We start from the raw sequence: 121,971 nt of genomic DNA, 5'->3' as shown, positions 1-121,971 counted from the left end.
TTGACCTTGGTTCCTTATAATCCAAGCAATTAATGTTGGTGACTTTTAGTCATTAGTGACATACAATTGGTTTTGTTTTAATTAAAGAAAGTACAACTTGAGTAAATTGCATTTTGTTTGAAGTTACAGATAGCTCTACTTTTAGTTGAACATTTTTTAGCTGGTACATGCAAGTGCTTTACCTAACTCTGCCATTGATGGGACGCTTGCAGCGTTATTAGGTTTTGTACACACAGATGTGAAAAACTGTGGTCTTTTCTCAAAAAGGCTACCACCTTTTGAAATGAGTTTTTCACAGGTTAGTTTGATTGTACATATGTAAATCATAATTTGTATCTGGGTTAAAATGACCGAACGGTTGAAAAAAAGGAAAGGTGTAATTTGCCTTTAAAGGCAGTGGCCACTATTGGTAATTACTCAAAATAATTATCAGCATAAAACCTCACTTGGTAAAGAGTAATTGGGAGAGGTTGATAGTATAAAACAATGTTAGAAACAGCTCCCTCTGAAGTGACATAGTTTTCGAGAAAGAGGTAATTTTCCACGAATTTGATTTCGAGACCTCAAGTTTAGAATTTGAGGTCTCGAAATCAAGCATCTAAACGCACACAACTTCATGTGACAAGGGTGTTTTTTTTCTTTTATGGTTATCTGCAACTCCGACGACCAATCAAGCTCAAATTTTTACAGGTTTGTTATTTTATGCATGTTGAGATACACTAAGTGAGAAGACTGGTCTTTAACAATTACCAATAATGTCCACTGTCTTTAAATCTCAAACATTTCCTTACTCACACTGCACTCGTTAAATTTTTAAAATTATTTTTGTTTCATCAAATTCCCCCTTTCTTCTTGAAAGTTTAACAACATAGTTCCTTAAACACACTGGACACTATTGGTAATTGCCAAAGACTAGTCTTCTCACTTGGTGTATTTTAAATATGCATAAAACAACAAACCTGTGAAAATTTGAGCTCAACTGGTTGTCGAAGTTGCAAGATAATAATGAAAGAAAAAACACCCTTGTCACACGAAGTTGTGTGCTTTCAGATGCTTGATTTTGAAACCTCAAATTCTAAATCTGAGGTCTCAAAATCAAATTCGTGGAAAATTACTTCATTCTTGAAAACTACATCACTTCAGAGGGAGCCGTTGCTCACAGTGTTTTATACTATCAACCTCTCCCCATTACTCATTACCAAATAACGGTTTTATGCTAATAATTATTTTGAGTATTTACATGTACCAATGGTGTCTACTGCTTTTAAAGATTAAAATAGTTTCTTATCATCACTTAGTTCAGTCCCTTCATAAACAAAATATATTTATTGTGACACAAAAATTAACACACACAAAGTTTCACCAATTCCCAATTGCATTTATTTACATCTGACGAGGCATACTACATGTACGTATGTGTTCGGATAGTCTTTTAAATGTTGTACTCTCTTAATGTAAGCCAGTGAAAAATTGACTCTCTTGTCCGAGTGGTGTCTGTTTAGGTCTTTTGAGAGTGAAAGTCTTTCTGTGTCACTCGTTTTGAGTGAAGTTGGAACAAACTTCAATCTAAATCGAGTTGCAAGTACCAGTGTTTCACTCTAAAAAGAGTTGTCCGCCATTAATTGCTCTTTGCATTAGTGGTATGGCGGACAAAATGAGTGGTTTTTCACTCTTTTACATTAAAGATGCTGTCAGATTTTTGGCCGATTTTACCCCAAAATTTTGATTTAAAATTTAATAGGTATTTTGATGGGGGTCGAGAAAGTTACAAGCTTTCATTTGAGCCATTGCTCGAAAAAGTCCGCCAATTATTAGTAGCAGTGAAATAAAGTGCTCAAAATTAGTTTTTGTCGGGATCCCGACAATATATCACGTGACCAATTCTTATGTGTTTTATTAGAAATGTTTAAAAATTTTGTCATGGTTGCTGACCATTAAAAGTAAAAGTTCAACTTTTTTTTCGTTAGAGCGGGTGATACTCTTTGAAATACCATTCACTCAAAAAAATCCATTCTTTAATAGCATCTTTAAGAGAGTGACTTACATTAAATACTATTAATTCAACAATTACTATCGAAGGGAGAGTATGATGGAACTTCCTGTCATCGTCATAGTGATACACGAATTAACGCAAACAAACTTTCACCAGCATCCCAATTGTATTTGTTTACAAGTGATTATAAAGTAGGCTAATATATATTGGTTGTTTGTATATAGATTAGGATAATTTTTTCAAAGTGCGCATATTATTCAATCATGAAAGTGCAGTTACACATCGTAAAATGTAATACAGAAAGTAACACAACAAGTTTTCAGCAGTATCACAATTGTATTTATTTACTTACAAATTAGCCAAAATATATACTTGAATGGGCTATACTAATAATACATACTGTATCACAGTGCCCTTCATTCATGGGAGTATAGTTGCACATATAAAATGTGATTATGAATATTAACACACAAAATTTGACGAGCATCTCATGTAATTTATATAGAATTATTACTAGTATAATACTTGGACTATTTATAATATCAAAGTGCACTTATTATTTGTTCAGAAGAGTGCAGTTGCCACATCTACATGTACAATGTGGTACCAAAAAACCCAACAACACCGTAATTATTATTTACATATTTACATATGAAAAGGTGATGGTACATCATGTAAATATACATGCACTAAAATTGTTTACGTTTCCATTTGATATTATGTGCACTTCGTGTTTAAAACTTTAACCAGTGTTTTCATTTGTATTGAAATGTATCGTTGAGCATTGTTGCAAACTAAAACTTTTGCAAACAAAATTGCTAAAGTGGGCTTTTATTCAGCCCTTCCAAAATATAAAAGAACTGCTCTCCGGTAAGAAAATGGAACAATCTTCTTTGGTAATTGACAAGACAACATACAGATATATCTTGTTTTCTATTGTCAAGTTTAGTTTGTTACAGACACAAGTTGAGCCAATTGCTACCCAAAAACTGTTTTCCATGACGCTTAAAGCCTTTATACACTTTCTGAACAGAACAAAAATTAAAAGTTCACAAATTTACAAATAACTTACAGGGTACATCATGTAAATATACATGCACTAAAATTGTTTACGTTTCCATTTGATATTATGTGCACTTCGTGTTTAAAACGTTAACCAGTGTTTTCATTTGTATTGAAATGTATCGTTGAGCATTGTTGCAAACTAAAACTTTTGCAAACAAAATTGCTAAAGTGGGCTTTTATTCAGCCCTTCTATAAATATAAAAGAACTGCTCTCCGGTAAGAAAGTGGAACAATCTTCTTTGGTAATTGACAAGACAACATACAGATATATCTTGTTTTCTATTGTCAAGTTTAGTTTGTTACAGACACAAGTTGAGCCAATCGCTACCCAAAAACTGTTTTCCATGACGCTTAAAGCCTTTATACACTTTCTGAACAGAACAAAAATTAAAAGTTCACAAATTTACAAATAACTTACAGGGTTTACAGAAGGTAATGGTGAAAGACTTCCCTTGAAATATTATTCCATGAAATGCTTTACTTTTTGAGAAAACATTTAAACAATTATCAACTCTCGATATCGAGAATACTGGATATATTTAAAACACTTGTCATGACACGGCGAAATGTGCGGAAACAAGGGTGGGTATTCCAGTTATTTTCTCCCGACTCAGATGACCGATTGAGCCTAAATTTTCACAGGTTTGTTATTTTATAGATAAGTTGTGATACACAAAGTGTGGCCCTTTGGACAACACTGTTTACTGATGTTGTGCATTTACTTTAAGGCACTGGGCACTATTGATAATAATCAAAGTAACGTAGTTTTTGAGAAAGAGGTAATTTCCCACTCAAAAAATTAAAGTCTTCAGACATGAAGTCTTTTTTCGGCATCTGAGAGCACACAAAAGTGTGTATTTCCTCTCATTATTCTTTTGCAACTTCGACGACGAATTGAGCAAACATTTTCACAGATTTGTTATTTTATATGCATATATGTTTGGATCCACCAAGTGAGAATACTGGTCATTGGCAATTACCAAACATCCGGTGCCTTTAACAATAACATTTTAAAACTTTCAATATAACTTTAAAGTAGGCCCAATGTTCGACAGATTTTACCCAAAATGTTGATGTAAAACATTTATATGCTACACTGCAAAGAATGAAGTGTTAAAATTGACACCATGTACATGTAGGTGTTGTCTTATACCAGAGAAGTTTATGTTATTTAATCGCCCTAGGGTGTAAATGTTGGTTCATTTGTTGGTATCTTTCTAAGGTAAGGTAAGGTTCATTTTTATTTGCAACCACATGCGGTTGGAATCATTATAAAATTACTAATACTTACAAAACACATCACAGAAACTTTAAAATCATTAATCTCTATGTACATGTATACAAGATGAAGGTTCAAAAAGTAAATGCATCAGTGGCAACACCCATGGTGTCAATTTAACACCCCAGTTTTTGCACTGTACATGGTACACGTAAATATGAACACTGATTTTTGATTAAAAAAAGAGGACTGTATAATTTCTACAACAAGATGTCGTTAAAATTAATACTTTGATTCTTAGACACCAGTCATCTCTGTTCGACTCATTGTAGAAACAGACCTAGGCCGTTGTTTTGCTTTGCAGAGAAACACCTGTTTGAATGCTAGACGGTATTGCGAGTTCATCGCACCGTATATCAATGGATTTATACAAGTGTTGATTAGCTGAGGAAGGGCTGTGATCCACTTCTGCAATGTGTCCCCAAACACAAGGTCTAGTGGATTGGGGATCTGGGCAACGTAACAAATCCACCAACTGAAACTGAACACGCGATATGGGATATGACAGATGAAGAAAATGATACCATTCACAACCAGCATCTTAGCAACTTGGTTCCTTACTTGTTGTGCCTTCTGATCATCTTTTACCACGTTGGCACCAACGCGGTTGTGCAACGCCCGAACGATACCAACAAACATAAAAACGTTAGCAACCATTAATATGGTCCAGGGAAAGTTCAACAATGGTATGACAACGTGTATTATCCAAGGCGCTAACGGGCGACAATACGACATTGTTGAAGGAAATCCCTGGTAAGTGTCATTTTCAGGCCATCGGAGGCACATATCAGTTTGATAATCAGCCCACAAGGGTACTGTCAAAGCAGAAATTACGATCCCAACAACCCAGCAGATAGCAACAAGTCTGTTAGTTCGTTTCCTTCCACGGATCTTAAGATGTTTCACAGGATGACACATTGCAAGGTATCTTTCAAAGGACACCATTGTTACCAACAGAATAGCTGCAAAGTAGCCAATATTTGTCAATCCAGCATGAATCACACATCCAGCTGAGCTCTGGTAGGGCTCATTATAGATGACTATCGAGGTATAATAGCTCCACATATACTGTAGTACTGAAGTGGCCAGGAACAGTAGGTCAGATATTGCCAAATGTGCCAAGATGATGTTAGTATCGGATCTCATTTTCGGGATGCGGAAAATGATGAGAAGAAAAGTAGAGTTGCTGATTAGACCAAGACCCATTAAGATTGGTAAGATGATGGTAATAATGATGTCGTCTGCTGGAGGATAAATCCACGCTGAAACATCCTCCTCCTCGATGTAATAAGTCACTCTGCAGTAATTTGATTCCATGTTGTAAGCTAGAGCTCCTGGAAGTCAACTGTGTCTGTACATGTATGTAGTGAGATTGGGCTGAAATCTATAGCTACACAAAAGAAGCTGTAAGCTAAGTGAATATGTGTAGGTTGACAACACTGTGGTAAATGTCAAACTTTTTTGTGGACAGTTGAGTCGATACTGAGCAGTTTTGTTTCATGTTTTGCTTTTTAAATGCTAAACACATTGATCAGCGTCGGGCAAGTATGATGGAAAATGGCTGCCTCTAATATTTTTTATAGCTGTCTATTCTACTGGTACCCATTGATTCGGAACGGTATTTTTATAATAATAATATTGTACACAATGAATGTTTATGAGTGCAATGGTGCGAATATGTTCATGAGTTGAAAGATGGAATGTTCTATTCAACGAGGCGGAGCCGAGTTGAATGGAACATTCCAGCTTTCAACGAATGAACATATTCGCACCATTGCACGAATGAAAAACATTCATTATTTGTTTTATATAACATCCAAGTAGAACTTTGTCATTTTGATTGAAAGAAACAACTTTCAAAACAAACAATTTCAACTGTAGAAGCCGAATGCTAGTAATTTTACTATGCCTTCTTGCAGTAACACCTGCTGCGTTACCAAAGACACGCGCACGCAGTGATGTTTTTACTCAGCTTTTTCGTTCCATCCGAAAAGTACCATTGCACGCTGGCAGCGTGCCAGCGTGCAATGGTACTTTTCGGATGGAACGAAAAAGCACGGCGAGTGACTCAGCGTACAATGGTACTTTTATTTGCTATCACGTGACGGACAATCCTCCAATCAAATGGCAAGGATCTGCTTGGGTGTTATATAAAAGAATATAGCGCATCAAACAAGGTACTCAAGGCGCTGTATACAACCTTGAGAGAACGTAGGCTTATGTCATGTGGTAGCTGAATACTCATGTGCAACTTGGCTCTCGGCCAGGGCCCAATTTCATGGCTCTGCTTACCGTAAGCACAGAACCGGCACTTACGGAAGCAGGGAATTCTAGTGTTTACGGCAAGCGTATTTCACGGGTTAGCGGTGAATTCTGGCTTCTGCGCGTGCGTACTTCACGTTACTAGGCATTCTATGCTTACAAGGCTAGTGCATAAATTTGGCGCTTGCATGTACATGTAAGCAGGGAATCGTGATATTAAGCGCAGAATTCGGCGGTAAGCAGAGCCATGAAATTGGGCCCAGGAGCTGTCATAAAGTGTGGTCATACCTTGTGTGTCGTCAAGCGTGGGTTGTTCATATAGCAAGTACTCGTAAGCTTGACCAACATGCTTCTCATTCAACAGTTAGCGCTAGCGCAAAGGATATTTGCGAAAGTTATTGCTATTAATGATGGCGTACGTCTTGTAAGCGAGGTAGATTTACGAATAGGCTCTGCAGACTGGTTTCATGCGAGTTCTAGTTACATTGTTGATGGTCTCAGTTTGGTGCCGTGTACGAATTGGCGAATGTATATGGCTACGTCATAATGCTTGGTTGCTGCGTCTTCATGTGTTAAGAGATATATGTTCTTAGCCACAGTCGTATAGCTGTAGAACTAGTCGCCAATTTGGAAATATAGTTATTTCTTCAGTTTATTCTCTGCATACATGTAGTTATCTTCAAGCCTATTCATTGGGTTACAGTTCACTCTATAGCTACCTTGGTCAGAACTGACTGTGATTCAGTGTCCTTGGGGGTCTGACTCATTTCCTGGTCAGGCTGACCCAGAAAATGACTAAAAGTATTAACTCAAATTGTACGGATTATATGTAATTTGACCCTTTTTTAGGTCATTATTTAAAAATAACTATACTTGCAAAAAAAACCTCAAGAGAATATTTTTCATGAATTTGTTTTGTTTAACAGCTTCCAGTTTTTTTTTTAGGGTGCTTCAGTTCTTTTTTGTTTCAAGTTTGAAGGAAACTGCTGGTAGCGGCTCCCAAAATGTTTTATAATAAAACATACTAAACAAGTCTTTTATGTGGCACGTCTTCGCCAGAAGGTTAAAATCACAGTGATGGACTGTACAGGTTTGCTTGGTAATAAATATTGTTGATTTATGAGATCACTTTTAATGCCACTGTTAACAAGGTGAAGGTACTGTGTTGCATTCTGCAGCCAATCATTTCATGAAAACGGGGCAAACCACTTCTCAATTTATCTCAACAATACAAGTATTTGCACTGAATATTTTTTTTAGCAATAGATGAATTGCAATTGGCGCAAATCGGCCGCCATATTTGATTAATTGTGCACGTGTGAAGAGCTACCATTGGCTGAGAGTCACGCGCAGCGTGTACACGCGTGCACTTTTGCCTTGTTAATATATCAATGATGGCGTTGGATGACGCGTATTGCAGCCCATCTTTAAAGACTTGCAATGCGCCTATGATAGGTCCTTACACCGGTTGGTGCTCATCAAGGTGCAGTAAAACCAAAACCAAAACGATAGAAAACAGACACAACAAAATTAGTCCTTGAAAACCTGTGGCATGAGATAATTAGTGTTGAGAAGAGATTTGATTTTTGGGGTACAAAGACAAGATCTGAGATTCAAAGTGGTAGAGAGTTCCAGATACATGGTGCAGCTGAAGCAAAAGACCTGTCTCTAGTGAAACTTCCTTTTCTTTCACGGTCATGACACAAACAACAATTGTCAAGTATTTTGCTTAAGGACACAATTGTCTGTGCCAAGAGTGGAACCCAAATCCACACTCTGCTTCTCATCAAAACATGGTAACCTCATTCTGGTTTACAGCAGGATTGTGTTGTGCTTGACTGCTTTATGTGTGCTTTATTATTAAAGACACTGGGCACTAGTGGTAATTGTCAAAGACCAGTCTTCTCACTTGGTGTATCTCAACATGTGCATAAAATAACAAACCTGTAAAAATTTGAGCTCAATTGGTCGTCGAAGTTGTGAGATAATAATGAAGAAAAAAACACCCTTGACACACAAAGTTGTGTGCTTTCAGATGCTTGATTTCAAGACCTCAAAATCTAATTCTGTTGACGTCTCAAAATCAAATTCGTGGAAAATTACTCCTTTCTCGAAAACTACGTTACTTCAGAGGGAGCCGTTTCTCACAATGTTTTATACTATCAACAGCTCCACATTCTCGTTACCAACTTACTAAGTAAGGGTTTAAGGTAACAATTATTTTTAGTAATTACCATTGGTAATTACTAAAATTAATTATAACCAATAGTGTCCACTGCCTTTGTTTAAACTGCTTTATTTGTGCTTTAAGCAGTCCAGGGCCAAGGGTCAAAGTGAAGACTTTATTTGTGTGCTCTCACCCTTGGTGCAAGATGTCAATTAACCATATTGGAGTTATTATCTTCTTCATCGTTTCATTTCTTTTCGGGTGGTAACCTGTTTTAGCTAAGCATAATTTATCTGTGCTTAGCAAATAATTGTGCTTAACAGCTCTATGAAGTTGGGTGCTAATATACACAAGTACAAGGCAGCAAAACGTTAATAAAACCAGCAGTTAAACCCACACAGGTTTCATAAAGTTTTATGAGCGCTTTATGATGTTGATGGTTACCAGTAAGGTTCTCCTCAATGGTTACCAGTAAGGTTCTCCTCAATGCCTAAAATATGCATCAATTAAGTGAAGTATTAAGGTTTGCACGTACTGCGGGTAAATGCCCCCGATGATGCTTGCTTTTTAAAGGCAGTATAGACACTATTGGTAATTACTGAAAATAATTATTAGCATAAAACCTTTCTTGGTGACAAGTAATGGGGAGAGGTTGATGGTATAAAATCTGGAGAAACGGCTCCCTCTGAAGTGCCATAGTTTTCAAGAAAGAAGTAATTTTCCACAAATTTCTGATTTTGAGACCTCAGATTTAGAACTTGAGGTCTCGAAATCAACCATCTACATGTAACATGTCTAAACGCACACAACTTCGTGTGACATGGGTGTTTTTTTTGTTTCATTATTATCTCGCCAGGGAGGTGACCGATTGAGCTCAAATTTTCACAGGATGGTTGTTTTATGCGTATGTTGAGATACACCAACTGTGAAGGCTAGTCTTTGACAATTACCAATAGTGTCCACTGCCTTTAAAAAACCTCATGTGCCAATCACGCCCAAACTTGTGTGACCAATAGGTTTGAAGATAATCATGAACATCAGTTTGGCAGAATTCTTCTTAAGTGTTGTAACAAAAAAAGGAAGTCAAGTCTCATTATCAGGTCTTATTTTGCAGGTTCTAGATGCACTTGAGTATTTGTAGTACATTAAGTGATTGTTCATGACAAACAAGAATTCACAGTGTACACTGTGGTACAACAAGATTGCTTAGAATGTACACTGTAGTTAGAAATTATGATGTATCTCATACATGAACAGGTGTATGGTATAACTGAAGCTTATACAGTCTATGGGATTTGAGGCATTGCAGTTAGGACTTGAGGCATTGCATGGGAGTGGGAGGTATCAATATATATATATTTGGTTTGTGATAACACCATGTGTGTACATGTATCTACAATGTACTTGCCAGGTAGAGTTTGTTCATAGAGAACTGTCTTTCCTTATTCCACTACCGCGGAGTAGGTTGTTCCTTATTAAAAGTAAATTTGCATTTTAAGGAACGACACATAATATTACACAGGGTTCTGCCCAGGATTTCTTTTGTGACGGAAACATTTTTTTGCCTGGATCATAAAAATAGACTGTATAACCAAAAAGTACTAACAATGTATGCCCTTGGATACCATGCTTTTACTGGTAAATATTCAGTGTAAGATTTTGTTGAACCCTTTTGAAAGGAATTTGCAAGTTGAATTTTAAAACATAAAAGTGTGTTATCTCCCTCTCCACATCAAACAGGCTACCACCTTTACACGTTTTGAAGGATTTGGGTACTTTTTGTAACACAAAACGCAATGTCCACAGATTTACATTAAACTACACCGGTTGAAGATAATGGTAGTAGAAAGCGCACCTTAAAACATTACCTTCTGCGGTGCTGTAGTTTTTGAGAATGAGTAAATGAGTAAAACAATGTCATGAAAATACGTTCTTACATGCTAAAATAATCACTGAGACAAAAATTATTTTACTCATTTCTCAGAAACTACAGCACCTCAGCAAGTATTATTTTAAGGGAAGCTTTCTACTACAGTATGAGTATCTTCAAACTGTGTAAGTTTAGTGTACATCTGTGGACATTGTGTTTTTTGTCCTACAAAAAGTACTTATACACTTTAAAAACAAACCACAAAACGCTTCTGTTAAAAGTTAAAATATTTTTTCCTGACCAATTTCAACAACCATCTGTCTCAATGAAAACCAGTCTGATTGATCCAGCATGTTCAATTTCGGTTAAATAAGATTGCTCCGTTTTGTAGTTGATTGTCAATAGTTTAGCATTCACTGGTCAAATAAGAGCCTTCAAATTTGTATACATGTAGGTCGTAAAGATCATTGAACTTCGCAAATGCCAACAGCAAGAGGCTGATCAGCCATTCATTTTCATTGTTTGTAAATAGACATTGTTGAAATTAAACCGGAGAACTGTGAAAAATGTAGTGTTGACTGCCATGTGTGCAAAAACACACAATTATATATATAGCACCTTAAAAAAAAACTAAAAAAAACCTGAGTTTGATTGAAATAGGAAATCGTGAATTGAATGCGTGTTAATATAACCTATTTCATTTTTACTGAAATTGGCTGGGGGAAACCTTCATTATCGGAGTGTATTCACGTAAAGTGCAGATAAGTGTTTGTAATCTTGTCTATTCTATTTCCACCAAAAACCAAAACATTCCTATAAATAGTATTCCTATATTCATCGTTAATATTTTAACGTAACAGTAAACCAAATTTCTGTTTTCCTTCTGGTTGTCCCATTTACACAGAGTGGCTTTTTAGCCTTGTTTGGGGCACTAGTTGAAATAAAAAACACAAAACTAAAAAAATAAACAAAACAAGCGTAATTTAACATTCACCAACTGCTATAGTATTTTGTTCAGCCAACAAAATTGTATTGTGACCTTTGAATTTAGGACAAGATATCTTCAGCAGGCCTCAAATTTCCCGATTTTTAGGGCAAGGCCACTTTGGCCTTGAATTTGTCAAATTTTGAAAGGGCACCAAGGCCATGGGGTAGGGCACCAAGGCCAACTTAAAATTTCAAAAAGGGCATCAAGGCCATAAAAAATAAAGATCATGAAACAATTTCTGTTCAGGTCCATGAAGGCTATTTTAATGAACCATTTCATTACTTTTGCTTTCCTGTAACAAAAAAACATCAAGTATTTTTAAATGTATTTAATTTTATTGATTAATGGGAAGTAAAAGTAAGCATCCATTTTTTGTTGCGATGGCCAGACGTAAACAATGAACTGTCACTTAACTGTGTGCAGCGGAGATTTTGTTGCGACGGCCGGACGTAAACAATGAGCTGTCACTTGACTGTGTGCAGAGCGGAGATTTATTCAACGGACATACATGTACATGTAAAGTACATGTACATGTACTTTTCATGTACATGTACATGATGTGTGATTTACGTAACATGGCCCACGTGCACAAACATGTACGAGTACCAGTGAACAAGCACAACACCAGTGGAATAGGCGGACGCCCAACCTCGAATGGAACCGAAATTGTGATTAGCTGGTACCCATCATGGACAACCTTGCGTGGGTACGCATGTTGCAAGATGAGTACCAGTGCGATTGTTCTCAAATGGTCGTTGCAAGTACATCCGGCCCGTGTATAAACTTCGAGTACACAATGTCTATGATGGATGCACGTCTGTCGTTCGTTCTGCATCGTGCACACACACATGCACTGCATGGATATGCTGCCGTCCGTTTAAATTCCGTGTGATGAGCATTCAACCGACCGCGCTCTGTGTGCGTGTATTAATATAGAATGTACATGTAAGTGTTTGATTTTATGTGCACACAGACGGATGGTGGTGGTGTATCAAAACATAAATTTTGATCTCAAAAAGGGCACGGCGGCCATCGGAGAAAAAGGGCACGGCCTTTTTGGCCGCGAAAATGTCAGATTTTCTCGGGGCACCACGGCCAGTAAGCAGGGCACCGGCGGCCATGGCCGTCGTGGCCGCCGGGAAATTTGAGGCCTGCTTCAGACCGAAGTACTTTTGATTTCTACCATTGATATTTGTTTGTTTCTTTCTCTCTTTCTGTCTTAGTTTCCACTCAAGTAAAACAAATCTATCTAGAAACCCATACAGTAGGGCTTGTATCGATGAACCTATAGTTGCCAATGGACAAAATTGGTATATTCATGCAAAACTAGGAATTGAAGGATTTTATGTATTTATTTTATCACATGCTTTTCGAGGAAAGCAAAAGAGAAGCAATTAAAAATAGTACATTGAATGAACATAAAGAACACTGGGCCGACGACCTGCACTCAACCATTGGCAAATACAGGGTAATATTAGGACTGTCACACCATTGTCTTTATGATTCTTAAAGGGATATTATATCAGTGGTTTTTGGTAGAGTCAATTAATTTATATTTCCTAATCTGTTTAAGTGTTCATGTTTGAGTGTAAAACAACACAACAAATGGTTGGTGTTCTGGGCTACACTTCAACAACCTGTTAAAGCAGAAAATACTTCTCAGCAAATTTCATTTCAGCAAACATTTAGTTTTTTTAGTTTTTTTATTTATGTGAATTTCATGGTATTTTGACTGGTACACAGTTTCTGCCAAAGCTTGATTTTGTTTTGTGCTTAGCATACTTCTGTTCTTACCGGCTTTAGTACATGTACATAGGTAGTGCGTTTCTTCATATCCCTTTACTGCAAAGAAAATACCAGTCGTCGATTTCACAAAACTCTTCGTAAGGATTAGTCTGAGGACTTAGGACGAGTTAAGTCCTGACGTAGGGACGCATTGGACCCATTTGAGATAAGCAACACCACTCTGGCACTGTGCTGCACCCTAAACCTTTGTTAAAGGGAAGGTACACTATTGGTAATTGTCAAAGACCCGGTTCTCACTAGGTGCATCTCAACAAATGCATAAAGTAACAACTCTGAAAATTTGAGCTCAATTGGTCATCGGAGTTGGGAGAAAATGATGAAAAAAAAAACCATCCTTGATGGACGAATTTGTGTGCGTTCAGATAGGAATTAAAGACTTCTAGCTAGAAGTCTTTTATTATTTTAGTGAGAAATTACCTCTATTTCAAAACTTATGCTACATGTACTTCAGAGGGAGCCATTTCTCACAATGTTTAATACTGTACGTGTGTCAACAGCTATCCAATGTTCACTACCAAGTCAGTTTTGAAGTTAACATTTGTTTTGAGATATTACCAAACGTGTACCTTCCCTTTAATCTTAATAAATACATCTGATTTTTGTAACAGTGTGAATACTGGGAAACAGACGTAGGCCTATATTACAATGATCATGTATATCTTAAAATGTGAAACGGATTTGCAAACACTTGCCTTTGGACTCAGACTGAAGTATCCTGTCTGTATTGCGCAAACTGTAGACCAGGGGCTGATTTCAAAAAGCAATACAATTTATTGCAATACAAATTGTAAGTATTACCAAAGAGATCTGAATAGTGACATCACACTTTACTAAGCAACTGCGATTTATTGAGTTACATATGCAATCTATCTAAGCTCTTTGTGAAATTGATCCCTGATGCCATTGGAGTTGCATTGAGCGAGTTTTCTATAGTATGATGTACGCAAGAAAACTCTATATATTAGACTTGGCTTTTACATACGTTCTTCACCAACGAACCTGTCGTGATGGCTCGATTTGATGCAGTGCAAACTGTGTAGATACTTTGTGGCTGTCTATGGTGCTTTTTGCACTGAAATGCTTGCGTGAATGCAGTACGATACTGAGCACTGATTAGTCCATAAATCAGTGGATTTACACTGTTATTGATCAATTGTGGGATTACGAAGATCCAGTCTCCTGACATGCCGAGTGCAGCTTGGATTGGATCAGGAATCCCCGCTATGATACAGATGATTTTTGTGAAGCTCAGAACAGCATATGGCATTTGACACAGGAAGAACACCACACCATTAACAATCAACATTTTGACCACCTGGTTTCGGGTTCGGAGCTTGGTGAGGTCACTTTGAGAAGTCCTACCAATGGCTGTCCGGTTGTGTAACATTTGAATGATCTTTATGTACATGTAAATGTTGGAAACCAGTGCGACTATCCAAGGAATGTTTAGCAATGGAGTAGTCAAGTAATTTATCCATGGCTGTACGACACCACAAAATGCCACAATTAATGGGAACTCGTGGTACATGTCATCGTCTGGCCATTGCAGGCAGACAAAGGTGATTTTAGCATTACGCAGAACAGCTAATCCGGACAACACAAGCCCAACTGACCAACAGATTGCCACGATTTTATTGGTTCTTTTCCGTGTACGGATTCTCAGGTGCTTTAGAGGATGGCACATGGCAAGATATCTCTCAAACGAAACCATGGTTATTAAAGCAATGGATGCAAAATATCCAGTGTTTATGGCTACAAAAAAGCTGACACACTCTGCCGAGGTCACAAAGATGACACTATCGAACACTGGCGATGTTGCATAGAGCCAGAAGTACTGTAACGCAGATAGGCACAAGAACAGAAGATCAGCCAGTGCCAAGTGTACCAAATAGATATTAGTTTCCGATCTCATTCTAGGAATGCGGAATATGACAAAAACAAAAGTAGTGTTGTTGAAGATTCCTATGGTTACTATAATCGGTATGATGATAGTGGTTATGATGGTATCCACCGGTGTATGAATCCAATCGGATGTGGTCTCCTCAGTGATGTTATAGGACAAACTACAGCTATCTGATGTCACATCATTCCCCATGACGATTCGCTTTTAATCTTCTGCAAACAGGAGTTACAGTTGATCGTATCTCAACACGTCTCGCTTGTGTTTAACTCGCAGTTGTGGTGTAATAGCTACTCGATGAAGCTTTTATGAACCACAAGTCCTGCTCCTGCCTCTTCCGTCTGACTGTGTATCCCATGATATGTGAAATAAAAACATCAATCAATTCTTTGCTAACCACTTGCAAATAATTAACCATAAAAATAAACACAATTTATTGGAGCGGTATTTCATCAGTGCTTTGATTTTTTTGTTTTTAACAGTTTCAATCTTCACAACGGTTATTTTTACAAATCTCCTGGGACAACCACATAACTTTGCACAGTCGCAGTTAATATTTGAGCCTTGTGGCCAATTAAATGCCATTAATAGTAACATGGAAACAGTGTTCCTTCTCAGACATGTTTGAAGTCCACGCTAGCAGCATCAGTTAAATTGGCGAGATGGGTAATAACAGCCTCACTAACCAGGGTGTCACGCCGTATCAATACCTCTCATCACTTACCCCTGGTAGGGAAGTAATAATGGAATAAAAAACATGCTTGTCACACGAAGATGTGTGCTTTTGGATGCTTGTTTTGGGGATCTCAAATTCTAAATCTGAGGTCTCAAAATCAAATGAGTAGAAAGTTTGTCTCATATTCAAATTCAAATATTTAAGTTGGAAATTACTTCTTTCTAAAAAAACTGCATACAGTTTGACATGTCACGTTATAAAAGAAAAACGAGAGGAGACTATAGGCTGCTCTTTGTGCCTCTATTGCAGGCTATTGCACTTAAAGCGCGCACGTTGAGTGGTTTGAGTGGTTCAACCACACAGGCCTGTTTGAAATATTAATACATGTACTGGAACATTTTTAGTAACAAATACTGTGGGCAAAGCAAGCAGCGCAAACTTGCTTAAAGGACGCGGCATGGATCACCCCTGGAACGAGGTTTCTGGGACTTTGTAAGCGTTTGAACGATTAAACTGATTTTATTATTAAGTTTTTTGTTGTAAACTTGTGTCTGTTAACAGTGATAATTATATGTTGTTATATGCACGGCTTTATGGAATGCTTTGAAAAGCTCAAAGCTTATAACGTGTGCATTATTTGCTAGTCTTCTAGAATAGACTTTGAAAATGGCCCCAATTAAACTCTTGGTGGCGCTCTATAATGCATTTCTTTTTTACTAGCAATACATTGAGTTTTGTTTTGTATAGACCACTTCAATTACATGTATCACCAAATGTATAACTGGACTGCAACAAACCTGCAATAATGTTGCTCTATGAAGAAACACCTTTCTTGCTGATTGTAGTAAATGATACATTATGGTGTTATTAATATATTCATTCAGGTTTTTAATAATAGACATAGAATACATCCACAAAGTGTAGAATACTGATCAGACCTCATGTTACATTAATGGGTTTCTTTTTGGCAGTGAATAATGCAGCTGATACTTTTTGCTCACCACTGCAGTACAATAATTTTTAAACAAGCCTTTGCATGCAATATTTAAAGACACTGGACACTATTGGTAATTGTCAAAGACCAGTCTTCTCACTTGGTGTATCTCAAAATATGCATAAAATAACAAACCTGTGAAAATTTTAGCTCGATTGATCGTCGGAGTTGAAGAGATAACTATCAAAGAAAAAATACCCTTGTCACACGTAGTTGTATGCTTTCAGATGCTTGATTTCGAGACCTCAAATTCTAAACTTGAGGCCTCCAAATCAAATTCGTGGAAAATTACTTCTTTCTTGAAAACTACGTCACTTCAAAGGGAACCGTTTCTCACAATGTTTTATACCATCAACCTCTCCCCATTACTCGCTACCAAGTGAGGTTTTATGCTAATGATAATTATTTGGAGTAATTACCAATAGTGTCCACTGCCTTTGATTCATTCAAAACATGATGAGAGCAGTGCACGTATGCACTGAATTCTAAAAACTGCAATACATTAAAGGTAAACTGTGGATTTGGAAACAATCGGTTGTTTTAATTATGCTATGCAAATACAGCTAGACATAATTGCATTTGTGCACAAATGCAGAGCTGTTTCGTAAATAAAATTTTCAAATTATTGTTTGCACTTAATTTGAAATTCTCTTTGAATCAAAATAGTTATGACCAATCCAGCCTATTTAAATAAATAATTTGGATTATACCATGTTCAGATAGCATTTTATGACTTAGAGGTGCAAAAATGGAAAAAATCATAAAAAATCATGTGATGACGTCATCATGACGTCATTTCACATTTCACAAGAACTTGCCAATATCCAACAACCTACCAAGTTTCAACATGATCGCATGATTACTTCGGGAGTTATATTAGTTCAAAAAGTACACCTTTAAGGCTGCGTCACGTGACCCCCAATGATGTCATTGATTTGAAACTTCACACATATGAAGATGACAAATAAAAAATAAAAATAAACAAAAAAAATTTAACAAAAACAAGAGCTGTTTCGCTGCGCTTTGCTACGAAACAGCTAAAAAAAACTTCAACAAAAACAAGAGCTGTTTCGCTGCGCTTCGCTACGAAACTGCTAATAAATCAACCTATGAACAAATCATTTCAATAGGTGATTGCATTAACTCGTTTAGATATTGCTGAAAATCCGGAGCGGTTATGTCCACGCAGGAAGAATAGTGTAATTGGAATACACAACCTGACAAACGTTTGTGGCAGTATAAAAACATTTCTCAGGTTAAATTTTTTGGGCCTAAAACACATAACCGCACTACTTCTCAAAATGCTTTGTACATATCGAAAGCTGCTGTAGGCTGTTTAAACCAAAAGGGTTACATACGTGTGTATGCCATTAAAGTTAGGAGTGATTATCAAAGAGACGAAACCAAATACTCGACTGCATTAAATGTATTGTTTTAACCTTTAAAGGCAGTGGACACTTTTGGCAATTACTCAAAATAATATTTGGCATAAAACCTTTCTTGGTGACGAGTAATGGGGAGAGGTTGATGGTATAAAACATTGTGAGAAACGGCTCCCTCTGAAGTGCCATAGTTTTCGAGAAAGAAGTAATTTTCCGAATTTGATTTCGAGACCTCAGATTTAGAACTTGAGGTCTCGAAATCAACCATCTAAACGCACACAACTTCGTGTGACAAGGTTTTTTCATTCTTTCATTATTATCTCGCAACTTCAATGACCGATTGAGCTCAAATTTTCACAGGTTTGTTATTTTATGCATATGTTGAGATACACCAACTGTGAAGGCTAGTCTATGACAATTACCAATAGTCCACTGTCTTTAATACCATATTGTATACAACACGACACACACATAAGTTCAGTTTCATTTTTAAGTGACATAAAGCCCGGTTCATACTGCCTGAGAATGCGAATGCGAACTACATGTAGACGTCACGACCCTCCTTTTGCAGCGATATTGGCAAGTGAGTTGCGCTCAAGTCAACTCAGTGCGAATTTCGTTGCGAATTTGTGACGTTAACATTTGTATTGCATTCGCATTCGCAGGAAGTATGAATCGGGCTTAAGTCGTCCCAACAACCTTTTCACCAAAACAATTGATAAGAAGTAAAAGGAAAGTTGCAGATGTTCTTCTTTCATTGCTAACTCGAAGCAGTCACATAGTGCAACAACAAAAATTTAACGCCTCCATAAACTCACTTCAAAACTTTGTTTAAATGCAATTATAACAATTTATTGGCTCGTTATTAACTTTTCTGTTGCAAATTGAAAACTTGGTTTCAATATACTTGGTAGAAGTCGTTTTTGTTTTCTAAAGCGGTCATGGTAGCCCTAAAGTGTTCCTTGTCATTGGAAAACTATATGATAGATTTATACTGCTTAGGAGACCGAGTGCACTTCAAAATTCAACTTTTTGAGTCAGCTGGGAATTTGGATCCGTTTTAGAACTCAAATCGGTAGATTTTGAATGATTTCTGGATGATATTGTAGGCCTACTGCCACATCCTGGCAGCAGCAAGATACTTCACTGATCATAATGTAAAATTTAACATTTTTGTATAATAGTATCCACGAAGCTTGGGCGATATCACGATATTATCGAATATCGCGATATTAATTTGGACACGATTTCGATATCGGATGGATTTGGTTTTAATCGCAATATTGATATATCGCGATAATCGCGATGTATCGATATATCGAGTAAATATCGCGATGTATTTGCTAGCTGAGACATCTTGCACCCCATAGGTTTGGAGTAAAACCAGAAGAATAGGTCATTAGAACACCTCTCTTATGCTAGGACTGTCTCTTCTACAACTTTCACTTGGAGTTTTAAGACTGATGATGTCAAATTTCATTAATCGCGTTTATATCGAATATCGCGATATATTGTCGGCGATATATCGTGAATAAAATAAAATCGATATCGCCCAAGCTTAGTATTCACATACGTGTAAATTCAAGAGTTAAACAAATACATAGTGTGATGTGCCTCCTTATTTCTTCATATCAAAATTTGATCAAAAAGGAAATGTACTGTGTAATCTCCTTAGAGCTGGTCTAAAAGCATACTTGCCGGAACGCCATCAGGCTTCTAATGTTATGTTGCAGGTATATTGCAGATTGTACCTGTATGGACCATAATTCTAGAAAACATAAAACAATACTCAACAAAAACTTAAATTTGAAGCTCAATTTAGTCCGGAAAGATCTCTAATTTCCAATTTGTGTCAAGATTTTAGTATTTCAGTGTTTCAGTGGGCCAGATAAATAAAAACTAGCATTTGCTTTTACTAGTCTTTTACTTAAATCCTTATAAATAAAAGTAAGCCTTAATATTGCTAGTAATTGGTCAAACTAGTAGGTAAAATCAATGCTTGAGGGACTCTTCTTATTGAGGTGTAAATAAAACCGACATTTTACTATTACCTGATAGTTTCACAAGATACTGGGCCGTGTAAAGGCCAGCATTAACAAAATGTCGATAAGTTTAAGATCAGGCATGAGAATTTGCTCAAATCTCTATAAATAACCTTTTACTGGAAAAACACCATTTACTTGAACGGATTAGTAAGTGGTCAGAGAAAAGCACAATAGCGGGGTATTCAGAAGTATAACAATAGAGGCATGGACTCATAGATCAATATATTAACTGAAATGCAGGCGGGGCAGTTTCCACTTAGTCAAGTTTTTGATGAGGAAACAGCCAGCCTCTCCACGCCAGAGCTCCAGAGATTGGTTCTTTTAGAACAATTAAAGTACACAACAAATTTGTAAGTAACATTTATAGTTGGATCATTAGGCCAAGGGAAAAATAACCCTTTAATACTGACGCGATACCGAACCATTATATGCAACACTGTTGTGTAAGTAAAATCTCAAGCTCCTCATGCAGTAGCTTGTAAAAATACAAGTAATTGCTACAGTATGTTAGTAAAATGTCGTTTTTATTTATATGTCTATAAGTGAAAGGTAATCCAGCGAGCAAAATGTTCATGCCTGATATTTTACTTTTCAGTCTTCTTGCTAATGCTGAACCTTTAAACTTGATAAGTAATTGCTAGTTTTTATTTATCCGGCCCAATGACCCTGTCGGAAAAAAAGAAAAAGATCGAAAAAAAAGATGGTCGGTTCACAATCTTGTTTCTTGGGTACTGTGGTCTGTTGTCAGGCTTTTTGGAACTTGGCGCCGTCTGCATTGGTTTTTGAATTGAAATTTAAACAGTTTTAAGAATGCAGATCGGTAATGTGGGCTCATCACTCCATAGATCACTGGATTGACACTGTTGTTGATCAACTGAGCGACAATAGCAATCCATTCTAATTGTTTCTCAATTGAAGCAGCGTATAACGGATTGGGAACCTGGGCTATCAAGCAAATCCATCCAGTCAGACTTAGAATGCTGTATGGTATCTGGCAAAAGAAAAATACCACACCGTTCACGATCAGCATTTTCGCAACTTGGTTCCGCATAGTTGTCCGAGCAGCCTGCATTGTGCTATTGGTATTTCTGCGCTTGTGCAGCAACTGTATGATTCGGACGTACATGTAGCTACTAGCAATCATCGCTAGCAACCAAGGAAAGTTAAGCAATGGTCCTGTGTAGTAAGCTACCCATGGCTTGACAGCACGACAAGTAGAATATGTTAACGGGAGTTTTTGGTAAGTTTCCTTATCAGAAGGCCAATGTAGGCAACGAATGTTATGTACAGCAATTCGTGGTACGGTCAGCACCGAAAGCACAAACCCCACCAGCCAGCATGTTGCAACTATTCTATTGGTTCGCTGTCGACTGCGGATTGCAAGATGTCTCACAGGGTGGCAGAGCGAAAGGTATCTTTCAACTGTCACCATGGTAACCAAAGCAATGGATCCGAAGTATGCAGTGTTGATAATTATGAAAAACATAACGCACTCAGCCGAGTTCTTGAAGAAATGATCATATGACAATGGTGAAGCGCTGTACCTCAAGATATGATGCAGGGCAGACAAACAGAGGAAAGACAGATCGGCAAGGGCCAGGTGAGCTAAGTAAATATTAGTTGCCGAGCTCATGGTATGATTGCAGCAGATAACGAGTAGAAACAGTGAATTGCAGATAAAGCCAATACAAGAGATAATTGGTATCACGGCAGTAATAAGGACCTCCTCTGCTGAGGTGTAAAGCCACTCCCAAACTTCCTCTTCGGTGATGTTAAAAGTCTTATCGCACTCAGTCGATGCCATAGCTACTCCCATGCTAGTTGAGAATTTCAAAACCTGTGTATTGAACAGCTGCTTTAACAAAATGAAGCTCTCATACCTTTCAAGTGACTGATACATGTAGCTTGCTTGTAAAACATCACTTGTTGTTGATTTAGATTTGTGTTACGTACATATATACTCCATGACCTTTGATGTCAATTATCAGCATAAATAGAAAAGAAATGGAGCACATTTATCGCTTTCAAATTGCTGCTCTAATTTTAGGTCAAACTAGTTCGTGCAGATAAGATAAGATCCTGAACACTGTGGTTATATATTCCTCTATTTATAAGCAGGATACAGGTGCACACAAATAGAAATTTAGCCGCACCACCGAAGTAGAGCTCTGTAAATACAATCATTCATCGAAAGCCATTAGAAGGGGCGGGTAAAGTCCAGAACTGTGACCAAAAAGGCTGTCTGTTCGTGTCACTGAGAGTCCTGAGACTCTTGAGTTACTTACTAACGGTGGTATTTCTGAAGACAGAATGGACGAAGTAATGGATGTCACACTTTAATGTTTGCACTGATTGTTTGTCCAGCCCTCCCTCTTCTAAAAGAAGTAACCAAAATTAAATTGTTTTATTCCAAAGGTGTTTACCCAGAAACAACACTTAATTTTTTACACTGATTGTTTTTTCATTCTGTTTCAAAGGCAAACAAAGTGTCACCCAGCTTCCTGTTAGAGACACTGGACACTATTGGTAGTTTTCAAAGACCAGTCTTCTCACTTGGTGTATCTCAACATGTGCACAAAATAACAAACCTGTGAAAATTTGATTCAATTGATTGTCAAAGTTGCCAGACTTATAATGGAAGAAAAAAACACCCTTGTCACATGTAGTTGTGTGCTTTCAGATGCTTGATTTCGGAACCTCAAAATCTAATTCTGAGGTCTTGAAATCAAATTCAAATATTTTAGTGGAAAATTTATTCTTTCTTGAAATTCAGAGAGAGAGCCATTTCTGACAATGTGTTATACTATCAACAGCTCTCTGGTGCTTGTTACCAAGTAAGTTTTTATGCTAACATTTTTTGGGGACTAATTACCAATAGTGTCCACAGCCTTTTTAAAGGCTGTGGACACTATTGGTAATTAGTATTACCAAGAATACAAATTAAACTGTTTCATCGCAGGTGTTTACCCAACAATAAAGGATAAGAAAAAAGAAAAAAACAAAAAAAACAATACATGCTCATTAAGCCGGCATAATATAGGCCTACATTAAGGACAAATACAAATATTAACTTTTTAAATGTTCAAACAAGAAGATTCTTCGTAGTTGCATACTGGAGCTGTGGTCCGAGTTTCGTCAATCTTTGTACCGCACAAAAGGAAGCTTAGCAAACCTAAGTTATTGCTCCCCTGATATAAAGCTACCCCTGAAAAATACCAGTTTATCTTTTGTGTACAATTCTTTCTTGTGCATAAATATGTAACACCCCTATGTTCCGTCACCCCTTTGTTTCAACACCTCCTGTGTACATGATGTAACTTCATAATCCCAACCCTAACATTTAAACCATGATGCTTTTCCCCTCTGAATGTTGTTGTAGGAACTGAGGGTGTCGAATTATAGAGCAGTTACCTTTTACCTGTACAGTAGGACTTTACTTTAATCATTCACTCTGTTTAAAGGGTCTATGTACTTTTTGTATGACAAAAAAACAAAATGTCTACAGATTTACACTAAATTTACATTTATTGTTACCGTTTGAAGATGATGATGGTAGAAAGCTTCCCTGAAAATATTAGTTGCTGAGGTGCTGTAGTTTTTGAGAAATGAGTAAAACAATGTCATGAAAATAATTTTCATCTCAGTAATCATGAGATGAAAATTATTTTAGCATGTAAAAACGTATTTTCATGACAAATTGTTTTACTCATTTCTCAAAAACTGCAGCACCTCAGCAACTAACATTTTAAGGTATGCTTTCTACTATCATTATCTTCAAACGGTGTAAGTTTAATTTAAATCTGTGGACATTGGGTTTTGTGTTACAAAAAGTATCCAAATCCTTTAACTTGCACTCACGTTCCTCCTATATAGTACCTATCATTTATACATAGAGCACTGTATGAAGCAGTGCATTGAACAGGTGAAAGCAGTTTAATACCAAGGCATCCCAGCCTACAAGTATTTGCTTTTAATGGGTCATGCCTCCATACAGTTTCAGTTTTGTAAAATCAAATTGTTTATAAACGTATGTTTTGTATGGAAGTAAATGTTGATTGATTGATTGACTGATAGATTGATTGATTGGTTGATTAATTGGTTGAAAGCAAAATGGTGCAATTACAAGGCTCGTGTTTACTTAATTATATAGTGTTGTCTTGGTTCAACTAGGGTTGCCCACCAGTTGTCAAAGAACTGTTCTCCAAAGTGTCCCTATTTATTAGTAACATATACCAATTATAGTAAAAGTAAGTAATTAATTATTAACAATTTGAAATGAACACTAAATTCACCATTTTCATACACTGCAAAAACTGAGTTTTTAAATAATCACACAGTGGGTATTGTCACAAATAGAAACCGGGAAAAAATGTAAAATTTGTTTTCAAAATCAACATTTTATTTTAAAATGAATTTATAAACTTCACACTCTGGCGAGTTGAACCATTCCATATAGTAATCACAAATTCTAAGTACTACCCTGTAGGGGCTAAGTTATGCATACACACAATCTCATTTCCGTTGTTTCACCACGGCAATGGGACCATGAGCACGCAATGTCCACAAAATTACTGCAAAATTAATACTGGCAGATTGTTTAAAAACATGTGTAGGTTGATGAATCTTACTCCGGTTGAATTTGTTGCATCGGTGCAACGATGTCGTATCTCGCATGGAAATGCTCAATGCATTAATGATCCTTGCATATAGAGTTTATATATAAGAACTAGAGGGCGCACTGACCTATATGAGCGACCGGGCATGGACGCAGGCAGCCATTTTCTAAGTTGACAAAACAGGCATCCCACAGCGTGTGTTTCGCCTCTGTTGTTATCGCCTCTTTCGCTTTATTGAAATCAGCCAGGCTTACTTATTCCACAATGGTTGTTGACATTTGTGTGAACTTGTTGGGTATCTTGGTGCTATTATTTCCTTCTCGTTGTGAATGGAAAACACATAATTGAACCCAGCACGGTCTCCATTACGTGTACATGTATGCACCTGTACTTTTGTATACACCTGTACTTTTCACGTTTGGCTTGTGTTCTTGCATAAAGACTAAACCGTAGTTCTGTATGGACAGGCCTGGGCACGGCCACTGACATTTCTCTTTGTGATTATTATTATTATTGTGTTTTGCGGCAACCAGTAGAATGCCAATTACATTAATTGTTATCCAACCATTTTATACCAATCTGAGATTTTCACAACCTAATTTTTAGCTGTTCCGACCTACCGTCGGAACAGGTATTGTTTTCGTCGAGATTTTTATTATTTTTATTATTATTATTATTCTTTGTTTCTGCCTAAAACCCCATTGCGTTTGTACAGCATTTTTGTTCAGGCTCCGTCTCCTAAAGTATAAGGATAAAAGAGTTAAATCATATATCAAATTGAAGCTTAGAACATAAGCTTTACTCTAATAAAAAAGTGTTAACATTCTTAATTAATTAACCACGTGGTCTTCATTTGAATTTTTAATTTGTAAACTTGATGCAGTCACTTTCATGTTATTGTGAAACATTCTCTTCGGTAATACAACACAGTATATACCTCGATGAGTTGTTTACTTCTTGAGAGGAGTCTATACTATTTTGTTTCCTACCTGCGTTCTGGACACATTACTCTGTACACGCACAACGTACGGAGGTTTAGGATTTTCGTTAGAACGTGCGTTAAATTTGTCTTTGTTTTTCTAACCGCGTTCTGGACCAATTTCTCTGTGCATGGGTTTTCGTTAAAACGAACGTGCGTAATTAGATAGGGGTTTTTGACGACATCGACGTCGTCGTCAAAAAACCCCTTAAGGCATCTAATACTACATTTCAACCCTACTTAATAGTTATAGGCGTTAGCAGTTCATATTTAGTGACAATGGTCGCAAAATCATGAAACGAGAATTATTTCGCCGGATCATAATCCCCTCTGTTGATGCACACATGTAAAAACCGACCATTTATACATCGTGCCCTTCTAGCCTAGTGGTCATCAGTCGCGACTACACATCTGAGAATTGCGAGTTCGAATCTCCGTCCGAAATCAATATTTGTGTATCACCCAAAACTAAAAATATATTTCTTTTTGTAATATTTAAGTTTGATTCTTGTCTTTATATCGATAGTGTTGCCTTTTCTTTTTCTCAAATGTTAGCCCAACATAACCTGTGTGCATGCATGACACGATGATGTTTAAAAACACAGTAAGCGAAAAATGGTGATCATAAGCGCAGAGTATGGTGGTTAAGAGTTCTGTGAAATCAACTTGTACTAGATCAAACATCAAACCACCGACCCCAAAAAAAAATTAAAAATCGTAATTAGTGAACCACGTGACCCATATTTGCATATTTAATTGAACAAGGGGACAAAGTTGTTGGAACTTCCTGTTGATGCTGACATCATGAGAACATCAGCATAAGTATTGGAATTGCACTACCTATTGAACCACTTGGAGTGTTCAAGGAGTCCAACACGTCAGTCTAGAGTCCAACTCTGATTGTAAAAATCAATTAAGGCATCATCTTCAATTTAATTTTATGCAACAAGCAGACTTATAAATTTTCTGATTTTATTTCAAAGGGTAACATAAATGGCTGTTAGCAAACGGTTTCCAACAAAAACTACATGGTGTACGTGCACAATACTCTTACTGGCCTCAAGCACTTACCTCTAGACAATAAATCAAGCATTCAGTTCAAAATGATAAAAGTTTGTTATTGCCACATTATTCAGCGAACCATGAATCATACACAGCTAATATTCACAAGAAAATCTATGTGTGGAGGGTAACAGACAGCACACAATGGAACCGGAGTTTAACAATGACAATACCAAAAGTGCAATCGTCAGCCGTTCAAGGTTTATTATACATGGGGCTGATGGTGATCAAAAGGATAAAAGTTTGTTATCGCCAAATTATTCAGCGAACCATGAATCATACACAGCTACTATTCACAAGAAAATCTATGCGTTGAGGGTAACAGACAGCACAACATGGAACCGGAGTTTAACATGACATTACCAAAAGTGCAATCGTCCTCGCTCCCCAACCAAGGTGACTACAAAACGTCTCTAATGGATAACACGGGTATATTTCGACATGGATTTTTTTCCCAGCAAGAGTTGTGGGGCCCAATTTCTCTAGTATTTATTTTGGGTATTTTGTTTATCTGTTTCATTTAAATATATGGTTAAGTTTTATTTTACGCGAACTGTTTTTGTGTTTGTTCTTCCTGTAGTTTTGAATTGTTTTGCCGCTACATAAGATTACACCCACTAAATAGAATTGCTTACATTGCTTTCTTCGTTAGAAAAAAGGGGGGAGGGGGTCCGTACTCGTTAAGGTTTGCTTTTTATGGGCCCCTCCATTCCCTACATGTGTTTTGCATTGATTTTTAGTTTTTGTTTTCTATTATTGTACGATTGCATTTGCTTGTAATAAATTATTTATTACCTTCTGTGTAGACTAAGCAAGTCTCGCGTGTATTTGAACTTGCGGGACCATTATGTTCCAAACCTTATGGAGTTTTACGTGGGACATTTTGTTTCGTCCATTATTTTAGTTTAACGTAGTTTATGACCATGAATATTATAAATATTGTTAATTATCACAGGAAGACGACCCTCTTCTTTTAGAATGTCGACTTCCCGAGATAAATTATCACAGGAAGATGACAACTGACGTTTAGGATGTCGACATACCGAGATAAATTATCACAGCAAGACGACATCCTACTTTTAGGATGTCGACATCCCGAGATAAATTATCACAGGAAGACGACATCCTACTTTTAGGATGTCGACATTCCGAGATAAATTATCACAGGAAGACGACATTCTTCTTTAAGAATGTCGACTGTTTGTAGTTATAAGACTCCTTGGGGATAGGAGAAAAATTTGGAAAAACCGTGACCTCAATTTGACCTCTACTTCCGGGTCAACCGGAAGTGGGACCATATCTCAAGAACTACTCAACCGATTTTCAATTTGTTTTCACTTACAGACTCCTTGACATTAATATTGACTGTGAAAACTCGTGACCCCATGTTGGCCTCTACGTCGGGTGAACCGGAAGTGGGACCATACGCCAAGTACTATACAACCGATTTTCAATCCTGTTTGTTCAGTTTTATCCTCCTAAGGTATTAAAAATAAACTTTGAAAATCCATGACCCCAAGTTGACCTCTACTTCCGGGTCAACCAGAAGTGGCACCATATCTCAAGAACTACACAACCGATTTTCTAACTTTTTTCAGTTACAGCCTCCTTGGGCGTTAGAGATTAGCCTTAGTTTACCGTGACCCCATGAAGTGGCACCGTAACTCAAGACACTGTACAGTATTTTCAAACTTTTTGTCAGTTATAGACTCCTTGGTAATGTTAACACATAATCAAAGCAAAAGAACACGGAACAGCTTTGTGTTTGTTCACAAACACCTAATGTCTAGTTTTTATTTATTTTTTATTTGACGCATTGACAGCAGGCATTGGCAGGTAAAGACTTGCATATCTGTCAGTTGAAATCTTTTTCAAACACTGCACATTGAATGTTTCAGGGTATGAAAAAAGTCAATCAATTTGCCTGTGCGCCATAAAAGTAAATATTGGGAACAAACAAGCCTTTCTTGCTGCGGTAATCCATTACATTATAATTCTTTAATTTAATTTCCATTATCTTGACCTGTTCTTGAGTTTCTTTGACTTAAATATTTAATTTATTTATTATTCTCCCTTTTTCACCAATATGGAAACAATTGTTGATCGAGTTGATTTAAATTGAAGTCAGTGGGTGGACCTGTACACACTGATGACTTGTGTGTGCGGTTTTCTGTTCAGGCAACATATGATGCACGCAATGTTGGAACAAGTCATTTTGTAAAACAAAAGTTGATACATGCTGTATGTAGTTCCCCAAATTAATGAAACAGGTGACTTTGCAGTGTATATAAGCAGATGGTGTTTGCCACCAGTGTATTGCTGTAGCATACATTTTTTTCTAAACACTTTATATAGCTGTAAATATTTATTCATAAATACCCCAGACAGTTTCTCTACTCCTATTGGTAGAGAGCGCGTCATGTGGGTGTGCATAAACCTTTTGTTAATGACCGGTAAAAAGTGTTAATTCATGAGCGTGACACGCGACCTTGCACCTGTATTTATAAGACAGTTTCTTCATTCCTATTGGTCGAGAGCAACAGGTGAAACAGTTGTGCCACATCACGCGATACGCGCGACGCCCACAGCATTCCCTTATAAGGAGTTGTTTACGCGAGGGCAGCGGAGGGCTCTACTATATCATAGCTGGAGGGGTGTTGTGTTGAAAGAAATCATTTAACAATTATAATTTTTGCATTTATTTTACTATTTGACCAAAAAGTGATGATGTTTTTGACCGAAAAGGTATTTATGAATGGGAATCAAAGTGTGTTGAATCGGTTTTCAACTAGTGGTTTAAACCCGCCGAGGCCTGGTTCTTAATAATTTACCTCGACTTTGTCTCGGTAAGTTATCAAGAACCAGGCCTCGTTGGGATTAAACCACTAGTTGAAAAACTACACGATGATTCCCTTATTTATTCTCAAAGTGATGTGGATATTTCTCTAATCTGTATTTTTCAAATCCTACTGACATATTTTCTTCTTGTAGCCCTAACAAGAGTGACATTTAGCTTTGTTTGGGTCGATCTTACATTATTAAAGGCAGTGGACACTATTGGTAATTACACAAAATCATTATTAGCATAAACCTTTCTTGGTGACGAGTAATGGGGAGAGGTTGATGGTATAAATCATTGTGAGAAACGGCTCCCTCTGAAGTGCCATAGTTTTCGAGAAAGAAGTAATTTTCCACGAATTTGATTTCGAGACCTCAGATTTAGAACTTACATGTAGGTCTCGAAATCAACCATCTAAACGCACACAACTGCGTGTGACAAGGACGTTTTTTGCTTTCATTATTATCTCGCAAGTCCGATGACCGATTGAGCTCAAATTTTCACAGGTTTGTTGAGGTACACCAACTGTGAAGGCTAGTCTTTGACAATTACCATTAGTGTCCACTGCCTTTAAGCAAAGTGTGTTCAACTTTTCGGGAGTTTCTAAACTTCTCGGTTCAGTGGAGGACTATTGTGCTGACTCACTACTACAGTACTTGTATGTTCATTTTTATACAAACACTGCATTTAAAGGTCACAGTGGTTTCGAAAGCCAATCCAATACATGTGATCGATGAAATTATATCTAGACGTGTGTAAAATGAAGGTTAAATCTCTAACAAGAATCAAACCTTAATTGCATGAGTGACTTCTACCACTACCTGAGTGCCAAGTAGACAGTGTTAGCCATTGTATGCACATATACACCAGATGGAGCCAGTGGGCTTTGAGGCGTTGTACGTATGTTGCAAGAGGTAACAATATTTATTCAGGTTGCAGTGATACAATGTGGACGTGTATCTACTTTGCTGAGTAAAATTTGTTCTTTGAAAACTTGAGAACTTTTCTTGATATATTCTTCTGTCGGTGTGAGTAGACTTTGGAGCTCGGGAGAGTACTGTGCCCTACTATTTAGCCACTGTGGATGGAACGTGGGAAATTGGCTTGAACTATAGTACTTCGCCCTGGTGGATCGAGGGAACTTCTCGTTGTTAACTTCGCTTTGGCGTATAGTGAGTTCTAATTAGTCTGAGTATGGATGTTGTGGTTGACCACTCATAAGGAGCATCCAGAAAAAAAACCTGTCAAAATGAACACAATGGCGAGTATCTTGCTGGATGAGAGCACTTCAGAACACGAGCAAATATATATATATGAGGAGGATGTTATTAATTGGGAGTATTCACAGGTAGACACCATCTTAATTACCATCCTTGTACCGATTCTCTTGTGCCTCGGAGTGATCAACAATTCAGCTTTTTTATTTGTCATTTTTCGTGTTCCCAAAATGAGATCTGCAACCAATATCTGCTTAGCACATTTGGCCGTGGCTGATCTTCTGTACCTGTCTGTTACGAGCCTCGTGTTCAACATTTTGAGTTACACTGCATCCCCATCTGTGGCATTCATTGCTATCGCGAAAAGTGATGCTGCATGTTTTATTTTTGAGTTGTTGAAGCGCATGGGATACTTTGTATCCATTGCTCTGGTGACCACGGTGTCATTGGAGAGATATCTTGCTGTATGCCATCCTATCCAGCATCTGAAAGTCCGTGGACGGCGTCGAACCAACACAATGGTCGCTATCTGTTGGGTGGTGGGGTTGATGTTTGCATGCTCAACAACATTAGGCATCTCAGCAGTGAATTACAAGCTGTTTGTCCAGTGGCCTGAGGGTTACCAAGATTATCCAAGGGAGGTATCGGGCTGTCAAGGACTACATTCAATGATATGGCGTATCACATTGCCTCTGGGAGTTGTACCCTGGTTCATTGCAATGTTTGCTAATGTGTTTATGTATGTGAAGATCATTTATGCATTGAACAAGCGCAAGAGTGCTACTTTATGAAAAGAACCAACAACAAGGCGCAGAAAAGTCTTAACAAGGTTGCTCAAGTTCTGATCGCCAATGGAGTTGTATTCTTCATCTGTCAAACTCCATCTGTTGTGATCGTTATAACTAGCTATGTTTTTTACTCGACACCGGGTAATGCTAGTGAAGGATTGGAAACTTTGTTAAGGAATGGACCTTGGTTTTCTGAAATTCCTCTGTTAATAAACACCATAGTCAATCCACTGATATATGGCACTATTCATGCACAATATCGATCTGCATTCATTCAAGCGTTTCGATGCAATACTGGATCTAGTCAGCTTCAATTCGACAAAAACATTCCCGCAGTCAGTGCCCATGTGATGAAGAGAGCACGAAACTTAAATGAGACGGAGTGTGACGTCACCAGCCTTTGACTACAACATGATGTGCCCTGCACGGTTAGACATAGCATTGTAGGCACATGACAACTTCCCTACTGAATGACTGTTCAATTTCTTATCCTCTTTTAATAGCATGTAAAGTTTATAATCAAACAAACACAAAAAAATAGGCTTTGCTTCTAGCCCATGTTTATAATTGTATGCATATATATGTATACATGTCTATTGTGATACTGTCTTTGACAAGTTACCAAAACTACATCTACCGTTAAAGGCAGTGGACATTATTGGTAATTACTCAAAATAATTATCAGCATAAAACCTTACTTGGTGACGAGTAATGGGGAGAAGTTGATAGTATAAAACATTGTGAGAAACCGCTCCATCTGAAGTGACACACGTGTAGTTTTCGAGAAAGAGGTAATTTTCCACAAATTTGATTTCAAGTTTAGAATTTGAGGTCTCAAAGTCAAGCATCTAAAAGAACACAACTTCATGTGACAAGGGTGTTTTTTTCTTTCATAGGTATCTCGCAACTTTGACGACCAATCAAGCTCAAATTTTCACAGGTTTGTTATTTTATGCATATGTTAAGATACACCAAGTGACCCCTACGAAATACTCTTACCAAAAGGGTCCAATGGCTTTAAGAAGTGTTTACAAAAAAAATCAGAATGTTGAGAATATTATTTTTAAATAAAAAGTGTTGTTTACTGAGAGGTCCAAATCGTTGTAAAAGTCAGGCTCAGAGCTAGATCAGCCTAAAGCGAACCAAATCAAATCTGAAAACAAATTTAAGACCAAACAAAATTTCAACTTAAAATGCTGCAATAAGAATTCAATTTTATTTTGCATACAATTTTGCTTACATCAAATAAAAATAGTTCAGTTTACATGTACATGGACTGGCTACAAGACACTCAAACAATTAGAGAATAGAAATTGTGCTTTAAAAACACGTGTCTGACCCTAAGTTGAGTGGGTCAAATAAATCTTTACATGGATATTCAGCAGTAACTTAATCTGTTTAAGGAGTGCTTTTAAACTTATCGCTAATGAGGGATCTTTTTCTGTGCTTGCATTTAAATTTTTCTGAATATGATGCATACATGGAATATGTGTTTTTTGGCTAAATTTTGTCTCATTATCTTGTGATTTACCTACAGTTCTTCACACAGTCTTCCCAAACAAAAAAATTGTGTGTGTAAAACATCAACTAATTATGCAATTCAGATGGTAAAAAAATAATGGAGGAAAATCTTTCGTATTAAAAAAGTTGCACTCAGAATAATGTAAAATATTCATGAGCACATTGCAACCGGAATTTGGAAACCAAACACAGGTATTCAATGTAGTATAAAGTTTAACATCACAAAGAAATCATTTGCAATCATAATTTTTTCTGACATAAACATATCACAAAATAAATATTTGTTTTATCTGTTTGTCACTATATTGAAGAGGGCAAAATAAACTTTCAACACTAAATTTACAGCAATTGAAGACAAAGGTGGTTGTACTGAACTCTGAACAATTGCATTTTTATTTTCTAAGACCTTTGAGCATGAAGGGTTTTGTTCAGCAGGCAAAGAAACATCAGTTGAATTAAAAGAGAAGACTGGTCTTTGACAATTACCAATAGTGTCCACTGTCTTTATGTTAATTATGACATTAATTTTTGAAAAAGTATACGACAATGTTAAAATCGTAAGGAAATTAAATATTTAAATAAATAAATTATAAATGATTATAAGAGGTGATAATTTTCAAAGACTTTTAGTGAAATGTCAAACTGAGTGTTGTCTTTTTGTGTAAAAACTGTAAATAACACTTTTATAAATGAAAAGATCGCAAAATCCTGTGATGTTTAAAAGGAGCTAAAACAAAAGATGATTCGCAATTATTATACTTATGTGTACAACAAACATTATCTAAATGGTTTGAGGACAAATAGTTTTACTTTTGTGTTTGATTGCTTTAATCCTATAACCCCTATGGGAATACACAATTAGAGAAATGTTACTCCTCCGAGATTCAAATTTTGGGGCATAATAAAAACTAAATTAATTTTACATTATGACACTTCTTCGAAGTGAAATGTTTCTCAAAATGCTCTATACCATCGCGGCCGTCATATGGCAAAACAGTGCAACTAATTTTGTGGTGTTTTTGAGAAAAACAGTTGCCTGGGTAAGTTGGGGGCGCTCTTTTCATATAGCCCGGTCTCGTTTTCGCACCTGGCTCCATTATCAAGATACAACTATACAAATTGTGGTCTTTTTGCCTTTTTGTGTGGTTTGGTATGGCAAAACGCATTATGTTGACTTAGATACTTTGTTCTGCACTTTATTTTATGGCAAAACGGTCCATTTATAAGAAGCAGTCTTCTGCTCGACTGTAGCTATGTGTTCAGCACGTCAGTGTTTATCTGGTAGAAGAGGCTTTCATTATGATGTAGTGTTTTGGGTTTAGTAAATTTTTACCTCTACGGTAGTGTTTACATCATTGGCAGAACGCCTTATCTGTATGATACACCGTTTTTGCCAACAAAGAAATTCAGAAATGTTTCATTCTATGTTAGACTTTTTACATGGCAAAACAATGTATCTACAAGATGCTTCATTACTCCCTATCTTTTAATGTGTAAAGGACTCGTACAGTGTAATACATGTGAAGCAGTGTTTTGTTTTGCCAGATATGGTGGTATGTGCATTACAGTATGATCTCATGGCTAGATCTAGACCATCTAACAGCATGCTATGCGCAATGCTACAGCACCAACTGCAACAACATGTAGCCTTTTAGTTCAACTAAAATGAATGAGAAAATAGAAACCATTACAAAAACAGTAAGTTTTAATTTGCATGAACTGCTCATGCTGTACTAGACATAGACATCCTTCGAACCCAGTCACTAATGTTATGAATTGTAATGTCATTAACTCAAGCTGTGAATTGCCATACATCTACATGTACACATTTTTTGTAGGTGTAAGTTTACTGTTTTGTAGGTGTAAGTTTACTGTTTTGTAGGTGTAAGTTTACTGTTTTGTAGGTGTAAGTTTACTGTTTTGTAGGTGTAAGTTTACTGTTTTGTAGGTGTAAGTTTACTGTTTTGTAGGTGTAAGTTTACTGTTTTGTAGGTGTAAGTTTACTGTTTTGTAGGTGTAAGTTTACTGTTTTGTATGGTGTAAGTTTACTGTTTTGTAGGTGCAAGTTTACTGTTTTGTAGGTGTAAGTTTACTGTTTTGTAGGTGTAAGTTTACTGTTTTGTATGGTGTAAGTTTACTGTTTTGTAGGTGTAAGTTTACTGTTTTGTAGGTGTAAGTTTACTGTTTTGTAGGTGTAAGTTTACTGTTTTGTAGGTGTAAGTTTACTGTTTTGTAGGTGTAAGTTTACTGTTTTGTAGGTGTAAGTTTACTGTTTTGTAGGTGTAAGTTTACTGTTTTGTATGGTGTAAGTTTACTGTTTTGTAGGTGCAAGTTTACTGTTTTGTATGGTGCAAGTTTACTGTTTTGTAGGTGTAAGTTTACTGTTTTGTATGGTGTAAGTTTACTGTTTTGTAGGTGTAAGTTTACTGTTTTGTATGGTGTAAGTTTACTGTTTTGTAGGTGCAAGTTAACTGTTTTGTATGGTGCAAGTTTACTGTTTTGTAGGTGTAAGTTTACTGTTTTGTATGGTGTAAGTTTACTGTTTTGTAGGTGTAAGTTTACTGTTTTGTATGGTGTAAGTTTACTGTTTTGTAGGTGTAAGTTTACTGTATTGTAGGTGTAAGTTTACTGTTTTGTAGGTGTAAGTTTACTGTTTTGTATGGTGTAAGTTTACTGTTTTGTATGGTGTAAGTTTACTGTTTTGTATGATGCAAGTTCAATACACTAATCAAAATAATTAGATTATAAGAGGTGATAAGAAGTAAGATTGCGTACACTTTCTAGCTGGCTGCCAAAACACAAAGGTTTTGCCCGGCGGTATGCGCGCGAATCATGTTATGGTTTTCGTGTGACGTCAGAGGTCACATCGTCTATAATGTTTGAACTTTAAGGAAACAGAATGTCAATATATATTTACAATAATTTGCTACAGCTTCAATTTAACACCTTTTGCCCCCAAATGTTCAACTTTGCTTATCTGATTAAAACAAAACAAAAACGCGTGTCTGAGCATTTGAAGACAAATTACTAGAACAAAATTTAAATCTGTGCTCCCCAGTTTAACCTGCAAGCAGCTACAGCAAACTTTTTAGCCATACTTATTAGAGTTGTCTCCTAAGTGTTTTTTTCCCCTATATAACTAAACAAATTTCTTTCCCACTATTTGAATCTAAGTTATTTTCTTCTTAACTTCGGACAAGTCATGTTTAACACCATTCGACCTATTCCACGCCATATCTAAGGTGTATATAATTATCATGTTTTCTTATATAACGAAAATAAAATATCTCAGTTTCTCTTGAATTTTCAGTTGGAAGGTTTCTAGTTTCTGTCTGTAAGTTAAACAAAATGTAAATAAGATGTAAAATAATACAAACAAACTTTTAAGTGTTTTTGTTAACCTAACACTGTGAGTGGAGGGGGCTTTGCTACAAAAACTTTAATTAATTAAAATTATATGTGTCATGAAACTGGGTCCCTGTGACTACAAACTTTGAGGACGATTTTTGTTTCAGAATATTCAGTCAAAAACTTGACTTATGAACAAAAAGTGATAACTAAGGATCAGAGTCGCGAAGACCTTTTGGGGTTTCAAAAGAACCAAGTTTCAGTTTGACATGTTTTTTAATGGCAGTTAATAAGTCTTGAAACGTAGAAAGTTACGGAGCTGACATTGACGAATTATACAAACATTGCACAGTAATGGAAAGCTTAATAAGCCGCTCTGTTTGTCCTCTAGACAATGTAAGTACCATTATACGTAAATGAGAAAATCTCTCCCAGGAGCCTAATTGTGATTGATATGGGTTATTATCAATGTCTGTATTAATAAAACTGGGTCCCTGTGACTTCAAACATTGATGATTACACCAAAATAATCAGTCCAAGTCACAAATCATGAATTAAATAAAAAACATATGTAAAAGATCAGAGTCGAGAACACTTTTGTTTTTCACAGAAACTTAATTTCTAGTTTGACATACAGTAGTTCTGAATGACAGTAAGGCCATGTTAAAATTGGTGCCTACAGCTACAATGTACAGCTACAGCTTGAATTTTCGCGTCATCATGCGCTCAGGTACTGGATGTCCTTAGCAACACCCTAAGTAGATGATAATTTGAATACAGCCTTAAAGGAACACATTGCCTTGGATCGGTCGAGTTGGTACTTTGAAAAGCGTTTGTGTTCATTTGTTATAAAATGCATATGAATAGAAGATCTTTTAAAAGTAAAATATAATAATCCACACAAGTATCACTCGTGGTTTTCCTTTTACCTCGTCGACAAACACGGTCGGCCACTTATGGGAGTCAAATTTTTGACTCCCATAAATGGCCGTCCGTGTTAGTTTGCAAAGTAAAAAGAAAACCACTAAATTTCGAGGCAAATGTATGTGGATCATTGCATTATACTTTGAAAAAATCTTTCTAACCATATGCACTTTATAACAAACGGTTACAAACGCTTTTCAAAGACCAACTCGACCGATCCAAGGCAACGTGTTCCTTTAATAAGTCTTGAAACATAGAGAGTAATGGAGCTTAATTAAAATGATGAATTATACAAATATTGCACAGTACTGAAAAGCGATGAATGAAGCCGCCCGGTTTGTCCTCTAAACCATGTAATTACCATTACACGTTAATGAGAAAATCTCTCCCTGATGCCTAATTGTGATTGATACGGGTTATTGTCAATGTCTATATCGTAAAACTGGGCCCCTTGACTTCAAACATTGATGATCTTTACAACAAAATGTTGCACAGAGTAATGGAAAGCGCAGCTCATGAAGTAAACACTATAGTCACCATTAAAGGCATAGAACTATTGGTAATTACTCAAAATATTTGTGAGCATAAAACTTACTTGGTAAAAAGCAATGGAGAGATCTTGATAGTATAAAACATTGTGAGAAACGGCTCCCACTGAAGTAACGTAGTTTTTGAGAAAGAATTAGTTTTCCACGAATTTGATTATGATGTCCCAAAATCAAGCATCTGAAGCACACTACTTTGTGAGAGAAGGGTGTTTTTTCTTCCATTATTATCTCGCAACCTTGACGACCAATTGAGTTCAACTTTTCAAAGGTTTGTTATTTTGTGCATATATGTTGAGATACACCAAGTGAGAAGACTGGTCTTTGACAGGTACTAATAGTGTCCAGTGTCTTTAAGGCAAGTAAATGGAGAACCTTTTTCGGTAAAGCCTAATTGTGATTGATATGGGTTATTATTAGGTATGCCTAGTAATGTAGTAGCGTACTGTGTTTCTTTCATCAGTATACATGTATACCATTGTTGACCAGTGATAGGCTGACAGTTTAATTAGAGCATCATCTACACGATATTCAGCAACTTGTCATCAAAGCCTGTTGAGCACCTAGACATCAGGGTGCGGCTGCCGAGGATGGACGGTTTGTGTACGCATCGGGTGCCAACGTATTTACAACAATAGGAATACGTATAAATAAAAACATGATGCTGGATGACTGCTCGCATCTGACGGCCTCCTTGAACTGCTCCAAGGTGGGCAGCTCGATGATGTCTTGAGGAAGCTCATTCCAGTCTTAAATTGTACAATGAAAAAAGCTGTATTTGTAGGTGTCTGATAGTGTTCTTAGTCTTGTAAATCTCAATCTATAAGAACGGTCTGTGGTACCAGGTACACAATGGCAGATAATAGCTCACTAGATGAGTGTCTAGCTGATGCTAAAAACATCTCTTTGTTGAATATATCGTTGTGGCTTTATTCACCCAAGGACATCATCGTTATTACCATCGTCATACCAATCATCTTGTGTCTTGGAGTGATCAACAACTCAGCTTTTCTGTTTGTCATGTTTCGTGTTCCCACGATGAGATCTGCAACCAATATCTGCTTAGCACATTTGGCCGTGGCTGATCTTCTGTACCTGACTGTTACGAGCATCGTGTTTATTATTTTGACTTATGCAACATCCCCATCTGTGGCAAACAATGTCATCCTGAGCAGTTCTGCTAAGTGTTTCACCTTCGGGTCGTTGAGGTTAACGGGATACTTTGTATCCATTGCTCTGCTTACAACGGTGTCATTGGAGAGATATCTTGCTGTATGCCATCCAGGGAAACATCTGAAAATCCGTGGACGGCGCCGAACCAACACAATGGTCGCTATCTGCTGGGTGGTGGGGTTGATGTTTGCTTGCTCACTGACATTAAGCACTTCGGCTGTAATGAAAACACGTTGTTTCATCTGGCCTGAAGTTTACCGGAACTTTCCAACATTGTTCAGCTACTGTGGGCCTGTAGTTGACGTTGCAGGCATTTTTGGACCACCCCTGTCACTTGTAGCCTGGTTCACTACAATGATTGCTAATGTTTTTATGTATATACGGATTATTTATGCATTAAACAAACGCAGGAGTGCTACCTTTATGAAAGGAAACGACCATCAAGCAAAGCAAAGCCGAAACAAAGTCGCACAACTTCTGATCGTCAATGGTGTGGTATTCTTCACCTGCCAGACACCTTCCATTGTGGACCATTTGGTGAATTATTATCACATGATCATACCAACATACGGTTCTAATGAAACATACTCACAACTGGCAGTCAACAAAGCATGGTTTGCCGAAATTCCTCTGTTAATAAATACCATAGTCAATCCACTGATATACGGTGCAATTCATGCTCAATACCGTTCTGCATTCATTCAAGCATTTCGATGCAATACTGGATCTAGTCGGCTTCAATTTGACAAAGCCAATCCTGCAGTCAGTCTTCAAGCGATGAAGAGAGCCCGAAACTTTACCGATGATGAAACTAATGACACCATGCTTGTGAAATCCAACATAACTCGGCTTTAAAGCCGTTTACAATCTGTAATTGATAACGTTTTTTGTTTTAGGTAGATTTGTGCATTTCTGTTTATTTTTCCTAAACAGTTAAAAAGAACTTGGGACTTAAAAGGAACACGTTGCCTTGGATTGGACGAGTTGGTCTATAAAAAGCGTTTGTAACCGTTTGTTATAAAATGCATATAGTTGGAAAGTTTTAAAAGTAGAATACAATGATCCATACAAATTTGCTTTGAAATTGCGTGGTTTTCCTTTTACCTAGCGAACTAACACGGTCGACCATTCAAGGAGTCAAAAATTTGACTCCCATAATAGTCGACGAGGTTAAAGGAAAACCGTGCAATTTCGAGGTGTGTTTGTGTGGATCATTGTATTCTACTTTTACAACATCTTTCTACCCATATGCATTTTATTAAAAACGGTTATAAACGCTTTTCAAAGACCAACTCGACCAATCCAAGGCAACGCGTTCCTTTAACTGATTCTTACACACTTGAATTGAAAATTGAGATACTACGTAAAGTAGCTGGTGCCGAGCTGTACAAAATACACATAAAAAAATGTGTTTTAAGCTGACTGGCGAAACTAATTTTTTGTTTGTAGAAATGACCTGACCCGATCGTAGCAATGTGTACGTGAAGATTGCAGTGATATTGTACAGACAGAAGAGTTTGACTACATTTATAATCACCACACATTTCATACATTCCATCAAAGAATTTGTAATTAGAGATGATTTTGAAAAGTGTCTGTCTATGTGACAAACGTTAAATCTTCAAGAATAACTGCCTCAACACTTTAGAAATATTCAACAAGTTATCCCTTTTTTTGTCTTAAGCTAATGTATTAGTTGGTGAGGGATATGTAAGTGTGAAAAAAAATCAAAATTAATGGCAATGATTTCTTATTTCTTAAGTCACACAAATGTATGCATTAGTGTGGATTGATTATGTAGGTCACACAACATTTCGGTGAATACAAACTATCTGACCGTAGAGCCCCGGGGTTTGTGCAGTCGGTCTTTTCTAATTCAGCACATTGAACCCTCCTCTCAATGCTCAATGTTCATGCCTTTGTTGGAATAGCTTATGTGGTAATTTGTCATGAGGTATTTTTTAAATTGAATTACTAGTGGTTTCATTTTCAAAAACTTAAATCTATTTGTGATAAGTTTTCTTATGTCATTTTAATGTCTTCTTCATAGAAATAGTTCATCATATTAGTCACTAATATGATTAGTGTGGAAATACAGAGAATGAAGTTAAATATTATTAGTAAATAAACGATATAGTACAGTTGAAACTTCATTACAAATACATTGTAGTACTATGACAAAATGTTTTCTCAATAAAAATGAGAGTTTGCTCTGTTTTCAAGTGAATGGGTTTGAGGTGTTGTTAGGGGTTTTGGGAGGCGAGAACTTTATAGAAAGTTGACTGACATGATGATCTGACAAGAAAACTATGTTTAATTGTTTACTTCAAGACACATGACGGCTCCCATACAAGTGATGCATTGTGGTAATATTTAAGTGCTGTTAGGGAACTCATACTTTCCAGATTGGGCTACTGTAACTCTTAGTTAAGTCATGGAGGTAGAAATACCTCCACGGTTAAAGGCAGTGGACACTACATAAAACCTTTTTTGATTACGAGTAATGGGGAGAGGTTGATGGTATAAAACATTGTGAGAAACGACTCCCTCTGAAGTGCCATAGTTTTCGAGAGAGAAGTAATTTTCCACGAATTTGATTTCGAGACCTCAGATTTAGTACCATCTAAACGCACACAACTTCGTGTGACAAGGGTTATTTTTCTTTCATTATTATCTCGCAACTTCGATGACCGATTAACCTCAAATTTACACAGGTTTGTTATTTTATGCATATGTTGAGATACACCAATTGTGAAGAGTAGTCTTTGGCAAGTACCAATAGTGTCCACTGTCTTTAAGTGGACTCAAACAATCTGATTGAAGCAAGTTACAAAAGATACAAAACAGAGCATCTTCTGTCATCTTCTCCTACCCCACTTCCCCACTTCACCACTGATCAAACAGCTGCACTGGCTCCCCGTGGAAAAATGAATAAAATAAAATCAGGCAGTTGCAGGCCCTAGGATGTGGAATTCCATTCCACACTCGATCAAAAATTCTAGCTCTGAATTACCATGTTGAAAAAGTCACTGAAAGCACTCTAAAGGCTTCTAACTTAAAAGTAATTCAGAACATTGATTGTTTGTTGGTTTGTGTATGCATTCTTTAACCACTCGGAACACACTTCCGCACAATGCTTCTTCTAAAAAGGAGACATTTTTAATTATGGGTCTTTTATTTATTCTGAATGTCCCTAATGTTAGCCAGGAATCTATATGAAATAACTTATTGTTCGAGCAGTTTAGTTACTATGCAAAGATTCATCTAAAATAGGGACGTTAATTAACCAAACCAACAATGTTTTGGATTGTTTCATTTGATTAGTTTGCACTGTTTGTTGACACATGATACCGATGCATGTATTCTGCAACAGTTCCCTTCATGCAATTTAATGAAAGTATACACAGCAGTTGAAGCTGCAGCTCTGTGACTACAATGTATATGTTCCACGATTCAAAAAGTAATAAACATCGATGAAAATTCCATAAAGCAATTAACTCCAAGACTACAATGACAAAGAACACAAAGTCAAACTTAAAGGTAAAGACCAGTATTCTCACTTGGTGTACCCCAAATTCATAATAATAATAAAATGTCTTATTTAGCACACGTATCTACCATTAAAGGGCAGTGGACATTATTGGTAATTAACTCAAAATAATTATCATCATAAAACCTTTCTTGATTACGAGTAACGGGAAGAGGTTGATAGTATAAAACAGTGTGAGAAACAGCTCCCTCTGAAGTGACGTAGTTTTCGAGATAGAAGTATTTTTCCCTGAATTTGATTTCGAGACCTCAAGTTTAGAATTTTAGGTCTCAAAATCAAGCATCTGTGAAAGCACACAACTTGGTGTTACAAGGGTGTTTTTTTTTCTTTCATTAATATCTCGCAACTTCGACGACCGATTGAGCTCAAATTTTCACAGGTTTGTTATTTTATGCATATGTTGAGATACACCGACTGTGAAGACTAGTCTTTGACAATTACCAATAGTGTCCACTGGCTTAAAGGTACAAATGTACCAAGGCGCTTAGTATATACATTTTAGTAGAAAATAGGTTATTGATCAAGTTATGAACTCTGAGACCCAATTATATAGCACCTTATAAGGGTTGGCAATTGTGCTAAGGTGCATACACAGCTGCCACAGCCAGGAACACAACAAATACCACAACGAATCTGTGAAAATTTGGACTCAATGGGTCATCGAGGTTGCAAGAGAATAATGAAAGAAAAAAATACCCTTGTTGTATAAATTTGTGTGCTCTCAGATGCCTATACAAAAAAGGCTTCAGGCCTGACATATTTTAATATTTGAGTAAGAAATAACCTCTTTCTCAAAAACTAGGTTACTTCAGAGGGAGCCGTTTCGCACTATTATTCAACTATCAACAGCTCTCTGTTGCTCGGTACCAAGTACATAAGTTGTTGTGCAACATATAAACAATTAATTTGAGTAATTACGTGGATAATTATTTTATACACTTTGAAAGTTGGATTGATAAAAGTTACACCATGGGTGCATGTAAACACACCGTAGACAGAGAGTTAAAATTAACATAAGGTGTTTTAAAAAAAACAGGGTAATTGTTTTTTAAGACCATATGTTATAAAGTTTGCAGTTTATGTTTTTGCAGTTTATGTTGTTACACAGAATTAAACCAACTTTATAAACTCATTTTGAAAAAGCAAAGTGTTAAAGACACTGGACATGCTGGACACTATTCGTAATGTCAAAGACCAGTCTTCTCACTTGCTGTATCTCAACATATGCATAAAATAACAAACCTGTGAACATTTGAACTCAATCAGTCATGGAAGTTGTGAGATAATAATGAAAAAAAAAACACTCTTGTCACACGAAATTGTGTGCTTTTAGGTGCTTGATTTTGAGACCTCAAGTTCTATATCTGAGGTCTCGAATCAAATTTTTTGAAAATCACTTTTTTCTCGGTAACTATGTCACTTCAGAGGGAGCTGCCTTTTAAAATATTTTACACCATCAAAGCTCCCAAAACTTGTTCCCAGGTAAGGTTTTAGGCTAATAATTATTTTGAGTACTTACCAATAGTGTCCACCAGGACAGTTTTTTCTTCTTCCTTGATGATATTTGTTTGATACTTTCCAAAATTACACACCCTTCAACACTGATCTTCAAATATGAACAACTTCCTGTTGATCATGATGTAATTTGCTTACCTATAGGTTGAGTTTGCAAATTTCAGTTGTTTTTATTCACAGTCTGCTTTCCACATTCTTATCGTCTTTGAATGTGTTGGTGAATCGCACATCAGTCTCAGGTGCAGTTAAAACATGGAGATGAATGGTTGCAGAAACTTCCTTATTTTTGGATCTTCTTTTGCTGCAAAACGTGATTATTAAAGCTGAGCGATACTGAGAACTCATCCCACCGTAGATCAAAGGGTTGACAATGGTGTTGACAGACTGAGGAATTAAAGAAACCCATAACTTTGCAAGCCCCAGTCTTGCGTATATAGGATCTGGAATCTGTGCTAAGAGACTAACCCATTCAGTCAGACTTATCACGCGGTATGGTGTCTGGCAGATGAAGAATACTACTCCATTGACAATCAGCATCTTGGCTACTTGGTTCTGAGTATTCACTGCTTCGTTGTATCTTTGTGTCTTACCTAAGGCACTCTTGCGCTTGTGTAATGTCTGTATGATTTTTACAAACATGTAAATGTTGGCAACCAGCGCAATTAGCCAAGGAACATTTAACAATGGTTTAGTGATGTAGATTACCCATGGCTGTATAGCACCACAAGACGCCACAGTGGATGGGAAACCATGGTACTTGTCATCATCGGGCCATTGAAGACATTTAGTAGCATGTTTAGCTGCGCCAGGCACTGTTATTCCTGAAAAAATTAACCCCACCAGCCAGCAGATCGCCACTGTTTTGTTTGTTCGACGCTGTCCACGTATTTTCAAATGTTTGATGGGATGGCACATGGCAAGGTATCTCTCAAATGATACCATGGTAACAAAAGCAATTGATGCAAAATAACCAGTATTTATTACTGTCTGAAGGCAGATGCATTCTGCTGAGCTTCTTTGAAAAGTGCCTCCAATAACTGGTGCTGTTTTGTACTTTCCAAGCTTAGATGTAGCACCCAAGATCAGGTAGAGAAGATCAGCGACTGCCAAATGTGCCAAGTAAATAATAGTTTCAGATCTCATTTTTGGAGAACGTAAAATTACAAATAGAAAAGTAAAGTTGTTGATGAGACCAAGACCCATGATGATTGGTATGATGACGGTAATAATGATGGTGTCTGCTGGAGTAAAAAGCCACCGGGAAACTTTGTCCTCAGTGATGTTTGTAAAAGCACTGCAGTCATCAGTTGAAGTCATATTTGAACCCATGCTGTTATATCCTCTAAAAGTTTAACGATGAAATCCTACACGTCACTGGTGGTCACTTATACTTACAAGGAAGTCTTTTTTCCAAGTTGCAATAAAGATGTCTTGCAGATTTGGCTTGAAGACAATTAACATCAGATTTCCAACTTGCTGATAGACTGTTTTTGCTTATATTGTTATAGTAAAGTTTCAAAAGCCATACCTTTGTGCTGTTGTATTTCTGTCCTTTGAATAGGCCCTATCGGAGAAGACTTTTTAAATATGCCCACATAGATTATATCAACAATCCCATTATTTTTGCCACTGTGGTTCTCTTTGAAGAATTCATCAAATCATTTAAAATCTCTGTGCCGTCACAATTTGGTTGTCATACGTTCAAGGATCTTCTGCACATCTGCTATTAAGGTGAAGAATGTCTATTGAATACAGGGAGGCAGTTGTTTGCGCCGACTTCATCTCGGGGTAACGAGATATCACAATCAAGTAATGATATTAAGAAACGTAGACTGAACGTGTCCAACTGTGTGCCTTCTTGTTCAAGAGTAATGAGAAAACGAGTCTTGTACACAGTAGTTGTCTGCTTCAAAGTACATTCTCGCCTCATGTGCTTTATCTAAATAAAGACTTTATTGACTCACTAAGTACAGCAATGAGGTAGTCTACTATTTATTGCTTTATCACTGTCAAATGTTGATGCATTGCTTAATAATGATCTTGTTTAGATTGTATTCTGTCAATAAGTAAGTGACTTGTAAATGTCAAACAAACAAAGATTTAGAGATTTAAAAACATTTTTTTTTTAATACCTAAGGCACTCGACCTTTGGTAATTGCTCAAATACTTGTCTTTTCACTTGGTGTGTCTCATAAGCATAACATAACAAATCTGTGAAACTTTGAGCTCAATTGGTCGTCAAGTTTTGAGAGAATAAACACCCTTGTCGCACAAGTTGTGTGCTTTCAGATGCTTGAATTTGACACCTCAAATTCAGTTCAAATATTTTAGTGAGAAATTACTTCATTCTCAAAAACTACGTTATTTCAGAGGGAGCCGTTTCTCACAAAGTGTTATACTATCAACAGCTCTCCATTGCCCATTACCAGGTAAATTTGCTATGCTAACAATTATTTTGAGTAATTACCAATGTCGAGTGTAATGTCAAGTGCCTTTAAAAACATAGCTTTGAAAACTAAAGCTCGTGAAAAAATTTGTATAAGGAATAAAAGGGGATTGAACCATGCTTCTTTCAAGAAATTACAGTCATCATTCCCTTGCCACTTTATGTAAAATTAAGCGCTTACACCAGGCGCTTATCTGTTTTTTTGCTTCAACTTTAATCTTTCTAGCTTCTGAGATGTGTAATCTCTTTGACTCCACTTTGAAAGAAACACAGCAGCAACACTCCTTGACATGCAAGACACAGTTTGCTGCCGAGAAGTGAACAAACTTTTCCCATCCACCAGCTGTTCAACAAAAGCTAAAAAGTTCCCCTCCAAATCTTGAAGTGCACCTTTTATAAAAAAAAGAAATTTTTATTTGACGTCACATTTTAAGTTTGTTTTTCCCCTTATACAGAAAATGTTAAGTTCCTGCCTGACTTTTGTTGATATTCAATTATGATTGCACTAAATGTTGATACTTGTACATATATGAATCATGTGTTGAATAACACCCAGTACATGCAAAACGACAAAGTACATGTACACTAAGTAAACTAAATATGGACATACACTGTAGATTAGTGACCATGTAAAATTAACGCCATAATGTAGGTGCTGTCCGTCTAGATTCAAGAAAGAGGCGAAATTTAAATATAATGGTGTTTAGCCCTTTGTAAATTGCTTTTGTAGTATAAGTGTTATACTGTACATGTATTAACATCCTATTGTGTAAAGTTTCGATCCTTATTTGGTATCTATGTGAGACAGATTTTGCATTGTACACATGTACAATAATGTGTAACACAGTGCACAGTTTTAAATAAATTTCACAAAATGTTTCATCAGATAAAGGTCTTTAGAGGACATTCCTTGCTTCTTCCTTATTGAATTGTTAGAGACTTTCCAAACTTACCCATCATTCCACACCTCTGAATATGAACAACTTCCTGTTGATCATGATGCTTACATTTGAGTTTTCAAAAATTCATCAATTTTATTCACACTCTGCTTTCCATCTTCATACTGTCGTTAAATGTGTCGAACGATTGCATCTGGAGTGCGTTGAAAACATTTGAAGAAATGGTTGCAGAAACTTCCTTATTTCTGGATCTTCTCTTGCACTGAAAGGCAACTATTAAAGCTGAACGGTATTGTGAACTCATCACACCGTAGATCAAAGGGTTGACAATGGTGTTGACATACTGAGGAATTAAAGAAACCCATAACTTTGCAAGCCCAAGACTTGCGTGTAAAGGATCCTGAATCTTTGCTAAAAGACTAACCCATTCAGTCAGACTTATCACGCGGTATGGTGTCTGGCAGATGAAGAATACTACTCCATTGACAATCAGCATCTTGGCTACTTGGTTTCGAGTATGCACTGCTTCGTTGTATCTTTGTGTCTTACCTAAGGCACTCCTGCGCTTGTGTAATGTCTGTATGATTTTAACAAACATGTAAATGTTGGCAACCAGCGCAATTAGCCAAGGAATATTTAACAATGGTTTAGTGAAGTAGATAACCCATGGTTGTATGGCACCACAAGACGCCACAGTGGATGGGAACCCATGGTACTTGTCATCATCGGGCCATTGAAGACATTTAATAACATGTTTAGCTGAGCCAGGTAATGTTAATCCTGAAAAAATTAACCCAACCAGCCAGCAGATCGCCACTGTTTTGTTCGTTCGACGCCGTCCACGTATTTTCAGATGTTTGATGGGATGGCACAGGGCAATGTATCTCTCGAACGAAACCATGGTAACAAAAGCAATCGATGCAAAATAGCAAGTATTAATAACTAAAAAAAAGCAGATGCATTCTGCTGAGTTCTTAAGAAAAGTGCCTCCAATAACTGGCGCTGTTTTGTACTTTCCGAGCTTGGATCCGGCACCCATAAACAGGTACAGAAGATCAGCGACTGCCAAATGTGTCAAGTACCTAATAGTTTCAGATCTCATTTTTGGAGAACGTAAAATTACAAATAGAAAAGTAGAGTTGTTGATGAACCCAAGAGCCATGATGATCGGTATGATGACGGTAATAATGATGGTGTCTGCTGGAGTAAAAAGCCACCGAGCAACTTTGTCCTCAGTGATGTTTGTAAAAGCACTGCAGTCATCACTTGAAGTCATATTTGAACCCATGCTGTTATATCCTCTAAAAGTTTAACGATGAAATCCTACACGTCACTGGTGGTCACTTATACTTACAAGGAAGTCTTTTTTCCAAGTTGCAATAAAGATGTCTTGCGGATTTCGCTTGAAGACAATTAACATCAGACTCCAACTTGCTGATAGACTGTTTTTGCTTATATTGTTATAGTAAAGTTTCAAAAGCCATACCTTTGTGCTGTTGTATTTCTGTCCTTTGAATAGGCCCTATCGGAGAAGACTTTTTAAATATGCCCACATGGATTATATCAACAATCCCATTATTTTGCCACTGTGGTTCTCTTTGAAGAATTCATCAAATCATTAAAAATCTCTGTGCCGTCACGATTTGGTTTTTATACGTTCAAGGATCTTCTGCACATCTGCTATTAAGGTGAAGAATGTCTATTGAATATAGGGAGGCAGTTGTTTGCGCAGACTTCATCTCGGAGTAACGAGATATCACAATCAAGTAATGATATTAAGAAATGTAGACTGGACGTGTCCAACTGTGTGTGCCTTCCTGTTCAAGAGTATGGAGGAAACGAGTCTTGTACATAGTAGTTGTCTACTTCAAAGTACATTCTTGCCTCATGTGCTTTATCTAAATAAAGACTTTATTGACTCACTAAGTACAGCAATGAGGTAGTCTACTCTTTTGTTGCTTTATCACTGTCAAATGTTGATGCATTGCTTAATAATGATCTTGTTTAGATTGTATTCTGTCAATAAGTACATGTAAGTGACTTGTAAATGTCAAACAAACAAAGATTTGTAGATTTAAAAACATTTTTTTTTAATACCTAAGGCACTCGACCTTTGGTAATTGCTCAAATACTTGTCTTTTCACTTGGTGTATCTCATATGCATAACAAAACAAATCTGTGGAACTTTGAGCTCAATTGGTCGTCAAGTTTCGAGCGAATAAACACCCTTGTCGCACAAGTTGTGTGCTTTCAAATGCTTGAATTTGACACGTCAAATTCAATTCAAATGTTTTAGTGAGAAATTACTTCTTTCTCAAAAACTACGTTATTTCAGAGGGAGCCGTTTCTCACAAAGTTTTATACTATCAACAGCTCTCCATTGCCCACTACCAAGTAAATTTGCTAAGCTAACAATTATTTTGAGTAATTACCAATGTCGGGTGTAATGTCGAGTGCTTTTAAAAACATAGCTTTGAAAAGTAAAGCTCATGAAAAAAATTGTATAAGGAATAAAAGGTGATTGAACCATGCTTCTTTCAAGAAATTACAGTCATCATTCCCTTGCCACTTTATGTAAAGTTAAGCCACCAGGCGCTTATCTGTTTTTTTTGCTTCAACTTTAATCTTTCTAGCTTCTGAGATGTGTAATCTCTTTGACTCCACTTTGAAAGAAACACAGCAGCAACACTCATTGACATGCAAGACACAGAAGTGAACAAACTTTTCCCATCCACCAGCTGTTCAACAAAAGCTAAAAAGTTCCCCTCCAAGTCTTGAAGTGCACTTTTTATAAAAAAAAGATTTTTTTTTTGACGTCACATTTTAAGTATGTTTTTCCCCTTATACAGAAAATGTTAAGTTCCTGCCTGACTTTTGTTGATATTCAATTATGATTGCACTAAATGTTGATACTTGTACATATATGAATCATGTGTTGAAAAACACCCAGTACATGCAAAACGACAAAGTACACTAAGTAAACTAAATATGGACATACACTGTAGATTAGTGACCATGTAAAATTAACGCCATAATGTAGGTGCTGTCCGTCTAGATTCAAGAAAGAGGCGCAATTAAAATCTAATGTTAAGCCCCTTGTAAATTGCTTTCGCAGTATAAGTGTTATACTGTACATGTATTAACATCCTATTGTGTAAAGTTTCGATCCTTATTTGGTATCTATGTGAGACAGATTTTGCATTGTACACATGTACAATAATGTGTAACACAGTGCACAGTTTTAAATAAATTTCACAAAATGTTTCATCAGATAAAGGTCTTTAGAGGACGTTCCTTGCTTCTTCCTTATTGAATTGTTAGAGACTTTCCAAACTTACCCATCATTCCACACCTCTGAATATGAACAACTTCCTGTTGATCATGATGCTTACATTTGAATTTTGAAAAATTCATCAATTTTATTCACACTCTGCTTTCCATCTTCATACTGTCGTTAAATGTGTCGAACGATTGCATCTGGAGTGCGTTGAAAACATTTGAAGAAATGGTTGCAGAAACTTCCTTATTTCTGGATCTTCTCTTGCACTGAAAGGCAACAATTAAAGCTGAACGGTATTGAGAACTCATCACACCGTAGATCAAAGGGTTGACAATGGTGTTGACATACTGAGGAATTAAAGAAACCCATACTTTTGCAAGCCCAAGACTTGCGTGTAAAGGATCCTGAATCTTTGCTAAAAGACTAACCCATGAGGTCAGACTTATCACGCGGTATGGTGTCTGGCAGATGAAGAATACTACTCCGTTGACAATCAGCATCTTGGCTACTTGGTTTCGAGTATGCACTGCTTCGTTGTATCTTTGTGTCTTACCTAAGGCACTCCTGCGCTTGTGTAATGTCTGTATGATTTTAACAAACATGTAAATGTTGGCAACCAGCGCAATTAGCCAAGGAATATTTAACAATGGTTTAGTGAAGTAGATAACCCATGGCTGTACGGCACCACAAGACGCCACAGTGGATGGAAACCCATGGTACTTGTCATCATCGGGCCATTGGAGACATTTAGTAGCATGTTTAGCTGCGCCAGGTAATGTTATTCCTGAAAACATTAACCCAACCAGCCAGCAGATCGCCACTGTTTTGTTTGTTCGACGCCGTCCACGTATTTTCAGATGTTTGATGGGATGGCACAGGGCAATGTATCTCTCGAACGAAACCATGGTAACAAAAGCAATCGATGCAAAATAGCAAGTATTAATAACTAAAAAAAAGCAGATGCATTCTGCTGAGTTCTTAAGAAAAGTGCCTCCAATAACTGGCGCTGTTTTGTACTTTCCGAGCTTCGATCCGGCACCCATAAACAGGTACAGAAGATCAGCGACTGCCAAATGTGTCAAGTACATAATAGTTTCAGATCTCATTTTTGGAGAACGGAAAACCACAAATAGAAAAGTAAAGTTGTTGATGAGACCAAGAGCCATGATAATCGGTATGATGCCGGTAATAATGATGGAGTCTGCTGGAGTAAAAAGCCACTCAGAAACTGTCTCCTCAGTGATGTTTGTAAAAGCACTGCAGTCACTTGATGCCACGTTCGAACCCATGTTGGCTTTATCCATGCAGAGTTTATTGGTGAATTGAGGTCGACACTAGTCACTTTACTTGGATTGAAGTTTTTCTTTTTAGTTGCATTAAGATGTCTTGCAGGGGTTCGGTTTGAAGAATGCAAAACGAGACAAATAACATCAGCAACAACTTCATATCCCATTTGTGTAAGACTGTTTTACGTTTGTCTTAGTCTAGTTAAAAAAGCAAACGCTCTGTGTTTGTATTGATTGAACATTGATAACTGTTTGATATCAAGAATCGCAGTCGTAGTCTGTACGCGTCCAACTATACCTTCCCGCACAAGGTTTATGGAGAAAGGAGCATTGTACAGCTAGTAGTTGCCTGCTCTATCTGAGTTCAACTTCGCCTTGATTGATTTCTTATATAAATAATGTATTGACGCACTAAGTGCAGCAATGAGGTTCTCTTTTGTTGTTTTATAATGGTCAAAGTGATGCAGTATCTAATAATGATCTCGCTTGGATTGTGCTCTGTCAATTAGTAATTGATTGGCTAATGTTAAACAAAATTAAAGCTCATGAACAGTTCTCACAAGTAATAAATACTCAAGGACTCTTTTCATCAAAATCAACACTAAAACGTTTCGACCCTTGTAAAAAAATACTCTGGTTGACCCGACACCGGATGCTAAGAGTTCATGGGTTCGTGTAGAAGTCTGTAAGCAATTGATTTTGGAAGTTTTGGGGTGAGTCGGTGATTGAAATAGTGTAGTAATTTACCAACAGTGATAGAGCCATGCTTCATTCAACTCTCATCAGACCCTTGTCACTATATGTAGAGTTAAGCCACTTTTAGGTTTTGATTAAAGTCATTAAGTTACCCAAGCTGGGTTTTTTTTTCTTCTGAACCTCATCATTCCAACTTCTCACTTGTGCAGTCTTTCTGATTCCACATTTTAGAAGAAAAGGTCTGATGACTGTTATACATGAAAGAAGCATACTTCTATCACCTTTTCCATCTGTTGGTAAAGTACTAAACTACTTCATATCTAATATTCGTATCACCTCAAATCTTCCAAAATAAAGCTGTCATTTTTCCTGAACCTAATTAATCTAACTTCTCGCTTGTGGAGTATCTCTGATTCCACATTTTAGAAGAAAGCATCAGTTACACAGCTGGTTAGGCTTGGAAGCCTGTTTGCTGTGGAATTGTGATCAAACGGTTACCATCTACTGGCCATTAAACTTCAGTAAGATTTTAAAGTAACCCTCCAAATCTGCAAGTTAGTGCAATTTTTGTAATAAATCTGTAAGAAATATTTAGGTCCCATTTCAAGTGTTTTTCCCCCATTCTCAAATATTTGTTGGTTCTTTCCTAACTTTGATATTCAATTGAAGTGGCATTGGATTTCGCCCTTTTAAAAATGTTTGAATATTAATTAAGTATGGAATAAAACCCAGTATTTAGGCATAATGTAGTTCTGTAATATTGTGGAAATATTTGATGGAATTGAATTGAATGACAAAGTAGACAGAGTACAACTTAATCATGGATTTGCACTGCAAAAACTATGTGTTGTCACATATAGATACCAAAGAGAAAATCAAAATTAACATTAAGGGTGTGAAAATAACACCAATGTATTTGTTGTGAAAGTATTTGTGTTATTTTAACACCCTAATCCCTGTGGTGAATTTTTTTATTTTATTATTTGGTATCTATATTTGCACAGTTTTTTGCATTTTATAATGTGTTTAACAGGGCACAGTTTTAAGTAATCTTTACAAAATGTTTCAAAAAATGAAGTTTTACAAAAGTCTTTAGAGTACATTTCTTGCTTCTTCCTTATTGATTTGTTAGAGACTTTCCAAAGTTACCAACCATTCTACACCTCTCTGAACAATGTCTTGTTGATCATGATGCAAGACAATTAATTGGCTTACCTCAGTTCAATTTACAAAAATTCAGTTGTTTTCAATCACAGTCTGCTTTCCACCTTTTCATTGTCTTTAATTGTGTTGGACGATCGCATATCGGTCTCAGGTGCATTGATAACATTTGAAGAAATGGTCGCAGAAAATTCCTTTTTTCTGGATCTTCTCTTGCACTGAAAGGCAACTATTAAAGCTGAACGGTATTGAGAACTCATCACACCGTAGATCAAAGGGTTGACAATGGTGTTGACATACTGAGGAATTAAAGAAACCCATACTTTTGCAAGCCCAAGACTTGCATGTAAAGGATCCTGAATCTTTGCTAAAAGACTAACCCATTCAGTCAGACTTATCACGCGGTATGGTGTCTGGCAGATGAAGAATACTACTCCGTTGACAATCAGCATCTTGGCTACTTGGTTTCGAGTATTCACTGCTTCGTTGTATCTTTGTGTCTTACCTAAGGCACTCTTGCGCTTGTGTAATGTCTGTATGATTTTTACAAACATGTAAATGTTGGCAACCAGTGCAATTAGCCAAGGAATATTTAACAATGGTGTAGTGTAGTAGATAACCCATGGCTGTACGGCACCACAAGACGCCACAGTGGATGGAAACCCATGGTACATTTCATCATCGGGCCATTGAAGACATTTAATAGCATGTTTAGCTGCGCCAGGAACGGTTATTCCTGAAAAAATCAACCCCACCAGCCAGCAGATTGCCACTGTTTTGTTTGTTCGACGCTGTCCACGTATTTTCAGATGTTTGAAGGGGTGGCACATGGCAAGGTATCTCTCAAATGATACCATGGTAAGAAATACAATTGATGCAAAATAACCAGTATTTGTCACTATTATAAAGCAGATGCATTCTGCTGAGCTCATAAGAAATGTGCCCCAGATAACACTTCCTCTTATTGTGGGCCCTGTTTTGTACATAATGAGATCGTGGAAAACACTCAAAATCAGGTACAGAAGATCAGCCATTGCCAAATGTGCCAAGTAAATATTAGTTTCAGATCTCAGTTTTGGAGAACGGAAAATTACAAATAGAAAAGTAGAGTTGTTGATGAGACCAAGAGCCATGATGATAGGTGTGATGACGGTAATAATGATGGTGTCTGCTGGAGTAAAAAGCCACTCAGAAACTGTCTCCTCAGTGATGTTATAAGAAGCACTGCAGTCACTTAATGCCACGTTTGAACCCATGTTGTCTTTATCCTCGCAAAGTTTATTGGTAAAATCTAGTCGTCACTGAACATTCAGCTTAGAAGAAGTATATATTTTCAAGGTGCATTGAAGATGTCTTGCAGGGATTTGGCTTCAAGAATACAAACATAGAAAAATTACATCAGCAGTAACTACCTTTCCAATTTGTGGATAAGTTGAAAGACTGTTTTGCTTCTGTTTTAGTCCAGTTTAAAAAGCAAGATGCTTTATGTTGTTGTATGCTGTTCTTCAGATGTCTGACACAAATTTGTTATCGTCTTCAAAAATCCAAACACTCATGATATCTTTACACCATGGTTCTCTTTGTAAAAATCTTCAAATCATTGAAAATCTTCATTCACCATTATTCGGTTTCCATATACCTTCTCTGATCTTCTGCATGTCTGCTTTTTGATGTACAGAAAATTGAGTTGAATAGAGAGGCATGTGTTAACTTCGTCTCAGACTAACCACAAAGAAGTGTACCGTCTTGACTTGTACAACCGTACCTCCATGTACAAGATTTATAACGAGAAGAGTCTGGTACAGCCAGCAGTTGTATCTGCTCTACTTCAGAAGATTAGCCCACAGTGTGCTTTATCTAAAATTAAGACTGCATTGAACCACTAACAGCAATGGGGTTTTGTTTGATCACAATCAAGTGTTGATGCATTGCCTATAATTATAATCTAGTTAAGGTTGTGCTCTGTCAATCAGTAAGTAACTGGTTAAGGGCAAAACAAATTTGACACTTTTCTCCAGTTTCTGTGGATACTGAAAAAGTATTAAAAAGTCTTAAAGGGGTGCTGCAGCGAATTAAAATAAAACAGTTAATTTTGCTGTCATTTATTTCTGATATATGTATTGAACATCAATAAAAATGTGTTTTGTTTTTCCCCGACATATCTCACTTGCGTAATTAGCGAATAAGTCATGCCCCCCCTTTTGTGGATTGTTGCCGCCCCCTACCATCGACGTCACGTCGGGAATTCAAACATATCGTCGGCAAAAAGAGTCTGGTTCCTAACTACAGGCGCCTAGGCACCAGGCCACACAATGCACACGTCTCTATATGCACACAGCCAGGGGGCCCGACGGCTCGGGTTCCCGACATGACGTCACATGAAGGCTCCCTTTTAGGGGCGGTTGGGTTCCCCTAATCTCTTGAAAACCACTTTACAAATACTTGCGCATTAAATAAAAAAAATAAAAACATATTTCAGGTTTAAAAAGTCATGTTTAATCGTTTAAATAAAAATTAAAAAACTGCAGCCACCCTTTAAATTAAACTGTCAAAGTTTAAAGCCCAGAGAATAAATTTGACGTATACTAAATTCAGTTATTTGAGTTCTTAAAAAAATGTATGAAGTGTGCAAAAACAAACCAAATCTTAAATATGTTAAACGCTGTTTAAGGCGGCATCAAAGGAGTCTTTAAAAAGTCTTAAATTGACCTTTTCAAGTGTGCAGATAAACTGTCAAGAAATTGTTTGAAGTCCATCATTCATTAAGTTTGTCAATTTCTTTTTACTTCTTGTGCTTTTAAATTTTGTTGACTTATAGTTTATTAATTGCAATGACTCGCTTTCCTTTCAATAGTAGTGTCAACTTGTTTTAACAATGTTTCATGCCTGCTATTGAATAAGGTTGGACTTGCTTGCCTTCTTTAAAAAATGTCAACTCTAGCATGTGTGTCTAGAGCATTGTTATCTAACGAAAATTTGTTTTTGCAATTACTGTCAGATAGTCTGCTGTAATGAAGATTCATTGCAAGGCCAGGGAGATGGCTGTGAATATTTAATGTCAATTAAGTTCTCCTCGATTTTTTTATTTTATTTGGGTCATTTCAGGTCAGTTGGACACGCTTTTTGGAAATGGTCAACATGGTTTGAAATGAAATTTTTCAATGAGTCAAATCAGCTCACCAAATTGTATTTAAATTTGTGACGGTCCTGTCCAAAAACGCGTTGAATTGACACGAAATGACCCATTTTGCTTTCTTTGTAATTTTTGTTCGGTTTGGTTTGGAAATTGTTTATCAGGGGACAATTTTTGTTTATCTGTAGGGGACAACAAGATTGTAGTTACCCTTTGGTTACATAATAGGTTTTGAAAGTGTTCGTGAAACACACCATGCAACTAAAACAAAACTTGCACTGAACAACTTTGTTCCTTGGATTTCACAACAACATTTATTTTTCTGCCCCTGGATGCCTTGCTCATGTGACGAGAGTTCACGCTGTCTGCCTACATGTATCTGTGCCTGGGAAACTAAAGTTTTCCCCCTGTTTACACATGATCTGCTATTGAGCCTTAATTTTGTGTGGGAAAAACTAGAGCAATCACCAAAACGAGACAGCAATAATCCGCACAGTATTCAAACCTGTAGTTTTGTATTTCAGGTGATTGCACAGAAGATTTGTGTTTCCCTGTACATTTCCTCAGATTTTCTATGTCTTTTATGCTACTTGTATTTATCGAAGTGTGTCTGGTGCTTCTGTTCAGCAAATTATGGGTTCAAGTCCCGGCCATGACACTTGTGTCCCTGAGCAAGACACTTAATTGCAGCTTCTCTACACCCAGGGGGTAAATGTGTACATGTAAGGGCAGAGATGTGAGTTTAGCCGAGTAGTGCATATTTGTCGTACAAGCTGTATACTCCATAGGGAGCTGAGATGGTTTCAGAAATGAATTAAGACCCAGTGACCAGGGGTAATAATGTTGGAAGTGCTTTGAGACGCCCTTCGGGTGTGAAAAGCACAACATAAAAGCTGGTTATTATTATTGTTTTTATTTTTGTTTTTTGTCCACTTGTTGTATTTTAAAAAACTCTGTGGAGATTGTCTTATCAAAAAAAACAACAAACAAACAAACAAACAAACAAACAAATGCATCAACAAACAAACAAACAAACAAACAAACAAAAGGTTTAGATCCTAGAATAAGGCGGCACCGAGGTCATGTAATGTTGAGTTTTAGCAAAACTGAATTTGAAATGAAACAGAATTTATTCACTTGTATTCCCTCTTTTGTATTCTTTGATTTATACAGGAGATCTGTACATCGAGAAAGCGGTGAATGGTTTTCTAACGGAGCTTTTTAGTCAATGGAAGATGAGAAACATCAACAGTGAACTGACGCTGGTCTTGTTTTCAAGAACATTTTATGAAGCTAAGTCATTAAGTAAGGAGCTTTTTTTATTTATTTCGATTGATAAAATTTGATTAATATTTTTACATTTATTCTTTTCACTAAAACAGTATTTCTTTACATAAAAGTGTATTCATTCATTCCACGGTTTCCATTAACCTTGGTAGAAGGTCAATGCGGAATGGAGGAGTTCAATCTGGGCTAGGGTTCCATTACACATGAGATGGCTTTCCAAATGTTCCTGCCCAGCATGCAAAAGCCTTTTTGAGGTATGGCGGACGTGATACGCGCGTCACACACGACGCGACTTATGCCACGCTCACCATGTTGGTGGACATTAGGTTTATGTACGTGTAAACTCCCTCGTCGCCTAAAATGCGCACTTCACTGAATAACACACAATCTATTTCTATGGTCAGTACGCAAAAATTTACCCAAACCTTATAGTGTTGTAGCATTGTGTCCGCCAGATCTCAAAAAGGCTTATGGCTTATGTCCTCATCAGGTTTGAGTCTTCACTGGTTGGTTGTTGTATCTTATATTTTGGCCACCCTTGATCTGCTCCTCTTCCCATGTGGTAGTTGCCAAAGCACTTAAATCTGACATAACTTACACGTATAGTCTGTCCATCTCTTGCAATGTCCATTAAACACAAGGCTCCTTTTTTTAAATTTTTATTTTAGATCTTCGACACAAAACTTGTATTGAGGATGTTTTTTGTCCAACTAACACCTGACTAACATCTAAAAGTGGTGTTCGATTTGCTTTCAGAACCTTCACTCTCCCTGATTCTGCAGAAATTTCTCTGAAAATACACAAACTTGAAAATCTTTTTGATTTTGGAAATGTTGTCCCTATAATGTGTAATGTTATTCTTAAAGGCAGTGGACACTATTGGTAATTGTCAAAGACTAGCCTTCACAGTTGGTGTATCTCAACATATATGCATAAAATAACAAACCTGTGAAAATTGGGCTCAATCGGTCATCGGACTTGCGAGATAATAATGAAAGAAAAAAACACCCTTGTCACACGCAGTTGTGTGCGTTTAGATGGTTGATTTTGAGACCTCAAGTTCTAAATCTGGGGTCTCGAAATCAAATTCAAGGAAAATTACTTCTTTCTCGAAAACTACGGCACTTCAGAGTGAGCCGTTTCTCACAATGTTTATACCACCAACCTCTCCCCATTACTCGTCACCAAGAAAGGTTTTATGCTAATAATTATTTTGAGTAATTACCAATAGTGTCCACTGCCTTTAATATCTCTCTGATATCTTTTTTTCATATATTAAATCACTCTGATTGTTGTACAAAATATCCCTGATTGCATTGTTCGCAGCTCTCAGCAGCTTTATTTCTGGGGTTTTCTGTTAAACTATTATGGTTTTGAACAATTTCTTTACAGAACATGCTTACTTACCAAGGTGACCCTGGTTCGAAACCCGACCAGGGCCATTTGTGAGTTGAGATGTGCGTTGGTTCTCTGCTGTGCCACAAGGGTTTTCCAGACAATCCGGTTTTCCTCCCTGAGGTAAAACCAAACACTTTCGATCTCTGGCTGTGCTCCGTGGTTCATAATGGGTTGATGTGGCTGGCTGCCAAAGGCACCCTTGCATGCCTGCTTCTCGAACACACGGCCGTGTCCTTGCAATTCGGCTCTTAGATGCGAGTAAGGATGACAAGTCTCCTAGTTATTGTTTTGACCATATTCATTACAGAACATGCTTACTTTGATGCTAAATTTCATTTTTCTATTTGTACAGATGAGTTTCCGGAAGAAATGCAGAGTGCATTGCATTTGGATGGTAGCGGTAGAATTTATGAGGATTTTTACAGGTATGTTTTTTTTTATTTATTGTGTTTGGTTTGGTCCTTAAAGGCACTGGACACTATTGGTAATTACTGAAAATAGTTGTTAACTTACTTAAAAACGAGCAATGAAGACCTGCTGATAGTATAAAACATAGTGAGAAACAGCTCCCTCTGAAGTAGCATAGTATTTGAGAAAGAAGTAATTTCTCACGAAAATATTTGAATTGAATTCGAGACCTCAGCTGAGGTGTCAAATTCGAGCATCTGAAAGCACACAACTTACGACAAGGGTGTTTTTTCTTCCATTATTCTCTTGCAACTTTGACGACCAATTGAGTTCACATTTTCTCAGGTTTGTTATTTTATGCATATGTTGAGATACACCAAGTGAGCAGACTTGGCTTTGACAATTACCTAAGGTGTCTTGTTCCTTTAAGTTATTGTTTACTTTAAGTGCAATCTGTAAAACAATACAATATGTCGAGTTGTTTGGCCCTTTCACTACTAGTTTGATGTACACGTATATTGATAGTTATATGTTGTTGGTGACTATATTGTTTGGGTTGATGGGATGGTACGTTGTTGGTTTAGGGTGATGAAATCAATCTCATGTATAATTTTTTTTACAAACACCATACCTGCATAACTAAGTACTCTGCACTAATGACGATTTGCCCAATAAACTAGTGCACGGCCACAATCATGGGTCGATTTTTGTTACAAAGACTGCAATGGAACAACATATAATTATTGAGTAAGGCCGTGTCCGAATTGGCGCCTTTGGCTACAGCTACGGCTAGATCAGCGCGTCTGTCAGTGTTGAAGAATAGTAGACGCGCGCGCCCTAGCCGTAGCTGTAGCCGAAGTCGGCAACTTCGGACACAGCCTAACTCTTAGCAGATCTTGTATTTGACAAATTCAAGTACTTTTTTGTTCATCATAAACGACACAGTGATCCAACTTAGATATCCACTACATCAGTTGTTTTCAAACTGTTGCTCATAAAATAGACACAGGAAAATGTGGCCTATCTATGACTGGTAGTTTTGCACATTAGCAATTTTTTTACCCTACCTTTAAAAATAAATGCTAAATGTTAATTTTTGTACGATTGCTGTACTTTGTTTTCAATTGTGACTATAGCCTGGTTCATACTTTTGACGAATTTTGACGTCACAAATTTGCAACGAATATTTCGCAGCAGTTGAAATGTGCACATCTCCTGCAAAACATTTGCAGCGAAAACATGGCTCTGATGTCAAAATTGGTTCACATTCGCATGAAGTATGAACCGGGCTTTACTTTGGTTTTTGTCACCACAGGGTCATGATTCATAATGAGAGATGCGATGACTGGATGCCTATGCTGGCATCACTCAAACAGATTATGTGGCAATACAATCAGAGCATCAGTTCATGCCATCAAGCAGGTAAACACTTTTCATAGTCACAGGGTCACTGTGGTCTAGTAGTTAGACTGCAGGAATGGCAATCACAAAGGCTTGGGTTCGAATCCACAAGCTAACTGCTGATTTCACAACAACTAAAATAAGTATTGTTGTCTAGTTACTGGATCACAGTTTCTTGATTTGTGCAATTCATAATCATAGACGCTATAGCAATGATGAGAGAGATTGGCTATTGCCAGCTTGGTGTTTATAGCCCCTTGTGGGAGTTTGCAAATTTCCCTTGATGGCTGAGTTCGGGCGGTGTGCTCTTGGCCCGTGTGCGCTGTTCTAATACCAGAACGATAAGAACATGACCCGAGAATGATTCACTCGGAACAAGATCACACACCACCTTTCATCTGGGGTTTCAGGAACAACACATTACAAAATGGCAGCACAACATCAAGAGAATAAGTTAATTAGATGCAAAATGACTCTCAAATAGATTGTTACAGTTAATTTTGATAAGTTGAAAGTTAATCGTCATCCCAAAGAAAAAGCTTGAAAGTTTGGTCTTTTTTTTCTCCTGTTTCCAACTATTAAAAAACATCCTATTTGACTGATCTGTCGCGAAGTCATATGTCCAGTACCGAATCACTTTTTGTGGTGATCTATTTAAAGCCATTATACACTTTGGGTAAACAGTATTGTCCAAGTCCCACAGTTTGTGTATCACAACTTATATATAAAATTAAAAACCTGTGAAATTTAGGCTCAATCGGTCATCGGAGTTGGGAGAAATTCGCGGGAAAACCCACTCTTGTTTCCGCACATTTCGCGGTGTCATGACATGTGTTTAAAATAAATCCGTAATTATCGCGTACGAGAATTGATATTGATTAAATGTTTTCTCAAAAAGTAAATCATTTCATGGACTAATATTTCAGGAGAAGTCTTTCACCATTACCTTCTGTACCGAAAGTGTATAAGGGCTTTAACCTTCGTGTAGCGGATGAAACGTGAACAGCGATTGTACATGTACTTGTTCTGGAGCATACAAGAACACACCGCCCGAACTCGGCCTTTGCATAGTCGACACTCTCCAAAGAAATAGGATTCAAACTGCCTCTGACTACCAGGCATTCTCAGTGGTCTTGTTGGTTAGACACTACTCAAGAATGGCAGAGGTTGTGGGTTCAAATCCCACCCGCAGACTGCAGACCTTTTTACCTTATGCCACTGAAGACATAAGGTAAACAAGTTTGTTGGTCTGACATGGAATGACCCAAACAAGTTTTCTCCTGCTTTGTCACACTCTATGATGTCCCTCAAGAAGAGCTTTCCGTTTATGTATTTCAAAACCCCCTGTGTACTTACTTGGTAACTACTCAAAATAAATATTAGCATAAAACCTCATTTGGTATTGTGTAATGGGGAGAGGTTGATAGTATAAAACACTGTGAGAAACGGCTCCCTCTGAAGTAACATAGTTTTCAAGAAAGAAGTAATTTTCCACGAATTTTATTTTAAGACCTCAGAATTAGATTTTGAGGTCTCAAAAGCAAGCATCCGAAAGCACACTACTTTGTGTGACAAGGATGTTTTTTTCTTAAATTGTTACCTCGCAACTTTGACGACCAATTGAGCTCAAATTTTCACAGGTTTTTTATTTTATGCATATGTTGAGATACACCAGGTGAGAAGACTGATCTTTGACAATTACCAAACATATCCAGTGCCTTTAAAGCAAGTTGTGAATTTCTCTTCCAGCAGATGATAGAATTCCAAAAGGCTACAACTCTAAGGCAGCCGATGGTAATCTACTAGAAGCAATCAACATGTCACTCAACGGTCAGTACATAGATTATACTCATGTCAACAAAGGAGGATCTTTGAATCCCCGTTTAATTTGGATGAGGCAATGCAAAAATTATAGGGAGTATAAGATTTTATAGATTAATGTATCAAAACTTGATTTGGTTAAAAGGATGCAGAACAAAACTCTACCAGTATCATTGTGTACAAACTGATAGGACAACTGTCATGAAACCAAAATAAAGAACAGACACATTTAGGCAAACTAATAATTAGCTTCAGCTACCCAGGCTAGCCTACCCCTTGGCCCAGTAAAGCTGTTTAGCAGAAGATTATGCTGAGCAAAGTTCTTTGCTAAGCAAGAAATGAGCGGGGTACCAGTCACACCAGCAATGGTAGCCTAATTTTGCTTAGCAATTTGTTTGTGTGCTTAGCAAGTTTTGTTAGTGCTGATGTACCCTGTGACACTGGGAAATATGAAGAAGAAAAAAACTTCTTTGGTTCGCGATAACACCATGTGTGTATCTACTTGCCAGGTAGAGTTTTTTCCTTTAGAGAACTGTCTTTCTGCTTTAAGCAGCTATATTAAATTGAGCCCTAAGCATGCCAAGGTCCCTATAGCTGCATAGTTTAAGGGGGATAAGCTGAAGTGTGATAGATGTCTTTTCTCAAGATATATGTAATCCCCAAGTGGCACTTATAACCTAACACTTTAAAGCATCCATCTTCTCTGTCCACCCCACTCACAGTATTTGACAATCACTACGTCAACAGAAACTTTGATCGGACGGGTCAAGTGGTTGAAATTATTACGCCTGGTGCTGGCGTGTTCCACGTGGACAGAACACTGTGTGATATCACCAAGCATCGTATGATTGATTATGGTAAGTTTAAAGGGATACGTTGCCTTTGATTGGTCGAGTTGGTCCATGAAAAGCGTTTGAAACTGTTCGTTATAAATTGCATGGTTAGAAAGATGTTTTAAAAGTGGAATATAGCAACCCACACAAATATGCCTTGAAATTGCGTTGTTTTCCTTTCACTTTGCAAACTAACACGGTCTGTTATTTTATGAATGGCGCGCTGTTCTAGTTCTCGACGTATACGGAAAACCATGCAATTTTGAGGCATATTTGTGTCGATTGTTATATTCTAAATTTAAACATCTTTCTAACCCAGCATTTTGTAACAAACAGTTTCAAAACATTTTTTACACGGTCCAACTCGACCGATCCAAGGCAACGTGTCCCTTTAACCACAAATATTTGATGAGGCAGGTGCTGTTTTTGTAGTTCTCGTCCTGGACACTGGCTGCATCTAATTCTTGCCTTTGAACTGCAAGTGACTTGGACTTGTAAAGCCAGAAAGTACTTCAGAAATTGATGTGTGATTGATTGCAGATGTCTTTATTTTGTGCGCCTGCACATTTTAAGTGAATAGATAGAATACGGCAAGAGTTAGATTTAAAATCACTCATTTTTTATTTGTTTCTTTTTTTTTAATGTTTAAGCACTTGTGATTTGCCCTGGCGGTTCTTGAACATTGCTTCATTTCTCAGGGATATATTTTACAAAATAAATGGTTTTAGCATGAACTTCATTTACAGTCATTTGTAGACTAAAATTAAAGGGTGTTTTTTTATCCTGAGCAATCTTGTGTAAATACCTCTCAAGCCAACTATTCAGGTCCATTGTTTGTAAATTTGCTGCAGGTGTTGGGAGTGACTTGGTTTGTCTGGCAGAGCAACCTCCTCATCCAGTACCTCTACTCTTGGTAAGCACATACTTAACACCATTTTTTTTTATTTTTTCGATTTGGATAATTAAAATTGAGAACTTGTTTTAAGTTGAACACAAAGGCACTGTACACATTAGGTATTTACTCAAAATATACATGTATGTTAGCATTAAACCTTACTTGGTAACGGGCAACATTCTGAGAAACAACTCCCTTAAGTGACACTCCCAGACTATGGAAACTGTGTGAATGTTGTGTGATTTGAATATAGTTGGTCCACACAGAAAATACACTGAGATCACACTGTGTTCACATGGTGACAATTTCACACAGTGGCCACTCCCAGACTATGAAAACTGTGTGAATGATGTGTGATTTGAACATACACTGTACATGTAGTTGGTCCACACAGAAAACACACTGAGGTTACACTGTGTTCACATGGTGATCATTTCACAGTGTGACCACTCCCAGACTATGAAAACTGTGTGATTGACGTGTGATTTGATTATAGTTGGTCCACACAGAAAACACACTGAGGTCACACTGTGTTCACCCGGTGATCATTTCACAGTGTGACCACTCCCAGGCTATGAAAACTGTGTGATTTGAATATAGTTGGTCCACACAGAAAACACACTGAGATCACACTGTGTTCACATGGTGATCATTTCACAGTGTGACCACTCCCAGACTATGAAAACTGTGTGATTGACGTGTGATTTGATTATAGTTGGTCCACACAGAAAACACACTGAGGTCACACTGTGTTCACCCGGTGATCATTTCACAGTGTGACCACTCCCAGGCTATGAAAACTGTGTGATTTGAATATAGTTGGTCCACACAGAAAACACACTGAGATCACACTGTGTTCACATGGTGATCATTTCACAGTGTGACCACTCCCAGACTGTGACAACTGTGTGAATGGTGTGTGGTTTGAATATAGTTGGTCCACACATTAAACACACTGAGATCACACTGTGTTCAGATCACACGATGACCATTTCACTTTTACATTATTTTATGCCTGTGAATATCTTTCACAGAACTTGGGAAAGTACTGACTTTAAAGTGCTTACACACATTGGCGTACTAAGGGTAAATCAAAAACTGTATATTTTCTTATTTGTCCTTTGCTTTTTCTGGTCTCAGTTCAGTGATGATGAAGCCAAGAGCCTGAATTCCACCAATACACACCATATCCCATACTGGCTGAACTACAGCTTCTATCTATCACCTAGTCAGAGACAGCGGCATTTCTCATCCGCTCAATCACACTTCATTCCAAAGTTCAGACTGCCAACAAAAAACGTAAGTTGTCTTCGTTTGATGTCAGGTCTATTTTTCTTCATAACACACCTTGCTTGTTTTGTATTGTGGTTGGCTGAACCACGGTCACGTGGGGTGAACTAATAAAATGTAGTGATCGTTCGCATGTTTTCCGGAATCAGTGCCCGAGCCGGAAGGCCCACTATAGTCTTATAATTTTTGACTGGTTACAGCGCCCTCCCTTGACATGAACTGTGAACAGCAACTGAAAAACTCCCTTTCTTTTCCAAGTTTCTTTTCTTATTTCACATTTAAGATCGAGGTGTTAAAAAACACATGTGACCCGCTCTGTGAAAATGAGTGAGGTGTTGACAATTTCAAAAATATAGTTATATGCATGGCTGGAAAGAACACACCATTAGCAGTTATTGGGTACATGTATATGTCTAAACTTTGGGGTGAATCGCAGCCGTTGCTGAGTTACTCCCATTTGAAATTAGCCAGTATATCATTTTTGGTTAAAAACTTAATACAAGTAAAGTGATGTTTTAAACTACCATTCCGTGCTAAAAGATACAAATTAGACTTAAGTATGATCACAAAATTGTTGTATTCATAAGCCTTATTGCCCGTACACAAAAAAAAGAATTCTAAAGGTTTCTTTGCGAATATAAATCTTAAAAAGTAAAAAGAAGAGGGACGTTTTTCATTTATTGGCCCTCTTCTGGTCACTCAAAGTCCCTCCGGGGAATAGACTTGCACTATTTACCTCATTGGCAGTCAATATGTGTATAATAGTTCACGTACTTGTCTTGTATTGTTTGTGTATCTTTACTCAGGACAGTCCTTTGTTCTGTGTCCTGTCTTCACAAAAGGAATTATTTAGTACCCCATTTGAGAAGGGTAGCATGGCAACCAAATTGATAATATGCAACACGTGATTCAACAATCAGAATGATGGAACAAACTCTACCTGGCAAGTAGATACACACATGGTGAATATCGCAAACCAAACATAACAAAATCAAATGGTTAGGATCTTCCCTTGTGAGTCAGTTATTTAACAGCCAATTACTGGGCTCAATTCTCTTCAATTCAATTATGCAATTCAACTTTTATTTCCTTAGTAGTGACAAGTGATAAACAATTTCTTTTTTAACTGAGTAAAAAAAAGAATCTAAATGTTTTTTTTAAGTATTATTAACCAATCAGCCTTAACTCAGTGATATCTGTAAGCAAACATTCTCCCATTTTCAAACTTATTTTGAAAAAGTAATTTAGGTATTTAACTGCTAGCCTTGTTTATCCCACAGTTAAAAAACAGCACAGCTTCCACAAACGCCAACAGCCTGCCAAAGCTACCCCCTAAAACAGCAACTGGTATCTACTATCCAGTATCACATGAATCTTATGATTCAGACAGTGAGATGGATGAATGTGCACAGTTTGACAAGTCAATCTTCAAAGTGCACAACATGAAGACACAGAAGTGTAATAATCCATTCGTACCTGCTTCCTTGACGACCAAGCTGACTCCAGATCGGAGGAGGTGGACCCATACCTTCCCTCATGGTGAGTCAGGAATTTCTTTTTTTCCTTTCTTTCTTCCTCTGCACGCACATGTATTACTCAATATTGTGCTTTATGTTTAAAGGCAGTGGACACTATTGGTTATTACTCAAAATAATTATTAGCAGAAAACCTTACTTGGTAACGAGTAATGGGGAGAGGTTGATAGTATAAAATATTGTGAGAAACGGCTCCCTGAAGTGCCATAGTGATAGCTTTTGAGAAAAGGTAATTATTTACGAATTTGATTTCGAGACCTCAGATTTAGAACTTGAGGTCTCGAGCAAGCAGCTAAACGCACACAACTTCGTGTGACAGGGGTGTTTTTTTCTTTCATTGTTATCTCGCAAGTTCTTTGACCGATTGAGCTCAAATTTGTGCAGGTTTGTTATTTTATGCGTATGTTGAGATACACCAACTGTGGAGGCTAGTCTTTGACAATTACCAATAATGTCTACTGCCTTTAAATGTGCTATTACTTACCAATACAAAAAAGCATTGCTGAAGTTAGTTCGCATTGTATCTCATGTTGCAAGTTTTATGTTTGTATACACAATTGATGTCACATTAAATCCAATTGACATTTCAAAATACAATATAAACAACGACATTTTTCATAGGACCGGGGAAAGTACCGAGTTTTATTTTAATTTTATGTTCTTTTACAGCAGAGGATAGGTATTAATTTACTCCTAATGTGAACCTAATTTAAAACGCCAAAATTTAAATTTGTAACTTTTTGGGGGGGTGGGGGTTGCAGTTGGACAAAAGAAGAAAAGGACAAAAACGGCTTGTAATAATAAGAACTTAAAGACCTGTCTTCTCACTTGCTGTATCTCAACATATATGCATTAAACAATGTTAAATAAGAACCTGTCCAAATTTGAGCTCAATTGGTCCATGAAGTTGCAGGATAATAATGAAAGAAAAAACACCCTTGTCACATGAAGTTGCGTACTTTCAGATACTTGATTTTGAGAACTCGAAATCTAATTCTGCGGTCTCAAATTCAAATTCGTGGAAAATTACTTCTTTCTCTAAAATTACCACACTTCAGAGGGAGCCGTTCCTCAAAATGTTTGATACTATCAACCTCTCTCCATTACTCTTACCAAGTAAGGTTTTATGCTAACAATTATATTGTGAGTAATTACCAATAGAGTCCAGGGTCTTTAAAAGGAATCATATAAGAACCTTTTTTGAACTGCTAAGAGCAGTCTTATAACATTTGTATAAGAGTCTTATGAGATCTTATAAGTTGAAATAACACGGGCTGATTATATAACATCTTTTTGCCTATTTTCAAAACGTTCTACATTCATCAAAACTAATCCTTACAACGATCGTTTTGATTGTATTCGGTACAGGACCTCATGGAGATGTGATCCAGCTTCATCACAAACACAGCTCCCTGACCAGCGAGTCCACTGGTAACAGCAGCAGTGACCTCATCAGTTCATCATCAAGTGCATCTAGTCTCTTCAATGAATCCGCTGGAGAGGAGACTACTAATGATGGTGAGGTCAAAGGTCATGCATGCCTCTTGGGGTCCAATTTTTGTATGTTACATCATGGAGGTAATGATTACACCTGAAACTTTGTATGGTGGGATGGCATTAATTTATCTAGTAAGATTTTCGGTATCACCATGTGATAGAACTTTATGTTTTTGAACTGTGCACTGTGAACATGCAATCTTGTAAGGTTTTTGATAACATCATTTGTATGACTCTAATCTGGTTAGGTTTGCGGTAACACCATGTACAAATCTCTCTATGAATTGTGATGGTTCTCAAAAGACATGGTTGTTTGACACCTCAAAATTCTGTTCACATTCAGTTTTTATCAGAACGATATCAAAAAGAAAAGTTAAACCTTTTTTTAGTTTTTTAGTTTTGACTTGTTTGATATCCTGTAGCTAAACTACCTGTATGGACTACATGTATTTTGCATTATAACCGGAGTAATTTTTCATTTGAAAAAAAAAAAAAATCATTTATATAAATTTTAAAGTACGAAAAACTACTTGATTTATTGTTTTCAATGGTGGTATTTACCCTTCGCTAATGCAGCTGGTGAATTTCGTTTAGATTCTCCAAACAGAATGCTCGGTTTGATGGTGAATTTGAAGAGAAGGATTGGATGCGGATGGGGCATTACTGGAGAGCAAGCTTGGACACCCTTCCTACAAACAGGTAAAGTAACCTCTATTATAAGTTATCACACAAGCGCGAGTGGAATACAAACAAATATAGCGCTTCTGCGTGGATATATGGGACACAGACGCGCTATATTTTTTCGTAATTCACGAGCGCGCGTGTGATAACAAATTTTTCTTCCAGTCTAACTTACAAGGGGCGAAATTAATAATATCAGAGCGTTATTTCATGCGCACAAAGTTAAGAATGTAATTTTTGCACCGTTCGTATACGGAGCGTGACAAAATGACCTTTTCCCAATACGCACTGTGTAATAAAAACAGAGGAAGTACGTAGGATATAAAACAGAGGTCGTATATGTTTTTTCCCCCTATTAGTTCGAGCTTCTGATTGGTGGATTAGCGCGTACTGGAAGATAAAGACCTTTATCATGGCGTGGTCATCTTGATTTTAGCTCTATTCCAACTCATGTAACCAAACTATAAGGCTGGACAAAATAGTAGTCTGGTGCTACATGTATGTTCAAAGAATGTTAGCATTCATTACTGTTATTGGAAACAGGGAACATGGCCAAGATGGTGACAGCGTGATAAAGTTCTATTGTAATCAGTTTAAAACATGACCACAAGAGGGCAATGTTTGAGGTGTACATGAAGCCATTGTCAGACATTTTTTTTTTTTTTTTGCACATTTGATGACCAATTGAGCTCAAATTTTCTCAGATTTGTTATTTTATGCAAATGTTAGGGTACATCAAGTGCTGTGTGAGTGAGATATTTTTCGGTTAACTTAGTATTTGTCCTATATTTTAATTGGTAAAGTGTTTAGCTTTTTGTTTTGATTGTTGGGCGCATTGAGGAATCTGTGCTTCATAATGCGCCTTTTAAATGCTGTTTTTGTTGTTATTATTATTATTAATACTGGTCTTTGACATTTACTAAATGTTTTTAGATCAAGGAACCAACAAGTAAAGTTATGTTATATAATAGATGTTAAATTTGCATCGGGGATAAATAATATTAATTTTGGGTTTTACCCATACACCGATGTGTGTTAGCACTGTATACTCCGTACTTTCCCGAGTCCTGTGAAAAAATATCACCAGCATGTTACTCGGGTGGGATTCGAACCCACAACCCTTGCAATTCTAGAGCAGTGTCTTACCAATAAGACTACCGTGACTGCCAGTAGCTAGAGGCAGTTCCAATCCTATGTTAAAGGCAGTAATTGTCAAAGACTAGCCTTCACAGTTGGTGTATCTCAACATATGCATAAAATAACAAACCTGTGAAAATTTGAGCTCAATCGGTCATCGAAGTTGCGAGATAATGATGACAGAAAAATAACCCTTGTCACACGAAGTTGTGTGCGTTTAGATGGTTGATTTCGAGACCTCAAGTTCTAAATCTGAGGTCTCGAAATCAAATTCGTGGAAAATTACTTCTTTCTCGAAAACTATGGTGCTTCAGAGGGAGCCGTTTCTCACAATGTTTTATACCATCAACCTCTCCCCATTACTCATCACCAAGAAAGGTTTTCTGCCAATAATTATTTTGAGTAATTACCAATAGTGTCCACTGCCTTTAAACAATTATTTGATTGGTATTTGTTCTTAGGCGTGGATTGGAAGTCTCTGACTGCCACAGCCTGTTTCCCGATCACGACAGACTTCTATCCTGACAACAAGACCCTGGAGACGGACTTCCATGAGAACCCACAAACCTTGGACATCATTCCCGAAGATGGCGAGGAGATGTCTCCATCTGGTAAAACCATCCAGAGCGTCTTTGAGGAACTCATCTCACAGAGATTGATTCAGGTTAGCATTGCAGTTAGCATTTTTTGAGAAGTTTAATATTTTGCTTTCGAAGAAAATTTACTCCTTTTTGTTAATTTTATTTTTATTTTTTAATATTTTGTTATAGCAGGATGAATAGAAACTAGAAACAAAGTTAAGTTTATTTTTTCAATGCACTTGAGTAAAAATACCAAAAAGATTAATTAAGTTTGAACAGTTAAGATTTCTTGAGGAATTGTTTTTTAAATGTGTTTTGTAGTTCGACAAAACAAGCAGTGATGTTGTTTTCTTTTCTACAAATTTTGTTTTATTCTTCCTCTTTGTTTCACTACAATTCTTTTAAAATAAACAGATGTACACAAAGCCCTAACATCCAAGCTTGAACAGGTTAGATTTCTGAACAAAACAATTTCAATATAAATACAATAATTAGTTTGACAAAACAAACAGCAGCTTTCTTTTCTGACAATTTTGTAATATTCTTCTTCGTCGTTTCACTACAATTCTTTTAAAGGCCCTGGACACTATTGGTAATTACTCAAAATAATTGTTAGCATAAATACTTACTTGGTACCGAGCAATGGTGAGCTGCTGTTAGTTTAAAACATTGTAAGAAACAGCTCCTTCTGAAAAAACATAATTTTATTACTAGAAAGAGGTAAATTCTCACTTAAATAAAATTATTTGAATTGAATAAGAGACCTCATCTGAGTTCTCAAATTCAAAGCATCTGAAAGCGACAAGGGTGTTATTTCTTCCATTATTTTCGCGCAACTTTGACGACCAATTGAGTCCAAATTTTCATAGGTTTGTTGTTTTATGCACATGTTGAGATACACCAAGTGAGAATACTGGTCTTTGACAATTACCTAAGGTGTCTAGTTTAAAAGTCAGCTTTACAAAAAAACGTGAGATTTCGAAAGAAAACAATCAGTATAAATGTCATAAAAGTAATTTGACAAAACAAAACAGCACATTTCTTTTCTGACAATTCTTTGTTTCTTTGTTTGTTTGTTTTTGACTACCATTCCTTTTGCAGAATTACCAGCTGATTCTGTTGCCCAAATCAGAGATAGCCAATTTATCCCTCAAGGGAAGCAGCCATCTTCCTTTAGTCACTAATCCAGACAAGGTCAGTATTAATAAATAATAAAAACAACTAGTTCAAGCTCATTTCACATTAATATCTCAATGCGCTTTACATTAGTGCCCTGTTCATTGGACCGATAACATTCATTTAATCTTTCTCAGCTCCCTGGGGAGTACACAGCCATGAGCCACAGTTTGGGGCTAGTGGCTTTTCCATACACAATGTCAACCTCTATCCTTGCAGGTACCCATTTATACCCCTCGGTGAACACAGTAATTATAGTAAAGCAGCTTGCTCAAGGACTCCAGTGTAACGACCGGGATTCTAACCCACACTCAGATGACTTACATGTAACCACTAAAACTTGAATTCGATGCTCTAAACCACTCGGTCATGACACCCTACAAACATTGACTCAACATTATACATTTCCCAATGTGCATGGTCAGTGCAAAAAGGATTCTAGAGTCAAACCAACACTGGCAACCATCATGGCGTGCTGATTTAAAAGCAATGCAGTTACACAGCTATAAAACCTGGCATGTTACATGTACATGTAAACTATGGCGTCCATCTTGGCAGCTTGATTTATTTGTTAACCGCTCAATTTCCAAAGATGCATTGGGTTATACTTCAAGATGGAGCTTCTGCATTCTTTTGTTTTATAACACCCCTTACAAATATTCTGCATTTTCATTGGTTTAAAGCGCGTCACATGATATGTCTTAGTTTTACTAGACGGCGGCTGTGTGATAGTGCACCGTTTGCCGTGTGATAGTGCATAATTTGCCATATGACGACTATCACACGGCGTGCATTACCATGACGTCTTTTTACCCACCTCGAACCCAATCAGTTGTGCATCTGTGTATCTGAAATGCGCGCACGAACGTTACGTGTACGAAGATGATAAAACAGTCTGTTGGGGGTGTTATAAAACAAATATTGACTGCTTTAACTCGTGCTAAGGTTAACACTACGACTCGGTGATCCCCGGACCATTTAATTTTCCCTCGGCTGCGCCTCAGGAACAATAGAACGCTCCGGGGATACCCTCGGGATTTGTAGTTTTAACCATAGCACGCAAAGCAGTCAATATTTGTGTACTATTCACCTGACATGATCACACTATACGAAACTTGTTTTTTTACAGTTTAATTGTTTAATAGAAATTGTTTGTGAGAATCGTCACTTGATGGCCACTTCAAGGTGACTGCTACAGACTGATTTGGGCTTGTTGACCCAAATCAACTAGGGTCACTTGCACCTTCTCCCGGGGCTGAAACAAAGGCCTTGTATTAGATGGTTACTGAAAGCTGATTTACCACTCTGTTATTCCCTTATTGTACATGCATGTATACCCAACAACCCCAGGAATAAATAGTTATGCCTTCACCGATGTTCTTTCCTTTTCCCACACAGCATGTGTTTATCTTGAGCTATGGTCAGTCGTATCATAAGATAAGCCTCAAGCCAGATATGAAGAGCATAGAGATCGTCAGATACACAAAGAGGTTAGTAATCTTCGCCCCGTCTCTTTATTACATTAGAGGCTTTTAATTTAATTTCATCTTTCATGATAACTCTATCTATTGGAAATTTATCAATATAAACCACAAGGGAAACTGACTGGGTAAATTTTGAAATGATTTTGGGGTTAAACAAAGAATTGACTATTGGAAATTTAGCGAGTGCATCATAAAACATTTAACCTGGATGGATGCCATTTTTAATGGAAAAAAAGTGTTGTTTCTATTCTGTTTATTAATTTTGGTTTTACCCTCCCACTGATGTGAGTTAGAACTTTAATACATTACTCAGTACTTGCCCGAGTTCTATGAACAAAAATCACAGGCATATTACTCTGGTGGGATTTGAACCCCTGATCTTTGATACCCAGTAGCTAGAGGCAGTTTGAATCCTATTTATACATGTATGTATATATATAAGACATTCAGAATAAGAGCTAATCAAACTTTGGCATATCTCTCTTCTGATGAGACTATTTCCTACCATAAGGCACTCATCATGCAGCAGATACATATGTATCCATATATAAAAAAAATATAAAAATTCTATCCCTGATGCAAATTTAGCATCTATAAACAAATATATGATTGTTTGCTTAAATACCATCTATTTTTTCTCCCAGGAAACAGAGGACAACTCTGAAGCTGGGTTACTCCTACAGACTGTGGCCGATTTGCAAGTCTGGCTACGAGATCCGCCATACTAGAATATTCCGTAATCCAATAGATAATAAATGGAATCATCGTGATAACTACATCTGTTTAGGAGGTGCTGCTATGAGAGAGGGCTTCGACCTGCAAGAGGTAAGAAGACTTTCGAAAAGTTTGATATGGAAATGACATTAACATTTTCCTACTTCAACAAATGTGGAATGAAAAAAAAAAAATGAAATGTCACCAGAAGTCCTTTCTGTATCATTTGAGACCATAAAATCACACACACAAAATTGACCCTAAATCTGTCAATTTTGTGACGCCAGCAAACTATAACCCAAACTAACAAAATTCGCAAAAAATTTGAAGCTTTTGCTTGTTTACCCACTCCACACAGATGAAATGTCTTCAGTTGTCCTTTCTGTATCATTTGAAACTTTAAAATCACACACCAAAAAAAAAAGATGTTGGACCAAAAACCCAAACTTACTGAATTCTTAACAAATCTGAAACTTTTGCTTATTTATTCACACCATGGCAGCCCTAATGCCTTAATTGCACAGTGGTTACAGCTGGTTAACAACATCAATACACAGAAGAAAATTCAAGGAGTGTCAAAAAGGTTATACAAAAAAACAAGCACAAACACCAATGAACAAACATATTAAAGAGAGCAAGAAATTATAGAAAAATATTTTGCTTTGGTTGCAGTCGTTGAAGTTTTGGCGAAGTCGTTTCATCCTCCTCCCTTCAGCATCTTCCTTGATGCGCAAACTCTGTGATCAGAGTTACCAAGGACCCTTGGATGTCTTTGAGGAAAGAACAGAGTCGCAGAAGATGACTCTGCAAGATGGTTTCCTGCGGTTTGTGGAGGGATTGAATCGTAGGCGACGAGCGCCGAGTCGACCTCCAAGCAAGGTATGACTTGTTATAAACCATCTAGAATTGGAAACTGCTTTTAAAGGCACTGGACACCTTTGGTAATTGTCAAAGACCAGTATTCTCACTTGGTGTACCCCAACATCATAATGAATAAAATAACAAATATGTGGTAAAAAGTTTGACTCAATTGGTCATCGACGTTGCAAGAGCATAAGAAGGAAGACCCTTGTTGCACAAATTTGTGTGCTTTCCGATAACTAAAAAAGGTTTGGGGCCTGAGGTTTTTAATATTTTAGTGAGATATGTTACTTCAGAGCATGTTCAGAGGAAGCTGTTTCTCACAATGTTTTATACCCTCAACGCCTCTCCATTGCTCGTTACCAAGTAAGTTTTTATGCTAACAAATATTTTGAGTAATTACCAATAGTTACCAATGCCTTTATATTTAAAGAAATTTTAGGTTTGTGATGAAACTGAACCTGCAACCTCCAGACTGATTTCACTAACAACTGAGCTATAGCATCTTCCTTTTTTGACAATATTTTTGCTCGGGTGTACCTGTTCGAAGCTACTCAGCCTGAAAATGTAACTGTGAAATTCTTTGTGAACATTATTTTCCAGAGACCATCTGTGGCTGCGGATCCCAACGCTGGGAGCACAACTCGTCGCCTGATTTCTCGTACTAGTGGAAGTGGGGACTCTACCCCTACAAGTTTCCAGCCCAACTTGAGTCTCAACACAGCCACCATTACTAGCGCCCTCGCTGGGATTAGTATAGCCAGGGGGAAGGAGGACGGGTCGGGCGTCTTTAAGAGTTATCCGAGCTCACCAGAGAGAGAGAAACTCAGTCTGGCCTCACCTCTGTTGTATATAACCAACAAGATGAGAGATATGATGTGAGTTTTAATATTGTGCTTTATTCAATGGGAGACTTTTGGGGAACTTTTTGATGGCAGCTGATTTACCAAGCAAGGGGCCTTTCTTGGCGTACTCAGTGGAAATGCAGCTTGGCCATCATCCATACCAATTCTTTTTTTATACGAGCTGGACTGATCGTAGAAGAGAGATACGCCACATATTGGGAGAGGAGCTTAATTGACTCACAGACGGAAATGTTCTACTCAAAACAACTCCTTAGATTGCAGGGTGCAAGTGAAAGGAATGTCAGGATTATAAATAAAATTAAAATAAGTCCACGAAAATGAATATACAAAAGTGCCCTTGGGTAACTTTTGGAGATTGAAATTTCTGTGTTGTCTGTAAATAAATGGTTCGGCCAGAGATGACATGGTATCTGCTGTCACCTATTGATTCGATGTCTTGGTGAAAAAATATTTTCAATTTTGTGCTTATTTTTGAACAAGCATTCAGCTGAAACATTCACAGGTGACTTTTATTGTTTTTTGTTTTTGTTTTAGTGAAGGAATGAATTTCATCACGGGTGACGTCAAAGGTTTGCCCCAAGGAGACTGTTTTGTTTCAGCAGACTGCGTAGCCTGGGTGCGGAAAACCTTGGCAGGGAGTGTCACTCATAAAGAAGCTATGGCCCTTATGCAGGTAAATAAAAATCACAACAAAATTGATGGAATATTAATTTTTTTTTGTTTTTCAAACTGACTTTTAACAAATCTGTATGGGTTTTGATAAGTTTGTGTTTTACCCTTTCAGCGATGTGTAATGGCACTGTATACTTCGTACTTTCCGAGTTCTGTTAAAAAAATTACAGACATATATATTTTGGGATGGATTTGAACCCACGACCTTTGCAATGCTAGAGCAGTGTCCATTACCAACTAGATCACCAAGATTTCCCGGTAGCTAAGGGCAGTTAGATGAGTTGTTTGAGTTTGTTGTTAAACACATTAGTTGACTGATTGAAGCAATTTGATGTGATTAGAAAAATAAGTTTTTGGAAAATTGTATATACATGTACCCCCATCGCACATCATCGACTATACAGTAGGAGCCTTGTTGAGAGCAGAATGCACTACCTTCCCAACTTTTTAAGAAGCAGTTACGGTCAAGTGCCTTGCTTAAGGGCAAAGTAAGTGTCATAAACAGGATTCAAACTTCCCCATTGCTGCTGACAGCACCAAAGCTTGGGCTCAGTGAACTACATCGCTCGGCCACGACACACCCGTAACTCAGTTACACTTATTGCTAAGAGAAGAGGTTTGCCCAGTACTTCTGGCATCACCTTGCAAAAACCTTTACAATGTGCTACATAAATCCCCTCATGACTCAGCAAATTCAAAACCTTTCTCAAAGTGTTACTGTTTGTTTAGTGCCTGGAGTACCTCATTGGTATAGTTTGCACTGTACTGTATTAAATATTGTTGTTGTCATTAATATAAGAGTCTGCAATCTAAGATGGCTGCTTTTTGTTTTTCAAGGTAATACTTGAGGAAGGTTACATCCGAGCAGTGTTCAGCAGTGCTGCGAAGAAAACTTTCATCTATGGCTACTACATCTATCAGCTCACATCCGAAGTCCTTAGCCCAGGTATGGGATCTCTCTATTTTATTGTTCAAATTGGATTTGAAAATTTGCTCAGTGGAAATTCTGTTTAGTAGTTTTTCCTGAAGACTATCAGAGCATATGATCGAAAATTGAGTTGTAAAACCACTGGTCCTTTTCAGAACCACTAGGGGTGGATGTCACAAAGAGTTTAGTCTTGAATTAGGACGAGTTAAGCCCGGTTGATACTTCCTGTGAATGCGAATGCGAAGTGAGTTTGACGTCACAACCCTCCTTTCACAGCGATATTCGCAAGTGAGTTAGCTCAACTCAACTCAGTGCGAATTTCGTTGCGAAGTTGTGACGTCAACAATCGTATCGCATTCGCATTCGCAGGAAGTATGAACCGGGCTGTACTCGTCCTCACTTAGGACTAGCCTTAAGGTTTTGATATCTCGTAAGACTAGTGCTAAGTTAGGACTAGTCCTAACTAACTCTTTGGATAAGACCAGTCCTAACTCTCTGTGAAATCCACCCCAAAACTCATAAAGATATGTTAACTTGGTGTTACTGCAAACCTTACTAGGTTCATATTTGTAATGTTACCCTTTTAGGCGATTGTTAAAACATGGTCTCTGTTGTAAGTGCTCTGCTGTTTGTACTATATTGTTTTTCCTTCTTGTTTGAAACCCTGCATTTGTGTGTTGTACTTGTGTGTGGCCAGTCACGTGGATGCAAAATTTTTAATGTGGGCAGTCAAGTGAAACGGCTTGTGACTCCTTACCTGATCTATAATGTCAGGAGCTGGAGAATCTTAAAGCGGCAAATAAGATGGCTTATCAGATAATGATCTGAGGTGTCCGTGAGAGATGAGGCATGATTGAATGGAGAAGGAAATGTTGTCTTAGCTGTGGGATGCTTTGATCCCACACTACAACAGGTTACCACACCTATGTTATGGCACAACTATTTTCCGATACCTCTGTGTTTAGACACCCAGAGTGTGTTATACTAACCCTATCATCGTGGTGAAGCATTTGTGCGTACAGCGCACAGGCTATGCTAAGTGGCTACGTTTTGTTTGTTTTGTTCATTGTTTGTTTCCATTGTTCGGCATATTGTATGAGTGGCTTGGTGAAGTTGCTTTGTTCTACTACCAACAACCACAGGTCATCAGAGAGTTGCTGTCGATAGTGCTCCACCTCTACCATAGGGTTCTGTAGGTTGGGTCTTCTTGTCCAGGAGTTTTGAGACTAACCCTTATCCTTAACCTAACCCTAGCCTTAATTGTTTTTTTCTTTCATATATAACATTGTCAGATCATGGGGGTGTCGTTATACAGAGCAGTCACCCTACCATAGCATCAGCGCAAAGTCAGGAATTGCACTGTCCATCTATTGTTTAATAAACCTTGTTATTTCTTCATCACTCTAGAGTCCAAAAGACCAAGGTCATCCACGAAAGATACACGCTCACCTTTGACCTTCACCTTTGACCCTGCCTCTAGTTCTCAATGGTTTGAAGTCTCTTGTGAACACATCAATGAGGGAGATGATGATGAGGACAATAAGATGCCCTCCCGCGTTGAGGATAAGAAAGGAAATGGAAGTGAAGAGAGGAACAATGTGGATTCTGAACTTGGGAAATCAGCAGATGAGAAAAATGAAGATGGTAAGAGATGTTCCCAACAGAAGCCCTCTTTACGTGCAGCATGGATTTTATTTTTCAAATTGAACATTCATATAATTTGTTTTATTTGTTTATTTAGCTTATTTAATGGCACAAGACAACACAAATACAAATATTATAGTAAATACAATGGGCATACATGTACATATGCACTTGTTTTGTTATTCCTAGATGTGTTTTCATAGTGTTGTGCCAATGAATTAGATGTTGACTTGAATACTAAAAGAAAGAAAAAGTTGTGGAATGGCAAGATGGAACACTAGATTGTGAACACGTCTACAAAGCCATCCAACCACAGTTAAAGAAAGGGAACGGGGTGGGGCTGGGTTTGGGGAAGAGGTACGAGAGAAGGGAGGAGGGAAATAGATAGAATAAAACAAATCTGAATAACGGTAGCTTGCAACTAAAAAAGTTCTTTGTTTACCTCTTAATCTTCAAATATCAAACTTGCAGTAACTTTAGTAAATAAAGGCCTAACATTTCGACTCTAGCAGGGTCTTTCTCGAGAAAGAGAGAAAGACTCTGCTAGGGTCGAACTCGATACGTCAGGCCATTACCATACATAGGTCCTTTTGGTTTGTAAGCAGTTTGCAACAGTTAATTCTATTTTCTCAAATATCAAATTTCACAGACACAAAGAAGAAATCGGAGAGTATCAAGCCCTCTGTGTACAAATCACTCTTCCTGGAGATCGACAGCAGTAAACTGACTGACCGTGTAGAGTGGTGCCATGTTGGGTATCACAGTGACTACAACGTTGATATGGCCTTTGAGATTGAGCTTCAATGGTTGACGTCAACACCAAGCCTCCTGCATGAATTGGTGAGTTCCTACAATGGGGCATGAAGGCCTACTTTAAGATGGTTTTAAAGAAATACTTACAATTTTTGAGAGATCGCCCAACATCACAAGGCCAGGGGTTTTGGTTGTATACCCAGTCTCTACTGATAAAATGTCTTCAGTAGTCCGTTCTGTATCATTTGGAACCATAAAATCATTAGAAAATTTTTGACCCCAAATGTAAATATTTGATCATACCGGCATGGTTTGATTTTTTCATTTCGCACCAAAAATCCAAACTCTTCAAATTCTCTATAAATCTTAAAACTTTGGTTGTATGCCCAGTCTCCACTGATAAAATGTCTTCAGTAGTCTGTGCTGTATCATTTGGTAACATAAAATCATCAGAAAATGTTTGCCCCTAAATTTGAAAATTGGACTACACCGGCATGGTTCTTTTTTTTCTTCATTTCGGACCAAAAATCCAAACTCCCAAAATTCTGTATAAGTCTAAACATTTTGGTTGTGTACCCAGTGTCACATATACAATGTCTTCAGTAGTCTGTTCTGTATCATTTGGTACCATAAAATCCTCAGAACAATTTTGACCCCAAATCTAAATATTTGACCATGGTTCGATTTTTTTTTCATTTCAGACCAAAAATCCAAACGCACACAATTCTCAATTAACCTGAAAATTTTAGTTGTATACCCAGTCTCCACTGATACAATGTCTTCAGTAGTCCGTTCTGTATCATTTGGAACCATAAATTGATCGGAAAGTTTTTGACCCTAAATCTGGAAGTTTGACCATACTGGCATATGTAGTTCGATTTTTTTCATTTCGGACCAAAAATCCAAACTCACAAAACTCTTAATAAATCTTTAAATTTTAGTTGTTTACCCAGTCTCCACTGATAAAATGTCTTCAGTTGACATGCTAGTGGTGCATCAGAACTGATGGCTATGACTCTGGCTAAGACTGCTGCTATAAAGGACTAATTTATTTCTTTTCTTTTCATGCATTATTTTGTTCTCTGATTTTTATCATCATTGATATTAGGCAAATTTATGTACAATTTAATCGGCAATCACTCTACCTGTATTTTCGAAAAAAACTACAAAAACTGCTACTCAAATGCATATTCCTTATAACCCTATATATCATGACTTTAATAGAACGAGTCCGTTTAATGATGACTCGCCTTTGTGTTGTTTGTAGGCCTACACCTATCGTCTGACCATGTTGTCCCTTGTCTTTGTTTGTGTTCCTTGGTATCATGTTTGTCTGTCAATAGGTTAGGGCACAAAAGCATTTTGCTTAACCTTACACCTAAATGTTGTCTTTAAATTACTACTTGTTTATTTGTTTGAAGTATTGTGTACCTAATCATACCTCATACTATATTGCTTGTTTTAATTTTGACATAAATGTAACTATTGTATTATTGTTTTGTATGACAGCATTGAAATAAATGTACTGAATTATTAATTATTACTGTACTTCAATGCATGATGACATTGTAATCCAGCTGTAGCCGAAGCTGTAGACACCAATTCCTACACGACCTATGAACCATTGATAGTCCACCATACATAATGTTGATCATTTCTATTTCTTGAACAGTTTACTAACTGGGCTCGTCGAGCGGTTACCTGTGGTTTTCACCTGGTACCAACACATCTGGATCCATTTGGCTTCAACGTGGACATCTCCGACTCGTTACACAGTCCTCTGTTTATTGAGCTTCAGTTACCCGAGGGCTACTTACATGAGAGAGGGGGGCTACAGGAGGGCAGTCAGGCACTGGAGGACGCTCGTAGAATACAGCAAATGATTATTCAAAGGTAGAGTACGGCAATTGACTATCATTGTGGGTAGTTTAGAAAGGAGAGATTTTAAATGTCAATTTACAAACCTTGGTGTTAAGGTTCCAATGTCCTACTTTTAACAACTATTTGGACTATACTATGGGATTCGTTGGGACTGCTGTATTTTGTCTGGTAATAGTCCCAACGCATCCCAATATTGGGTCCGAAAAGTTGTAATGCAGGGCATGGGTACCTACCCGTGGTTTTGGAAATGGATGTTTGAATTTAAATAAGCTTGGTTGGATATTGCTTAGGCTAAAATAGGAATTTTGTTCTAAAAACAACCTATGAATTTGGAATGTAGGGGATATAAATTTTGTTTCTTAAAGGGACAGGTAGCTCAGTTGTTAGAGCATGTAGACTTGAAGTTTGCACGGTCAACTCCCATCCTAGAATAATTGTTTTTTGTTCAACTCAAATGATTTTTCTTATTTTTTCATAGGTTTGGTTTCCTGAGTAACCAGACATCATGCTACAGCCCTCTAGCCAGCAACACCCAATCATCTGATCACAGTTCCCTTCCTATCCACCAGCAGTACATTCACACCACAGGGTGCGTCTTCCTCCTAGTGATGCCCTTCCATCGACCCCCCTTCACACCACGGACTGAACAGTTACCCTGCCTCTGCAAGCTGGGAAGCCTAGGGTCATGCAGAGATAGACAAGACAGTCAGGAGTCGTACGTGGTCAACAGTGCGGCAGCCAGCAACCACGGCCAGCAGTGGTCTGGCTTCACCAACCACATATGCCAGAGCTACGGAGGCAAGCTTGGCTTCCTCTACATGCACAACTACCTCTTGACCAAGAAGTGGCGGTCGTCGGCGACGGGAGACGAGAAGTTCCACGAGAGTCTGTTGGCGGACCTCTGTAGATTCTGCTCTGGTGAGGACGGAAGGTTGGGGGACTTGTTGACGAAGATGTCAAGCTGTGTGGATGAGGAGGGGCTGGAGACAGTGACGCCAAAGGAATCCTGAGATATTCAAAGGTCTGTGTCTGAGTATAAAAGTGTAGGTCTAAACACACAGCGATGCAGAACATGTTCCGACACTCCTACAAGTGTAGGTTCCTAAAACTAATCCTAACCCTCATCTTATTGTGTAGAACACAACAGTTAAGTTGGTAACATTGGACACTCGGAACATCTATAGGGATGTCGTGTCGGAACACAAGGATGATGTGTCGGAACACAGGAATGTCGGAACATAGGAGTGTCGGAACATAGGAGTGTCGGAACATAGGAGTGTCGGAACAGGTGTTTCAGACCACAGGAGTGTCAAACAAAACAATGTTTGAACGTAGGCATGTCGGAACATACATGTATGGTGTCGGAACAAAGCGCAGCCACCAAATATGATGCATCTGAGAGAAGGGTATCGTAGGTTGCTTGAAATTTTGGCTGGAATACTTAGGGTTTTTAGATTGTCTTTCTTTTGCATTGCATGTATTTCAATGCAATATCAATGATATATTAGACAATGCAAAGCTTCGGTGGACGCATGCACCATGGCTCTTGTGTGAAACACACTTACGTGCAAAAAAAAAGTTCCAACTTTTAAACACTGTCTTAAAATTTGCTCCCTGAAATTTTGTGGGTGTGATTATTTAAAAGCAATCACTATCTTTTAGTTTATCGTTAATAGACCTTATGCATTGACGTCATCCAGCCGCCATCTTAGAGGAAAAACGGTGACGAAACAATCGAGACGCACAGATTTGTACGCGCGGCGCACAGTATTGGCCAATGAACAACATCCTTTTGACCTCTAGGTGAGGGCGCCCTACTGAAATGACGTCATATGCATAAGGTCTATTGTAAATATAAACCAAACGAGGGAGTATACTGTCATTTATTTATGGATTTCTATGCAGTTTCTTTCACCACTGAAACATCAGATGTTAGATAATAGAGTGGATGGCTTTGAAATATGCACCCTATAGTAATAAAATTATAGTAAATAGCAGAAGTAGTATTTTTGTTACTATTATATCTAAACCCGTACTTCATTCTATTTTTCCTTCCAGAGGCCAGTTTAGTATTTAAACATGAAAAGAAATTTTTTTTTTACCTATAGCTTAGTTTTCACAAATATTCTTAGCGTTCTTGTTTTGGAGATCTTTCACTGGGTGTTTTTTTTTTCAGGGTTATGTTTTGAAGGATTTTTCTAGATATGATTGATTGTTTGATGTTGTATTATTAGTTAATACTTTTTTTTGTTTGACAGTTTTCATGAGGAATGTATTCCTACTATGTTGAAGAAGTGCTTTGTTTTGCTGTTTTTTGGCGTGTAAAACATGCCGAAATACAGCAAAGTAATAAAATGTTAACTTGAAATAAAGGTAGAGTCAAAGGGTTGTTTTATAATAATAATCATAATGAAAATTTATAAAGCGCACAAATCCATCAATAGTGCTCATGGCGCCAAATACAAACGACAACATACATAATAAATGTACAATTACCAATCAATAATGGGTCCGTTCGATTAGCTTCCCTGGGTCGACCCCGCAGTGCTCACTCGGGTGAGCCCCTGACAAGAGCTAATCGAACGATCACACTCGCCCTCACGTGGTGACGGCATGCACCTCAGGTCACCCCCAAGTGACCCACTCCACAAGCAGGGCACTAGGGGCTGACCCGGGTAAGCCCCGTCAAAGCTATTCGCACGTACCAGGGCAGACCAGGGTCGACCCAGGGAAGTTAAACAAACGCACCCAATAGTCCGAAGGGAGTCCTCCTACTACAGGTCATGCAGTGCTTCTCATCAAGTACATTTTTGCAGTCATTTATTTTTTTTACTAGCTTCAAAACTATATTAGCTACCACATTCATTGCAATATCTGATGGCATTTTATTTTTAAACAGAAGGTTTCATTTTGGGCATATGTTAATCTTGTCAATTTAACATGTAAGTATTCAATGCAATTCGGACGTTGAAATGAAGAAGCATAACATGAATAGTGTGCAATGTGAATAGTAATATTAAGTCACCTTTAACAATCACAATATCATGATGTCGATTTGTTTGTTGGGGTGCTGGGCATAGGGGTGTGTCTGTTTGTTTGTTTGTTGTTGCGGTGCATTTTTAAATTGGTTTTGTTTCTAGATGTTTTTAGAAAGAAACCCTTATTTCGGCAGAAGCATGTAAGAAATTATTATGCAAGATTATTTTTGCTGAAAAAAGCGTGTTTGATCTTTTGTCAAAAACATGTAATTCGTTGAAAAAGTGATGGATACTTTAAAGCTGTTGGACACTTTCGGTAAACAGTATTGTCCAAAGGCCCACACTTCGTGTATCACAACTTATATATAAAATAACAAACCAGTGAAAATGTAGGCTCAATCGATCATCAGAGTCGGGAGAAAATAACAGACAAAACCCACCCTTTTTTTCCGCACGTTTCGCCGTGCCATGACATGTGTTTAAAATAAATCCGTAATTCTCGATATCGAGAATTGATAGTTCTTTTAATGTTTTCTCAAACAGTAAAGCATTTCGCGGAATAATATTTCAAGAGAAGTCTTTCACCACTACCTTCTGTAAACTATTCAAGTTATTTGTAAATCTGTGAACTTTTTTTTTTCTGTTCCTAAAGTGTATAAGGGCTTTAATTCAGGATGGCCACAAAACAGAAAACGCTGAAAGAGCAATTCTTTACAAAATAACTATATTTGTTTACATGTTATTACTACAAATGTAATCCATACTATTTCCTGACTTGCTGGTGGGTTGAATAGTTAACTAAGACTGCCCAGCAGTAGGCCTATAAAGCGCACAAAATTCCACCGAAGGGTATGGTTTAGCAGAAATATTGGTATTATTTGCGACTGGTTCCCTGCTTAACAGCTTATGTTTGTTTAGCAATAATATATCATTTTGAATGTTCCTGATGTTTAGTTTTTTTATCTAGGATTGGTCTCTGAATATTGAAGGAAGAGAATTTTTATGAAAGCGAAAGCTTTCCACATGCAACCTACTTTCAACTCTCCACTGAAATATCAAGAGGTAGTTTATTTTAGTCTGCAGAGCCAGTACTTTTAGACAAGGGGTCTGTGAGGCGGATTCATTGTCGATTGGTTATTGTTTTACTCGTTTCTTTAAAAAAAAATCTTATTGCATTTAAAGCTACAGTATAATATACTGTAGCTTTAAATGCTATAAGAATTTTTTCAGGGGTTTGATTTCCAGTGTAAATTATGTGCAAATCTGTAAACAAAATAATATCGTCAGTTTTACCAATGTTGTGAATCCCTGTTTAAAATCTGGAACAAGGGGTTGACATGGCAATTTTGTTATTTTGTTTTCATTTGACTCGATTTTGTGTAGGCCTACAGGGTAAATCAAACGCATTATAATTATGTGCAGGTTCAACTTATTGCTCGTAAAGCACAATACCTATTACTAAATCTTTTCAAAAAGTACATTATTCAACATTCAATGCAATTTTGTTTACCTTGTTTGTATTCAGTGTCATAACCTTTTTGCACTTCATCACACTTGGCTTAGCTGTCATTTGACGGCTACGGCTACGGCTTGAACTCTGCATCAATATGCGTTGAAGAATAGAATGTCTATAGCAACACTCTTGGTAACAGCCTTAGCCGTAGCCGTAGTCGCCATTTTTGATAGGGCTGACGACAGGTTAATTATGTTAATAGAAGTTATTAACCTTTGTTGTTTTGTTTTGTTTCTATTTTTGAATAGAGTTTTCTATTGTCACATTATGTAGATAATTTCATTTTGTTTGTGGTCAGTGCTTATTAAAGAGGGGGTTGAAGGTCAAGCTTAGCTAAAGATAGAGTCCTTATTCCTGAGTCCTGTAAGTGGGAAGACAAAGACGAGTGTAACACCTCTGATTAAAATGCTGTAACATATTCATTTATACCCCTCCACTGTGAATTTATTAACATCCAAAAACACCCCAAACGTCACATTTCAAATACATAGCTCTTTATATCAGATTAAGGCCTAAAAGTGAACATTTTCTGGAAAAACTTGATGAGTTCACAAGGCTATATAATTTTCAAGATAAATTAGATAAGTTCAAGAACAAAATTATGAGTTCAAGAAATATTTGATAAGCTCACAAGGCAAACAATGTTCACAAGGCCTTGTGAACTTATCATATAAATGGTGTTTGAAGCTTTGCATGATGTGGAGAATAAGAGAAACTATAAATATAAATATGAATAGTTAACTTGCGGGTACAACCATGGGTAAAATCTCTTTTGAATGAGTGGTGGCTCTGAAAAGAGCCGGTTTGGTCTCGACGTTTCACAAGGCCTTGTGAACATTTTCAAGAAAAATTTGATACGTTCACAAGGTGATCATTTTCAAGAAAAATTTGATAAGTTCACAAGGCTATAGAATCATTTGATTAGTGAACATCAAGCGAAGAGTTCACAATTGAACTTATGATTGTTTTTCAAGCGAAAAGTTCACAAGGCATATAGCCTTATGATTTTTTTCAAGCGAAAAGTTCACAAGGCTATATTTTGGGGCTTTTTTTTTTTGAGCGAAAAGTTCACAAGGCTTAAATCCATATGATTTTTTTTCAGCGAAAAATTCACAAGGCTTTTTGGCCTTATGATTTTTTTCGAGCCTAGAGGTTTTTCGCAAGCGACAAGTTTTTCGAGCGAAAAAGTTCACAAGGCCTTATGGTTTTGGGGTTTTTTTTTGCGAAAAGTTCATAAGGCCTTGTGATTTTTTTCGAACGAAAAGTTTACAAGGTGTTAGAAAAAAATCATAGCCTTGTTAACTTTTCGCTTGAAAAATAAATCATCAGGCAATTTTCGAACTTTTCGTTCGAAAAAAATCGTAAGGATATTTATAGCCTTGTGAACCTTTCGCTCAAAAAAAATCATACCTTGTGAACTTTTCACTCGAAAAAAAATCTTAAGGCTATACAACTATAGCCTTGTGAACTCTTGCTCAAAAAAAAATCACAAGGCCTTGTGAACTTTTCGCTCAAAAAGAAAATCATAGCCTTGGAAAATTTTCGCTCAAAAAAAAATAGCCCTTTGAACTTTTCGCTCAAAAAAAAAAACTTAAGGCTATATTAAATTTGTTAAAAATATTGGACTAAACCCCTTATAGTTTTTCAAGTTTTGCCCCAACTTTCAAGTAAAAATAGAAAATGACAACTCCCTAATTATTGCTTCAAATATTATTATTTGCTTCTGTTCAATAAAAAGGCTTCAGAAAAGCCTACTGCATCATGAAGAGCACAACATCGCACCTTACAAACAAAAATTAATAGGCAAAAGTTGATAAAAGTGCTGGCCTCACCCCCTATGATTCTTTCAAATTTCGGCCAATAAAAGGATGCCGTTCGTACTACGTGTTGCACATCGAGCAAGGCATGCTGGGGAAAAAATGGCGCGGCGAGATCGATCACCCCTGGAAACGAGGTTTATGTACCCCTTTACTCCCCGCGGCCATTTTCTTTCTGAGCGCGGGCATCCTGTGTTCAGCTCCACGTGTGTGGTTAAAAAGCACATTTTCTGCAACATTTTACATCGAAAACCGACATCAAAATTCAACAACTTCCACGATAATAACTGCACGGATGTTCATAGAATCTTCTTAATCAGGTAAGTGATTCATGTGTTGATGCAAAAGAGGACATTTGATGGGGTTTCTAAGACAAGATTGTCTTGGCAATACAGTAAAATTATTGTCAGCTAATGATATAACCCAAGACAAATCGAAGAAACGTAGGGCCTAGATTGTGTTAAAATTTATTAAACCACTGAATTCTCGCTCAATATAAGTGAGGAAAATATTGTATGAGGCGGACATTTTCGTTGAAACATTGACTCACATCGATTTTGCTGATGAATTTTAACGCTTTGCACTACACGTTTTTTGTTTCTCCAATTCCTTCAATGCAAGTGTTATTTAGAGTAAAATAACAGGGCGCACAAATGTTTCTATGAATTGTTCCCTTGTGTGGTGGGAATTAGATTTGACGACATGAAGTACTGAACATGTCATGTATATGTGAAGCCAATGTAAAGGCCCCTGAACATGCTGTCCTGAAGTAAAATTTTCCAAGGCCTTATACTGTCCATATCCCCTCATTATGTATGAACACTAATTTACATCCATACTCTAAATATAATTTTGTTCTTTTTCAGAGTTCGTGGAATCTGACTGTTTCCCTTTCATCAGAAGTGTATGCCGCCTCTCCCTGCATCTTAGCAGTCTTTCCAGCCACAACAGCAGTCAGTGAGTTGAAAGCCTCAACCGTTCTGTAAGGCAACCAAAATGTATATTTCTATTACTAGATGTAGGGCCATAATTTATACCAACACATTTGCCAAAATTTCTCTCATACTTTTTTTTTCCTCCTATAAGCCACATTATTTAATATGACTTCATCTTTTTTGTTGGGGATCCGAAGAATCAGTTTTAAATTTCTATTAAAAACTATCATTTAGGTCAGCACTTCTTCTTTGGGATGAAATGTTCATACTTTCCCCTCAAGAGCCAAACATCCTGCCCGTATTTCAGGCTGAGCATTTTCAATGCGATACTAAACTACCATTGAGGTCATTACCTAATACTGTGAATGAGCATTTTTTGACTTTTGCAACTGATTCTACATGTAGTTCACCAAAAGGAACGATTACACTGTAATTCTGTACTTGCAAACATGGAATTACTGTTCATGAATAATATGTAACACTACCCCCCCCCCCCCCAAGGATTTTGAAGAAAAAAAAGTTTATAATTTGAATGTATGCTGTTAAAGGCAGTGGACACTATTGGTAATTGTCAATGACTAGCCTTCACAGTTGGTGTATCTCAACATATGCATAAAATAACAAACCTGTGAAAATTTGAGCTCAATCGGTCATCGAACTTGCGTGATAACAATGAAAGAAAAAAAATCCCTTGTCACACGAAGTATGGTTGATTTCGAGACCTCAAGTTCTAAATCTGAGGTCTCGAAATCAAATTCATGGAAAATTACTTCTTTCTCGTAAACTATGGCACTTCAGAGGGAGCTGTTTCTCACAATGTTTGATACCATCAACCTCTCCCCATTACCCATCACCAAGAAAGGTTTTATGTTAATAATTATTTTGAGTAATTACCAATACTGTCCACTGCCTTTAAATAGCAGTACACTTTATCTGGTCGTTCTGATTATACATTTTGAGTAGTCCAAGGCAGGGTTTACTTGATAGTTACTCCTAAAATTAATTACCATGAAAACGTTAGAGAGCACTGATCAAAAAATTGAATCTGAGAAAGGCTTCAGGTATGAAGCCTTGTCTCATGCATCTGAAAGCACACAATTTCATGCATGGAATGTGGGGTTTTCTTTCATAATTTGTTTTCAACTTTGATGACCATTCGAGCCAAAACTTCCATTGGTTTGTTATTTATGCATTTATCGAGGCACACCAAGTGAGGAGACTGTTGTTTGATAATTACCAAAAGTATCCCCAACCTTAATTATTTTCTACACGTAAAAGTTATTTTTAATGAGTTCATCAACACCAAGAAAGCATCAAAGTTATAAGCTGTTCATAGAACCAATAATTGTGAAAATATTAGGATTCTTCAGAAAATAATAAGCAAAGCAGATTAGATTGTTTATTTGAGTTTTCAAGACTTTATTTGAACAAACTTTAAATGTCTTCCAAAGAAAGAAAACAATAACACTCAATAACTGCATCCACACTGTTAGACATTACCCCCACCCACCCCAACCTCAAGAACTAGATACTGCATCCACACTGTTAGACATTACCCCCACCCACCCCAACCTCAAGAACTAGATACTGCATCCACACTGTTAGACATTACCCCCACCCACCCCAACCTCAAGAACTAGATACTGCATCCACACTGTTAGACATTACCCCCACCCACCCCAACCTCAAGAACTAGATACTGCATCCACACTGTTAGACATTACCCCCACCCACCCCAACCTCAAGAACTAGATACTGCATCCACACTGTTAGACATTACCCCCACCCACCCCAACCTCAAGAACTAGATACTGCATCCACACTGTTAGACATTACCCCCACCCACCCCAACCTCAAGAACTAGATACTGCATCCAAACTGTTAGACATTACCCCCACCCACCCCAACCTCAAGAACTAGATACTGCATCCACACTGTTAGACATTACCCCCACCCACCCCAACCTCAAGAACTAGATACTGCATCCAAACTGTTAGACATTACCCCCACCCACCCCAACCTCAAGAACTAGATACTGCATCCAAACTGTTAGACATTACCCCCACCCACCCCAACCTCAAGAACTAGATACTGCATCCACACTGTTAGACATTACCCCCACCCACCCCAACCTCAAGAACTAGATACTGCATCCAAACTGTTAGACATTACCCCCACCCACCCCAACCTCAAGAACTAGATACTGCATCCAAACTGTTAGACATTACCCCCACCCACCCCAACCTCAAGAACTAGATACTGCATCCACACTGTTAGACATTACCCCCGACCACCCCAACCTCAAGAACTAGATACTGCATCCACACTGTTAGACATTACCCCCACCCACCCCAACCTCAAGAACTAGATACTGCATCCACACTGTTAGACATTACCCCCGACCACCCCAACCTCAAGAACTAGATACTGCATCCACACTGTTAGACATTACCCCCGACCACCCCAACCTCAAGAACTAGATACTGCATCCACACTGTTAGACATTACCCCCACCCACCCCAACCTCAAGAACTAGATAAAGACTATGTTAGACATTACCCCCACCCACCCCAACCTCAAGAACTAGATAAAGACTATGTTAGACATTACCCCCACCCACCCCAACCTCAAGAACTAGATACTGCATCCACACTGTTAGACATTACCCCCGACCACCCCAACCTCAAGAACTAGATACTGCATCCACACTGTTAGACATTACCCCCGACCACCCCAACCTCAAGAACTTGATACTGCATCCACACTGTTAGACATTACCCCCGACCACCCCAACCTCAAGAACTTGATACTGCATCCAAACTGTTAGACATTACCCCCACCCACCCCAACCTCAAGAACTTGATACTGCATCCAAACTGTTAGACATTACCCCCACCCACCCCAACCTCAAGAACTAGATACTGCATCCAAACTGTTAGACATTACCCCCACCCACCCCAACCTCAAGAACTAGATACTGCATCCACACTGTTAGACATTACCCCCGACCCACCCCAACCTCAAGAACTTGATACTGCATCCAAACTGTTAGACATTACCCCCACCCACCCCAACCTCAAGAACTTGATACTGCATCCACACTGTTAGACATTACCCCCACCCACCCCAACCTCAAGAACTTGATACTGCATCCACACTGTTAGACATTACCCCCACCCACCCCAACCTCAAGAACTAGATACTGCATCCACACTGTTAGACATTACCCCCACCCACCCCAACCTCAAGAACTAGATACTGCATCCACACTGTTAGACATTACCCCCACCCACCCCAACCTCAAGAACTAGATACTGCATCCACACTGTTAGACATTACCCCCACCCACCCCAACCTCAAGAACTAGATACTGCATCCACACTGTTAGACATTACCCCCACCCACCCCAACCTCAAGAACTAGATACTGCATCCAAACTGTTAGACATTACCCCCACCCACCCCAACCTCAAGAACTAGATACTGCATCCACACTGTTAGACATTACCCCCACCCACCCCAACCTCAAGAACTAGATACTGCATCCACACTGTTAGACATTACCCCCACCCACCCCAACCTCAAGAACTAGATACTTCATCCACACTGTTAGACATTACCCCCACCCACCCCAACCTCAAGAACTAGATACTGCATCCAAACTGTTAGACATTACCCCCACCCACCCCAACCTCAAGAACTAGATACTGCATCCAAACTGTTAGACATTACCCCCACCCACCCCAACCTCAAGAACTAGATAAAGACTATGTTGTATGTTTTGTGTCCTTAATGTTTTAATTAAAACAATTTTTTGTTTTTTGTGGGTGCTTTGGCACTCCTATTGCTTCCTTACTATTCATTTTGATAGTTGCTTAAATTGATGGTTGGAAATATGCCAGTTGATATATAATTACTTTTTGAAAACCTCATTGAAATTATTTTAAAATGTCTTCTTTTTTGTAATGCACTTGTCAAGCACCACAATTCAAAAATTGTATTTGTAAAATCAAATACAGCTTTCAATTCATACTTGTTTTTATTAAAGTATTGAAAATGTGTATAGTTTCAAAATTCAACTAAAACCCCCAAAATATCCGAGAAGAAATATCAGCTGGCAAATGACAACCATATCTAAGAAATATAAATGATCAACCAAGGAAGAAATGTAACCTGTTTTATCCAAAAGGAGTCCACAAGGCTGTCTCATGAATTAACTATTTGGTTTCTGCGAACTTTTTTTTCATCTTACAAGAATTCAGAATATTTACAGAATCAAAGCGTTTTTTGTTTCTTTTAAAACAAATCTAATTAAATTTGACTCCTTTATGATTTACAGGCTGCATTTCTTACTAATAAAGAAGGTACAACATTGGTATTCATATACTGCATATACATGTAGATTGTAGAGTGCACAAATTTTGACACAAAAAACGTTATCTCAAACTTGCAGTGTTTTCAAAACAAATTTCTTTATTTATTGTTTAACTCAATACAGTTTTTACATCAAGTGGACATTTAGATGAATGTTTACTTGCATGCTTACCAAAAATGAAGGTAATTTTCACTAAATTCCTGCATCAAATTCACAATTGCGTAACTACCAATGTTGTATCTTCTGTAAAGGCCGCATCTTATAGCTTGTTCTGTGACTTTATAATCTCAATCTTGGAAAGTTTTTGAAGTCCACAAAGGGACACAGAGAACCAAAAATTACTAAATGTTTTTGTCAAAAAATGACTAAGTACAAACAATGGCTAGTGATTTGGTCAAAAAAAGACTAAGTCCACAATAGGACACAGAAAGTCAATAATTACCAAGTGTTTTTGTCAAAAAAATTACTAAGTCCAAAAAAAGACTAAGTACAAACATTGACTATGAGTTTCTGCTCAAAAAATTACTAAGTACAAACAATGGCTAGTGATTTGGTCAAAAAAGACTAAGTCCACAATAGGACTCCATTTTATTGTTATTTAAAGTCACAACAAGCTATAAGACGATACCTTTAATAAGGGGCTGCATTCCATTTTGATGTACCGAGCAATGTAATCTTATGGTAATTTGAATTTGACGCCTTGTATAAGTGTCATGTGCAAATTTCTAGTTGACTACATTGTTGGTGTACATTACTATGGGATACAGTCTCTTCTGCACCCCTATAGGGGGTGCACTTGGTTGATCATGATTTTAATAATAGGGGGGGGTAGGGCCAAACTTTTTACGCAGTTAATTTCGAACCGTACAATGGCACGAGAAATATTTTTGGCTGACTTAGTCTATATAAAAAAGGCAATTTTTAAGGGATTTTTTTTATATTTTTTTAAGCACCACTGAACTGTAGAAGCAGCAGAGTTGCGCAAACGTGTGTGCCAGTTGGTGTGGCCAACTACTATCTAGAAAGTGAAGCGACTTAATGATCTAAGTATTAATTGAAGGAAAGCATTTTACTAAGTTAAATCAAGTTAATGTTCCATTGATAGTCTGTTTTACCAAAGTCCTGCCTTACATGATTGACAAACTAAAAAGATTGTTTTTAAAAAGTCCAAAGCCAAAAACAAACTAAAGATTTTTTTTTTCAAAGTCCAAAACAAAAGTCGGAAAGGATTCTGTTGCCTGTTAAAATATTTGATGAATCTGTACCAAGTGTACCATCGGACGTCTCCCCCTGTTCGGGCAAACACGTCGCTAAGTTCTTGGAGTAAAGTTTCAAGTTTGAATTTTGGTTGAAGTGTAAAAGGATGCTTCCACTCCGTCATTGATTGAGTCCTGTACCATCAAAATAACGAAGACTTCAACCCAGATGATTATGCGCTGATCAGAGAAACAAGATTCCAACATGGCGGCTGAACTTGAACATTTTTGTGATATCCACAAAAAACATAACTAAAATACGTATATTCTTTTCAATAATAACAGCATACTCAGGAATGTATTGGTTTCACTTGCATTAGAAGTACTACACTTCTTCATAAATTTTGGTTTAAAATCAATCATAAGTTTTGGATTTGTTAAAACATCGCAACATTTTAACAGTGTGTGTGATTACACGTTCAAACAGAGTCAAATTTCAAAGTCAAATATTTCAAAGTTAAATTTCAAAGTCAATAGTGAGGTTGTACACAAACATCAGATTTGCATCTTCATTGCATTGAGTATCATTACTGGAGATATTGTAGATGACATTGGGTTTACGGAGGATAACTAGACTGAGAAAAAAACTCTAAAAAAAAACCTAACCTATCTCTAAACAAATTCTAAACTCCCAAGTACAACAAAGTTTCAAATCCTACGGAACTACGAATTGCTGATGAAGTCCCAATAAAGTATTGAACATCTAAGATCAACAACTACTCCTACTGATTAACTTCATGTAAACCTGCAAACCAACAACTGCATGCTAATGATTTTCGCACCAATTTTACATTTCAATGTTTTTGCATAAGAATGAGTCCGACGTCGCTGCGGAAAATTAAGGTTTTATCAGTGACGATAAGATCCCAAGTACAACAAAGTTTTAAATCCTACGGAACTACAAATTGCTGATGAAGTCCCAATAAAGTATTGAACATCTAGGATCAACAACTACTCCTGATTAACTTCATGTAAATCTGCAAACCAACCACTGCTTACTAATGATTACGTACCAATAATAAACTACAATGTTTTTGCATAAAAATGAGTATGACGTTGATGTCGGGAAAATTAAGGTTTTATCAGTGACGATAAGATCGATTTTCCATCTAGAAAGACACCTGTGATTCTGCAAACAGTGCATGACTAAAGTAACAAAGTAACGTCTTATTTAGAATACCTATTCCTGTGTGTCTTTTTGGCATAATATTCATATCAAAATCAATCTAACAAGCGAATTGAGAAATAACTAATTTAGTTATTTATTTAACAATTCTACACTAATACTGGACTAGTGTGTATGCTTCCTATAACTACCTAGCCATGTGACAAATTACTATGTTTGTTCTGAGGTTATTTAACTGTTTGTTCCCAACAGCTCTACGGGTTTAATATCTTAAACTTGCCTACTCCTTTTAGCACCTGTCAAAATATTAATGACCAAGTGTCTTTGTCACTTTAACAGCCTAAATAACTAAGACTTCAACCCAGATGATGATGTGCTGATCAGAGAAACAAGATTCCAACATTGCGGCTGAACAAATTTTGTGAGTGTCGTCACCATGTTCAGCTGGAAAAGGGTTAACCAGTTGTAAAAACTGTTCAGTTATCAATAATTAATACTCTGAAGGATTGAAAACACCTAGTGCAACTAAATTACTACGTTTATGAAAAATGCATACAAATCATGCACACCACAGTGGCAGTATTTGTTAAAGAAGCAATGTCTATTGATCAACATCATTTGTAAATCATTTCCTCAACTGATTGTCTTTAACATACCTACTGTAGAATCTGTCATAAAGCTGACCACTCAAAACCTACAATGAACAACCTAGTGAATTGGTCACTGAAATAGAACAATAGTTAACGTCATAGCCTGAACATTGTCAACCAGTTCAACAGGGGTTTAACTAAATCTGAAATCTTAACACTATTCTAACTTACGAAGGAGTGTACATACAACCTACTGTGGCGGAAAATTAAACCGATCGCAACTACCTAATGCACGACAGCATCTTTCTAAGCGACGATGTTTCTTCTATAAAGGACCCTGTTAACTTCCTACACAATCCCAATGTCATCTTTGATATCTCCTTTTGATACAGTCAAAACTTCTTAACACAAGTGAAACCAATGTAAAAGCCTGAGTACCTGATTGAAATGTGAATAGCCATGTTCAGAATCTCGTTTCTCCGACCCTCGCACCAACATCTGGGTAGAAGTCTCGGTCATCCGTCAAGTTCAGAGGCTCCCTCAGATCAGAAGAGGATGTCAAGTGTAGAGAAGTTGCTCAAAAAGTAGACCCGTTTACACAGGAGCAGTATAGAGAGACGGGTACCAACTTAGGATAACAAAATGATCAGGTAAAAAATGTGCAAAAAAGTGCAATGGTCCTCAGTCCTTGACACTTTTGATACAGGCCCCCAAAGACTTCAACAGGCAACCAAATCCTTTTTTTCTTGGTTTTTTTTGTTTGTTGGAGATCGAGAAGTTGAAATAGTTTGTCAATCATGTAAGGTAGGACACCGGTAAGACGGACTACCAGCGCCACATTAACAAGATTTCACTTAATAAAATGCTTACCCAACCATTAAGTCTTGGATCATTAGGTCGCCACACATTCCAGATAGTAGTAGGCCACACCAACCAGCACACACGTTTGCACAACTCTGCTGCTTCTACAGTTCAGTGGTGCTTTCTATAGCATTTAATGAATGGTAACCAGTTAATTTATAACATAATTTTTCAAATTATAAAAACAGCCAAGTACAACATTTACTATCCTTGAGTTAAAATAAAAGTTATCGCTGAAATTATATTTTTTTTTGTATCAGCTGATGCAAAAAAAAACTCAATAAAATTTAGAACGCTAATTATTACCGTCGCAGCAATGCAAAGAAGAAAAAAGCAACATGTTCAAATGAAGTTTGTGACTGTTTCGTAAAAAATATTGTACTTTTGAATAAATTTTATTTTCAGTTTGGACAGGTGTGCATCACACTTATCCAAACATGTCGTGCCAAAAAGGAACAAATTTAGTTAAAATGATGACGTACATGTACTTGTATGTCATGAAGATTGGTCCCAAGAATACAACTTTAGGATGTGTTCCGCTTGCATTAATTGTGTTGAGTGCAAGTTGTACTTGGCTTCACAATCATCAAAGTATCAATATAGAACCAGAGGCACTCCCACAACTTGAGTCACAAGCAAATTTTACAGAAATGTTTGTTTTAAGATATTCCAACTTGGGAAAATCTAGAAAGGAAGAGTTTTTAAAGCGAGCAAAGTTTTAAAAGTAGTAGGGAAGAAAAAATTGCCAAGAGAGTTTTGAAAAAGAAATTTGTTTCCGTATTTTGGAAAGTAAAGTCAAACGTTCTATATGAAAAATATATGCATTTTGTACGAAGTATTGTGAACTCGTTTTGTGGGAATGTCTCGATAAAATGTATATTATTATTAATGACACTGGACACTATTGGTACCTGTCAAAGACTAGTTAGTCTTCACAGTTGATGTATCTCGGCATATGCATAAAATAACAAACCTGTGAAAATTTGAGCTCAATCGATCGTCAAAATTGCACAAAGTTGTGTGCTTTCAGATGCTAGATTTCGAGACCTCAAATTCTAAATCTTCGATCTCAAAATCAAATTTGTGGAAAATTACTTCTTTCTCGAAAACTATGTACATCACTTCAGAGAGAGCCGTTTCTCAAAATGTTTTATACTATCAACCTCTCCCCATAACTCCATAACTCGTTACCAAGAAAGGTTTTATGATAATAATTATTTTCAGTAATTACCAATAGTGTCCACTTCCTTTAAGACAATTTATGTAAAATACACAAATATTTTGCCTTGTCGTTCATTCAATTGATCAACCCACCCCAGGGGTAAGGGGAGGATCGATCAATAACAACAATTCATGAAGGTAAAACATGAAATTTTAGATACTCAATTCTTGAAACTAGCTTTACAGCACGAGTTATTATACAAATAATGAATTTTTGTGAGTGCAATGGTGCAAATATGTTCATGAGTTGAAAGATGGAATGTTCTATTCAACGAAGCAGAGCCGAGTTGAATGGAACATTCCATCTTTCAATGAATGAACATATTTGCACCCTTGCAGGATGAAAAACATTCATTATTTGTTTTATATAACATCAAAGTAGATGTTTGTCATTTTGATTGGAAGATACAACTTTCAAAACAAAAAAAGCGTAGGCCTACAATTTCTAATTTTGAAATTACACCTGGCATCAGGTGGTCCTCGTTGTTGGTGGTGATTTCATCTCCTTGTTCCAGTGAGCTCTTGCCTTGAGTTCCTCTCAGTGAAGACCAATCCGAAGATGTTGATTCTCTTCAGGAGTACTCAATCTCTTGATGCCTGTAAATCAAAAGAATACATGAAAAATTACTTTTACATACAAAAATGAACCTTTGACCCTAACCATCCTGGGGTCACATTCCAAAAGAGTTAGGACTGGTCCTAACTTGGGACTAGTCCCAGGAGATATTAAAAACTTAAGGCTAGTCCTAAGTTAGACGAGTAACTTGTCCTAACTTCAGATAAGACTAGTCATAACTCTTTGTTAAGTCCACCACAGATCCTTCAAGATCCAATTGCATGTTTTGTTTGTTTCCGTTTTGCTGATAGCTGCACTTGTAACCATATTGTGCTTTACACACACGTCATGTAAACAGTGAATTACTGCTTGTACTAATCCTCATGCAGCACTGAAATCCGTCATTCAGTGACGCTCGTGGCTCTTCAACGATGTTACCCCTGATCACTGGACCATTTATTTCACTCATCAAACCACTCAGCTCCCTTGGGAATAAACTGCCTGTGCGGCCAAATATGTAGTGACCAAGCTAAATCAATCACAAGAACCATCTCTGCCCTCACAGGTACCTACTAACCCTTGTGCAATCTATGGTAACTGTATGATAAACCTAAAAGGGTCTACAAGCCTAAAACCAGGTTCATACGTCCTGCGAATGCGAAGCAAATTTTGTTGTCACGAACTCACAATGAATAACTCGCAACAGGTGAGCTGTGTTCAACCCCTTCCAAACATTCACTAACTAAACAGGGCTGTGTCGCCAAAATTCACTTTGCATTTGCAGGAAGTATGAACCAGGCTTAGTAGTGATTGACTTACTTGCATGATGGGCAGAAATAGAAGACGGTTTGTCCTTCATCCGCTGATCGTGTTCCCTTGTGTGGAAATGAAGTCCATCGTGACCACACTTGGCACATGCCCCGTCAATCTGAAACCAGACCAGATTCAAAAGTGAACTTAAGAAGTGATGAAGCATTGAAATAACAGATTTGTGATTAAATGCTTAAAAGGCAGGGCCGTAAGTTTGTTTTTTTGTCAATGAGTAATGGACAAAATATAGAAAGATGAAATAAAACTCTGAAAGTTTCAGCAAAATAGGTCTACTGGTTCTACTTGCTGAGAAAACAGAAAGAAGCAAAATTCTGTCACAGTAGAGGTGAATCAACATACATTAATACAACAAATTATGTTTGCTTTTTTTCCAGACATTTCAAAAAAATTGGCCAGGGGTTTCCTCACAGGTGGTGAACCCTTCATCACCGACTTTGCTCCTCTGTTTTCACAGATAAAATATAAAACCTCTGAAATGAAACAAAGCTATTTGTATAACAAAATATTTGGGGGGGCTTGCGTTATTTTTCAAAATGTACCAAATGTTAACTTTTAATTTGAAGTGGGGCAATTTTTAATCAATCACAGTTAAAAAATGGCCAGGGGTTTCCTTACGGGTGGCGAACCCTTTGTCACTGAATTTTCGCTCTTCTGTTTTCAGAGTAAAAAAAAAAAAATAAAACCAAATATTTGGGGGCTTGTTCAAAACTTACCAAATGATAAATCACCTTATATGAAGTGGCGCATTTTTCAATTGATAAACACCGCTAAAAAATCGGCCTCCTCATCAGTAGGACATCTCTCTGGCATCAGGTGGTCGTCATTGTTGTCGCCGTCGACGGTGGTGATTTCATCTCCTTGTTCCAGTGAGCTCTTGCCTTGAGTTCCTCTCAGTGTAGACCGATCACAAGATGTTGATTCTCTTCAGGAGAAATCAATCTCTTAATGCCTGTAAATAAAGAAATAAAGAAATAACAAATAAGTTTTAATCCGCCTACAGCTCTGAAATCCGTCATTCAGTGACGCTCGTGGCTCTTCAACAATGTTACCCCTGATCACTAGACCATTTATTTCATTCATCAAACCAACTCAGCTCCCTTGGCAATAAACTGCCTGTGCGGCCAAATATGTACACAGTGACCTAGCTAAATAAATCACAAGAACCGTCTCTGCCCTCACAGGTACCTACTAACCCTTGTGCAATCTATGGTAACTGTATGATAAACCTAAAGGGTCTACAAGCCTAAAACCAGGTTCATATGTCCTGCGAATGCAAAGCAAATTTTGTTGTCACGAACTCACAATGAATAACTCGCAACAGGTGAGCTGTGTTCAACCCCTTCCAAACATTCACTAACTAAACAGGGCTGTGTCGCCAAAATTCACTTTGCATTTGCAGGAAGTATGAACCAGGCTTTAGTAGTGATTGACTTACTTGCATGATGGGCAGAAATAGAAGACGGTTTGTCCTTCATCAGCTGATCGTGTTTGTCTTGTGTGGAAATGAAGTCCATCGTGACCGCACTTGGCACATGCCCCGTCAATCTGAAACCAGACCAGATTCAAAAATGAACTTAAGAAGTGATGAAGCATTGAAATAACAAATTTGTGATTAAATGCCTAAAAGGCAGGGCCGTAAGTTTGTTTTTTTGTCAATGAGTAATGGACAAAATATAGAAAGATGAAATAAAACTGTGAAAGTTTCAGCAAAATAGGTCTACTGGTTCTACTTGCTGAGAAAACAGAAAGAAGCAAAATCCTGTCACAGTAGAGGTGAATCAACATACAATAATACAACAAATTATGTTTGCTTTTTTTCCAGACATTTCAAAAAAATTTGCCAGGGGTTTCCTCACAGGTGGTGAACCCTTCATCACCGACTTTGCTCCTCTGTTTTCACAGGTAAAATATAAAACCTCTGAAATGAAACAAAGCTATTTGTATAACAAAATATTTGGGGGGGCTTGCGTTATTTTTCAAAATGTACCAAATGTCAACTTTTAATTTGAAGTGGGGCAATTTTTTAATCAAACACAGTTAAAAAAATGGCCAGGGGTTTCCTTACGGGTGGCGAACCCTTTGTCACTGAACTTTCGCTCTTCTGTTTTCAGAGTAAAAAAAAAAATAAAACCAAATATTTGGGGGCTTGTTCAAAACTTACCAAATGATAAATCACCTTATATGAAGTGGCGCATTTTTCAATTGATAAACACCGCTAAAAAATCGGCCTCCTCATCAGTAGGACATCTCTCTGGCATCAGGTGGTCGTCATTGTTGTCGCCGTCGACGGTGGTGATTTCATCTCCTTGTTCCAGTGAGCTCTTGCCTTGAGTTCCTCTCAGTGTAGACCGATCAGAAGATGTTGATTCTCTTCAGGAGAAATCAATCTCTTGATGCCTGTAAATAAAGAAATAAAGAAATAACAAATAAGTTTTAATCCGCCCACAGCTCTGAAATCCGTCATTCAGTGACGCTCGTGGCTCTTCAACAATGTTACCCCTGATCACTAGACCATTTATTTCATTCATCAAACCAACTCAGCTCCCTTGGGAATAAACTGCCTGTGCGGCCAAATATGTACACAGTGACCTAGCTAAATAAATCACAAGAACCATCTCTGCCCTCACAGGTACCTACTAACCCTTGTGCAATTTATGGAAACTGTATGATAAACCTAAAGGGTCTACAAGCCTAAAGCCAAGTTCATACGTCCTGCGAATGCGAAGCAAATTTTGTTGTTACGAACTCGCAATGAATAACTCGCAAAAATTGAGCTGTGTTCAACCCCTTCCAAAAAATCGCTAGCTAAACATGGCTGGCGTTATTTTTCAAAATTTACCACGTCAACTTTTAATTTGAAGTGGGGCAATTTTTAATCAAACACAGTTAAAAAATTGGCCAGGGGTTTCCTTACGGGTGGCGAACCCTTTGTCACTGAATTTTTGCTCTTCTGTTTCCAGAGTTAAAATAAAAAAAAAAAAATATTTGGGGGCTTGTTCAAAACTTACCAAATTGTAAAGCACCTTATATGAAGTGGCGCATTTTTCAATTAATAAACACCGCTAAAAAATCGGCCTCCTCATCAGTAGGACATCTCTCTGGCATCAGGTGGTCGTCGTTGTTGTCGCCGTCGTCGGTGGTGATTTCATCTCCTTGTTCCAGTGAGCTCTAGCCTTGAGTTCCTCTCAGTGTAGACCAATCAGAAGATGTTGATTCTCTTCAGGAGAAATCAATCTCTTGATGCCTATAAATAAAGAAATGAAAAATAAAAATAAATTTTAATCCGCCTACAGCTCTGAAATCCGAATTCAGGCTCTTCAACAATGTTACCCCTGATCGCTAGGCCATTTATTTCATTCATCAAACCAACCCAGCTCCCTTCGGAATAAACTGGCCCGTCGATTTCAAAAAGAGTTAGAAAGATGAAATAAACAGTGAAAGTTTCAGCAAAATAGGTCTACTGGTTGGACTTGCTGAGAAAACAGAAAGAAGCAAAACCCTGTCACAGTAGCGATGAATCCGGCCGAGGTAAAGATTTCGATACATCAAAAAATTGCTTTTTTCCAAACATTTCAAAACAATTTGCTGGGGTTTTCCTTATGGGTTGCGAACACTGTATCACCGATTTTTGCTCCTGTTTTTACAGGTAAAATATAGAACCTCTGAAATGAAACAAACCTATTTGCATAACAAAATATTTGGGGGGCTTACTTTATTTTTAAAACTATACCAAAATGTCAACTTTTTATTTGAAGTGGCGCAATTTTCAATCAAACACAGTTAAAAAATTGGCCAGGGGTCTCCCTACGGGTGGCGAACCCATATCACTGAAGTTTGCTCTTCTTAAGAGTTAAATATAAAACCTCTGAAATAAAACTGTTTCTAACCAAATATTTTTTTTGGGGGGAGGGTAATTTTCAAAAACTACCAAATTATAAAAAAAAAGTTGTACATTTTTCAATTAAAGACAGTTAAAAAATTGGCGCACCTTTATCACTGAATTTTGCTGTTTTCAAAGGGATAAAACTTTTGAAATAAGATTAACAAACTACAAACAAAGAACTTTGGGAGTTGCTTTTTTTTTTTTTTTTCACCAAATGATAAACCACCTTTAATTCAAGACAAAATTGTGCATTTATCTTTCAAACAATTTCATAATTGACCAGAGGTTCCCCTACAGGTGGCAAACCCTTTACATTGATTTGTTTTTGTTTCTTTCTGAAATAAAATAAAACAGTGAACTTAAAATATTTTGGGGGTTAGACTCTTCAAAAGAGATCATGAAATAAATCAACTAATAAATTTCATCTTTTGGGCATCTTTTTTCCATAAACCAATTTTAAAAATGGCCGGAGGTTTCCCTATGGGTGGTGAACCCTTTTCACAGATTTTAATTGTACATGTTTTTTATTCATTCAGAGTTACATGTAAATATAAATAATGAAACCTCTGCAAGAAAAAATAAAAACAAAATGTTTTGGTGGTTATTGTATACACTAGGTCTGGGCGAATAATTTGAACATCCTTTTTTGTTTTAACCGGATATCTGCAAGGGGAGCAAACACCTATTTACAAACCAGATAGTTCTGTAATTACAACCAAGTAACCGGATATTCCTATTATCCACGGACGTCGGGCAACAACTGATAGGAATGTTTTGTCTAAATTCTTATGAAACTTCTCTTAAGACAGCATAAAACAGCATAAATTAAGTATTTAACTACATGTATGCTCACCTCCGTGAAAGAGTTAAGACAATGACATTTCTGACGTAATTTGTTCAAGATTACGAAAGTTTTCCTTTACGTAGAGTCAATCACAATCAAAAGAAAAAGCAAATCGGCATCTTTAAATTAGATCCGGTTAATTTTATGAATGCACTGAGTGACACTGTCTAAAACTAATATCGATCCGCCCAAAAGATCTCATTCACAAACGAACAGCACCGTCTAGCAGCAACAACAATATATATATTTTTTTAAATAGCGCCCTCTAGAGGCAAAAAAGCATTTGAATATCCGGTTAATTTCGGATAGTTTGCTAGCGGTTAACCGAATACCAGATTTCACTATTCGCCCAGCATTAGTATACACAATTGAACAACAATAAAGTGCGAACATTTCTGTATGTAAACATCAAGATATAAAACTAAACATTTTGGTCATTTCCTAAGATAAAACTCCAGTGTTTCACTCACCAGTGGGTCCTAGGTCTTTCTGGCCGACGACCTCATGACGACCTTCAACATTCTTGCGAGAGTTGGGACGCAGGTATGAATGATAGACCACACCATGTAATGCAGCTGTAATGAGAAGGAAGACAAAAAGTTACTTTTCATTCATTCAAAAAATTGCTGTCTGTGCTTACAATAATGATAGTGATATATGCGGTCACCGCTGAGTGATAAAAAAATAAAAAATCACTGATAATATTAATAAAGTAACAACTTTACACAAGTGTTACTTTTTGTTGAAAATCTGTGAATGAAAGGAATGTAATTTTAACTTAAAATCTTTTTTTTAAATGTGTGTTAGTCGCCTTTGAAATCATAAGTGCCCGGCACCAGCAGGTTGCACAGCACAGACCATGCCTCATCATAAGATTTGAAAATCTGAAACATTCATTTCCAAAAAAGACAAGTCAGACAGTCAATGGGGATAATTTTCGTATGGCGCCATCACTTTTTCACTCATTTTTACAAAGGGATATCTCATTGTGAGGTAAATTAGATACTATATTCTTTCATATCGAATCAAAAAGTGGTTGTGCCAAGGGTATTTCTTTTAGTTTTTTTTTACCACAACTAAAAAAGATTTTCATTTTAGTACTATTAGTATTAGAATACAGGGCCACTCCTACATGTATATTATATACATGTGTATCCAAGGCTGCGTGGATGCAGTCAGGGTTAGGGTTAGCAGTTAGGGTTAGCTAGGGAATTTACACGTATTTATATGATATTTGTTTTATTTTTACTATAATAACATGACCAAACAGCGCATGAGCCACCAGGATGCAATCATTACAAAGGATGATATAATAGGCAATCATTAATCTTACAGAAAGGCCTAGTGTAGTAGGCCAATATAATGTAAATTACAAAATTAATATTGAAATTAAAAATAGTCTACTAGTACTATTTTATTTATAGGCCTAAATACTTTTTATATATAAATATAAAAAATAAAAGAAAAATATTCAACATTTTTTGTTAGGCCTAACTACAAATTATCAGTCACAGGTCATTTACATCTTTAGAATCAAAGTCATTGAGCTGATATTGCGTTAATGTATTTGATATTCAAAGTCTGAGTGTTGCGATCATGCATCAGCCTCCTCCCCCACCGCCTCCTTGGCCACGTCCCGACCCCGCCTACCCCTTTTAAAAATTACGCACAAGTCCAGGGGGCCATGACACACAGCTTTACAAGCTCCGGTTTCCACAAGAAATGTATTTATTCCAAACTTACTTTTTGCATTTACTTTGTGAGGACATGTCTTGCATTTCATAACTACCGTTCCTTTTTCAGGAAACGGTAAAACGGAGTCAAGTGCGGCCAAAGTTCTCTCGAAGAAGCAATAGTTCCTCTCCGTCCATGTTTTTGAGAAATTCTGATCCCAGCATGCGTTTCTGAATGCAAGGCAAGTGATTTATCAAGCTTGACTTCATCCATACGTTCAGCGTTGAATTTGGTTTAGGGTATCTGACTAGGTATTAAAATAGGAATCGCGCCCTCTGTCGACGGAATGTAGAGTCTCCCGCGTAAAGTGAGTTGTAATAATTAATTGATGCACCTGCTGGGTGATTTTAATTAATTCTGCTTAAAAATACCAAGCGCAACAGGAAAAAAAAAATGAAGTTCACCAAACATTATCCTCAAAATGAACCACACCACATCACTATCTAAGAGAGTAATCCTTTACCACTACTTTAATTTACTTTTTATTTATTATTTTATTTATTTCCTTTTATTGTTTATCCTTATATCTGTTATTTTTATTTTTACTTACTTATTTATTTTAATTTATTTGTTATTCTTTATAGATTTTTAATTTATTTGTTCTTATTAAATATTTATTATTTACTATTGGTTGTATAATTATCTGCATTTATTATTGCTTTGTGTACTATTGTTAAATCTATATTAATTTTAATGTGTACCCCCAGATGTGGGGCAACAGATCTACGGAACATAGTATGTATTTGCTTTTGTTGTCCCTTGCCCATCTCGGGGTATAAAATTGTCAATGTATTTTGTTTTGCACTGTTATGGCAAATAAAATAATAATAATAAAAATACAATTAAAATTTGCTTTAAATTGGTTTAAAATAGTTCCTAGAATAATATTACAAAAGTTGTCACTCACAAAGATGCAAAAAAACACAAGAAATAATAATATTATATGATTTTGTTTATAAACCATGATAATGCTTTAAAAAAAAATTCTGCCCCTTACTATTTTTATGTTTAAGTTGTCTTGTCATGAGTGTCTTCAATCTTATTTTGTTATTTTTAACCACAGGGTTAAGTATACATAATAATACAAAACAGGAGGGGCGTAAAAACTTATTTTAGTTGCTGTTGGGGGATTAGCGAATTTGTTTTGGTTTGAAGTTTTTAATTCTAGATTCGCTCGCAATTCTAAATATTGAGGTCTCGCAATCAAATTCGTGGAAAATTACTTCTTTCTTGAAAACTACGTCACTTCAGAGGGAGCCGTTTCTCACAAAGTCTTATACTATCAACCTCTCCCCATTACTCGTCAACAAGTAAGGTTTTATGCTGATAAAAAAAGTGATAATTACCAAAAAAGTGATAATTTAGTGTCCACTGCCTTTAACACTGTAAAAAGACACATAGGTGAAGTCCCAACATCATGTTGACCTCTTTTGTTCTCAGGTTTACAAATCAAAGTTTGTACTATAAACACTAGCTTTAGGCTAATAAACAGTACACTACAATCAGGGACCTCATAATTTATTGTTTGGCCTCTTTTTGGCAACAGCTCCCATTGGTTTTCTGTACACTACTGGGGCTGATGTATCTGAAGTTAGGACCAATGGTCTTAACATAGTCCTATCTTTTAGCATTGTCTAGGACCATGAAGGTAGAAATGTCTACCTCCATGCTAGGACTAGTCCAAAGTTAGGAAGAGTTTTGTGAAATCGACCCCTGGTTATTGACCCAAAGTAACCTTAAACACAAAAGCTTGAGAATGTCCAGGGCAAATCTAGAACTCTAAAAGTGACTGGTAACAAAAATAGCATTGTGCTTTATTTGTTTGTGTGCATTTTTAACAAGACTACTTGACTTTTCACATCCCTACCAAAATGGAGGTCAAAGGAGGTTTTTGTATTATTTCAGTGGGCTGAAAAGTCACAAAAGAGGTCAGCGGAGTGGTCAAGGAGTGTTGGTTATGAGCTTAAAATGGACAATAAAAGGTCAAACAGTGATCGGACAGTATTGTTCGAGAAGCGGGGGTCTTTAAAGCTCAATTTAAAGAAACAGAATTATGAAAAACCTAATAAGGGTCATGTGAGCTTATTGAGTTCAAAACAAAAACCCAGCCTCTACATTTAAATGTAGACCTGGAGAATAATATTGTTGTCTTTGAAAATTGAACTTAATAGAAGGTTGTATTTTCAAGAAAAATATGATATTATGTTCCTTGTGAACATTTCCAAGAAAAATGCGATAAGTTCACAAGGCTATAGTGATAAGTTCACAAGGCTATAGTGATAGGTTCACAAGGCTATAGTGATAAGTTCACAAGGCTATAGTGATAAGTTCACAAGGCGATAGTGATAGGTTCACAAGGCTATAGTGATAAGTTCATAAGGCTATAGTGATAAGTTCACAAGGCTTGTGAACATTTTCAAGACAAATTTGGTTAGTTCACAATGCTATAATAGCCTTGTGAAAATTTTCAAGACAAATTAGATAATTTCACAAGGCATAATTTTATAGCGTTGTAAAAATTATCAGGAAAATTTTGATAAGCTCACAAACATTTTCTGGAAAAATTGGATAAGTTCACAAACATTTTCAAGACAAATTTGATAAGTTCACAGGGCTATATATAGCCCTGTGAACATGTTCAAGAAAAACTTGATAATGTGAACATTTTCTGGAACAACTTGTAAAGTTCACAAGGCCTTCTGAACATTTTCAAGAAAGAAATGACGAGTTCACAATTTTAGGCAAAATTTGACAAGTACACCAGGCTAAAAGTGAAAAATGACAAAGATTAAGTCCTTCATTTCTATCCAATTTGAGCCTACAATTTAAAACAAATCACAAGGGTTAAGTCCAGTATTTTTATCCAATTTGAGCCTAAAATTGAAAAAAAAAAATTACAAAGGGTAAGTCCAGCAGTTTTTTCAAGTTTACGCCTAAAATTGAAAGAAATTACAAGGGGTAGGTTCAGCATTTTCATCAAATTTAGGCCTAAAATTGAAAGAAATTACAAGGGGTAGGTCCAGCATTTTTATCAAATTTAGGCCTAAAATTGAGGGAAAAAAGAAAAGAAGTAAGTCTAACCAATTAACAATCTAAACAATTCTTGGCATTTATTTTTTTCTAAAAATACATGAACGATGATGTAGGAAATAATATATGCAAATAAGTTTAAAGCAATCACTTATTCATTTTTATACACACATTTAATAATAATGATCACTTATATTTCTGGGTTTCTTTTCAAGAGATAAAACTGAATGTATCTATTTGAAGTAACTACTAGACACTGATGACAACTATAGTTGATTTCCTTTACACTTCTTCTATAAATAATATTTCAATGACTAACACTTGTTTGAAATAATTAAAGATATTTATGGATATTCGGAGTACATGTAACCATGTACAAGTTTTTAAAGCTATCTCATGCAACGGCAAAACAAAATTACATAACAAAGCAATAGCTAAACAATTGTCAAAACGAACAATTTTGTCTCTGCAAAAGAAATCATGAAAGAGCTAAATTGGGTAAAACTAAAATGAATACATTGTTGTTAATTAATAGAATGTGCTTACTTCATACAGTCGTTCATACAACAACAAACGCACTTGGCACATGCAGCACTCAGCAGAAGCAAACAACTAAGCACAATTTTGATGTTTAAGCTAGGTCCTACCACTCACCTTAGAAAAGCTGGTGAAAGTGGGTTTTAATAATAATATTTAATAGAATGTGCTTACATTCATACAGCCATGATAAAACAACGAAAACTACATTTGGCACATGCAACACCAGCAGAAGCAAACGACTAGGCAATATTTAGATTTTAAAGGCAGTGGACACTATTGGTAATTACTCAAAATAATTATTAGCATAAAACCTTTCTTGATTACGAGTAACGGAGAGAGATTGACAGTACAAAACATTGTGAAAAACAGCTCCCTCTGAAGTGACGTAGTTTTCGAGAAAGAAGTAATTTTCCACCAATTTGATTTCGAGACCTCAAGTTTATAATTTGAGGTCTCGAAATCAAGCATAAGAAAGCACACAACTTCGTGTGACAATGCTGACTTTTTCTTTCATTAATATCTCGCAACTTCGACGACCGAATGAGCTCAAATTTTCAGAGGTTTGTTATTTTATGCATAAGTTGAGATACACCAACTGTGAAGACTAGTCTTTGACAATTACCAATAGTGTCCACTGCCTTTAAGAGGCTAGGTCATCATATTGTACCAGTCACCCAATAAAAGCTCCTAAAAGTATTTTTTAATAATACATTTTATACACAAATAACAACTGCAGAAAATTTAAAAAAATGTTTTGGTTATTTTTTGAAATCATGGCGTTTGAATGTGAACGAAGGCCTATCAATACTTGACTTCATTTCCAAGTGTTGGTGTATACATTCACGCGAAAGTGAATGCGATCCAGCGAAGCAAGTTACATAACTAGTGACGCAGTGAAACTCTTTTTGGAGTAAAACTATTATATATTCTGTAATATGGATGTACAAAAAATGTATATAAAAAATAATTATATGCTTTCATAAAAATGTTGGTTTACCACCTTTATACAAAAACAAAACAGGACAACAATTGTATTATATTTTGTCCCGCCCCCATAAATATGTGCGATAACAAATAATTTGTTATTGTTCCAAACAACCATATTTTGGACATTCACAAAATCTTTAAAACACAAAAATGCTTTCGATAAAATAAATCTACTTTGCATTTAATACAAAGTATAGATTGGAATTGGCATAACACTCTTGATAGTTCTCAACAGTTATGAATGTTTAGATTCTCTTGTCTCCAACTAAATGGCGTTCCTCTGCATTGCTAGATCGAAGAATGGTGCAGAGTGCAACAAAGTATAGATTGGAATTGGCATAACACTCTTGATAGTTCTCAACAGTTATGAATGTTTAGATTCTCTTGTCTCCAACTAAATGGCGTTCCTCTGCATTGCTAGATCGAAGAATGGTGCAAAGTGCAACAATAATGATAATGATCAGTAGTGCACCTATTAAAGCAATCAATGCTATCCACCAAATCTCCAATGTTAAACCAACTGATGGTCCTGCGGTACTACCTGTGAAGGCTGTCAAGGACAAAAAAAAAAGACATGATAGATATTAAATTTGCATCGCGGATAAAGAATATGAATGTTGTTGTTTTTTTACCACAATGCATCGAATTGTGTAAGCAATGACTTGTGAACAAACTCGTAATGATATAGAAAGGTTTGTGGTAACACCATGTAATGACTATCTCTAATGAGTTGGGGTGGTTTTGAAAAGAACCGTTATTTTCAACTCGACGTTTCGATCAGTATGCTCTGATCATCTTCTGGAGAAAGCTCGTAATGGTCTATCGCGATGAGATAGTCGATCTGTGGCGGCGCTTTCGCGCGAACTGCTGGTTGCCGGGGAGCTAATTTGTTTTCTTCCAAACGACATAAAAGAGCAGGCAAACTTCATAATGTCGTAATTTTGACGGAAAGAGCCAATTTTGACGGAGAGGGGAACAAAATATTGCAATGTCGTTTGGGAAAAGAAAACAAAATTCGCTGCCGGGGAACGTAGTCGTGAGAGCAGTAGTCTCACGGGGCATTAGTCTCGCGAGATTATTACAGAATCGGGGGAGATTCTGAATAGAGTGGGAACGCTATCGCAGGCATAATTATTACACGTGTTGGAGCAAAGTGGTCCCCAAATATGGTGTTGAATATGTGCTAGACTTGCAGTGTTTATTTTGATAACTTACTTGCACAAGTGTTTCCATAGTAACCGTCTTTGCAGGCGCATGAATACCTTGTTTCCCTGTTGATGCATGTACCACCATTCTGGCAAACTGCTTGTTCACAATGATTCGTCACAGGAAGTTCTAGGACAACAAAAACAAAATTCTGGTGAAGAATTTGTAACTATTACGAGTCTATTGCAAATTGTGTTTTTGTCTTCCTTTCTTGGAGCTGAGAGGAGATCATTTTAAATTTAAAGCATTGCATTCCTGGTCAGCAAACCCTCAATGTCTTTTCCAAAATGAAGAATTCAGAAGGACTGAGGGTAGTCGACCCAAAAAGCAACTTCTTATCAGGCATTCCAAACTTAAGAAGTCCAGGAAAATTGTAGGATCTCAAACGGGTCTAATCCTGTTTTTCTTTGCGTTTGCATTAGCTGTTCATCCAAATTGCAGGATCGTGTCTGGGTTTGCTCCATTTTTCTGGATCTAGTGTAAACGGGTCGAAGGATACAGAAGAGCTGATGCATGTCAGCTGTCATAAAAAGGAACTTCTGGGCAAGGGTTTATTGTGGGACTACACATCGTACCACATGTCTCTCCGGTATACGCAGGCAAACAACTACAGAGTTGGTTCTGTGCTGCACTGCAGGATCCTCCGTTGAGGCAAGTAGTTCCCTCTATGCATGTAGTGGTGATTGCTGCATGGTGAAAAGTGAGACAAAAACAACAAGAATGTTTACAATCAACTGGATATTGCAAATTCTATTCCTAAAAGTATCTTAATAATAACAAGCAGTTTTTCCAACATCCACAAATTTTTAAAGAGAACCAGCACCGTTCTCCAGCGCAATCAAGTGGTTAGACTGTAGGACTTGCAATCACAAGGTTGTGGGTTCGAATCCCCCAGCTAACCGCTGATTTCACAATGACTAGAATAAATATTGTCGTTTATATAACACCCAAGCAGATCCTTGCCATTTGATTGGAGGATTGTCCGTCACGTGATAGCAAATAAAAGTACCATTGCACGCTGAGTCACTCGCCGTGCTTTTTCGTTCCATCCGAAAAGTACCATTGCACGCTGGCACGCTGCCAGCGTGCAATGGTACTTTTCGGATGGAACGAAAAAGCTGAGTAAAAACATCACTGCGTGCGCGTGTCTTTGGTAACGCAGCAGGTGTTACTGCAAGAAAGCATAGTAAAATTACTAGCATTCGGCTTCTACAGTTGAAATTGTTTGTTTTGGAAGTTGTTTCTTTCAATCAAAATGACAAAGTTCTACTTGGATGTTATATAAAACAAATAATGAATGTTTTTCATTCGTGCAATGGTGCGAATATGTTCATTCGTTGAAAGCTGGAATGTTCCATTCAACTCGGCTCCGCCTCGTTGAATAGAACATTCCATCTTTCAACTCATGAACATATTCGCACCATTGCACTCATAAACATTCATTATGTGTATACTAGTTACTGAAACACAATTTCTTGATTTGTGCAACTCATAATCATAGACGTTAAACCAATGTTTGTGAGAGAGATTGGTTGTTGCCAGCTTGGTGTTTATATATATCCCCCTTGTGGGAGTTTTCCGAGTTCCCTTGATGGGAAGATCATCTAAACAAGCAAACAAACAAACAAACAAACAAACAAACAAACAAACAAACAAACAAACAAAAACACATTATTTATCATAATTGCTCTTTTGTAGTAGAAAAAAATACCACTTGAAGTTTGTCCAATTGCAAATTGAAAATACGTTGTTAACAAATTGCTATGGCATTTTTTCCCTGAGAATCCTGAACGAACAGAATTTGAATAGACTTTAATTGTGTCGCGATTCTTGCTGTTATAGCCATCAATATAAGGATTGTCCTATCCCTACTGATGGACACTTTTTGTATTATTGTCAAAGACGGGTATTCTCACATGGTGTATCCTAACATGTATGCATAAAACACCAACTCTTTGATAATGTTGACCCAATTGGACTATGAAAGTTGCAAGAGAATAATGACAGAAAAAACATTGTTCCACAAATCTGTGTGCTTGTATGCATAATAGAAGGCTTCGGGCCTGAGGTTCTAAGTATTATTTTGAGCAATTACCTCTTTCTCAAAAAAACATATTTTACTTCAGAGGAAGCCGTTTTTGACAATGTGTTCTACTACCAACAGCTCTCCATTGCTCATCACCAAGTACGTAAGGTTTTATTATAACAAGTCTTTTGAGTAATTACCAATAGTGTCCAGTGCCTTTTACTTTATTGTTCGTCAATTTCTACTCACTTTCTTCACATCTTGTGCCGGTGTAGCCAACGGGGCACGTACATACCCCCTGGTCCGCTGCAAGTCCCTCCATTATCGCAGGGGTTAGGGGGATCTATTGAGCATGCACCTGAATAGACGAACAATCGGGTTGAGAAACTAAGATAACAAACAGATTCGGTATGAGGCGAAGTGTGCTTACTGCAACACTAAACCTCAAAATTCATGTCAGTATGACGGATCAAGCTTGTGATTATTTTATATAAAAAGCACTGTCATATTTTTTCATTTTTAATGGAAAATATCAATTTCAGTAGTTGCTGTATTTCGGGGTTTTAATAATCAGAAGTAAACTTCAAATAACCTGCTGACACTTTGACAAGTGGCTTATAATGTATCTTCATTGACAATTTGACCTAAAAATTGCTTAATGTCAGCACCGAAAAAAAATGCCGTGATCATACCTGTGCCGGTTTACCAAAAAATAGTAGGTCTTTTACATCACAATTTGTTGCTAGTTGCAAATCGATAATTATTATTACGAGCATAGTAATAGTAACCCACCCTGCCAGCCTTCCCCTTCCAACTTGATTGCCAGAAATGCTAATACATGTATAAGTTTTCCTTGTGTAATTTTTTTTTCAGTTTTCCCGTTTCACTTTTATTTCGAGATAACCAACCAGTTTGTAGAGCATGTTTATAATACTTACGGACTTCGCAGCGGTCTCCACTGAGCCCTGGCCGACACATGCACTCTCCTTCTGGGGTGCATTGCCCAAGGTTTTCACACGGATAGTCTGGTGCCACGGAACAGGAAACTACAACCACATGAAACAAAAAACACCACAAAGAACCATTGGAGTGTGAACAAACAGTAAATTTGTATTCGACGATGTTGTTTCCTCATTTTCTGCAAAATATTATGTATGTTGTTATCTTTAATACAAAATAATCTCATACAGTGTGGCATCCTGGATCAATTCTGTCATTGCCAATCTACGAAGTCACGGGTGAAGACAACTGAATATTGTTATAACATTTGTATTCGTTTAAATGTTTTTTGTTTGTAGGCTGCGTCATTCTAGTTTAAGTAAACTACAATGACAACGTGAAAGACACTTTTTAAGGCCAAGTTAACGCCCCAAGAGAATCGAAAGTTATAAATCTCGTCAAAATAGTGTTCGGGAATTAAAGAAAAAGAGAATGATAAATTCTGGAAAGTACTGAAATTTCTTTGGAACTGTAGCTGGCACTTTGTAAATACTGAATATGATTTTTCTTAAATTGAGATTAGGGTGGGCGGCTAAATAAAACATAGTTATTACTGTTGCAACCATTTTCCGCAAAGGCGAGAGATCTTGCAAGATTGTTTTGTACTTTGGGAAAGCAGATTAGTATAATTTATTTGTCACGGTCACTTCCAAACCTCAAATTGAGAGACATTTACCTGCTCTGTCACACCTATCCCCACCAAAGCCGTTCAGGCACACACACACAAATGTATCCATGGTCTCCATTCTACAGAAACCTCCATTCTGACACCGGTTTGAACTGCATGGGTTGCTAGGTACTGAGGTAAAGCAGACAAGACGAAACCACAAATTAGGAGACACTTGTAAATTCAATTGAATTGAGTAACAATGGGGGTTCGAATCCTATGTGAGCAAGACACACACTCACTGCTTAGTTTAACCCTCGACTTTCTGACTGCAACTCTTCACCCAAAACCTTACTTGAGTTGAGTTGAACCGAGTGAAATTCGGGAAATAATCTGTCAGTTTTTAGGTAAACTGATTTGAGCCAAAATATATGAGTTAAGAAGAGCATGTGTTAGGTTATAGCAACTTTCAGAGTTATGTTTTGTGATGCATTAAACAATATGTTGGGTTTTAGATACATGCAGAGTTATTATGGGTACCGTATCATGCATTAAACAAAGACTTCTAGAACATGCAGAATTAAATTAAGTAACATGCATTAAACAATGTTTGAGACTTTAAATACATGTAGAGTTTATAGGTGGTATACCATATGCATTAAATAATAAGGTTTAAAAGACACATGCAGGGTAACTTATCTATTAGCTACTTTACTTACTTGTTACGTCACAGTTGGTTCCCTGATAACCTGCACTGCATGTACAGATGTATTGGTTACCATTGTTAGCACAATTGCCGCCATTTTGACACGGGTTAGAATCACAAGGTTCGATGGGTGTTGGCGTTGTGGGTGTAACTAAATAGACAGACATACAAACATGACAAACAATGCGACTCTATATGACCACATAAAACATTGATCATTATACATGAATAAACAGCATTGTATTTTCTAAAATAACTGTTGCAATTATTTTTTGTTCTATCGTGATTTACAGCAGTTTGATTGGGTTTAAAGGGTCTATGTAACTTTTGTAGGACAAAAAACACAATGTCCACAGATGTACACTAAACTTACACAGTTTGAAGATAATGATAGTAGAAAGCTTCCCTGAAAGTATTACGTGCTGAGGTGCTGTTGTTTTGGGGAAATGAGTAAAACAATGTCATGAAAATAATTTTCGTCTCATGAGCCGAAAATGATTTTAATCATTTACAAACGTATTTTCATGACATTGTTTTACCCATTTCTCAAAAACTACAGCACCTCAGTAAGTAAAATTTGAAGGGAAGCTTTCCACTATCATTATCTTCAAACCCTGTAAGTTTAATGTAAATCTATGTACATTTTGAAAAGGTATCCAAATCCTTTAAGGATAGTCACAACCGAAGCAAAAGTTTGTTGAGGCCTTCCTTATCAATCCCTAAAACGTCAGTGCATTGTATTTTAACAGTTTGGTTTCAATCCATGTAGTTTGGTTTCTTAGCTGTCATAAAAAAGAAAGCCTTCCAATTATTTACAGAAACAATTATTTGGACACAACAGGATTTGCCTGTAACCGTAGCGTTTAAAAAATGTGACAATTCTTTTTCAGTACTTTGTAATAGCAAGCTCTACATCTCTAACTCAGTAAAGTGGCAAGATCTTTTTACTTTTTCCAGCAAACTGTTTTTAATTAGTTTCCCGAAAAGGCCTGTTTAAGAATCACCTACATGTAAGGGGTAGCCTAAAGGTTAAGTCTGGCGTAATATTAAAAAATTAAGATTCTGATCAAAGCACCGTAACGTGCATTAAAGCCGCGACTTACTCATATCACAGTTGGTTCCTTCATAACCGGCACTGCATGTACAGATGTATTGGTTATCATTGTTAGCACAATTGCCGCCATTTTGACACGGGTTAGAATCACAGGGTGGGTTGGGAACTGCGCAAATACAATAACACAGATATACCAACAAAGCATTGCATTTAACATATTTTTTTGAGAATTCATGTTTACAAAGCATGAAACGTTTTTTCAGAGTTATGTTTTGTGATGCATTAAACAATATGTTGGGTTTTAGATACAAGCAGAGTTATTATGGGTACCGTCACATGCATTAAACAAGATATGGGGAAGAGATACTTATCCGAGTTAATAAATTGAGTATCATGCATTAAACAAAGACTTCTAGAACATGCAGAATTAAATTAAGTAACATGCATTAAACAATGTTTGAGACTTTAAATACATGTAGAGTTTATAGGTGGTATACCATATGCATTAAATAATAAGGTTTAAAAGACACATGCAGGGTAACTTATCTATTAGCTACTTTACTTACTCGTTGTTTCACAGTTGGTTCCCTCATAACCAGCACTGCATGAACAGCTGTATTGGTTACCATTGTTAGCACAATTGCCGCCATTTTGACACGGGTTAGAATCACAAGGTTCGATGGGTGTTGGCGTTGTGGGTGTAACTAAATAGACAGACATACAAACATGACAAACAATGCGACTCTATATGACCACATAAAACATTGATCATTATACATGAATAAACGGCATTGTATTTTCTAAAATAACTGTTGCAATTATTTTTTTTCTATCGTGATTTACAGCAGTTTGATTGGGTTTAAAGGGTCTATGTAACTTTTGTAGGACAAAAAACACAATGTCCATAGATGTACACTAAACTTACACAGTTGGAAGATAATGATAGTAGAAAGCTTCCCTGAAAATATTACGTGCTGAGGTGCTGTTGTTTTGGGGAAATTAGTAAAACAATGTCATGAAAATAATTTTCGTCTCATGAGACGAAAATTATTTTAATCATTACAAACGTATTTCCATGACATTGTTTTACTCATTTCTCAAAAACTACAGCACCTCAGTAAGTCAAATTTGAAGGGAACCTTTCCACTATCATTATCTTCAAAACCTGTAAGTTTAATGTAAATCTATGTACATTTTGAAAAGGTATCCAAATCCTTTAAGGATAGTCACAACCGAAGCAAAAGTTTGTTGAGGCCTTCCTTATCAATCCCTAAAACGTCAGTGCATTGCATTCTAACAGTTTGGTTTCAATCCATGTAATTTGGTTTCTTAGCTGTCATAAAAAAGAAAAGCCTTCCAATTATTTACAGAAACAATTATTTGGACACAACAGGATTTGCCTGTAACCGTAGCATTTAAAAAATGTGCCAATTCTTTTTTCAGTACTTTGTAATAGTAATCTCTACATCTCTAACTCAGTAAAGTGACAAGATCTTTTTACTTTTTCCAGCAAACTGTTTTTAATTAGTTTCCCAAAAAGACCTGTTTAAAAATCACCTACATGTAAGGGGTAGCCTAAAGGTTAAGTCTGGCGTAATATTAAAAAATTAAGATTCTGATCAAAGCACCGTAACGTGCATTAAAGCCGCGACTTACTCATATCACAGTTGGTTCCTTCATAACCGGCACTGCATGTACAGCTGTATTGGTTACCATTGTTAGCACAATTGCCGCCATTTTGACACGGGTTAGAATCACAGGGTGGGTTTGGAACTAAGCAAATACAATAACACAGATAAAGCAACAAAGCATTGCATTTAACATATTTTTTTGAGAATTCAATTTTTTTATAGCATGAAACGTTTTTTTGTTCACAGTTCTACTATAGGTAGCATGAGTTAAAAGTTGTTGAGACTAAAGTACACATGCCGCCATTTTGACACGAGTTAGAATTACATGGTGGGGTTGGGTGTTGCCGGTGTAACTATATGAAACTTTTTGCTTTAGATGTGAACAACAAACAACATTTATTTGTGACATAATAATTGGTTAATAGCAGACTTGGACAACTTAACATTTCATTTAAATTGCGTGTTCATGTTACATGGTGTTAGATTGATGTGGATGAAGCTAATGAAAAGATGAATAATATATTAAACACACATCCACAATTGAAAAAGACATGGAGAAAATATAAAACTATTATGGCAAACGAAATTTACTCGATTCGCGAAACGTCTTCAAATGGTTTGGTTTACCTTTGAGAAGAAATACGTTGCTAGGGTCGAAATACATAGGCAATGACTCCTTTATAGACTATCTACTTGAATCTAATGTCAAAGAAAACTATTTGACAGTCAACTTTTCTTATTGCATGATGGTGTTGTTGGTTTGGTAATTTAAGCAATGGTTAGCTAATGGTTAAAGCCATTATGCACTTTCGGAACAGAAAACAAAAATTAAAGTTCACATATTTACAAATAAGTTACAGGGTTTGCAGAAGGTAATGGTGAAAGACTTCTCTTGAAATATTATTCCATGAAATGCTTTACTTTTTGAGAAAACATTAAAACAATTATCAATTTTCGATAGCGAGAATTACGGATTTATTTTAAACACATGCCATGACACGGCGAAACGTGCGGCAACAAGGGTGGGTTTTCCCGTTATTTTCTCCCGACTCCGATGACCGATTGAGCCCAAATTTTCACAGGTTTGTTATTTTATATATTAGTTGTGATACAGGAAGTGTGGGCCTTTGAACAGTACTGTTTACCGAAAGTGTCAAATGGCTTTAAATTGTAAGGTTCATACATTAATATGCCGAGTTAAACTTGTCAATGTGCACTAAGCTATACTTTACTTACTCGTTACGTCACAGTTGGTTCCTTCATAACCGGCACTGCATGTACAGATGTATTGGTTACCATTGTTAGCACAATTTCCGCCATTTTGACACGGGTTAGAATCACAGGGTGGGTTGGGAACTAAGCAAATACAATAATACGAATATACCGACAAAATTACATTCAACATTTTTTAGAATTTATGCTTAAACAATGATGTGATTATTGTTTTTGCAGATACATGTAGTTCTACTATGGTTAACATGCGCTAAAGAATTTGTGAGACATGAGATAAGTACATAG

At 37.1% G+C, this 121,971-nt stretch overlaps 8 protein-coding genes and 1 long non-coding RNA gene across 12 annotated transcripts in view; 3 read left to right on the top strand and 6 right to left on the bottom strand.

Annotated features, from left to right (window-relative positions):
- Positions 1–4,032: 4,032 nt before the first annotated feature.
- LOC117290623 (delta-type opioid receptor-like) lies at positions 4,033–5,944 on the bottom strand. The gene has a single exon (XM_033772088.1). It carries the CDS (start codon positions 5,652–5,654, stop codon positions 4,575–4,577), a length of 1,080 nt encoding a protein of 359 aa, XP_033627979.1. The 5' UTR covers positions 5,655–5,944; the 3' UTR covers positions 4,033–4,574.
- Positions 5,945–13,951: 8,007 nt separating this feature from the next.
- Positions 13,952–16,109, bottom strand: LOC117290815 (kappa-type opioid receptor-like). Its single transcript, XM_033772378.1, has one exon. The coding sequence runs from the start codon at positions 15,523–15,525 to the stop codon at positions 14,392–14,394; it is 1,134 nt and encodes a 377-aa protein (XP_033628269.1). The 5' UTR covers positions 15,526–16,109; the 3' UTR covers positions 13,952–14,391.
- A 5,027-nt stretch (positions 16,110–21,136) lies between these two features.
- LOC117290154 (growth hormone secretagogue receptor type 1-like) lies at positions 21,137–22,243 on the bottom strand. Its single transcript, XM_033771408.1, has one exon. The coding sequence runs from the start codon at positions 22,241–22,243 to the stop codon at positions 21,137–21,139; it is 1,107 nt and encodes a 368-aa protein (XP_033627299.1).
- An 8,201-nt stretch (positions 22,244–30,444) lies between these two features.
- LOC117290617 (kappa-type opioid receptor-like) lies at positions 30,445–32,626 on the top strand. Its single transcript, XM_033772080.1, has one exon. The coding sequence runs from the start codon at positions 31,122–31,124 to the stop codon at positions 31,929–31,931; it is 810 nt and encodes a 269-aa protein (XP_033627971.1). The 5' UTR covers positions 30,445–31,121; the 3' UTR covers positions 31,932–32,626.
- A 5,935-nt stretch (positions 32,627–38,561) lies between these two features.
- Positions 38,562–40,443, top strand: LOC117290714 (kappa-type opioid receptor-like). The gene has a single exon (XM_033772249.1). The coding sequence runs from the start codon at positions 39,119–39,121 to the stop codon at positions 40,292–40,294; it is 1,176 nt and encodes a 391-aa protein (XP_033628140.1). The 5' UTR covers positions 38,562–39,118; the 3' UTR covers positions 40,295–40,443.
- A 7,545-nt stretch (positions 40,444–47,988) lies between these two features.
- Positions 47,989–49,125, bottom strand: LOC117290153 (neuromedin-U receptor 2-like). Its single transcript, XM_033771407.1, has one exon. The coding sequence runs from the start codon at positions 49,123–49,125 to the stop codon at positions 47,989–47,991; it is 1,137 nt and encodes a 378-aa protein (XP_033627298.1).
- Positions 49,126–51,008: 1,883 nt separating this feature from the next.
- LOC117290716 (GATOR complex protein DEPDC5-like) lies at positions 51,009–84,884 on the top strand. Its single transcript, XM_033772252.1, has 23 exons — positions 51,009–51,025; positions 58,579–58,710; positions 60,443–60,515; positions 61,814–61,920; positions 63,652–63,729; positions 64,443–64,577; positions 65,405–65,466; positions 66,589–66,747; positions 68,019–68,277; positions 69,642–69,791; positions 70,365–70,469; positions 72,050–72,252; positions 73,271–73,363; positions 74,744–74,835; positions 75,474–75,654; positions 76,216–76,422; positions 77,008–77,282; positions 77,805–77,943; positions 78,780–78,888; positions 80,278–80,514; positions 81,164–81,354; positions 82,940–83,160; positions 83,627–84,884. The coding sequence occupies exons 2-23, from the start codon at positions 58,641–58,643 to the stop codon at positions 84,156–84,158; spliced, it is 3,678 nt and encodes a 1,225-aa protein (XP_033628143.1). The 5' UTR covers positions 51,009–51,025; positions 58,579–58,640; the 3' UTR covers positions 84,159–84,884.
- Positions 84,885–104,423: 19,539 nt separating this feature from the next.
- On the bottom strand, positions 104,424–107,798 carry LOC117290040. Its single transcript, XR_004519027.1, has 3 exons — positions 107,677–107,798; positions 106,404–106,508; positions 104,424–104,450 (listed from the first exon to the last, which is right to left on the bottom strand). It is a non-coding gene; the product is annotated as an uncharacterized LOC117290040 (long non-coding RNA).
- A 4,186-nt stretch (positions 107,799–111,984) lies between these two features.
- Positions 111,985–121,971, bottom strand: part of LOC117290415 (adhesive plaque matrix protein 2-like) — a 20,570-nt gene continuing 10,583 nt past the window's right edge. Inside the window, exons 9-19 of one of the 4 annotated variants that reach the window (XM_033771809.1) lie at positions 121,690–121,809; positions 120,479–120,595; positions 119,389–119,526; positions 118,872–118,988; positions 117,782–117,919; positions 117,132–117,254; positions 116,395–116,502; positions 115,706–115,814; positions 114,006–114,116; positions 113,440–113,559; positions 111,985–112,774 (exon numbers count right to left, since the gene is read on the bottom strand). In XM_033771809.1, the coding sequence (XP_033627700.1) occupies positions 115,711–115,814; positions 116,395–116,502; positions 117,132–117,254; positions 117,782–117,919; positions 118,872–118,988; positions 119,389–119,526; positions 120,479–120,595; positions 121,690–121,809 (965 nt within the window). In that variant the 3' untranslated portion in view covers positions 111,985–112,774; positions 113,440–113,559; positions 114,006–114,116; positions 115,706–115,710. The remainder of the gene's footprint in view (positions 112,775–113,439; positions 113,560–114,005; positions 114,117–115,705; positions 115,815–116,394; positions 116,503–117,131; positions 117,255–117,781; positions 117,920–118,871; positions 118,989–119,388; positions 119,527–120,478; positions 120,596–121,689; positions 121,810–121,971) is intronic. The other 3 variants (XM_033771810.1, XM_033771811.1, XM_033771812.1) reach the window with 3 other exon arrangements.

This window comes from Asterias rubens, chromosome 5 (genome assembly GCF_902459465.1).
Source record: "Asterias rubens chromosome 5, eAstRub1.3, whole genome shotgun sequence".
In the NCBI taxonomy this organism is placed as follows: Eukaryota; Metazoa; Echinodermata; class Asteroidea; order Forcipulatida; family Asteriidae; genus Asterias; species Asterias rubens.
Note: the sequence above shows the minus strand (reverse complement) of the source record. Positions and strands in the feature narration are given on the sequence as shown.

Bases quoted from the DNA above. Each gene is read 5' to 3' on its own strand.
- LOC117290815 (XM_033772378.1), bottom strand. From the start codon at position 15,525: ATGGGGAATGATGTGACATCAGATAGCTGTAGTTTGTCCTATAACATC.
- LOC117290714 (XM_033772249.1), top strand. From the start codon at position 39,119: ATGGCAGATAATAGCTCACTAGATGAGTGTCTAGCTGATGCTAAAAAC.
- LOC117290153 (XM_033771407.1), bottom strand. From the start codon at position 49,125: ATGACTTCAAGTGATGACTGCAGTGCTTTTACAAACATCACTGAGGAC.
- LOC117290154 (XM_033771408.1), bottom strand. From the start codon at position 22,243: ATGGGAGTAGCTATGGCATCGACTGAGTGCGATAAGACTTTTAACATC.
- LOC117290623 (XM_033772088.1), bottom strand. From the start codon at position 5,654: ATGGAATCAAATTACTGCAGAGTGACTTATTACATCGAGGAGGAGGAT.
- LOC117290617 (XM_033772080.1), top strand. From the start codon at position 31,122: ATGTTGTGGTTGACCACTCATAAGGAGCATCCAGAAAAAAAACCTGTC.
- LOC117290716 (XM_033772252.1), top strand. From the start codon at position 58,641: ATGAGAAACATCAACAGTGAACTGACGCTGGTCTTGTTTTCAAGAACA. The intron at 63,730-64,442 runs GTCAGTACATAG...CCCCACTCACAG, and splicing joins AATCAACATGTCACTCAACG to TATTTGACAATCACTACGTC. The intron at 80,515-81,163 runs GTAAGAGATGTT...CAAATTTCACAG, and splicing joins AGATGAGAAAAATGAAGATG to ACACAAAGAAGAAATCGGAG.